Here is a 124,146-nt window from a genome sequence, read left to right on the forward strand (position 1 = left end):
CCTCAGGAATATTACATAAATTAATCTTAGCAAGTATTGCCTCATTTTAGTTTGGGGGAGTCCTCAGCTCATACTGGCAGCAGCAGACCCAGCTCAGCAGTTGAAACTGGGAGTACCTGAGAGATTCTGATGCAAGAATTCAGTCACTTGACCTTTCCATGGAGTGTCTTGGTGCAACTATTTACATATGTTTGATAAACTTTAAGGGAACTGAACAATATCCCCCCCCCTTTTACACATATGCCAGGGAGGGAGGAAGGCACTCCCTCAGTTCAAACCACGTGTCTGTGTCTGCCCTGTAAAGGAGCCCTTCCTAATCCCCCAAAGAAAACCAAAGCAGGAAGCTCTGGAAAGGATGTGGATTTTTGTGGGGGTTTTGCTTAGGGCATTTCTGTTGTTGTTCAGTCGTTGTGTCCGACTCTTCGTGACCCCATGGACCATAGTACGCCAGGCCTTCCTGTCCTCCGCTCTCTCCCGGAGTGTGCTCAAGTTCATAGGGCATTTCTACACCAGCCTAAAATCTTGCATTTAAAACAGGGCTTTCTACTTCTGTTTTAAATGCAGGATCACCACTGACTCCCTTTACACGTGCTTCCTCCCCACCCCCTTCTCCCCCTATCTGTCTTCCATTATTTCATTAACTCTTTTCAAGGAGGAAACTGAAGTGGAACACAACGGTAATTTGATAGCTCATTATCTGCGATCTATTTAAAAATGGAACAATGGGCATTTAGCGCAGGAGGGTCACGGCATCATGTAAAGAGCCTGCAAACTTCCTTGAAGGAGCCAGCTCAGTCGCAGGATAAAAGCTCCGTGTGGTGAAGCCCTTAATGTAGAAACACCCTATGGGTTTCATCACACGGAGCTTTTATCCTGCTATTGAGATGGCTCTGTCACAGAAGTTTGTGGACTCTTTAGATGACACTGTTATCTTACGTTATGTTAGACTAGGGTGTCTTCCGCATTTTCCCCCAGCCTATCCTGTGTTTTCCCCAAACGCAGCAACGGTGGTATTTTTTCCAGCCCACGGAACAGGAGCGTCATGACCGCCCCGTGAGATTTGCCAATAGCAAAAGAAACTGCTCTGTCCACCTGCTGTGGGGGTTTGTTTTCAGTTGCTGGGGGCGCACACAGTCAGGTTGATGAAGGCATTGAGAATGGGAGCCGGGCATGCAGGAGCAGATTTTACAAGCGCAAGGGCAAGAGACGCCTGTTGATTGCAACTCCTGCCTCCACTCAAGTCTTGTTGAGGAAGGACTTTCCTCGATTCCCAGGTATCTGCCTTGTAAATGCTTGAGCACATTTCTCAGTTGGAGGGAGAAGAGGGTAAAATGCCTCCCTGCAACAAAGGGGGACACATCTGACCCCCCAGCCCACCAAGCTCAGAAGCAACATCCTCCGTTGATTCAGAGCACCCCATTAAGTTCAATGGGGCTTACTCCCAAGTAAGTGTGGCAAGGGTTGCAGACTTACAGGGCACTCTTATGTCTACTCAGAAGTAAGTCCCATGAGTTCAATGGGGTTTACTCCCACGTAAGTGTGCCAAGGGTTGCAGACTTATGGCACACTCTTACGTTTTATGTCTACTCAGAAGTAAGTCAGAGGTTTTCTGGGGGCTGCGAGAAAAGAGTACAGCAGAAGTTAAGCTACGGAAACAAGAACCCCGTCTCCCGCCCCTGCTCATTTGCACACATGCCAGGGAGGGAGGGAGGCACTCCCTCAGTTCAAAACATGTGTCTGCGTCTGCCGTGTAAAGGAGCCCTTCCTAATCCCACACAGGAACTGAAAGCAGGAAGCCCTGGAAAGGATGTGGATTTTTGTGGGGGGTTTTGCTTAATGTAGAAACACTCTAAATCAGATGTAGAACCTCAGACCTGGAGGCCAAATCCAGCCTTCCCCAGAGCATGACCCCTTCTCCTCGCCCCACCACCTTTCCCCCAACTGCCAGTCGTTTGGTTTCCCAGCTTTTGTGCATTTTTCCCCCATTCTAAAAGGCTGAAATGCCTCTCCTAAGGCTGAGTGACTGGCAGGAAGAGCTGTAAGCTAAAATAGGCTGGCATTTTGGTTCCCCCCCCCTTTTTTTCCTTTGGTCCCAGCCACCAGTGGCACCCAGCCCCAAAGAGCGTCTCCAAAATGGAATTCAGCCTCTCTAGCTGAAAGAGGCTCTGTACCCCTGCACTAAATTAATTGCTAAAAAGGTGTCCCCAGCCAGTCGTGTCCGACTCTAGGGTGCGGTGCTCATCCCCGTTTCTAAGCCGAAGAGCCAGCGCTGTCCGAAGACGCTTCCGTGGTCATGTGGCCGGCATGACTGAACACCGAGGTACACGGAACGCTGTTACCTTCCCCGCCGAGGCAGTACCTATTTATCTACTTGCAATTTCTTGCTTTCGAACTGCTAGGTTGGCAGAAGCTGGGACTGAAGACGGGAGCTCACTCCGTCACGCAGCACTCGGGTCTCGAACTGCTGACCTGCCAACCTTCCGGTCTGCAGTTCAGCGTCTTAACCACTAAGCCACCGCGGCCCAAATTAATTGCTACCTGTCAGGTAAAGCCAACATCTGCATTGGGAGACGGGGTCTTAACAAACAAGGGCCAAAAGATGTAAGGCACCCAAACCAAAGCGTACACAAGTCCCCAGCCAGATGACCCATATAGTCACACCGTGCCATGTTTTTTTTGGGGGGGGGGGAATCAATTCTGTGATGGTACTGGAAAGTAACCTCAACAATTGGGGCTCGTTTTAATTACCAAGGGGAGAATAAAGCCTGTTGCTCGAAGACCTTTTTCTAGCTTCTAGATTTCTGTGCTAGCCTCACAGCCCTTGGCCTCTGCCCCATGGTTCTTGCTGCCCTTTGGAGTGCACCATATAGCCAGGATCTGCTCCCAGGAGCACTTTTGAAACATTTTTTCAAGGGAATGGAAAACTAGAGCAGGCATGTTTTGGCCAAATTCTCAGAAATGGCTACTGTCAGTAGGTGCTTCCAGATGGAGGGCTCCTCGTGCTGCCAAATGGCATTCTGGAGCTATTCAGTCTTTTCTTCCTTAGGGCACATTCCTATGCCTGTTAAGGCCTAAAACTCCTAGCATAGCTGACTGGGGCATACTGGGAGCTGTAGGCCTTTTTCTGTCTAAACATGCATAGGATTGTGCCTTTAGGGCGCAATGCTATGCATGTTTACACAGAAAAAAAGTCCTACAACTCCCAGCATGCCCCAGCCATGTTAGCTGAGGAATGCTGGGAGTTGCAGGCCTTATTTTCTGTCTAAACATCCATAGGATTGTGCCCTTAATGGCTTTTCTGTGGTGAGAAAAAAAAGAGATGAAAGACATGGTCAAAAGATACAGGAAGGGTACAAATGGAGGATGGCATCATCTGGACCCCACCCCTGTAAAACTCTGAATGAGGCAGGATGATTGCACAATAAACGCCGCATCTGGAAGCAGCCAGTATCTCTCGCTTGGACAATTATCTGCTCACCTGATCCAAGATTAGTCAAAGTTGGTGGATAGTCTTTTTATTGGTCTATCAAAAATTGCTATCTGTCAGAATTTGCTATCAGGCCCAATACTTTCCCTTTTTTTCCAGAAGTGGCAAAACTAGAGCAGACATTATTTTTTACATAGGGATTCATGAAATGGATGGTGGTTTCTTCCTTACGAGAAAAGTGTTCTGAAGTACAAGTTAGAGAACGGAAGAAAAAGGCGATTTAACAACAAAAAAGCAGTTTAATCTGATATTCCATATTCATGGACAAAGTTTAGTGATATGACAACAGTCCGCTTCATTTGTTACATACAAGGTTAAGAGGCATTATCTTGGCTTTGGAGAAGCTACTCTGACCCAGGAAGAATGGCCCCCAATATTTTTTTTTTTTTAATAGTTGACATGTTACAGCCGTCTGAAACTCATTTCCTTTTTTGTATTAAATGCCTTCAGTTGAGTGTCTGTCTTTGCAGAATACACATGTCCCAGTCTTATTTTCTGGCTGCTCCCCAATGCATGTTTTTCCCCCCTTTTAAATGTGAATAAAGAGACCTGGCAGAAGACTGCTTGTGCAGGGTAATACTGAAGATCAGCTCTTGCCATGAATTCACTGGGTGGTCTCAGGCATAGCTCCCCATAAGGTAGGCTGGCCTTTAGAACAATTGTTCTAAAGATTACAGAGATAATCAGCACCTGAATCGTTTTCAGCAGTTCAGATAAGCACAATATAAACATTATGATGATGACGATGCAAGATCACATGCTGCACAGCTGAAAAGAGACCTCAAATAGACCCAGTGAAGTCAAGGAGACTGTGCTGGAACCGCTCTGGGATTAAGTGGGCTGCAGATTGCAATTTGAGGCTAGCGATGTTACATACCACTAGCAAAGCCAGTGCAGCTCACACAAGACTGTGTAGTGCAGTGGTTTTCAATGTTCCAAGGAACTCAAGACATTCTTTGTTAGGAGTTTGTCTGGTTCTTCAATGAGAAGATCAGAAATGGCAGAAAAAGCTTCCTTGAAAGACAGTTTGCCCACTACTGCAGTTTACAGCCATAGGGTTTGTTCATACAGGGGAACACAATAGAGCTGAAAGGGAAGCAATGCGCCTCCAATGCAGCCAGCAAAGTAAATGCTCACATATGTTACTGCCCCCCCCCCGCCCCACCAATCTAGGAAGGTGTGCTGGTGAAAGGGACAGAGGGTGACATCTGGGGAATATCTCAAAGGGAGAGAGTGTGATATGTGGGGAAAGATAAAAATGAAAGGGAGAGAGGGCGATATCCAGGGAATGGTCCCTGAAGACATCAGTTTCCTCTTCAGCCAACTGTGCAGGTATCCAGTTGCCCCCAGCTTGCCTGTCCTGTTCCTTACAACATCCCGTGTAAAGGGAAACATGAGAAACTTTTCTGAGAGCTGGTCAGTTTTTTTGTACACATTGCGCAATCTTCTCATTCATGATCTGGAAAGTAAATGTGATGTCTGCCATCTGTCTGCCTTGACCAGCCACTTAAACTGCCTTAAACCTGGATCCACCCATACAGGGTGTGGCAGAAGCAATGGAGAAGCTTACCCTATTAGTTGGCTTTAAGACTGGACTTCATCTCAGAATAATTACAGTGGGAGCTGGCATCAAAGGGGCTTTTTGCTGCATTTGGATTCTTAAAAATGTAGGACAACACTGAGAGGTTTTTTAGCCAATGTCATGCCTGTGGAGGCATAATTTATCAGCAGTAATACTGTAAGTCATTGTTTTAAATTACCGTTCATTACTTTGTATCTACAGAAAAATAAATCAATACAGACAGGTTCCCTCCTGCAATCTAGTTATTTTAAGCATTATTGTGATATTATCACTTTTAAGCTGAAAAATGCAAATACAAGGTTTTAATTTCTCAAATGTACTGGGTAAACTATTTGCACAAGCTTCCAAGGGAATAATTAGTGTTGTGTATCAGTCTGAAAAACCTGCAGCCTCCACCTGTCAAGCACTGTGCAGCCTCCATCCATTTGATGACTCCAAGTTCTAGTACAGGGAGAAACATCTCCCTCACATACGGACTTGGGGTCATCAAATGAAACTGACTGGCACGTGGATCGGAGCAGATAAAAAGAGGTTCTTCACTCAGAAAATGAAGCTCTTCACGCAACATGCAATTAGCGTATGGAATCCATCACCCTGATGGGATGATGACCAATGGCTTGTACAGCAGGGGTGTTGAACCTCTTTCAGCCCAAGGGTTGAATTCCATTTCTGAGACGCTCTCGGGGGATGCATTCCAGTGGTGGGCGTGGCTGAAGGCAAAAGGGGGCAGGGCCCAAAATGCCAGCCTATTTTAGCTTAAACGTCTTATTGCCAGTGACTAAGCCTTATGAGAAGCATTTAGAACAGCTTAGAGCAATTTAGGGAGGACTAGTCTATCAGTAGCTGTTGCTGTGCTACCTAAATGGAACCTCCACATTCAGAAGTAAGGTGACTTCAAGTACCAAATGCTGGGAAACCACAAGGGCAGCCTTCACCTTTATGCCCTCCCTGTAACCTTCCCAGAGGCATCTGTCTGACTGCAGCTGGAAATGGAATGCTGGACTAGAGTGATTTTTGATCTGATTCAGCAAAGCAACTCTTACGACCAGTTCAATGGCTCCTGCACTGGCTCCACTGAAATTAACAGTTAAGCAACAGTTCTTGGTGTCTTGTAATCATGAATTACAAAAAATATGACTTTGACACCTACTCCAAAACAGATAGGCAAAAACCCTTTTGCTGCAACCACTGCTTTTCCAATGAGAGAGAGAATATCAATCACTACTGGGATATTTAGTAATCACCCATAGGGGAATTTCAAGCAATACCAGAAGCAATACATATGCCATGAGAAAAGAGAAACAAAGCACAGAATACTTGTAGCTTCCATTGCTTACCAGGAAGCACCCATACCTATAAAACTGTGAACTGACCTCTCAATGGAAGCACAGGTAGTTGCTAAGGGAGGGACTAGGTTCTCCATGGCCTCTCCTAGCCAAGTCAGTAAATGTTAGCTAGTTTGTCTGAGAAGTTGGATGCCCACTCATTCCCTCCAGTGCACGTGGGTTGTAATCCAACTCTTCCCTTCTTCTCCAATAGGCACACTGCTGTTAGACAGTAGTGTGGGTCTTTTTCCATCAGCTTCTGCCTTAGTTGCCTTAAACTCCTCACTGGGCCACATGAGCCCTCTCCCCTCTGATCTGCCTCCCTCTGTGCAAGAGACAAGGATGATAACCAGACAATATGAATCCCCCATCTTTGTTATATTTAAGGGAGGCACATATATTTTCCCGCGATTGAGAGGGCTCACTGCAAGTCACAATTAGAGGCCTCCAATGGAGAGATATTTTATCATTAAAAAACTACATGCTGGAATTGGGGAACAGACTTATTATTCACAAATGACTGTTAAAGCCAAGGAAGAGTGTCAGAGAGGAGCTTCTCAGATAATGTTTCTGCAGGTTGAAGCCCTTGGAAAAAGTGTGTGACATCAATAATCTTGTACATATATGCCCATTCGAATGTACTTAGTGTTCCTTATCAAATAGTTGAGATCTGGATCTCCAATAACATTTTCCATCCATTGTCTGGCTTTTAGGTTATTTCCATGGATGCATGCACAGGAAAAGATTTCTCCCAAACAGGTAACCTAAGCAGCTTGCTCAAAGACAGGTGCTGAACTGGATCTTTTTAAAACAACAACAGCAGCCCATTACGTTGTACTGATGGCTCTGTCCTAGAACATTTCCACATGTATACATTATTCACAGGGAATTTAGAAATCATTCTAAAATCCATCCAGTGAATACAAAGCATTATGGTACAACCAATGGAGGCTGGTGGCTTGTGGGTCCTTTAGAATTCTGACTGGTTCTGACTGAAACCCAGAGCGGATTCACCACCCCACTGACATCGGAGCCAGCAGCCTCCACTGGGTACAACCACCATGCAGAGTTCATTCCATGGCCACACGCCCAACAATGAGGAGGGAGGCTGGAGATTTTTAATTGCCTCGCAGCATCAAGATAACGAGCTAGTTCGACTGACAAATGTTACCCACCGTTCCTTACATCCAGTGACTTGCATCTAGTAAAAATTTAGCAGAGGCTCTGAGTGTGTAGTCCTTGGCGGAAAACCTGAAAGAAATCTACATTGCTTTCAAATGTGAAAATGTACATGAGGGGAGAGGCAAGCTTCCTCGTAGGCCAGAGACACTGTGTCCAATAAGAAGTCAGTTTACGGAAGGACAAGGCTGTACCCAGGGATTCTAATAAATAAAAAGGTGCTCATTGTAGCTAACGTAAGCTCCTATGGCCGGCCATACAAGCAAACACAAAGGGGCCAAGCCACAGCCACTGACACAGACCCACAGAGGTCAATGGGACTACACCAGCGCAAGTGCCCATTGCCACACGAGCACATTAAAACACTGCTTTTTGCACTCTTGGAAGAAAATGGCAAATCATTTTTAAACCTGTCTTTAAAAAAACACATGGTGACCTTGCAGCTTCCACACTCCATACAGCAGTCCAGTTTTACAAACCCATTCCTGAATTTCATAAAAAGAAAGCAGAATATTAATATATATTAACTAGCATGAGGTGTGTGTGTGTTTTAGGCCATTGAGATGGTTGTGTAGTGTTTGCAGTTAAGAGCAGTTTGCATAGTTCAGTCATCAGTAAGCTCATTTCTGAAAGGTGGCGCTGTTGGGGAAATGGAGTCAAGATGTCCGGATGAGCGGAGCCCGCTCGTCTTCAGAACCCTGTAACCAAAAAGAAAGGTTTAAGCGAACATGCAGTGTGTTAACATCCACAGGACAGAGAGGAAGAAGAAAAAATAGAAGTACTTTTCTTTCCAGAGGAGTGTTATCTTGATAGTTCTCAATATGTCAATCAGGGCCAACTGATATATATGGCCCGTCCTCCACCTACACTATAAACTTGTATCGGTTTTATACCAGTCTAACAATCATAGCTTCTCCCAAAGAATCCTGGGGCTTGTAGTTTGGGGAGGATGTTGATTGTTAGAGATCCCCAGCCCACACTCACAGTACGACAGTTTCCTGGGGGAGAGAATGATACTAAGGGTGCAATCCTATGCATGTTTAGGCAGCAAAAAGTCCTACAATTCCCAGCATCCCCCAGCCAGCATGGTTGGGAGTAGTAGGACTTTTTGCTGTCTAAACATGCACAGGATTACACCCTAAACCAGTTTATCATAGATATGCCCATTAGGGTTGGTGCTCATGGGATCACTTTCTGAAATTATCCTATCAGCACATGTTTGGTGATGTCTGAATGGATTGCTCACGTGGCCTTTCTAAAGATGATAACTCAGGCAGAATCCTAGATTCCTGTCATGTCCTGCTCACAAAAGTTGTGTGTCTTGCTTGGTGTTGATCTACACATGCGGACAGATCATGTGAGGACTGCATTCTTAAATCTGTACCATTTAAGACTGCATAAGAACATAAGAAGAGCCCTGCTGGACCAGACCAAGGGTCCATCTAGTCCAGCATTCTGTTCACACAGTGGCCAATCAGCTGTTGACCAGGAACCCACAAGCACGACATGAGTGCAACAGCACCCTCCCACCCATGTTCCCCAGCAACTGGTGTACATAGGCTCACTGCCTCTAGTACTGGAGGTAGCATATAGCCTTTTCCTCCAGGAATCCTCCACTGCAAGTGAGGAGCGATCACATGTCTGAATGTCCCATTATGGGCTTCTCCAAATAGTAGCTTTTTGTCCCACGATTATACTAGGGCTTCGGCTTCTGGATTCTTTCTATGATTAATCTCACCCTTTACATGCACTTCCCTTCCCCCTGCGCCTTTTTACCCCTTTATCCATGAGTTCTATATGTTTCATTTATACAGCCACGAGATGGCGCTGTAGTCTAGCACCTCTTATTGAAGGATTTCCTCTTTTCACAAAGAAATGGAAAATGGATCTTTTTGTTACTACATTACTTCCATTTCAATTAAGCTATGGAAATGATTGGAAAGTACAAGAGAGGCGCTGGAGGTTGACGATGTCCATTAAAGGCCCCACAAACCTCCGCGAGTGAACAATCTCAATCGCAGGATAAAAGCCCCATGTGGAGAAGCCCTATATCAATACCTTCCTGCTTGTGGAAGATCAGCATGACAGGAAGAGGCTTTTAGCTTAGCCATCTCTCTGATACGTTAGGTTTCTGTGGGCAGAGAGTTTTGTTTTGTTTTTATGTAATTTTCAGCTTTGCCATCTAATCAAGAAATCTGAAAGTAAGCCAAGATCACATCTCCAGTAGAATTCTTGGATCCACGTTAGCTCCCAAACCTTGGACAAGTCACAGGCTGTTTAACCTCAATTTCCAATATATAAAATGGGAATTGCAGCAACCTACCTCAGGGTACTGATGATGATGAACCAGCTTTAAAAAACTGAACACATTTTGCTTTTTGAAAATGCTCCATAAACAAACAACCACAGCCATCCCCACGGCCACAAGACTGACCCTAAACCCGGTCCATGCAGTCTGCTAAAAAATGGTAAAGGTGTCCCCAACCAGTCATGTCCGACTCTAGGGTGCGGTGCTCATCCCCGTTTCTAAGCCGAAGAGCCAGCGCTGTCCGAAGACGCTTCCGTGGTCATGTGGCCGGCATGACTGAACACCGAGGTGCACGGAACGCTGTTACCTTTCCCGCCGAGGTGGTACCTATTTATCTACTTGCAATTTCTTGCTTTCGAACTGCTAGGTTGGCAGAAGCTGGGACTGAAGATGGGAGCTCACTCCGTCATGCAGCACTCAGGTCTCGAACTGCTGTCCTGCCGACCTTCCGGTCTGCAGTTCAGCGTCTTAACCACTAAGCCACCGCAGCCCCCTGCAGTCTGCTAGTCAACCCTTAAATACAGTATTTAAAAATCCCTTCCAAGAGGAGCAGAGTGGGAAAGACAGAAAGAAGCAATAACTGTTCCAAATGAATAACCAACAGCTGGCAAGCAACAGGACACCTCTGCTCTCCTACCCTCACTTGTCTGGGGGAAAACCTACCACCATCACCAAGCACAAGCAGCAGGGCACACTCCAGCACAAAGGTCTGCCTGCTCTTGCACCTGCAGGAACCGGTTTAGAAAACAAAGTGCACACAACAGCAGCAATAGGTAGAGAGAGAAAAAGCCTTCTACAGCACTCTGGTATTCTCCTCAGCCCTCTGCTTAAGGTAGCCCCAAACGCAGCCTTCCCCAACCTGGTGCCCTCCAGATGTTTAGGACTACAACTCCCAGCTTGCCCCAGCCAGCTAGCATGCTGGGAATTGTAGTCCAACACATCTGGAGGGCACCAGGTTGGGAAGGCTGCCTTACTGTGTATGTACTGATTATACTTGGACTGAAGAAACTTGGGCTCCAGTCCTTCTTAGCTAAGGAAGCTTGCAGGGTGGCTTCCTCCCCCAGCCTAACCTACTTCACATGGTGGTTGTGGGGGAAAATGGGATAACACCATGTATACCACCCTGAGCTCACTGAAGGAAGAGTGGATAAAAATGCTAATAATAATAATAATGGTTGTTATCTGATTAAATAAATATAGTTGAGATGTGCAGATTTGCTTGCTCAATTAAATGTATTTAATCAGGAAACAGCCATTATATTTTCCCATGTACAGATTTGCTTGCATGCTTTACTAAAACACATTATGCGCATGGGAAAAGCAATAGTTGTAAAGTGGTGGTCGGGGGAGCGAAGCATATCCTCTTTGTTTTTAGATGATGCGCTCCTCTGTTGCAACAGGCATAATCTCAGAATGGGGGATGCCTCTTCTCCCATACACAAACGTATCAGAGGAATGCCTCTCCTAAGATGGTGTTTGCCATCTACAGTTTTATACAAGTACTTGTATTAAAAATAACTTGCTTTCAAATCTGCTGCCTGATCAATCCAAGGCACCATTTTAGTGGATTGAAATATTTTACACATCGATTCAAATGAACTAACTCGGAGAGCAATCCTGTGGCCCTTAGACAGAATCGGGGGGGGGGGGGGGCATTAGGTAGTTCAGATTCCTGGATCTGAGGTTGGAGACCCAGGAGTCTGAGCTCCCCACCCCCTCCCCCTTGCAGCTGGTGAAGAGAGAGCCATGCAGGCTGCAATAGCAACCTTGGAGAGGAGGGATGGGGGCATGCCAGTGGGCAGGGAGGGGACAGTTTACACCATATCCTCAGGCCTCCCCAGAGTCCTTCTCTCCCCTTCCCCGACGCCTCAGCTAGACTGGCAAAAACGCCCATCTAGCTAAAATGCAGAGTGGGAGGTGCGGCAGATGCGAGGACCACCTCTGCCACGCCTCCCATTCTGCACTGGATACTCATAAGCTTCCGAGCTTGGAGGCTTACGAGTATCAAGGGTGAATCCAATAAGACTATGCCCTCAATACTGCTGCCCTAACAATAATGGTGGGATAGCCAAGGCCTAAAACGGTCCAAGCAGGGCAATTTCATCTTAAGGCTAGTTCACACGTGCAGGTTCACACTTGGGGATATTCAAGACGAATGTCCAAATGGTTCCCACTGGAAAAAATATACTGTGAGCTGACACTAAGTCATGTGAAGATGTGCCTATGGCGACTGATCAGTAGCGAGACTCACTCCTGCAAGTCATCACAGCCAACGAGCAATGAACACACAAGGGTGAAACAGCCCCTAGACTTCAGAGTTTACTAGCCAGGCTTCTCTCTGGCACTAAGGTTTACAGCTAGCAAAAAGGACTGGGAAAGAGGTAGTGTTGGCTCATCTTACCATGTGTCTTAAGGCCAGCAGCAGAACTTGGCTGAGATGTACTTATTCTGGCTCTATTAAACCTTCTCTGCCCTAGAATGAGCATTTCAGAAGAGACAAAATAAAAGAAACAGGGAAAGAAATAAAACAAAATACAAAAGTTTTCTGGCGACAGAATATATATATGTATACACACAGCTATAAAAAACGTAAGAATAACAAAAAGGGAATTTTTAAAAGGGAATGATTTTTTTAAAAGCTACACAAAAATGAAAAGGGAAAAGATCAGATCTAAACACTACCTTACCTCTTCCCTCGCCCGTAAGGGCTTGCAAACAAGCACAACAAATATGACTCCAAAGATAACTCCTAGTGCCATGATGGCAAAGGGAAGACTGGTGAGCACAGACGTTTCAAAAATAACGGTCTTCAGTTTTGCCACAGATTCTTTATCCAGCAGGACACTCTGGAGGAGCAAAAGAGGCGGGGGGAGGAAACACAGTTTCATTTTGCTGACCATGATAGTCTAGTCAAATATGATTTATGTTGCTCCCAGATGGTGGGCTCCTAGCATTAACAATTAGAAAGTGTTGTGCAGCACTGCCATCTTTTTTCCCTTAACAGATTTTCTGCAGTAAGGAAAAAGATGGAAGAAGTGGTGGGAAAACACAGGAGGGTTGCAAGTGAAAGTGGGCCCTCCCATAAATTCTGTGAATGATGCAGGGCAACGGTAGGATAAAAGCCTTGTCTGGAAGCAGCCGAAGATTGGCAAAGTGGATCCCCAATGCTTTGAATCTGGGCCCCGGTTCTGACTTTACTCTGCTTTTTTGCTCCTTTCCATTCACTAATCTGTTCCACAGAAGTGAAAGTTCTCAGGTACACTTGTGTGCAGCCTATAGGTGCATGGAAGGATCTCTGGATGGTGGTACTAATCCAACACTGCTAATTAGAAGAGGAACAGGGCAGGACATCAGACTTCCTCCTAAAACCGCACACAGGAAAGTTATCATGAGAATATAGCAGCAGCCCTTCCTCAACTTCCTTCATACCAAATCAGGTAGGGATGACGGGAGGAAAGAGGAAAAATGGTCTGTGAATGTAGTCACCACCCAAAATCCAATGTGGATCTTCAAGCCAGAGACTGGGGCAATATAGTGTCTAAAAGATGGGAGCCACAAACCAGGAGGGCCCTAGTTTAAATCTCACCACTGCCATGGACTCACTAGGTGGCTTTAGGTAAGCTATTCTCTCTCTCCACTATGCCTCCTTCCCTTCACTGCACTCAAGCAATGCAAATTCTGCACCAAGAAGAGCTGAATCCTGCAACTTACATAAATTAGGCAAATCTGTTAAATGTTATTTTGCATAATGTATTCTGTTTTTGCTAATCATAGGGTGGAAAACAAAGTTCTATCCAGGGTACTGATGCTATTCGTCAGCTAGTTTGCTGAGATTCCAGCAGGCAATATCCACACACTGCCTGGGACTGCACAGCTGAAGGGAAGCACTTTGGCATCATCCATTGGCAAGGAAAGCAAGGGCCACTGGGAAACTGTGTCCCCTGCCTTCTAGGAAGAACTCCATGGAAAGGGGGAAGGCCCACCTGGCCCCACCCATCAGCCAGACAAAGAGCGGCTGCCCCAATGTTTGCCTTCCTTTTTTGCCACCATTCTTTTCATATCGTGGAATTGGGAGCCTGCGGGCAGGGACTGTCTTAACTTTCAGTATCTGCACAGTGCTTAGAAAATGTGAGGTGCTTTATAAGTTGTTGTAATGGTTGTTGTTGTTATTATTAATACATTGCAAGGAAAAAAATATAGATGATGATTAGATAAGTATCACTTTCTCCAACCGTTCTAAGACCATTTCTGCACCAGGCTAAAATCCCACCACTGTACCGGGGCTTTCTCCTTTTTAAATGCAGGATCACAATGGGCTCCCTTTACATATGTTTCCCTTCCTCTTCTCCCCCTTTCTCCCTTATCTGTGTTGTTCTATATATTTCATTATATAGCCACTAGATGGTCTAGCTTCTCTTATTGCAGGATTTCCTCTTTTCACAAGGGAACTCAACACACTGTAGTTTGACAGCTTATTATCTCCGATCTTTTAAAAAACAGGATAAAGGTCATTTAGCATGGGAGATGCCCTGGAGGTTGACAGTGTCATGTAAAGGACCCGCAAACTTCCATGAGTAACCAATCTCCATAGTAGGATAAAAGCCTTGTGTGGAGAAGCCCAAAATGTGTATCTATTAGCTATGAACATGTTATAAATGCTTACCTCATTTATATACATCACAGGGTAAAACATTGATCTGATATTGCCCGTTTGCCTAAAAGAAGATGCAAAAGAATGTAAAAGAATTAACGTTTTGCAGCCATCTCATACAAGACATAGCCATTTTAACACCATATATTATTATTTACTATATTTATATAAGGCAGTCCAATTTCATTGTTCTCTGGGCGGCTCCCAACATAAAATAAAAATAAAAATACAGTATCATAAAATAACAGCATAAGCATTTCTAGCACAGAGAATGGTAACAGCAGATGGCTCAAAAATACATAGTACATACACAGTGGTACAGAACACTAAAATCACATCTTTGTTAAAACCACAGTTTTCTTAAAGGCCTGGGAGAATTTCTTTAAAAGTCACTTGGAGCCAAAATGGTCATAAAGAGGGCACCTGGTGAGCTGCTCTGTGGAACCACCACTGAGAAGGCTCCCTCACTGGCAGCCATCCATTTCACTTCACTTGGCAGAGCCCCCCAGAGCAGGGCCTCTGAAGAGCATCTCAAGGTTTGGGTAGGTGTAAATGGGAGAAGGCAATCTTTTAAGTATCCTGGTCCTAGGTTAAGACCAGTATTTTGAACTGGGCTCAGAAATGGACTGGGAACCAGTGCAGCTCACAAATTACTGACATAATAGGATTGGGTTGGCCAGTTCCAATTAACAAACTTGCAGCCCAACTGGAGTTTCTGAACCACTTTTAAAAGGCAATTTGATGTAAAAAAAAAAAATTGCGATAATCTAAACGGGAGGTTACCAGAGTGTGGGCGCCTGTGCTTATGAAAGCAAATCAGAGACTGGCTTTCCCCCAACCAGGAAAGGGGAGGAGAAGAGCGCCAGAAGAGAGAAGGCTTTTTGGCAAATGTGCCCACCCAATCAGAGAGAAGGCTGAGGGCAAGGGACACTGACTGGTACTTGCCAAAATAATGGAACACAGGTGCCTAACCTGCAACTAGGCTGGTGCCCACCCGCCGATCCTAAAGTGGGCTACTGACAAGTCTAACATGACAAGTCTAACGTGTCAATTTCTCCATTTCTCTCCTACTCCTTCCAGGCACCGCCTGATGTGGCTTAGCAGGATCAGAGGGTGGAATGGATAGGAACTTGCAGACAAGCGAAGGTGGGTCCCTTCTTTGGCTCACCCTTCCCTGTCATTATCGCTTCCTCTCACCCCTCAAAGTATTTCAGATTTTCCTCCACAATACTGAACATGGCTTGGGAGGCAGGCAGTTAGGAAGAGCAACAAAAAAGGGCAAAAGGCAAGATGCACAACGATGGACCGAAACATCTTGGGGCTGGGATTGAAGGACATGAGGGCTGTTTCAGGAAATGCAGTATGGAGGGACACAGGTTGATGACTGGGACTATGCAGCTCCTTGCCCCCACCCTGACCTCCTGGACCAGAGTTGCCGGTGGCCCATCTCCAACATAAAAGACTGAGGTCATTTAGATCAGCATTCCCCAATCAGGTGCCTTTCAGAGATGACCAAGAAGGTTTCCAACCAAGAAGCAGCCAGGGGCTGTCAGAGGGAGGGCACGTGAGCGGGCAGTGCTGAATGAGGTTGGAGGAAGGCTCTCCAGAGGTGCCAGCACTAGCTGTCAGACGTGCTAACTGCAACTGTGACCTGTAGGCTTCTCACCACAAGGGGCTTCATTCAGGGCCCCCGGTTTCAGCTGGCTTCAATCCCCTATCATTAACGTGAGAACACAAGAGATACCAGCAAAGGAAAGGTTGGCAGACGGTAACAATGGCCCAGTTTGCACCATCACAGGGTGGCTGACAAACCATGGTGGCTTGTTAACCAAGCTGTGTGTGCTGGTTGCGTGCCAGCTGAGTTGCGTAATTACTCTCACCAGGCGCAGCTTCTCGTGCTGTCTGAACCCGGCAAGGGTGGCTTGTTGGGGCAGTTAACAAACCCCCAGAACCCATGGCCTCTTGTAGGGTTGTGGGGTGGCTTGTTAACCACCCCAACAAGCCACCCTTGCCAGGTTTGGAAGATGTGAAAAGCCGTGGCAGTAGGGGCCTGATTTAGGGCTGCGCTATAAATGTCATGTAAACTAACTTTTTTGTTCGAATATCTATCTCCTCTTTAATTTAATTTACATGTACATTATTTTGTCTTTTTCTTCAGCCTTGTGTTTCATATATGTATCTTTTTTTAATAAATCCTTATTATTTCTTAAAATGAAGCAATAACAAAAATAGTAATAACAATTTAAAAAGTACTTACAAAAAATCTGGTAGTTGTTGAAGGTAAACATTGACCTGCATTCGCTTGGCTGCTCGCATCAGCACGCCTGTCAACTGTGGAATAAAGGGCATTTAAGTTTTTTACATTGTTGATATACATTTCTTTTAACACTAGCAGCCTTATACATTCACAATATGGATTTTCTCTTGGGTGGACAAAGAAATCAAAGTGACTAGCTAGGATGGAAATCTAGTTTGTGTGGACCGAATCATTGATGACAAAGGCGACAAAGCATAGAGGAAGGCAGAAAAAAGTAACAGATGTGCTGCCCAATCCTACACATGTCTACTCAGACGTAAGGCCCACTGAGTTCAATTGGGCTTACTCCAGATAAGTGTATATAGGACCACAGCCTCAGGCGCCTAAGATTGCACTGCAAGTGTTTCTGCCAGAGGGACTGGTGCTGGCATGTTGTATGTGGGAGTAGGGAGGCAATTTAGGGGAGAAACTTAGAGAAATTTTAGAGAAATAGAGAAACTTAAAAAGAAATTGGTAGATTTTAGTCCAGTCTCTTGCCACCCAAGTTTGAGAAAGTAGTTCAGTGTCCCTTTTTTGGCACTCAGCAACAGCCTTAAGTGCTGAGCAAGAAAAGGAAGGGAATTTTGTCTGATGCCACTATAACATCAGAGGAACTAAACTTTCCAGGATTAAAAAAGAAAAAGAAAAAAGGAAATATGTGTTCAGAATAAAGGCCTAAAAGGTAAAGGTGTCCCCAACCAGTCGTGTCCGACTCTAGGGTGTGGTGCTCATCCCCGTTTCTAAGCCGAAGAGCCAGCGCTGTCCGAGGACACTTCCGTGGTCATGTGGCCGGCATGACTGAACACCGAGGTGCACGTAACGCTGTTACCTTTCCCGCCGAAGCGGTACCTATTTATCTACTTGCAATTTCTTGCTTTCGAACTGCTAGGATGGCAGAAGTTGGGACTGAAGACGGGAGCTCACTCCGTCACGCAGCACTCGGGCCTCGAACTGCTGTCCTGCTGACCTTCCGGTCTGCAATTCAGCGTCTTAACCACTAAGCCACTGCGGCCCCTAATAAAGGCCTACTCAGAGCCAACTGCCTGTGGAAGTCATTCAGAGGAGATTCCTCCCCATTCCTCACTGCGGGCAGAACATAACTGAGAGATTCAGCGCTTATTTGCAAGTGAGCTCTCCCTCAGCCTGCAAGATAAATGAACCCCCTCTCATGAACTTCTGCCTATGGGATGGGGGGAAGGAGCGCAAAAGCCCAAGGAAGCAGAGGAGGCACACATGAGGGGAGGAGGAGGAAGGGGCCACGGGAGCCCAAGAGCTCACCAGAGAGGATTCCTGACAACCAAATCTGACCACCAAAGAGCCGCCTATTTGACAAAGCTTACTTTCCCTCAAATTAGGCAAGCATTTACGGCTCTCTGTTTTCAAACTATACCAACAGCTATGATTGACAGCAAATATTCTCAAATTCCTCTGGCTCAATGTTTATGTATTTGTGATGCTCCAGAGACTGAAGATCTGCCTTGCTGGCTGGGGAATGCTGGGAGTTGTAGGCCTTTTCTCTGTCTAAACATGCAAAGGATTGCACCCTGAGCTATTTTGTATATGTGAATGGCCTATAGCCCACTACTAAATAAAAATAAATAAGATTGAAATAAGATAAGATTGACAACCAAATCATAACATCTGAATTCAACCTCTATGAAATAAATGGCATTGAGAGACAGGAACATAGATGTGTATACTTACTGGGTTAATGTCCAGGAACGTCTCATGATCCTTCTTATTTGGGTGCATGCCGTCAATGGCCTTAACATACTTCTCATCTGACTGGTAAAAGTGTGGGGGTGATAAAAATATTGGTGCACCTGTATCAACAATGGTTAAAAATAATTTCTTGATTTAAAGTATTTTTAGCCTGATCCTCGGCCAAAAAGTCTCCTGGAGCAGTTTTACTCAGTTTAATCAGTTTAAAAAGACAAACCCTGCCTGCAGGCTTACAATCTAAAAAGACACAACACACAAGGAAAAAGGGATGGGAAGGGAAGAGGAAAGAAGTAGGTAATCTTTCTGCTTAAATGAAACAAAGAAGGACTCAACTCACCAATATAATTTAAACACACCTCCTGCACGCAAAACCAGAGCTCAGTATCATTGCTCGAACATAATGGATTAAAATTTAAATTGATTAAACAACTGATTAGAAAGCCAGGTGTCTAATTAATTTCTGTAATTAAAATTTCTGTAATAATGATAGTTTTTATATGGCACATTTCAAGTTTTCACAGGTCTGCACATAATCTCAGTGGTCCTTACAACAGCCCCATAAAGTAGGCCAGTATCATTATTATTTATTATTTACTGCATTTATATCCTGCCTTTTTTCCTCCAGGGAACCCAAGGCAGCGTACATAATTCTCCTCCTCTCCATTTTATCCTCACAACAACAACCCTGTGAGGTAGGTTGGGCTGAGAATCTGTGACTGACCCAAAGTCACCCAGTGAACTTCCATGGCTAAGTGGGGACTAGAACCTGGATCTCCCGGTTCTCAGCCCAACACTCTAGCCATTACACCACACTGGCTCTCATTATCCTCATACTGCAAAGATGGCGCTGAAAGAAAAATGGTTTCCCCTAGGCCACCAAAGGAGTTCAAGACTGACTTCACATTTCAACCAGGAGCATCCCAACATAGGGCTCTTTCATGAGTGACTGATGCCACAACAGCATTCGTAGGGACAAGAGGAACTGGCACAAAATGTCGCAGCACGGACCTCCTGTTTAGGGCTCTAGCCATCCTTTCCCAGGCTACTCCATTCCACTCCATTCCCTCCTAACTCTGGTTTTCTGTTCCTCTCCTCCAACAGTCAGTCACCCTTCCTTGCCCACTGAGCATGCTCAGTCCTCACTGGACTGTTTTGGAGGTCCCCAAAACAGCCCTGGGGCGGGGGGGTTGAAAAAGATTTTGGGTACTTCTGCAAACCTTGGGATTCCTACTAATTCCTCCCTCTTCTGCATGGATGACGCTGTTTTGGCAACATAAGGATCCACATTCAGAGAAAGATTTTGCGATTAGTATACAGCATGCCCTAGTTGTAGTCCAACACATCTGGTGGGCACCAGGTTGGAGAAGGCTTGTATAGAGGATATTTTCTAGACACAGTTCTGCTCAGGGGCCCCATTCCTGGCAGGAAGGTCTCAGGCAGTAGTGATAGGAAACTACCTTTATATCCCACCATGTTCTTTATGGCCAGCCAAAAATGGCCCTTCGGTGCTCTTCCAACAAGCACCACGTCTGAATAGCGATGGCACATAGAGAGACGTTCTTGGTGGCTACTCCACAGTTTTGGAGCGCTTTACCTCCAGAGGTCAGACAAAGCCCAAGTCGGAGTATCCTCCAGGAGCAACCCCAAATCCTAGCATTCAGGCAGGCATTTTGTGGCAGGCAGGGATTCTATGAACAGCTGGCTAGTTTATTCAACTGTTTCTAAATGCTACTATCCTTACTGTGCCTTTGCAGCAATATGTGTCTTGGGTCAAAAACCCAAACAAACCCATAAAATGATCCAGAAAGAGGTGTTTTTTTTCTGGCTTGTCATAATGGCAGGGAGCAGCAGGACTTGCAAAGTCTATACCTGCCCAGGCATTGCTTTGCGCTCACGTACCTTCTTTGCAGGCAGTGACATTCAGGAGCCCCGTCCCTGGGCAGTTCCCTGCCGGTACACAAAACCCAGCATTGTCTGGATTAACAGAGGCATTGGCAAAGATCTCCATGGGAGGTACAAACCGGTAAGCTGAGATCCCCTCGACCGTCACATAACTGTCAAAAGTAAAGTACAAGGACCTGGAAGGGGCAGAAAGAATGCAAAGTCTACCATCATGGGCTTAGATTAAGCACACAATCACACGCACATTTACTTGAGGGTAGGGATGTACTGATTTTGTAAAATCCGTTCCATCTGCGTTTCATGATTCTCAGATGCTTTTCATTCTGTTGTCCACTCACTGATGTAATCGGGTTTTTTTCAAATTCGTACTTGCACAAATCCCCCCAAAATGTGCATTTTCATGCTTTAGCCTATGGGGGAAATGCACATTTTCCGCTGGTATTTTTTATTTTATTATTTTTTCTACAAGTAAATTTGACCATATGGAAGCCAGCTCTGGGATTTAATGGGCAATTTACCAAGGGTGTACAAGATCTCGCTAGGTAAACACAACAAATAAGGTGGTTCAGTAGGAAAGCAGAAGGGGACCCCTGTCCCTAGAAACAAGAGTTTGACGTCAGGTAGAAAATCGTGCTTGTAAAAAGTCACAAGAAGCAAGGATGAGAGTCCATTGAACCCCAGGTTTAGTCTAAGAGTTGAAACACCCCAAGGTGGAGTATGCCCAACACTAAGAACAAAACCAGTTTAAACTTAAAGGCAATTATAGGGTTTCACACATAGACTACAAAGGGGTTGATTACTCAGAAGTTTGGCTCAGAATGGGTCAAAACAAAGGGAACCAAAGTTTGGTTCAGACTCCTGAATAAAGGGTACAAAACAAGAGGAGTCATTATGGCTACTTGGAGTAACTGGTCTCATGGTTTGACCTCCCTGAACTGGTAAGTAGGTGAGGATAATTCAGGATTGGATCGCTGGTCTTGTCAGGGCATTTAATAGGCTAATTTAAAGGTACCCTTGTGGTTTAGCTAGCTGGGTGGTGGCATGACAATTAGGTAGGCAGTTACCAGTTTCCTCCAGTTCCAGGAAAACATTCCCTTTAATTAAATCAAGGTGTAGTTACAGACATGGCTCCTAATGATGCAGCTTTCCAGAGCCTGACATTTGCTCCTAGCAATTATTCAAGCCATGCCTTTTCAAACAAAATGGATGTCTGAGCCAACATGTTAGGCTAATGTCCAATAAACAGTACATGCAAACAGAGAGCCAGCACCTCTGAAGCTCCTCTGTAAACCATGGGCTTCAATATTACACTATTGCATATAGTCAGGGAACATTTTGGGCTTGTAAGCAAGTGATTTTGTAGATCTTCCGAGGCCATCCCATTCTCTCTTAATTTGGCTTATTATTTTGCATCCTCCGATTTCTCCTCCACATTAGAATGTTGCCATATAGATTTGTATCTTTTCCCAAGCCATTAACACACATCAACCAGCAGTCTCTTTGGCTTAATTTGAAATGCACTGGAGTTAAATCGATTGTGCAAAAGGGAACTGTGATGCATTTGCATGATTCTTTCCTTAACAGTCCCAGAAAATAGCACTACCATATTATAAAACTGTGCTGCCCCGGTAACCCACTGATAATTCTGTTGTGGCAGAGGCAAAGTGAAATAGACAGATGCTCTGTATTAATTAGTTCTACTCCCAATATGTAAGATTTTATAAAGGTGTTTTGGTAAAATAAAAGAGCGGCCCTTGAACATACTTGGCCCACCGGATGATTTTTGCAAAGCCAACGCTCACATGTCCAAATCACAATATTCTTAGTGCCAACTATGAAGAATACAAATTCCACAACAATGTGGGATATGATATCAGATGTTCAAGCAGACCACAAGGTATGTGAATCTGGGTGGTCCAATACAATGCACTGAACAGTCCAAACCCATTCCTTGCTGGTGCACACTGCTAAAACGGGCAGGTGCTTCCCAGAATTCACCAGTCTTACCTGCAGAATTCTGAAGAAAAGACGTAGATGGCTTCATCTTTGCCAATCAGTGGGTGAAAAGTAGACCCGTCTGTTCCATTTATCATATTGCTCGTTGGTGATGTCCACCAGTCTAGGGAGCTGTAGGAAGAGAAGATGAAGTGGGGTGGGGGGAGTATTAAGCGCTTTTGAGTGAGTAGAAAATAAATGTTTTGCAATGGCTTCATATGGAACAGATTAGAGCTAATATTCTCAAGAGACCACCTTCTCCTCCTTCCCCATCAGAGGTCTAAGTTGTGTCCAGATGGACAAAATAGATGTGATGGTTAATATGGAGCCTTCAGGTCCGTCTCCAACTTTTCTTCAGCTAATTAGAGGCACTGGGTGTGGCACAGATTGCAGTGTGTGGGGAGAGGAGGTTTATCCTTCCCCACCATAGCTGCAACCCCACTCCCCAAAATAAACCTCAACTCCCCCCACCAACTCCATGGGGCTGGTGAGGACATGGGGGGGGAAACCCCCACTGATGCCAGTTTATAAAACTTTGAAATGGGAGGGGTTTTCAAAATTTGAGACGTGGCCTATGATGTGCAGACTTTGACACACACATTTTTAAAAAGAGAAAAAAAGAGAGAGAACGTTACTTTTTCCCTTTCCATTCAACAATCTTTGTGAAGTCAAGGTAGTTCTTTTTTCCACTTAGAATGATATACTCGCCATCATCAGTCCCGTTATCCTAGTGAAGAAAACACAAGGGAGAGAGAGATTTCACTTTCTTGGTGCTTTCGCAATTGGTTCCTACAATGGGATTGAATGAAGTGGGAGGCAAGAAGCGGCAGCCAAGAATCTCCCAATGCTTCACTGTGTTATGAGGCAATGGAGCACTCTGCTGCGAAGGGAGGCTTGGTGGCTGCTGACTCACTGAAGTGGGGGGGCACTTCACTGTTCTTTCAAGGGCGCTGGTAGGAGTGAGGCTGGAATAACCTGACAGACAGGGCCAGAGGCCTTACAGCTTTGCCAGCTCTCAAACTCTCGGATTGGCTGAAGTCGGCGTGGGAAAAGATAGCATGGACAGATGAAATGCCACCAAGAGCAAAGCACTAATTCACTGAGTAGTGCTTTTAAAAAACAAACAGATCTTGATCTAATTCTAGAGCCATAAGCATCTGGGGCACATATGCAGTAGCATTTCCCATATTCCCCAATACACCAAACAGGGTGGAGCAGAAACTAGCAAAGCAACAGTGGAAAACCTGAGGAAGACAGGAGAAAAACCCAGTGCTGCATTCCCTGGATGGCTGCTCTGTGGCTAGGGATGTCAGAGGAATCCAGTTGCGGGGGGAGCTCGGGGAGTTTCTGCCAGCTCAGCCCCCGACTCTGCTTTGACCATCTGTGAGTTGGCCTGACTCGTGCGACGAGTTGGGCCAGCTCGGTTTCCCACCTTTTAAAAAATTTGCGGAAGTGATGATTTGCACAAAATCACAGGTGTAAATATTTGTGAAAGTCACAATTTGCGTAGAAGTGCAGGCATAAATAGTGCAATTTGTGCAAAATCGCAAAGTTAATCATTACTAACGTAAATCCTACTCCATTGGTTAAGTTCTTTATCCATTAACTCCCATTCATTTCAATGGGTCTACTCTAAGTAGGGCTTACATTGAGTACAGCCCTTAGTTGCCCTTTTCTCATTCCATTACTGGGAAAGCAGGTAAGCAAGGGGTCAATCAAATGGCTCCACACCCATTAGGAGAGGAGTTAAGGATTGTTTCAGTTTGGCTTTTCCTTCTGACAGGCGAAAACAGTTTCTAAGGGGTTCCAAAGTAATAATCCAGAGTCACAGCTCGATACGTAGGGGCAAAAATTCCCAACTTCACATATAAGCTGATGGGATCTGATTAGCAGTGACTGACCAAGAAAGAAATCTTGGGGTTGTGGCGGACAGTTCAATGAAAATGTCAGACCAGTGTGTGGCTGCTGTGAAAAGGGAAAAGAAAGGAACTGAAAATCAAACTGCCAATATCATACTCCTCCCCTCCCCTATACGCTTGGAATACTGTGTATAATTCTGGTCACCACACCTAAAAAAGGACATTGTAGAGTTGGAAAAAGTAACTGAAATGATCAAGGGGCTGGAGCAGTTCCCTATGAGGAAAGGTTATAATATCTGGGACTATTTAGTTTAGAAATCAGGCAAGTAAGGGGAGACACGATAGCAGCGTACAGAATTATGCATGGTGTGGAGAAAGTGGATAGGGAGACATCTTTCTCCCTACCTCATAATACTAGAACTCAGGGTCATCCCATGAAGCTGACTGGTGGGAGATTCAGGACACATAAAAGGAAGTACTTCTTCACACAACACATAAACTATGGAATTCACTACCACAAGTTGTAGTGATGGCCAACAATTTGGATGGCTTTAAAAAGGGATTCGAACAAATTCCTGGAGAAGGCTATCAATGGCTACTAAACTTGATGCCTACGTGCTACCTGCTGTATCCTAGGCAGTATGCCTGTGTACAGCAGTTGCTGGGGAACATGGGCGGGAGGGTGCTGTTGCACTCATGTCCTGCTTGTGGGCTTCCTATGGGCAGCTGGCTGGCCACTGTGTGAACAGAATGCTGGACTAGATGGACTTTTGGTCTGATCCAGCATGGCTGCTGTTAAGTAAGAACAGCTTTGTTTTCTTCAGGTTGTCCTCTCTCTAGTTCTTACCTTCTTCCCTTTTCTTCAACTGGATGAAACAGAAGGAAGGAAGGAAGGAAGGAAGGAAGGAAGGAAAACAGACCCGGTTTTATTGAGTTGAGCCCCATGGTTCCCACATGGCACATTTTCTTAGCTACCCCTCAGGCATCTCTGTCTCACAATGGAACAATTGGAACTAAATGCAGTGCCCCTGCAGATCTGTATACTGGGACTGTGATCTTGGCTACTGGTGCAAAACAAAATGCATGACAAGTTTTCCACAGCCTTATGCTACTTGAGTTGCAGAAGCTGGAAGAAAAGTTGGCACTGACCCCAAATGGCAAAGGAAACAGAGGAGATCTGGCCCCGCTCCTTCCAAGTACGAAGCTTACCTTTCTAAAATAGCCAAACTTTGGGTCGATGCTGGGACGAAATCTGTGTACAGTGCTGAGGAATTTGTCTGTGTAACCCCACAACAGTTCATGTACGGAGTGCATTGTGAACACATCTTCTTGGTATAACAGGAGCAAAACCTCTGTAGGGAAACGTAGGGAAGTTTTTGTAGCCATGTCCATTGCAACCTGATACGGAGGGGGAAAATATATATATGAGCATATGACGCTACTTTATTCCAAATCAGATTGTTAGTCCATCTAGCACAGGGTTGTCTATTCACACCGATGGTGGCTCTCCAAGCTCCTGAGATCCTTTCTGACTGACGACAGTAGAGGCATAAGCTAGGGCCTTCTATATAGAGAGTATGTGCTCTAATTTTTTTCTGACATATACAGCCCAAGGTTCCCAAATCATAGAATCATGGGGTTGGAAGGGGCCTACAAACCCATCAAGTCCAACCACCTGCTCAATGCAGGAAGCCTGATTCCCAGGCAGTCTCCCATCCAAGTACTAACGAAGGCTGACCCTGCTTAGCTTCCGAGAGCGGACGAGATCAGGTGCATCCAGACTTTTGCGCATGACAGGCTGTAAGATTTTAACCCATGACAGCATTTACATACCAAGATTTCATGGTCTAAACAAGGGTTGGGCAACTTTTTTGACCCCAAGGGCTGCATGTGGCAATGGGAGGGGCCTGGTCTGGTGGTGGGTGCAGCCAGGGATGGCATACCCCTCAGCCCCCCCCCACACACATACACACCCATTCACACACTCGCTGTCACATTTTGCAGGACACCTGCATGCAGCCACCGGACCATGGATTGCTCACATGTGATCCATTTGCTTATCTATTTCATTTTATTTCAACCCTCCTCCCCAGACAGCTGAATCTCTCTGGGTAGTTCACAAAAGAAAGCTTTAAAACATATAAAAATATACCATACAAACCGTATCAAAATATATAAAAATAACAACACGTAACATAAAACCTAAAATAGTTTTTAAAAAACAACAGAATAAAACTAAAGTAAAAGCCAGCAGCAGCACCAGGTCTGAAAAGCATTAACTCAGTTTTAAAAAAACTGAACAAGTAAAAAGCCTAGAGGAAGAATAAGGTCTTCACTTTGGACTGAAAAGATCACAATTTAAGCATTAGGTGAGCCTCTCTGGGGATGACATTCCACAACCAGGCTGCCAATACTGAAAGGGCCCTCAGCCACCATTTCCAGGACATAATATGGGCAAAATAACATCATTTATTCATAGAATTTCTATATTTCCTTTCTATATAAATAATATACTAAGAGCCATCACAGCAATGGGTTCAGTGCTTTCCCCATGGAAAGTAAGCAGATGTTAAGATGTAAGAAGCAAATTTACAAAGCTATATTGTCAGAAGTGTTATTAACAGTGGAAAGGGTTATAATCAAAGATTATAATTCCAACCAGATACTTGTGCTGTTAGAAACCTGGAGGTTAACATACTGAGCTGACTGTTTGTAGTTACCACACTGTATCACCGAAGTCAGCAAAAAGCAGCCACTCCAGTCAGTGTGGAGAAGAGTGATGTTGACTCATCTCAAAAGTAATAAAAAGTATCTTCAAAATGATTTGAATAACATTTAAGGCACAATCCTATTCCTGTTTAGACAGAAAAGAAGTCCTACAATTCCCAGCAGCCCCCAGCCAAGCTGGCTGGGGGCTGCTGGGAATTGTAGGACTTCTTTTCTGTCTAAACAGGCACAGGATTGCACCCTTAAAGAGTTTAGACTGAACCATGAGGCTAGTAATCATATTAAAATGTGATGTATTTTTCCTATATAGGTGCGTGCCATGGGTAGACACAACCGAGAATTCCTTGCAGTGTATACCCATACTGCGTGTGTTTTAAACACCAAACATCAATGAGAGTACAAATATGGCTATGTATGGATGAAACATAACATCTAGAGCAGACTTGAAACTTTCAGGGCCCATTCAGACATTATTTCCTCCATGTCCCCCACCAAGGTGTTGTACCAAGGGAGCAACCACAAAAGGGCCTTTGGATTATGTGAACCTCCTCTGATGGGAAGAGGGGAACAACTAAATGAAAAGATGCCATACTGGGTTTGGGGGGAAGTGGGATCTCTCCTAACCCCGTGATATTAAAGCCTCTTTTTAACTCCTGGTTCAGCCAGCCATTCACTTTTCCATTAAGGGAAGGGAGAAACAGAGAGACAGTGTGAGACCCAGATCCACTTCTGATCTCTTCCCGTGTATTATTGTGGGGTGGGGGGAGAACATCTGAACAGTACTATAGTTTGAAACAAACCCCTTCCACCAAGTTTCTTCAAGAAAACTAATGGGGGACAGGTACACCTCAAATATTGTATCTTTTAACTATGACAGCCCCTGATGTCTACAGACGAAGGTGGTTAAAAAGTCCCAAACGTTTTAGGCACAAGACAAATTCCAATCTGGTTCCTTAACAATGGCCCAAGAATGCAGATTCTTTGCGGTTGATCTACACAGATCTGTTCTTTTAAATTCGTACTGAAACACACTGTAGTTCAGAGATGTGTAAGCCACATCTGTATTACTTCCTGCAGAGGCAGCCACTTAGTACTGACCCCTGGCATGCAAAAGCTGCCTTAATGCAAGAACAGCCTTGCTGGATTACACCAAAACTGCAAATGGGTACTGCGAATGGGAGCTCAAAAAGGGTGTGTGTGGATCTCCCTTAAAAGGACTTGCTGGAGACTTGGGGAAGTGTGGAATGGAAGCAAGGTGCCCTCAAGTGTCAGCTCAACACTTAAAACTCTGGAGATCACCATACTAAGTAGGCAACCATGACCCCTTTTCCCCACTAGTCACTGCCAACGGTTGTCAAATCAGCCTACATGCAGTCTCCTTTTGTCAATTACCTTGTATGTTTCATACTGCAGTTTGTTCCCTTTGACAGCTGAAACATACAAGGCAACAGGCAAGACAAGGCTATATATATATTTTTGACAGCCACAAGTGAGCATTTGCGCAACTGTGAGAAGCTGCCAAAAATAAAAATGCAGACATTTGTGCAAATTCCTGGGGCCAAAAATTGTTTCACCCCCATTTGTGCAAATGGCGGGGCACGAAAAAAAATACAAAAGGGTTGGTGAACAAGCGGCAGCCCCTCCAAAGTGCCATTTGGCCACTGGTGGAGGGGCTGACACTGCAGCATGGGCGAGATTGCTCAGGAAGGGTGGCAGGGGTTATTTCCGCTCTTGTCAAGCAGCTTGCTACCCGACTGCCGCAACCCATGATGGGCTAGCTCTGCTGGATTCGGACAACACACCAACCTATCATGGGTTAAACAACCCCAAGAAAAAGCCATAGTTTGTCAGGGTGGCTTGTTGGCCAAAAATAAGTCACCCTGCAGGAAGCAGTCCAGGTTCGGATAACACGGCAACCCACCATGGCTTGTTTCACACAATAACCCACGATGGGTTGTCGTTTCATGCGAACCCAGTCATTGGCTCTGGAGGCCTCCCAGATGGCAGTATCCAAGTGGGCCATTCTGCAAGTGGGGCCCACCACTGATTCCATTTGGCAAGCAGGGGCCTTCGCTTGTGTAATGGGGATGTAGTGCTTCCTTCAGGAAACCCCGAAACGAGCAGAAATACTCATTTCTGGATCTGGACAGATCAGTGGAGCTCTCTTGTGTGAGCTCTGCCAACCTGCCCCGTTCCAGAGACAAGTGTTTCTGGTTCCTAGTTGTTGTTGTTGTTCAGTCGTTCAGTCGTGTCCGACTTTTCGTGACCCCATGGACCATAGTACGCCAGGCCTTCCTGTCCTGCGCTCTCTCCCGGAGCGTGCTCAAGTTCATATTCATTGCATCCGTGATGCTATCTAGCCATCTCATCCTCTGCCGTCCCCTTCTCCTTTGGCCTTCAGTCTTTCCCAGCATCAGGGTCTTTTCCAGGGAGTTTTCTCTTCGCATTAGGTGGCCAAAATATTGGAGCTTCACCTTCATTATCTGTCCTTCCAATGAGCACTCAGGGTTGATTTCCTTTAGGATGGACTGATTTGACCTCCTTGCAGTCCAGGGGACTCGTAGGAGTCTTCTCCAGCACCACAGTTCGAAAGCATCAATTCTTCGGCGCTCAGCCTTCCTTAAAGTCCAGCTCTCACATCCATACATTACTACTGGGAAAACCATAGCTTTGATTAGACGGACCTTTGTCGGCAAGGTGATGTCTCTGCTTCTTACTATGCTGTCTAGGTTGGCCATAGCTTTCCTCCCAAGGAGCAAGCGTCTTTTAATTTCATGGCTACAGTCACCGTCTGCGGTGATCTTGGAGCCCAAGAAAGTAAAATCTGTCACTGCTTCCATTTCTTCCCCTTCTATATGCCAGGAAGTGATGGGGCCAGATGCCATGATCTTAGTTTTTTTAATGTTGAGTTTCAAACCAGCTTTTGCACTCTCCTCTTTCACCCTCAACAAGAGGCTCTTGAGATCCTCTTCGCTTTCTGCCATTAGGGTGGTATCGTCTGCATATCGGAGGTTGTTGATAATTCTCCCGGCAATCTTAATTCCGACCTCTGATTCATCCAACCCGGCATTTCTCATGATGTACTCTGCATATAAGTTAAATAAGCAGGGTGACAATATGCAGCCTTGTCGTACTCCTTTCCCAATTTTGAACCACTCGGTTGTTCCATGTCTGGTTCTTACTGTTGCTTCTTGACCCTCGTACAGGTTTCTCAGGAGACAGGTAAGGTGGTCTGGTACTCCCATCACTTTAAGAATTTGCCACAGTTTGTTGTGATCCACACAATCAAAGGCTTTAGCATAGTCAATGAAGCAGAAATAGACGTTTTTCTGGAATTCTCTTGCTTTCTCCATGATGCAGCAAATGTTGGCGATTTGATCTCTAGTTCCTCTGCCTCTTCGAAACCCAGCTTGTACTTCCGGTAGTTCTCGGTTCGCATACTGCTGAAGCCTAGCTTGTAGGATTTTGAGCATCACCTTGCTGGCATGTGAAATGAGCGCAATGGTGCGGTAGTTTGAACACTCTTTGGCGTTGCCCTTCTTTGGTTCCTAGAGAAAGTGCTAAATCCTCATTATGCAAGTGATGGGCGCTGCTTGCGGAACGGAATCAACAGTGGCCCCACTTGCTTACAGAACGGAACTGGGGGTGGCCCCTGTTTCTGCGGTGGCTCGCTTGGATACTGCCCAGAGGCTCTAAGTGGAGGACTTATTTTACATTGTTTTCATCCACCCCCCACATGCCTCTCCAAGTATCCTTATACTTCTCATATCATTTTTCCTCCCCTTCTCCTTTCATACTTAACTTGTACTGCAGAGGGGACCACCTACTATAATGTCTTGCTAGTATTGTCACTGGGGTCTATATTGTGTTACCAAGTGTCAAATTTTAGCCTTCCTTTTCAATTCTGTTCCTTCATATGATTTCCTTTTGTATGAATTTCTTTTATATGAATTTCGTCTGTCCAGGTTTTTACTAAGAGTATAGGCTGTTATGTAGATATTTTGTACTTTTGTTGGGTTTGTAACAGCCTTTGTGCCATAGACAAATACAGTTGACTCACTTATAACCTCTCCCTCCACGCTGCCAGTTTCTTTCATCCCTCCTCCTGCTGGACGTAGTGGGTGGGCTACAGCACTAAGGCCCACCCGGAAATGATCTGAGACCCATGGGTGGTCCCCAGCCCAAAGTTTGAGAAACACTGGCTTAGATTATCTGGACCTTTGGTGTAGTTTTATTTGAGTCAACGCAGTGTAGTAGTGTACCATTTAAGACTATGAACTGAGAGCTGGCAAACTGAAATTGAATTGCAAACTGAAATGGAATATAATTTACTCTGAACTGTTTTTGTGTTTTATGTAATTGATTAACTGTTTTTGTAAGCTGCTTTGAGCTTATTCTATAAAGAAAAGCAGAGTGTTCCTTTTTAAATAAGTAATATAAATATAAACCCCCAATTCAAAACCCACCCCAGCTATGAACTCACTTGGTGGCCTTCGGCAAGCTGCTATGCTCTTAGAACAACATGTGCAAAGTGGAAATAATGACACTGGCCTACCTGACAGGGTCCTTGTAAGGAATATTGAGATAATATACATGAAATGTGCTTGTTGTTGTTTATTTGGTCAGTCGCTTCTGACTCTTCATGACTTCATGGACCAGCCCATGCCAGAGCTTCCTGTCGGCCGTCGCCACCCCCAGCTCCCCCAAGCTCGAGTCTGTCACCTCCAGAATATCATCCATCCACCTTGCCCTTGGTTGGCCCTTCTTCCTTTTGCCTTCCACTTTCCCTAGCATCAGCATCTTCTCCAGGGTATTCTGTCTTCTCATGATGTGGCCAAAGTACTTCAGTTTTGCCTTTAATATCATTCCCTCAAGTGAGCAGTCTGGCTTGATTTCCTGGAGTATGGACTGGTTTGATCTTCTTGCAGTCCAAGGCACTCTCAGAATTTTCCTCCAGCACCACAGTTCAAAAGCATCGATCTTCCTTCGCTCAGCCTTCCTTATGGTCCAGCTCTCGCAGCCATAGGTTACTACAGGGAATACCATTGCTTTAACTATGTGGACCTTTGTTGTCAGTGTGATGTCTCTACTCTTCACTATTTGATCAAAATTTGTCATTGCTGTCCTCCCAAGAAGTAAACGTCTTCTGATTTCCTGGCTGCAGTCAAGCATCTGCAGTAATCTTTGCGCCTAGAAAGACAAAGTCTGTCACTGCCTCCACGTTTTCTCTCTCTATTTGCCAGTTATCAATCCAGCTGGTTGCCATAATCTTGGTTTTTTTGAGGTTTAACTGCAACCCAGCTTTTGCACTTTCTTCTTTCACCTTCGTCATCAGGTTCCTCAGCTCCTCCTCGCTTTCAGCTATCAAAGTGGTATCATCTGCATATCGGAGATAGTTAATGTTTCTTCCAGCAATTTTAACTCCAGCCTTGGCTTCATCAAGCCCAGTACGTCGCATGATGTGTCCTGCATACAGGTTAAATAGGTAGGGTGAGAGTATACAACCCTGCCGTACTCCTTTCCCAATCTTAAACCAGTCTGTTGTTCCGTGGTCTGTTCTTACCGTTGCTACTTGGTCGTTATACAGGTTCCTCAGGAGGCAGACAAGATGACTTGGTATCTCCATACCACCAAGAACTTGCCACAATTTATTATGATCCACACAGTCAAAGGCTTTAGAATAGTCAATAAAACAGAAAGATATGTTTTTCTGAAACTCCCTGGCTTTCTCCATTATCCAGCAGATATTGGCCATTTGGTCTCTAGTTCCTCTGCCTTTTCTAAACCCAGCTTGTACATCTGGCAATTCTCGTTCCATGAATTGCTGGAGTCGACCTTGCAAGATCTTGAGCATTACCTTACTCGCATGTGAAATAAGTGCCACTGTTCGATAGTTGGAACATTCTTTGGTGCTTCCCTTTTTTGGTATGGGGGTATAAGTTGATCTTTTCCAATCTGTTGGCCATTCTTGTGTTTTCCAAATTTGCTGGCATATGGTATGCATCACCTTGACAGCATCATCTTGCAAGATTTTAAACAGTTCAGCTGGGATACTGTCATCTCCTGCTGCCTTGTTGTTAGCAATGCTTTTTAAGGCCCATTCAAGCTCACTCTTCAGGATGTCTGGCTCTAGCTCACCGACCACAACGTCAAATCTATCCCCGATATTATCCTTCCTATACAGATCTTCCATATATTCTTGCCACCTTTTCTTGATCTCTTCTGCTTCTGTTAGGTCCTTGCCATCTTTGTTTTTGATCATACCCATTTTTGCCTGGAATTTACCTCCGATGTTTCTAATTTTCTGGAAGAGGTCTCTTGTCCTTCCTATTCTATTCTCTTCTTCCACTTCCACGCATTGCTTGTTTAAAAATAATTCCTTATCTCTTCTGGCTAACCTCTGGAATTTTGCATTTAATTGGGCATATCTCCCCCGATCACTGTTGCCTTTTGCTTTCCTTCTTTCTTGGGCTACTTCCAGTGTCTCAGCAGACAGCCATCTTGCCCTATGTACTAAATCTAGTCCCTTAAATCTATTCCTCACCTCCACTGCATATTCATGAGGAATATTAGTGAGCTCATATCTAACTGATCTGTGGGTCTTCTCTATTCTCTTTAGTCTGATTCTAAATTGTGCAATAAGAAGTTCGTGATCTGAGCTACAATCAGCTCCAGGTCTTGTTTTTACCAACTGCATAGATGTCCGCCACCTTTGGCTACAAAGGATGTAATCAATCTGATTTCGGTGTCGACCGTCTGGTGAAGTCCATGTATAAAGTCGTCTCTTAGGTTGTTGGAAGAGAGTGTTTGTTATGCACAGTGAGTTGTCTTGGCAAAATTCTATCAGCTTATGTCCTGCTTCATTTTGTTCTCCCAGACCATGCTTGCCTGTAATTCCAGGTGTCGTTTGACTACCCACCTTAGTGTTCCAGTCTCCTGTAATGAAAATAACATCTTTGTTTGGTGTACTATCCAGTAGGTGCTGCAGATCCTCATAGAACTGATCTACTTCTGCTTCTTCAGCATCTTGGCACGTATATTTGGATCACTGTGATGTTAAATGGCTTACCTTGAATTCGAATTGAGATCATTCTGTCATTTTTTGGATTGTATCCAAGCACTGCTTTAGCCACTTGATTATTAATTATGAAGGCTACTCCATTTCTTCTGTGGTCCTCTTGTCCACAGTAGTAGATCTCGTGGTCATTTGATGTGAAGTGGCCCATTCCAGGCCATTTCAGTTCACTGACACCCAAAATGTCTGTATTTAATCTTGACATCTCCCCAATAACCACATCCAATTTGCCCTGGCTCACAGATCTGACATTCCAGGTTCCTATGGTGTGTTGATCTTTAGAACATTGGATTCGTCGTTCACTACCAGCACCATCGGCTGCTAGCCGTCCATTCGGCTTTGAGCTAGCTGCGTCATCACATCTGGGGCTAGTTGAACTTATCCTCTGTTTCTCCCCAGTAGCATTTTGACCATCTTCCGACCTGGGAGTCCCATCTTCCGATGGTATACAGACATATCTCTGGTTGTATTGATCCATTTAGTTTTCATGGCAAGAATACTGGGGTGGGTTGCCGTTTCCTTCCCCAGGGATCGTATTTAGTCTGACCTCTCTGCCATGACCTTCCCGTCTTGGGTGTCCCTTCACGGTTTAGCTCATAACGTCATTGAGGTGCTCAAGCTCCAGCACCACGACAAGGTAACGATCTCCTTTGCTGAAGAAATGTTCAAAACTACATTAAGTAGCACATGAAACGTGCTACTTAAGTGCTAATATTATTAGGGCCAAACAAACATTACAAGTGCCTGTATGCTTTCCCCTCTGTGGCTAATAGGTGCTCTAGGAGACAGTGAGGATTTACAAAGGGAAATTGCTGCAGGGGTGAAGGATTCAACCTTCTCCTCCCAAGATACATCTCCAATCCAAACTGGGCCTCTGGCTGCTTGTAGGATAAGAACAATATGTTGAGAGATCCAGACACAGATCTTCTGTATACCATATAGTTTACCAGTGCTGGACCTCAATGGGCCCTCTCCCTCAGGGGCCCCCTCCCCTCCTTCTCACCGCCATTGTCACCCGCTGCTGTTGCTCCTCCTCCTCTTTCTCATCATTGCCACCACTGGCTTGCCTGACAGGCAGAGAACCAATGAGCAAGGAGGCATCTCCTGCTCCTCCTTTTCACCACCACCCTTGTCACGGCCAGAGCGAGAGGCAGGTGAACAAGCAGGTTGCAATGGTGAAGAGGAGGAGTAAGTCCGAGGGCTCTTGTCACTGGGCCCCTGCTGGGGTTGGCCCCTTGGCAGGCGCTCAAGCATGCCTATCCTTGATGCCAACCCTGAGTTTGGCGCTTAGAATGCCTGAAATTGATCCTTTCCCGCAGCTCGCAGCTCTCCAATCAGCCACAGGGCAGAGCACTTGCCTTTAACACCTTGGTCTTCAAATCAAGCCTACAGTTCAGCAAGAACAGGGTTAACTTTTATTCTGAACAAGTCCACTGCAAAAGGTAAATCGTTGACAACGCTCATGTTGCTGTCAGAGGGTCAGATGATTTTTGACAAGCTGACACAGCTAGCTTTAGATGAGGCTGCTTCACTGACAGGAAGCAATTTGCATCAGCCAGATCACAGCTACGTTATGCAACACCCAATAACGGAAAACTAGACAGGCTCCCTCCATTGCTCAATGGGGTAACAGGCGCTGAGGCATTGGTGTAATGAGAAAAAATCCCAGGCTAAATGGCTCCAGAAAAAGAACAAGTTCTCAGAAACGTATTTTTGACCTTTACACCTAGTAACAAGGATTTGAGCCAGGCTGGACAAGTTCATAGTTGTGTATTTGCTACCTGATTCTCCCAATTGTTAAAGGGCGGACATTAACGCTGTGATTGCACACACCTGGGGGATAGCAAAGAGAAAATGAGATTTGTAATTTGTTATATTTGTTGTGTTATGCAATGATTTTAGATCTTTGCGATTCAACAAAAATATATAACAGTGTGCTAAATTAAAGAACAAAAGCTTGTTCATACGCAGTTTCATCTGCACTGGCTTCCGGTTTGTTTCCAGGTGCAATTCAAAATTCTAGCTCTTACCTATACAGTCCTAAATCAGCTTTCCTCCTGCTGGCTGGGGATGATGGGAGGTGTAGTACAACCCATGTTGTGGGCTCCCACCCTAGAGAAATTTAGTTGGCCTGCTCTCTTTTAAGCTTCAACCCACTGTTTTTTAAAAATTATTTTGCCAAGCTTTCCGTGTGAGATAAAGTTCTGTATCCCTGTTTTCATACTGACATATTTTATCCAGCTTTTGTTTTTAATGTGTTAAACTGTTTTATTGTAATGTGAACTGTTCGTTTTGTTTGACTATTGTGTAAAGAACAGAGGGGTACAAGTTTTAAAATAAATAAATATGTATCGAAGATCTACAGTAGAGGGACTTCTATGAGTGCCCCCGCAATCTACTGAGGCAAGTATCTACCATGGAGGGGGCCTTCTCAGTGGTGGGCCCCTAGTTTATCATACTCCTGCTGGTGAGGGCTGCTTGGCACCTATATTGTTGCCTTTTCAGCCCCAAGTAAAAACCTCCTTATTTTCTTCCCAAGCTTTTTAGTCTAAAGGTCATTGTATTGATGTTTTTTTGCTGTTTCATATCTGCTGCCTCATCAGTTTTTAATGTTTTACTGGCACTGTTGTTTTTACTGCTGTACTGAATTTCCCCCTTTTTATGTAAATCACCCTCAAATTTCCACTGAAGGTCAGTATTAAATAAATAAACAAATAAATTGAAAAATGTAATGCTGAGAGGGAAATGCTACTATGAATGGAGAAGACAGTAAATCTGCACCCCCTTCCTGCCACTAGCATTGTTTTTTTTTCCCCTCAGCTTATGGAGAAACGTTGTGAATCCTTTGCTTCTCTTCTATGTAGCACTTTTAATTTGCAAAATGCTTTTTATCTGCAATACCGCCAATGGAGGCAGACTGCTATTGTTCCCATTTTAGAGATGGTGCGGCTGAGACTGGGAGACACTGATTTGGTTCACACATAATGCTAACCCATGGTTAACCTATGGTTTGTTCCCCTACCTAGGGTTTGTCTGGCAGATGATCGAATGAACCATGTTTTGTTTTCTCAATCCCTGGCTCATTTGTTTCCCTTCTCCTTCACCCATTCCCTCCCCATATCTCAAATGCCCTTTTTCCCCATTCTTGCCCACTGACTCCGTAGCCTGATAAAACAACCCACGGTTCTGGGTTTACGTGTAACAACTACTCATGGTTGAAACAAGCTGGAGTTCACAACCCAACAACAAACTGTGAGTTCTCTTTCTGTGCTTTTTGTGGTTAACAAACCACGGTTTGTTAGCGCAGCTGGGTTCACACATCACAACAACCCAGAATTCAACTACCCATGAGTTAAATAAACATGAGTTAGCATTATGTGCGATGCAGGTCACTGACTTGCCTAAGGCCACACAATCTAAGCCCAACTCTCAAGTCTAGGGAACGGATTGTCTCTCAGTACTTGTTCTTTGCTTTGCCAGCTGCCAGAGAAACTCAAGACTCACCACTGCAGGCACATTCACAGTCCTGATCAAATCAACTTCCGGATCCCCCACTGACATCTCTGGTTCAAGGAAATAAGTCTTTGGGCTTAAAGAAGACACTTTTGTGCCATTGTCCAAAATGTGCACATCGACTCGGGGTCTGTACTCCCTGCAATAAAAGAGACAAACTGAGCTTTTCAAAGCAGCTTCAAAACCCTTACACAGATAAGGCCAATATAAAATTTAGCTCTTTATGAAAGGATTTACCAGGTAACCCATTGTGGTCCTTAAGACAGCGACCAACAATTGGCAGAATCTGAGGGCTGTCAGATGACCCTAGAGATGATATACAGAATGCCTGGGGTGCTCTTGCGACCTTTCCCATCATAGCAGTCACTTGAAATTAAGATGTTATGGCACCAGCCAGGGGTTATTGTCAGCTCAACTCAGGTTAACAGGAGCTGAGAGGCGAAACTGAGGGAATCATGCAAGTGGTTGCTTGGCAATCATGCTAACATCTCCTATTACTTAAGATTGAAGGCAAAAGGAGAAGGGGACGGCAGAGGATGAGATGGCTAGATAGCATCACCGATGAAATGAATATGAACTTGAGCACACTCCGGGAGAGAGCGGAAGACAGGAAGGCCTGGTGTGCTATGGTCCATGGGGTCACGAAGAGTCGGACACGACTTAACGACTGAACAACAACAACAATAACAGGAAGCATTTGGAAAGGCTTGCATAGCTGCCAAGCAACACACACCCAATTCCTCCTATATGCCCATCACCTCCCTTTGCAGTTTAAGGCTTACTAGCCCAGCAAGCCTAAAGCTGCCTGAAAAGAACGGAAGCTGCTGGAGTGACATCTTGACGTGGCAATATGAATGCCACTATCCCCACTTACCCCAATCAGGGACTGCCCTGGGAGAGGCTCACAAGCACAGGGAAAGAAGGAGAGGAAGAGAATGTGGGAGAGAATGGAAACAGCGTTTGATGGTGGACCAGCCCCCAGCTTATCATGCTTACAGCTTCATTTCATTTATTACATTTCTATACTGCCCACTAGCCAGAGCTCTCTGGGCCATTTACAAAGATTAACATCACAAAAATATAATAACATAATATAAAACCAGTCATGTACAAAAAAACAACAATTTAATCAGTCAACAACAACAAACAATAAATCCTCGGACCTGTTAAAAACCGTATCATATGCTGTCAAATGTCTGAGAGTAGAAGAAAGTCTTCACTTGGTGCTGAAAAGATGACTGTGTTGGTGCCAGACTGTCTTCACTGGGAAGAGTGTTTCACAATCAGGGGGCCACCACTGAGAAGGCCCTCTCCCTTGTTGCCACTCTCTAAGTCTCCCTTGGAGGAGGAACCTGGAGGAGGGCCTCAGATGTTGATCGTAATACATGGGTAGGTTCATACTGGGAGAGGCGCTCCATTAGGTATTGTACCTAATGGAACCATTAACTACAACAAGATACTTAAAACTGACATGTATGCACCCTTCTCAGTAGCACGAACAGGTGTGTGTGTGTGTGTATATGAATATGTGTGTGTGAATATGTGTGTGTGTGTGTGTATATATTCCACAATTGCACCATACCAATGCAGAAGCCCCTTTTCTTTAATTTATCATTGTTATTTAAGAAAGTAAATAATCAAAACAATATCTTTCCAGTGTTACATCCTTCTAGTATAAGTTCAATTATGAAGTAAATTAGCATCAGTCCTCACATTTCCTCTTGCAATAGGTATTCCATTCCTTTGGCAAACTTTGGCCAAAAAAAATCCATCCCAGCAATCTCCAAGATTTTAATAAGCCATTCCGTAGTAGTCAGGATAGAAATGAGTTTCCAATCCTAGGCTTATCCAGTGTTTTTTTTTTTTTACTGTAGCTATGCATTTCATCTGGAGATACAAATCAAATAAGTCTTCCATTTAGCAATATAGTAAGAAGGCAACATTTTCTGTTGTCTTTATACAAGTTCAGTAACCCAAGCCTGATATATTTTAGCAAATGGACAACTCCACCAGATGTGAAACTATTCTGCATGATCTTATTGGCATTTCCAACATGTATAAATATTTGTTTGTTAAAATTCTGTTCAATCTTACAGGTATAATGTACCAGTCACAAGAGCAGAAAAATGTACTGAATACAAAAATTTATCATTCTGAGAATTTCAACTTTCATTCTAAAAATGATGCAAGTTTCTAGCCCTTAAGGCTTCCAAGTACAGCAGCAAGGCTTGGTGAAATGTCAGACCCCAATTTGTGTGTGGGTCTGTGAGGTGGTGGTGGTGGGGAGAAAAAAGCCAAGTATGGTTTTCAGTAGTCAACTGACTACTGCATATTGACCTTTCATCTTCCCCATAACTACCAGAGGCAGAAGACATTGTCTGGAAAACCTCCTTCTTGATATAATTTCTATAGTTGCAAAATTGAACTTTCCTTGACAAAGAATGTAGTTCTCTCTCTTTTGGTTTTTTTTTTTTTTTTTACAATGGAGCATATGCACAGCCCTGACCACAAAAAAGGGCTGTTCAGCTTGAAAAACAAATGAAACCAGAGCTACCACCATCCCTTTTCTCATCAGACCAGATGCAATGCAACCTAATCCTGTCTTGGCAAGTCAGAATTAGGCAAAACAAAATGAGAGAGCTCACAGAGTTTTTGAAATATATAGCACTGGGATTGCTGCACTTAAAGGCCAGCAAGCAGCAGCGGCGGCAAGGAGGAGACCTCGGGGGGGGGGTCTATAAAAAGAGCAGCTTGCCGCTTCTTTAGAACTCACTTGGGAAATCAATGAGAGGCTTTTCCAAATGCAGTGGGCTTGCTTGCTTTCTTTCTTTCTTTCTTACTTACTTACTTATAGCATTTATACCCCACCCTGTAGCCAAAAAGGCTCCCTATTTTTATGTATGTATGTGTGTATATACACCTAACTCATGCACCAATTGCAAAGTCACATTTGGAATTCTGCATGCTAAGAAAATCCGCATATCTCCTTGACTGTATGAAGCTGCCTTATCACAGGGTCAGACCACTACTTCACCTAGGCCAGCACTGTCTAATCTGATTGGCAGTGGTTCTCCAGTGGAGAAAGGTCTTTCCTAGCCATGCTACTCAAGATCCTTTTAACTGGAGATTGAGAGAGACTGAACCTAGGGCTTTAAGGATTCAAAGCACGTGTAACACAGATCAGACACTGTGGGGCCGTGTGGCTTCGGCAGCAATTCCCTACCCTCTGCAACACCAGGCCAATTATTCTGTCTGCAAGTAACCAGTGTGGTACGTATCTTCTGACCCCCCTCTGGCTACTATCAGCACTGGAATAGTGGGCTTAATAGCACAGGGAGTAGAAAATTGGTGGCTCTTGAGTTGGGTCCACCATGGCACCTGGTATGCACACACATGCCTGAGAGTGCATCTCAGAAGCCCCACAGCTATCTGAGATGTCACCAGGTATTTCTTATTATTATCCTATTTTTGCATCCATGAGAGCTAGAAAGTTGCCTTTGATGAATCTCAACCATTTATGCCTTATTCACCAGCTCCTTTTGCCGACGACACCAAATTGGTCCGACACCCTTGGTCTGATCCAGCATGGCTCTTCTTATGTTGAGGGCCTTTTCTGCTGTGGCACCCCGGCTGTGGAATTTGCTCCCAGGGGAGGTTTGCCTGGCACCTACATTGTATTCCTTCTGGCGCCAGGTGAAGACCTTTTTATTCTTCCAGTCATTTTAGCATTCTAGCTTCCTAGTCTTTTAGCTTTGGTGTTTTAAATCTCTGCCTTGCTGCTAGGTTTTATTCTGGTTGTACTGTTATACTGTGGTTTTAATGCTTTTATATTTTATATTGTTTTATCCTGAGCTTTTTGGTTTTAATTTTTGTGAACTGCCCAGAGAGCTTCGGCTATTAGGCGGTATAGAGAAAAATAAATAATAAAATTATGTTCCCTTTTATGTTCCTTTCCCCTGCTTCTCTGAGCAAACAAAGAGTTGCTGTTGTTTCCATGCACACCCCAGGATGTGCGGGATCCCAACCACCAACTCCCCAAATGGTGCTTGTGCTGCTGAATGTGAAACAAACAGAATTACCTGTAGGTGTAGGGTCCAACTTCCCTTACTATAGGAGATTCACCTTGGAGCACTTCTAACGGATTGGTCAAATTAAAAAAAAAGAACTGCATATGAACTGGTGGCGGAGGCTCCTCCCATGCCTCGAAAATCTCTGTACCATTTCTTAACACCGTTTCCTAAAACACAAAAAGCAAAAAGCTAGTCATTTACATCTTGAATGGACCTGGAATATAAAACTGATCATAGAGACAGAGCCGATTTACACATGCAGCAGAACCCCACGATGCACTTTTCCTGGGCAGTGTCGTATTGGGGGTGTGGGGGAAAGGCACTTTTGAAAGCTTCTGTAGGTTACCGGTATGCAGAAAACTGGCACGGGTGAGAAAGACTCGCTTCAAACTCTTGTTACTGACTTTCTAGTGATCTACACGAGGGGATTTTGTTTCCCCTGCTATGAGGGAACTCTACACCAATATCACTTCCAGGGGGATAGCCACGTAATCAGTTGCAGTAAACAAAGAGACTTGGGACACATGAAAGACTTAACGAATTTATTATGGCATGTAGTAGATGAGTCCACTTCATCAGCTGTTATACACACACACACGCAAATGTAGAGGGGGAAAAATCTAAACAGTGGGGTCAAAGGGCAATTAAGTGTAAAAACGATAGTCTGTGAGAATTCAATTAAATATATACAAAATAAGCTCAGTGACCCTTAGCAACAGCAGTAACGTGTGATAACACAATCATCCTAGCATTGCTAAGGGCGCAATCCTATGCATGTGATTGCGCCCAAAGTTAATTAATACTGTAGTGGTCAATTAACTTAACAACAGTGAAGGCTGGTGGCTCTGATGTCAGTGGGGTGGTTTCAGTCAGGTCCCACTGAATGCAGCAGGACGTATCTGACTAAACATGCATACCAATGGATGACTCTGTCAAGCTCGATTTCACGCAGTTTCCCATTTTTTCAACGTTAAATTTGTTCTGTCCCAATTTTGCATAAGTTTGAAATTATATCTAACTTGTCTAGGTTTCTGATTACACTGGCTCAAAACAGACATCATACCAAACCATGGTTAAGGAAGCTTACTTATGGTTTGGTATAATGTGAGAATTGGCAAACCATGGTTTGTGAGTGGCCAACAGAAACCATGGTTTGAAGTGGGATTGCAAATGATGATTTGTGCGAACTATGGTTTGGTATGATGCCCATGGTTGTGGCCATTGCTCCACCTTCAAAGGTTGTTTCATAATGGAGATGGAAAGGAAGTTATAAACCTGAATGCAGCAAGGATGGGAAAGGAAAGCAGGCAAGTGGCACTAAACCATGAGATTGGAGCGTGAAACTTTACTTTGGTTCTGAACTATGGTTAATACAAGCCATAGTTTAGCGCAGGGGTAGCCAGCCTTGGTGTGCTCGCAGGCACATTTGGAATTTTGAGGAAGTGCTATGGGCACCACCACAGAATTTGCTGCTGAGTGGGTGTGGTCAGCGATGCAGCACGGAAAACACAGTTTATTTCTGGGGGGGGGAGTGGAGAGATGCAGAGTCACTCCCTCCCTCGCACACAGCAGACCAGAGAAACGTAATGGCTCACTCATTCACTCACTCAAGGCAAAGAAGGAGAACTGATTTATTTGGGGCAGGGGGAAACTCCACTTATCCTTCTACTCACTCACATGCACATATACACAGGAGACCAGGGAAACAAAATAGCTCGCTCAGAATCAGCATAAAAAGAGCACTGATTATTTATTGGGGCGGGAGGGGACGACGACAAGACTCTGCTTGCAGCAGATACTCTTGCATTTACATAGAAGACTAAAGAAAGGCCAGATTTCAAGGGAGGGAGGATGCATCCTCCCCTTTCTGTTTGCTGTGCAAAACAACTCAAGCGTCTGACTTGGAAAAAGTTAACATCCGATAGCGGCAACAAAGCCTCCGCGTGCGTTTGGAGCCCTGCACAATTTGAGCCCTGGTTCATGAATGCCTCCCTCCCCCCTCAGCTTGGTTCCTCTGAAATCAGCCTCACTCTCCTCAATGGGGCTTACTCCCAAGCAAGTGTGTACCCTATGATCACTCCCTTAGGAGGACCCTGGGGCTGTTGTCAAAACATCCTTGGCAACAGATCAAGGCTGCTGTGGTGCAGTCCTGTGGAAGCTTACCTGGGAGGAAGCCCCACTGAACTCCATGGGGCTTACTTCTAAGCTGGGGCAGGGACAAAAGAGAGCCCCGGCCACAGAGCCTAACCTGTTGCAGTAGCTTTAAAGGCGCCTGGCAGGGCAGGGGGTCTCCTTTACACAGAACAGTGGGAGATGCGCATGGAGCTGCTGAGAATGGAGCGTTTGCCTCTCTTCCAACAACAGTGCCTCCTGCTATCCTTTGCAGTGATGGGTCTATAGCAGACCCCTTCCTGCCTCTCTCCCTCACCCATTTCCTTCTGCTAAAGGTGAGTGCTATACACTCACTGGGAAAGGAAGGGATACCTCCAAATTGGGCCTGGAGAAGTGAGTGGAGGGGGATGCAAAGGTAGCTGCATTAGGGAGTCTTGGCAGACACAGGTGTGCCTGTGGGTGCTGGGCTGCCGATCCCTGGCTTAGCGTGATATCTAAACTGAGCTACTGTATTGCTATCATATCCACCAAGCAGAAAATCTGGACCTAGGCGCCAAAGAGAGGAAGCTGCTCTTCCTGCCACACTGCAGAGGGTAACATCAAAGAAATCCTGATTCGGAAAAAAATTCTGAATCTTCTGACACCTTCCATGCTTTTCTATCATTGATGTGCCCATAGAATGAGATTTTACTCACTAAGTTTCCAGAAACAACAGGGAGCCTGTGTAATTAAGTAATGGGTAATTACCCCTACTTTGGAAACTTGCTTTTATATCTATCATTGTTTGAACTTGGGTCTTTGCATTGATTTTTATGGCCTTTGGGTTGAAGCCATAAAACTAGTTTTGATGAAGCGTTAGTACTTTTTCAAATTTTAGTCTTCTGCTTGTACTGTTCCACCATCCATTTATCATTTATATTTAAAGTATTTCTTTGGATATTTATATCCCATCCTTTAACAAATGATGAGGGAAGCTTGAGACTACTGAAAAATGCAAGCTTATATCTGGTGATAAGTCAGTGACTCAATTCAAACATCATACCAAACCATGATTTGCACAAACCATACTTAAGAGGCAAACTATAGTTTGAGGATCCAAACAAGCAGGGAAACCATGATTTTGAGCTGCTTCTCTGCTTTTCTTTTCCAGCAGCTCAGAACTTCTGTTTGTATGGTTTAGTAGCCTCTGGAAGCTAAGCAACAGCAGTAACTACAGTTTGTCAATTCAGATATGACACCAAACAGGAGCAGATACAAACTAAGGTCTGCGAACTCATTCCAAACCACATTCTCTGATTATAGCGCTGGCCAACTGCAAAGCATGGTTTGTTTGGTGGTATCACACCAACCATAAATAAGATTCTTTAACTACGTATGGTGTGGTTTGATGTCTGAACTGAATCATTGTTGAAGTACCCCAGGAAAAATTGTTTCTCTGCCCTCCAACCTTACAATTTAGAAGGCTGAGCACAACAGAATTAAGATGTTCTCTTCCTTTCCAAAATATTCTAAGGCCATTTGTTGAGCTAATGCAAAATTAGATCTACACACCCTAGAGGTAGACGTTACAGTACCATGTGTTTCATGTCTATTAGACACCACAATGCCTCTTTAATCAGCATTTGTCTAAGTCAGCTAATAGTAGCAGGTGTATCATAGCTAATGCTTCTTTTAAGCCTATGTTTTGACAATGCCCAGCAGTTGCTCCTTTTTGGGAGGAGGTCATTGTAAAAACTCCATTTTCTTTTTGTGTCCTAGCAGCCTGTGGGTTTCCATTTTGCAACACTGAAGCTGCACGTGGTGGTAAACTACCTCTGTATGTGTGTTATCTCATGATGTCTCTAGTCCCAAAGCCTAAGAACATAAGATGAGCCATGCTGGATCAGACCAAGGGTCCATCTAGCCTAGCATTCTATTCATACAGTGCTCAACCAGCTGTCGACCAGGAACCCACAAGTCAGAACAAGGGCCAGTTAACTGGACTGAGTGATCTCAGGTGCATTCTTGTGGGAACCCTCACCTCCCTTTAGGAGCCTGAGAAAAAATACTATTCTAGCCAGCCTGTGATTGGCTAACAGGGATCACCTTAGAGTTGACATTGCTCATTGTCTTTGTTTTGCCTTTGCTTTGGACTCTTAAGTATCTCCGTTTGGGGCCTGTCCTACTGGAAGGCCAATGCTTAGGTACATATAGGCAAGTTTAGGTAGTTTTGGTATTCTTGCCTTGAAGTACTGTTTCTACATGTTATTCTGGTTCTTGAATGTCTTTTATTCTCCATTTCCCTTCTCCATTAAACTCACTACCTCTTATAGCTGGTTGTCCGAGTGCTGCATTCTAAATTGCCTCAGTACTAAATCCAGAGTCTTCCTCTTTGGTACTGATACTGTTTAAAGTTTCAGGCCTTAGAAACAGATGGTGCTAGGTTGTCCCCCCCTATTTTATAAGCTTTAGGGATGTCCCGTAAGGTCTGTAAGACCCCTGACTCAAACTGAGTTGGGCATAAGGGGTGTTGGCAGCCTACCTTGCTGGGTTGGTGTTCAGCCCGAACAACCTTTTGTCCCTGCCTACATTGTTGGGAGTTAGGGCACCCTCCTTCCTTCCTCCCTTCACAATCATTATATGATAGACTTTGTATTGGAGCACTCTTTAATATTTACAGATATACACATCCTTTTAAATTATCTACCTGCTTCCTGGAAGTTAGTGTATGGTCAGTGCGAATGGATTCTTTGCACCCTTTTGCCAGCTAAAATACTGATATTACAACATTGGAAAGATAAATGTTTACCTCCTATAATGCAATGGATTGAAGACCTTACAACACTTTCAACATTTGAACGGATGCTATATAGACACCCACCACCTGTGAATGGATACTTATTTGGATATTTGGTCCATTTTTGTTGATGTTTATGTATAGTCTTTAGAAACCAGTATTTGCGCGCGCATATTTATTTATTTCATATGTATGCACTGAAATTGATATATTCAAATCTATGTAGCTACATTGTCTTTTTAATTCTTTCCGTTTCTTTTCTTTTGTTGAAGTTTTATAATAAAAAATAAGTGTTTTTTAACCATTTTCCAGGTGCACTTGTGACACAGTCAGGAAGCCAGGATTACAGTGACTGTAAGTATTCTGTCTGGCTAACTTCCTCCTCATAAAAGCTGAGGGAAATGTATTAGGGATGCAATTAGGGTAGATGAGATTTAAGGTGCAATCCTATGCATGTTTAAACAGAAAAAAGGCCTACAGTTCCCAGCATGCCCCAACCAACCACAGTTGGCTGGGGCATGCTGGGAACTGTAGGCCTTTTTTCTGTCTAAACATGCACAGTATTGTGCTCTTAGAGGTAGACGAGATAACAGGAAAGATGAATAAACTTGCACCAGCTACATATGTTCTGTTTCGCAGGTTCACTGCTCTTTCACACGGCCAAGAATCAGGAGGCACCATTGCTTCAATATGCTCATTGGTATCCAAAGACTGGCAGCATTTAATTTATCATATCTGTATTCCACCCTTTCCCCATGGCAAACATCGGGCACTTCCCCTTTTTTATTTCTTTAAATGTATCATTACATTTAAATCCCACCTTTTTTTTTCTCTTGCAAGGAACCCAAGGCAGCTTACATGGTTCTCCTCCTCTCCATTTTATCCTTACAACAAACCTGTGAGGTGGGTGACTGGCCCAAAGTCACCAAGTGAGCTTCTGGCTGAGTGGGGACTAGAACCCAGGTCTCCCAAGTCCTAGTCCAACACTCTAACCACTACACCATACTGGTTCTCTTTTTTTAGCCTCACAACAATCCTGTGGGATAACTTGGGCTACAAGAGAACAACAGGTCCAAGCCCACTGTCAGGATCCAGTAGGGCTAGAACCAAGAACCGTTGGCTCGTGTGCGGCTGCCTATGTGGCAAGCCACCAGAGCTGCAGTATGAAGCATCTTCCAAGCACAGAACTACTCTCAGGCTCTAGACTGTTCCTGGCCACACAGGCAGACCACTGGCCCATTCTAGATCGGGAGGGCTATTAAAGGGCTTCCCGTCAGGCTGGTCAGGCTGGGACGTTGCCTGAGTAACAACTATCTCCCTGGCTCTGTGTGTTCTTTGGTTCTGCCCTCGACTCCTTGGCACAGCTCATGGCTTCAGGTTCCTCTTTGACAGCTGCCCACAGCTCAGTCTCAAAAGCCACCAGTGAAATCCATGGGTGAGCAGAAATTCAAACCCTTATCTCCCAGGTCCAAGTGACAGTTTCTCCAGTACGTCACACTGGATCATGGAACAGAAGGGCGGAAAGGCAGGGGGGCAGAACCTCTTTGAGTACAAATTCCATTTTGGAGAAGATCTCAGGGGCTGCATTCCTGTGGTGGACAGGGCTGAAGGTAAATGGGCTGGGCCCAAAAACCAAAGATACAAACATGGTTTAGTTTAAAGCTTTTACTGCCAATAACTAAACCTTAAGAGAGGCATTTCAACCTGTTAAAACGGGGAAAAGCTGTACAAAAACCAGGAAAACACCAGATGATTGGGAGAAAGGGGTGGGGCCAGGGGAAGGGGTGGGGGTGGGGCCTCCTGGAGGGCCAGATTAGAATTCCTGGAGGGCCAGATTTGGCCCCCAGGCCTGAGGTTCTGCACCCCTGCTCTGAGGGATGCATCTGACTACAATCCACAAAAGCTTAAGCCAGAATGAATTTGTTAGTCTTTAAGGTGCCACAAGGCTCTGTTGTTTTTTTTGCTGCAATAGGCTGACATGGCTATCCTCTAAAAATTCAGAAAAACAAAGGCCTTTTTCCTAATAAGATCCAGGAGAAAACAGCCAACAATCCCTTGAACATAGCAGCAAAAGTCGAAAGGACAAAAAGTACACTTTTCCAGTTAGCATCTGAAGCTAACAGACGAGAGATGCATTACATATGCTGCTTGAGCCTGCCCAGAACAGGAACACATCAAACCAGGATAAAGGTAATGGACAAAAGGATACACACCAGAGAACCCACCCTTGCCATATGAATAACGTGTCTGACCAGGTTGGGTTTAACAGCTTTTGCCCCCATAAAACACACCTGGACAAGAGAACAGCATGTCACACTTCAAAGTCTCTCACAAGTATGAGTAAACTGCATTTCAGCAGCTCATAAATCAAATGCAAATAAAGCAGAAACAGTTTTAAGGACACTTGAGAAAACCCCTTTTTCTCTGATTTGGTTCCAGGATTCTGGAACATTTCATGATAAAGATCTGTTATGCTGGAGTCACTGAAGTGCAGGTACACAGCCCAATCCTACGTATGTTTAGGGTTGGGTGAAAAACTCCTTTGGTTTGCATGTTAATGCGAGCTTACAAAATTTGCATTTCCCAAGCTCCACATAAACCAGAGAGCAGTAATATGATGGAATTCGCACTTTAAAGGATTTTGTAATGCAGTTCGCAAATAAAAAATGTATGCAAGGATGCGTCTATTACAGAAAAGTCAATGCAAAAATGCTGACTATTACAGGAAAGCACACACAATCTATTACAGAAAAACAAGTATATTACAGAAAAGTGTGCCCAAAAGCACTTTATTTTATGGGGAAATTGCTTGCAAAAATGTGTATAATTGAAAAAGTATGTAGGTTTTAAGAAATGCATACCAAGATGCGTATATTTTTAGAAATGCACACAAAAATATGTACCAAGTTTTGCGCAAATGTTGTTTTTGAAAATCACAGACTTATGCAAAATTGGGACAGAACGAATTTAATGTCGCAAAAACAGGAAACTACGTGAAATTGAGCTTGACAGATCCGTCCATTGCAACGCATAGTCATTCAGTGGAACGTATCCCAAGTACGTGTGTATATGGTTGCAGCCTTGGAAGCCAGTGCAATACAGTGGTATAGGACTGGGACCTGGGTTCAAAGAGCCACAGTAGTGTGATCAATAGAGGTGACTTTGAAATGGAGTTCCAAATCTGGCTAAGCTATGCGGCACACTGGGCAACCTTTGTCAAGTCATTATCTTACATGTGTCCGCCAAAGTATCTTGGAGGAAAGGTGGGATACACATGGGATGCCACAAACTCACCTAAGTTACAGGCCAATGGGTTTCCGCCCACTCTCTACCTCTCTGCCTCATTTGTAAAATGAATCTGGATGAGCAGGAGTCAAGACTCCACAGATTTAATTGCCATGGTGAGCATAAGTGCCAGTCTTCCTCCCAAGATTGGAGGGGTCGGGTTGGAAGATGGTTGTCTTGGGGGGGTCAGGTTGGAAGAAGGTTTGGATTTGGAGCAAATCCAAATAACAGCACAGCTATAGGGGCAAATCCAGTGGAGGTTGGTGGCTCCGATGTCAGTGGGGCGGTGAATCCACTCTGGGTTTCAGTCAGAACTCTAAAGGAGCTCTCCAAGGTGCTCCACACCATGAAACCTGGAGTGGATTCACCACCCACCTGACATTGGAGCCACCAGCTTCCATTGGGCCGATCCCCTGTCACCTCCCCAGCTCTAAGCTCAACATGAAGGATGGAGCTGGTATCCCTCTCTGACCTGGACTGACTCCACGTGCTTTGGAAGCATGGCAAGGCATGACATGAGCAAGCCCCTCCCCCGCTCCTGCGCTTGAAAAGGAGGGGGCTATTAATTTACTTCTGCCCTGCTTGATGCTTATGAAAAAATACTGAAGGCAAGGCTACTGTGGATAGAATTCATATTTTTTTATTTGTATGTAGTCCTTAGGCCATCACAAAGCAAAAAAGGGTAACAAAGGATACTACATATCTGTATAAAAATAACACAGTAAAATAAATAAAAGCAATGCAAACCCAAATCAAACAAAACAAGCTTAAAATTCTGGAACTCCAGGGTATTCCCCTTTAAAAATATCGCCCCTATTTTAACGACAGTTAAGATAAATAAAATGTAACAAGCCTATATAAAGTTATATAAAATAAAGCATGAACTTTTCAGTAGATCAGGAGTGGGTAGAAAGTAGATCTCCAGATGTTTGGGACTTCCTATTCCCAGCACTCCTGACCACTGGCCATGCTGGCAAGGGCTTCTGGGAGTTGAAGTCCAAAACATCTGGAGATCCACCTTCTGCCTATTTCTGCAGTAGATCATCAAAGGCTTTTGACTTCAAATTGTTTAACAAAAGCAACAAAAAAAGCTCCCCCCACAAACTCATGTGTGGCTTTGTACTAGTATATGCAGGTCATCCCAGTGTATGACTCCTGGGGAGCAGTTGGTAATTTCCTCCACCCCTAAGTTAGCATTTTGCACCTGATTCTCATGGCTGGATCTCTGGGTTCTAGTAAAAATGCAAAGTAGATCCCATGAGCCTGAAGAGCATGATAGAGATGTACAAAAATATGCATGGTGTGGAGAATATGGATAGGGAGACTTTTTCCTCCCTCTCACATAATACTAGAAGCCAAGATCATCCCATGAAGCTGGGAGATTCAGAACAAATAAAAGGAAGTACTTCTTCACACAGTGCATAGTTAAACTATGGAATTCGCTACCACAAGATGTAGTGATGGCCACCAACTTGGATGGCTTTAAAAGGGGGTTAGACAAATTCCTGCAGAAGTCTATCAATGACTACTAGGCTTGACGGCTATGTGCTACCTCCAGTACCTGAGGCGGTATGCCTATGTACACCAGTTGCTGGGAAACATGGGCAGGAGGGTGCTATTGCACTCGTGCCCTGCTTGTCGGTACCTGGTCAACAGCTGGTTGGCCACTGTGTGAACAGAATGCTGGACTTGATGGATCCTTCGTCTGATCCAGCATGGCTCTTCTTATGTTCTTAAGTCTGCCCATACCTGGGCTAAACACCAACAAAAGTTTGCAGATCTCTGATCATGAGCACAAACAAGTTAGAAGACTGAAAGGAAGTCCTATATAAACAATATATTAATACTCACAGCCAGTAGCCAGAACATAGGCAAGAAAGGGTAATTTTAGGCAGCAGATATAACAAGGCTAAACCAATTTGAGATTTAAAACAACAACTCCATTTAGACTCTACCAGCCACTGTTTATACAAGACTGAACAAGAAGACAAGAAAGGACAAGAAAAATGGGAGTTGGGCGGGACATATAGTTCTGGAAAGTAAAAAGACAGCTGTTTCTTGTTACTCATTTTCAGTTACTTGTAATGGTGAATAAATTAATCCCAAAACAGGTGAGCTTCAATCTTGCTGTAGTATTCGTTTGTCATCCCCTATTTTAATTTAGTGCAAGAGATTAGCACCACGTAGGGGCAAAAATAGAAGTTTGCATACAAACAGACAACCTCTTATATGAGGATGAAGTTGGCCAACAGGTTGCTCTTGATTTGAAGGCAATATCCACAATGCCATGGGCAACTCCTGTGGAAATTATGGCACCAGTGATGGGATCTGTCTAACCTGTCCAGCAGAGATACTTTACAAAGATATGTTCAATGAATATCATTAAGTTGGTCTTTCACCATACATATACAACAATACAAATTTACTCATGATGAATCACATTGAGCTTATTGTTCTATCTGGCCTATGTGAGGGTGCTTTTTCCCAGCTGATCTACATACAACTTCTACCTACAGTATGCAGCCAGAGTCAGACACGACTGAACGACTGAACAACAACAAGCCAGCAGTAAAATATTTTTGCACTAAACTCCTGCACTATGTTGGCCTTGGTCCAGGGTTATCTTTGGAAGCGTCTTCTACCATAAGAGCCACAACTCCAATCACCCTTCAATCACATGAAGACCTTCAGACAAAGCCTTGCTCTGAATCCCTTCCTTGTCAAAAGGGACAATGAAAGGGACAAAGAGCAGGGCCTTCTCAGTGGCAGCACCCTCTTTCTAGAACGCTCTCCCCAGGGAATGTCAACCCTCCAGCAATGGTTGTATTTTTAGGAAACAGTCCAGTATCTTTTTATTTCGGCAGGCATTTAGGGGTCAGTGGTAAGGCGGCTTTTAATTGTCTAGTTGTTTTATCTGATGTTTCTATAATCATCTATGTTGTTTACATGGCTGTCCCCCCCCCCAATAGTAATATATTTATTTTAACAGTTATATCTATACTTTTATTATCTTATTATCTACTACTTAACTGTAAGCTGCTTAAGGGTTCTGGAGCACCCTCGCTTTTTTATTGTGTTCCGACTGTTTTATTGTGTTTTTATTGTTTTTAATATTATATTGGTTTTATGTGTTTTATTGTTGTACGCCGCCTTCAGAAGCCTTCTGCCCTGAAAGGCAGCCAAGAAATAGTATGTATGTATCTATGTATAAATAAATAGTGAATGTGCTCCAAATCAGTGCTTGTGAGAAGCATGAAATGACTTGAACCCCTGCCTGGATGGACGCCTAGTGACTGGCGATATGGGGGTACTGCTGGCTATGCCACTAGGAGTGCTGTGATGTCATCATGCATATTGTTTGTCCTGTGATGCAGGATGTGTGCTGGGGTGTGTCCCTGTTCATTGGCTCTCTCCATGTGTGGCTGGCATGTGGGTGTCAGATGGCTCAGTCCCTGATTGGTGAGCATTGGCGGTGTTTCCATGGAGCTGGACGCTGGGGTTGCAGCTGCTGAAACTGGATTTTGAAGCATAATGTTTTCCCCTCCCCTCCTGGGCTGAGCATGTATAGGATACGGCAGGGGTGGGCAGACTTCAGGCTTGCGGGATCTACTCCATTTTTTACTACAAGCCCCCAACTGGAACCAGGTGCACAATCGTAGCTCAGAAACCACTATTTAAGAATTAAGGAACAGGAAGCCTCTCAGCATACGCAGTCCTAGGAATTTCTTATCAGTAGAAGAACCAGTAGAAGAACCATCAGTAGAAGAACCTTTGCTTCAGCAAAGGAGATCGTTACCTTGTCGTGGTATTGGAGCTTGAGCACCTCAATGACGTCATGAGCTAAACCGTGAAGGGACACCCAAGACGGGAAGGTCATGGCAGAGAGGTCAGACTAAATACGATCCCTGGGGAAGGAAACGGCAACCCACCCCAGTATTCTTGCCATGAAAACTAAATGGATCAGTACAACCAGAGATATGCCGGTATACCATCGGAAGATGGGACTCCCAGGTCAGAAGATGGTCAAAATGCTACTGGGGAGGAACAGAGGATAAGTTCAACTAGCCCCAGATGTGATGACGCAGCTAGCTCAAAGCCGAACGGATGGCTAGCAGCCGATGGTGCTGGTGGTGAACGACGAATCCGATGTTCTAAAGATCAACACACCATAGGAACCTGGAATGTCAGATCTATGAGCCAGGGCAAATTGGATGTGGTTATTGGGGAGATGTCAAGATTAAATACAGACATTTTGGGTGTCAGTGAACTGAAATGGCCTGGAATGGGCCACTTCACATCAAATGACCACGAGATCTACTACTGTGGACAAGAGGACCACAGAAGAAATGGAGTAGCCTTCATAATTAATAATCAAGTGGCTAAAGCAGTGCTTGGATACAATCCAAAAAATGACAGAATGATCTCAATTCGAATTCAAGGTAAGCCATTTAACATCACAGTGATCCAAATATACGCCCCAACCACAGATGCTGAAGAAGCAGAAGTAGATCAGTTCTATAAAGATTTGCAGCACCTACTGGATAGTACGCCAAACAAAGATGTTATTTTCATTACAGGAGACTGGAACGCTAAGGTGGGTAGTCAAACGACACCTGGAATTACAGGCAAGCATGGTCTGGGAGAACAAAATGAAGCAGGACATAGGCTGATAGAATTTTGCCAAGACAACTCACTGTGCATAACAAACACTCTCTTCCAACAACCTAAGGACGACTTTATACATGGACTTCACCAGACGGTCGACACCGAAATCAGATTGACTACATCCTTTGTAGCCAAAGGTGGCGGACATCTATGCAGTTGGTAAAAACAAGACCTGGAGCTGATTGTAGCTCAGATCACGAACTTCTTATTGCACAATTTAGAATCAGACTAAAGAGAATAGAGAAGACCCACAGATCAGTTAGATATGAGCTCACTAATATTCCTCATGAATATGCAGTGGAGGTGAGGAATAGATTTAAGGGACTAGATTTAGTAGATAGGGTCCCGGAGGCGGCAACAAAAAACATCCCAAAGAAAAAGAAAACCAAGAAGGCAAGATGGCTGTCTGCTGAGACACTGGAAGCAGCCCAAGAAAGAAGGAAAGCAAAAGGCAACAGTGATCGGGGGAGATATGCCCAATTAAATGCAAAATTCCAGAGGTTAGCCAGAAGAGATAAGGAATTATTTTTAAACAAGCAATGCGTGGAAGTGGAAGAAGAGAATAGAATAGGAAGGACAAGAGACCTCTTCCAGAAAATTAGAAACATCGGAGGTAAATTCCAGGCAAAAATGGGTATGATCAAAAACAAAGATGGCAAGGACCTAACAGAAGCAGAAGAGATCAAGAGAAGGTGGCAAGAATATACGGAAGATCTGTATAGGAAGGATAATAATATCGGGGATAGATCTGGCGGTATGGTCGGTGAGCTAGAGCCAGACATCCTGAAGAGTGAGGTGGAATGGGCCTTAAGAAGCATTGCTAATAACAAGGCAGCAGGAGACGACGGTATCCCAGCTGAACTGTTTAAAATCTTGCAAGATGATGCTGTCAAGGTGATGCATGCCATATGCCAGCAAATTTGGAAAACACAAGAATGGCCAACAGATTGGAAAAGATCAGCTTATATCCCCATACCAAAAAAGGGAAGCACCAAAGAATGTTCCAACTATCGAACAGTGGCACTTATTTCACATGCGAGTAAGGTAATGCTCAAGATCTTGCAAGGTCGACTCCAGCAATTCATGGAACGAGAATTGCCAGATGTACAAGCTGGGTTTAGAAAAGGCAGAGGAACTAGAGACCAAATGGCCAATATCCGCTGGATAATGGAGAAAGCCAGGGAGTTTTAGAAAAACATCTATTTCTGTTTTATTGACTATTCTAAAGCCTTTGACTGTGTGGATCATAACAAACTGTGGCAAGTTCTTGGTGGTATGGGGATACCAAGTCATCTTGTCTGCCTTCTGAGGAACCTGCATAATGACCAAGTAGCAACGGTAAGAACAGACCACGGAACAACGGACTGGTTTAAGATTGGGAAAGGAGTACGGCGGGGTTGTATACTCTCACCCTACCTATTCAACCTGTGCTGGGCTTGATGAAGCCAAGGCTGGAGTTAAAATCGCTGGAAGAAACATTAACAGTCTCAGATATGCAGATGATACCACTTTGATGGCTGAAAGTGAGGAGGAGCTGAGGAACCTCATGATGAAGGTGAAAGAAGAAAGTGCAAAAGCTGGGTTGCAGTTAAACCTCAAAAAAACCAAGATTATGGCAACCAGCTTGACTGATAACTGGCAAATAGAGGGAGAAAACGTGGAGGCAGTGACAGACTTTTGCCTTTCTAGGCGCAAAGATTACTGCAGACGCTGACTGCAGCCAGGAAATCAGAAGACGTTTACTTCTTGGGAGGATAGCAATGACAAATCTTGATCAAATAGTGAAGAGCAGAGACATCAAATAGTGAAGAGCAGAGATATTTTATTGTTTTAAATTGTTTTATGGTATGTTGTACATCGCCCAGAGTGGCTGGGTGACTAGCCAGATGGGCGATTAATAAATTTAATAATAAATAAAATAAATAAATCACACTGACAACAAAGGTCTGCATAGTGAAAGCAATGGTATTCCCCGTAGTAACCTATGGCTGCGAGAGCTGGACCATAAGGAAGGCTGAGCGAAGGAAGATCGATGCTTTTGAACTGTGGTGCTGGAGGAAAATTCTGAGAGTGCCTTGGACTGCAAGAAGATCAAACCAGTCCATACTCCAGGAAATAAAGCCAGACTGCTCACTTGAGGGAAGGATATTAAAGGCAAAACTGAAGTACTTTGGCCACATCATGAGAAGACAGGATACCCTGGAGAAGATGCTGATGCTAGGGAAAGTGGAAGGCAAAAGGAAGAGGGGCCGACCAAGGGCAAGATGGATGGATTGATATTCTGGAGGTGACGGACCCGACCTTGGGGGAGCTGGGGGTGGCGACGGCCGACAGGAAGCTCTGGTGTGGGCTGGTCCATGAAGTCACGAAGAGTCGGAAGCGACTGACTGAATAAACAACAACAACAAAGAAGAACCATACTCACAAGTCCTTCCACACAAAAGCCTACTCCCGCTTTTCCTCACAAGTGCTCCTTTTCAACAACCTAATTTAAGAACACTTTTTAATTGTTCTTGTTGTTATGACAATTAGGAATCAGAAATCCTTGCCTATCTATGGCAAATTACTCAGATCTATCAGTAGATCCCAAGCTACTTCTCATCCCTAGGATATGGCATTCATTCAGCATAATTAGAGTGGGGGGGGGATCTACATGAAAATGGAATGAAATGCGCATTCGGGTATTATCTGGATTTTCATGAAATCATCATTGGTCCATCAGGGACACACAAAGCAAGAGAAGCATACCTAAAACCTCACTTTTCATGGGTCACACAATGCTTGAAATTCCCATACTTCCAGGTTGAGTGGACAGAGTGGAACTGAATGTCATTGTCAGGGTGGACACTGAGCCCATAGAATCCCAGAGTAGTTCTTTTTCTGAGGAAGAAGAGTCGCTCCTGGGAGAGGAGCGCGCTCATCTTTCCCAGGGCCAACAGCTAACAGAGATTCCTCCCACTGGCATTCCTAGCTTAGATAGCAGTCCTGGGAGTGACAGAGCGCGGGAAGCAGACTTGCTGGATGCGCGACACCGACGCAGAGAGCGGCGCCAAATGGAGGCGCGGAAAGGAGGCTTAGTGCCCGGTTGGCGCGCAAACAACAGTTGCGCCCAGAGGATCCAAGGGAAAAGGGGAGGGACTCTCCCTAGCCCTTAAGTTCAGGGTCTGCCAGTGATTCCCTTTCAAACAGGGACCAACTGTTCCAACTTAGGGCATAGGTACTCTGCTGCTCATATCTAGTTGCTAACAGTAGAGTTGTTAGGTTGTAAAAGAGGAATAAAGCTTTGAAAAGAATCCCTTTGTCTGTGTCTGGACTTGGCTACTGGATTAGACTGAGAGAGGCCTCCAAGGAGCCCTTGACAGTCATCAACCTGGTAGGTTCTGCTCAGCGAATGACAGTTCCCTGTCCCTGTCCATGCTCCCCTGCTCAGGGAACTTTGGAAGTGCTGAATTAAGCCCCCATAGTTTAACCCCACACCTCTCCTCTCTCATCCACCATTTGGAAATGTAAAAGATTAAAAGATGAATGAGAAAAACAAGCAGCAAACTATGAAAGGGCTAAATCCCTTACCATGGTATCCTGACTGACTGAAAGCGCGTTACTGCGCTTTGATGAATAGACAACGGAAGCTATCGTAAGAACAGCAGGCTGACTCCTCACCCCTTTCCTCCTCGCCTCCCCTCTCCTCCTGTCTACCGCTCCTGGGGGAAATGAATGGAGCAAACTCCGTTACTCTGAGGCTACACAGCGCAATTGCTTGATTGGGGGAAATGAATGAATCAGGGGCTGCTATTTGTGAATGGACACAGCAAACTGCTGCCTTAGTCTGAAGGGGCGAGCCAGTACCTGAAAGCACCCTGTGGGCCCCACCCCCTTGATCAGGCCACTGCCAGGTCACAGAAACACCACACCCAGGATTTAATGCGGGGAGACCAGGCATACCTGTGGCAGAAGTGCTCGGGAGTCACTTTAAGGGGGAAAAAGCGCCCTAAACTGACTTTCCGAAAACGCGTCTTTTCCAGAGGGAAGCGGCGGACTGGCTGAGGATTTGAGATAGCGTAATCTGTTGAGAACAACCCTGATGTGCTCTCCCTCCATATGAAATCAACAGTGTAGACTGGCTCCATGAATATTCTGCTCAATCATCAGGAGAAAAGAAAGGCTGATTTAAATAACAGATTTTAAGCCAAATTTCCCACTGATACTTCGTCATATATTATCTACACCAGTGGAGGCCGGTGGCTCCGATGTCAGTGGGGCTTCAGTTCATGCCTTGGATAGCTCCTTAGAGTTCTGGCTGGTTCTGACTGAAACCCGGAGTGGATTCACCGCCCCACTGACATCAGAGCCACCAGCCTCCACTGATCTAAATTGACTGGCGGCAGCTCTGCAGGATTTCAGACAGGTATCTTTCCCAACAATAGGAGAGAAATGAGCACATCTAAATCATATTTCCTGGGGATGCAGTCGGGGGCTGAGAGCCCACCAGATCTATCGGATTCATGCCCTCTTCCTCCCAGCCAACCATCACAACACGCACATCACACCTGTTTTTCTGCCTTCCTGAGGTTGGAGTTCTGACCTCTGAAAAGGGAGCCACCACAGAGGTTTCCACAGCCGCTGAGAAAGGCTTGAAGGGGGTGTGTATCCATAGTTGGATCTCATCGTCCGAGGGTGGAGCTCTGCCTCCAGCCTTGGAGGAAGAAATCCACTGCATCCTATGGCCCCTGGGACACTGCCTATAGGTCATAGGATCACTCTTTTTAACTCTTTTTCCTTTTCCCAGCTAGGGCAAGAGTTTTTCCATTTCCTTCTCCCTGCTCCTTTTGTCTCGTGTTTTTAAGAGGCAGGGACCTTTTCTTTCTATTTTTGTACAGCACTTATTAGGCAATTTTGTAAATAATAAATTATTCTGATGATGGTGATGAGTTCATGGCAGGGATGAAATGTGACCTAGATTCTCCCCTTGATAGCTCATGCTCTTAACCACAATGCTACACCAAATCTGTGAACTGCCCAGAGAGCTTTGGCTATGGGGCAGTATAGAAATATAATAAGTGAAATCTATGGAACAGCAATACCAGAAATATATGGATAGAGAAAATAGTGTCTCTAAGCATGTACCTTTCCCTTCCTCACAAGTAACTCAGATGATATCCAGACACACACACCACTTGATAGCAGCAGCTCAAGTAAATGAGCTATCGCAGATCAAACACCAGGGATTAGAACTTTCAACATCACCTGGCGCCATTTTAAAGGCATTACTTTTCAGTGGCGAGAGTTCACATATTTCCCTGCCAGTCATCAAGTATTGAGAAACGGTGATGAAAAATCAAGTAACGTACATGTTGCACAAACCAAATATTATGATTACAGAGCAGTGTTTCCACTGTGGGAAGTGTGGCTTGCAGAGCTGTCATACACGAAGTGTGTCATGCATTAAGAGGAGGGAGGTGCTATATCTGATAAGGGAGGGACAGTGGTTGCTATGAAAACGCAGTGTTACGTTCATGTGTCTGCCAGGGCTAGTGTCAAAAGTAGGCATGGTTGGGCACTTGCCAAGAGCCCACACCCCAGCAGGGACCCACTGACAAGAGCCCCCTGGACTTGCTCCTCATCTTGACCACTACACCAGAACATCAGAAGAGCCCTGCTGGATCAGACCAAGGGTCCATCTAGTCCTGCATTCTGTTCACACGGTGGCCAACCAGCTGTTGACCAGGAACCCACAAACAGGACACGAGTGCAACAGCACCACTGCAGCCTGCTTGTTCACCCACCTCTCACTCTGGTTCAGACAACAGTGGTGGTGAGAAGGAGCAGCACGAGATGCCACAGCCTGCTTGCTCCCTGGCTCTCCGCTTGTCAAGCAAGCAAGCACAAGCAATGATGAGAAAGCGCATAAGGAGCAATAGCAGCTGGTGAAATAGTGGTGGGAAGGCAGACTCACTGGGAGGGGGACCATTGCAGGTGTCTTGCCCAAGGGCTCAGAAACCTGGCGCCACCTCTGGAGAGCGCAACTGAATAAAACACACACCAACACAACTTCGGATAATTTCTTCTTCTGAAAATCTTTTAGAGTTAACTTCTCAATGTTTTCCCATAAACAGCCAGTTTCTTGCATGTGATAAATGCAGTTGCACATCTGTGTGCAAAACCCTATGCATATGCTTAATTGGAATCAATTTCCACCGTGTTCAAGTGGGCATATTCCCGTGTAAGGGTGCATATTAGGACTGCTGCCTGTGCTTCAAGATAGTAAAAAAAAATTGACCTGCAGGTGTCAAGATACCTGTAATGGGGGTGGGGTGGGGGGTCTGTACCAGAGTGACAAATTGCAAAAGGAAACAAACAAACTGGAATGGGGGGGGTTAAAGTTGGGTTTTAATTTTCTTAAAGTGTTCCATAAAATATGGCATGACTCTCAGGCAAACCCCAGAGAGCCCTTTAAAAATGTAGTGGTGAGAGTGATGGACTGGAAGCCGGGAGATCCGGGTTCTAGTCCCCACTTGGCCATGGAAGCTCACTGGGTGACTTTGGGCCAGCCACAGACTCTCAGCCCAACCCACCTCACAGGGTTCTTGTTGTGAGGATAAAACGGAGAGGAGGAGGATAATGTCAGCCGCCTTGGGTTCCTTGCGAGAGGAAAAAAGGCGGGGTATAAATGCTATAAATAAATATTTTTTTTTTTAAAGCCACTGTGCGCTTCCCGCATCTCTGCCCTCCTTGAATGTAACGTGTGAACACACGCGCGCACACACACACACACACACACACAGAGAAGAGACGGCCTCTCACCTGTTTGACTTGAGAATCCACGACTTTCTGCAAGACGTGGGCCACGAGGAGGGAAATGCTGGCGATGAGGAAGGTCATGGACAGCACGCCCACCACGCCGAGGCACAGCTTCCTCATGGCTGCAGGTGGGGAGCAGCCGGGCAAGCGAGCAGCTAGGCCGGAGCTCGGCTGAGCGCGCAGGCAATTCCACCGGGAATTCCACCGTCCCCCTCCTCCCACGACGGCTGCAGCCGCTCCCGAATGGGCGCTCCCGCAGCGCCAAGGCGATGCCCGGCGGGCTCCGGCGAGGCGCCTCCTCGCTGCGAGAGGGCGGAGGGAAGCCGGGCTCGGCTCCTTTGTGCTGGTCCCGGGGCGGGGCGGGGCGGGGCGCGGGGAGAGCCGCGCTTCAGTTTCGGTTTCCGAACAGGCTGTGCTTGGGCCGTGCGCGGCAGCGGCGAGAAGCGGCCCGGCGCGCGGCTCTCAGCGAAGGCGGCGCGCTGCGTCCGGGCGCCTCTGACGCGCGATGAGCTCAGCGCTCGGCGAGGCAGTCCGCGGGGAGGGATGGCCCAAAGCGCCCGCGCCGTCCCTTCCTGGCCCGTCGGCTCGTTCGCCTGCCCCAGGCCAGCTCCGGCCAGGCCTGCCGCGATCTCCCACAACTGGCTGCTGCCGACCTCACCCGTGCGACGATGTGTTTTATGTATTCATCTATTATTTAAAACATTTAATTAATTTCCCAATACAAAGACAAACAACAAGAAAGAAAATGACATCATTTTCTTGTCTACTCTACCGTCTAGTTATTGACAGAGTGTCCTACGTTGAAAATATTTTCCTTCTGTATTTTACCAGCAGAAATATGAGCGTTTTTGCAGATTTTAAACATGTTTGCAGATTAGGTTGCAAATATTGTACATTCTACTCTTTTAAAGCCAGCATTGATAAGCTGTAGTTAACTGGCTCTGCATGTTCACAATGCATGAGACTCCACCAAGCTTGGAACCGTACCACTTCCTTACTGCTCGAAATTAATCTCTGTAAACTGCCCAGAGAGTTTCGGCTATGGGGCAGTATAGAAATGTAATTAATAATAACAACAGGGAGGGCCTTTTCAGTGATGGCCCCCCAACTCTGGAGTGAGATTGTCACTGAGGCCTGCCTGGCCATCAACACTGTTTGACTGTTATCTTTTCCATTGCAGGTTAACACTTCCCTCTGTTGTTGTTCAGTCGTTAAGTCGTTTCCGGCTCTTCGTGACCCCATGGACCATAGCACGCCAGGCCTTCCTGTCCTGCGCTCTCTCCCAGAGTATGCTCAAGTCCATATTCATTGCATCGGTGATGCTATCTAGCCATCTCATCCTCTGCCGTCCCCTTCTCCTTTCGCCTTCAGTCCTTCCCAGCATCAGGGTCTTTTCCAGTGAGTTTTCTCTTCACATTAGGTGGCCAAAATATTTGAGCTTCAGCTTCAGTATCTGTCCTTCCAATGAGCACTCAGGGTTGATTTCCTTTAGGATGGACTGATTTGACCTCCTTGCAGTCCAGGGGACTCGTAAGAGTCTTCTCCAGCACCACAGTTTGAAAGCATCAATTCTTCGGCGCTCAGCTTTCCTTATACTCCAGCTCTCACAGCCATACGTTACTACTGGGAAAACCATAGCTTTGATTATACGGACCTTTGTCAGCAAGGTGATGTCTCTGCTTCTGACTATGCTGTCTAGGTGTGCCATAGCTTTCCTCCCATGGAGCAAGCGTCTTTAATTTCATGGCTACAGTCCCCGTCTGCGGTGATCTTGAGCCCAAGAAAGTAAAATCTGTCACTGCTTCCATTTCTTTCCCTTCTATATGCCAGGAAGTGATGGGGCCAGATGCCATGATCTTCGTTTTTTTAATGTTGAGTTTCAAACCAGCTTTTGCACTCTCCACTTTCACCCTCATCAAGAGGCTCTTTAGATCCTCTTCGCTTTCTGCCATTAGGGTGGTATCGTCTGCATATCTGAGGTTGTTGATAATTGTCCCGGCAATCTTAATTCCGACCTGTGATTCATCCAACCCGGCATTTCGCATGATGTACTCTGCATATAAATTAAATAAGCAGGGCGACAATATACAGCCTTGTCGTACTCCTTTCCCAATTTTGAACCAATCGGTTGTTCCATGTCTGGTTCTTACTGTTGCTTCTTGACCCTCGTACAGGTTTCTGAGGAGACAGGTAAGGTGGTTTGGTACTCCCATCTCTTTAAGAATTTGCCACAGTTTGTTGTGACCCATACAATCAAAGGCTTTAGTGTAGTCAATGAAGCAGAAATAAACGTTTTTCTGGAATTCTCTTGCTTTCTCCATGATCCAGCGAATGTTGGCGATTTGATCTCTAGTTCCTCTGCCTCTTCGAAACCCTGCTTGTACTTCTGGTAGTTCTCGGTTCACATGCTGCTGAAGCCTAGCTTGTAGGATTTTGAGCATCACCTTGCTGGCATGTGAAATGAGCGCAATTGTGCAGTAGTTTGAACACTGGCGTTGCCCTTCGTTGGAATTGGAATATTAATTGACCTTTTCCAGTCTTGTGGCCACTGTTGAGTGTTCCAAATTTGTTGGCATTTTGAGTGCAGCACTTTAACAACATCATCTTTTAGGATTTTAAATAGCTCAGCTGGAATACTGTCATCTCCGCTAGCTTTGTTGTTAGTAATGCTTCCTAAGGCCCACTTGACTTCACGCTCTAGGATGTCCGGCTCAAGTTCAGTGACCGCACTATCATGGCTATCAGGGACATTAAGATCTTTCCTGTATAGTTCTTCTGTGTATTCTTTCCACCTCTTCTTAATCTCATCTGCTTCTGTTAGGTCCCTGCCTTCTTTGTCCTTTATCATGGCCATCTTTGCACAAAACGTTCCCTTGAGATCTCCGATTTTCTTGAGAAGATCTCTAGTCTTTCCCATTCTATTGTTTTCCTCGATTTCTTTGCATTGTTCATTTAAGAAGGCCTTCTTGTCTCTCCTTGCTATTCTCTGGAACTCTGCATTCAGTTGGATATATCTTCCCCTTCTCCCTTGCTTTTCGCTTCTCTTCTTTCCTCAGCTAATTGTAAAGCCTCATCAGACAGCCGCTTTGCTTTCTTGTATTTCTTTTTCTTTGGGATGGATTTAGCTGCTGCCTCCTGAACAGTGTTACGGACCTCCGTCCATAGTTCCTCAGGCACTCTGTCGATCAGGTCTAATCCCTTAAATACACCTCCACTGTATATTCATAAGGGATATGATTTAGGTCATACCTGAATGGTTTAGTGGTTCTCCCTACGTTCTTCATTTAAGTCAAAATTTTGCAATATGAAGCTCATGATCTGAGCCACAGTCAGCTCCAGGTCTTGTTTTTACTGACTGTATAGAGCTTCTCCATCTTTGGCTGCAAAGGACATAATCAATCTGATTTCGATATTGACCATCTGGTGATGTCTGTGTGTAGAGTCGCCTCTTGTGCTGTTGGAAAAGAGTGTTTGCTATGATCAGCGTGTTCTCTTGACAAAACTCTATTAGCCTTTGTCCTGCTTCATTTTGTACACCAAGGCCATGCTTGCCTGTTATCCCAGTGATTTCTTGACTTCCTACTTTAGCATTCCAATCCCCTATGATGAAGAGGACATCTTTTTTTTGGTGTTAGTTCTTGAAGGTGTTGTAGGTCTTCATAGAACTGATCAACCTCAGCTTCTTCGGCATTAGTGGTTGGGGATAGACTTGAATTACTGGGATGTTGAATGGTTTGCCTTGGATTCGTACTGAGATCATTCTATTGTTTTTGAGATTGTACCCCAGTACTGCTTTTCCCACCCTTTTGTTGACTATGAGTGCTACTCCATTTCTTCTAAGGGATTCTTGCCCACAGTAGTAGATATGATGGTCACCTGAATTAAATTCACCCATGCCTGTCCCTTTTAGTTCGCTGATTCCCAAGATGTCGATGTTCAATCTTGCCATCTCATGTTTGACCACCTCCAGCTTACCTTGATTCATTGATCTGACATTCCAGGTTCCTAAACAATATTGTTCTTTACAGCATCGGACTTTCTTTTCACCACCAGACACATCTACAGCTGAGTGTCCTTTTGGCTTTGGCCCAGCCGCTTCACTCTTTCTGATGCTACTTGGAAATTCCCTCTGCTCTTCCCCAGTAGTATATTGGACACCTTCCGATCTGAGGGGCTCTAGCCTTGTGATACGTTCCATGGGGTTTTCTTGGCAAGAATACTGGAGTGGGTTGCCATTTCCTTTTCCAGTGGACCACATTTTGTCAGAACTCTCCACCATGACCTGTCTGTCTTGGGTGGCCCTGCACGGCATAGCTTATGGCTTCACTAAGTTACGCAAGCCCCTTCGACACAACAAGGCATCCATGAAGGCGAACATTGCCCTCTACACGCAGGCATTTAGGGCGCAATCCTATGTAGATAGGCAGCCTCCTCCAAACTCGGAGGCAACCACCTATCCAATGTAGGGCAGGAGAAGCATGGAGGGGATCATTCCCTCCATGCTCCTCCTGCCCTGCATTTGTGGCTAGCCAGCTGATTTCAGCCATGGGAGGGCCGAGTGGGGGAGAAGGCTGCTGGACAGCACATAGATGTATTGTACCAGCATTTCCACCCTCCCCGCCCCGGAACACCCCCTTGCACGGCCCGTTTCGGCCACTCCACCCTCCTGTTGCAAGTGTGGAGGACGGGACTTCTCCGTGCTACCTCACAGGCAGCATGGAAGCGGGGGAAGGTCTGTTCTCCGAGGTCGGTTCCTGGAAATGAGCATATCCTATGGCCCTCTAGGCAGCGTCTAGGGGCCATAGGATTGCTCCCTTAATGACATTTAATGGGATATGATGGAGCACTTGTGTCAGCTGTCTTGAACAGGTTTGTTATTGAAATTGTGAATTGAAATTGTTGTTAGCTATTTAATTGTTTTAAATTTTGTATCTTAAAATGTTTAGGCCATGCTTTATTATAATGTTGTAGTTGTATTTATTTTTATGAATTGTTGTGAACTGCCCAGACAGTCTTGGCTATTGGGTGGTATAGAAATGAAGAAATTATTATTATTATTATTATTATTATTATTATTATTATTATTAATAGAAATCAGGGTGTAATGAGAACCAGTGTTTAGCCCTGAACCTAAACAGGTATTTAGCTTTGAAAAGCCAAGAAGAGCATGCCTCTGAACATGTACAGATTGCCTTTTGCTCAGCACTGGGGTTTCAGGATTAAAAGATGTCACTCCCAGGCAAATGTGAGATTAGGAACTTTTTTGTGCCACCCCCCACCCCCTTTAAAAGTGTTGCCATAGTTTATCGATTGCCCCATGTCCATTCTCAAATGCTAGTTGAAAGCTCACCAATCTAAGTCTCAAAGCAGTGTTTCAAACTTTTGGAATTTGTCCCAAACATTAATCTCCCAATTAATCTCTTCTGCAGTTAATCCTTAGGCAACCTGCCGAGAAGAGCCTCATGCTCATAAGAAGAAGACTAGAAAAAGTCTTCTAGCTTCCTGCATTGAGCAGGGGGTTGGACTCGATGGTCTTATAGGCCCCTTCCAACCCTACTTTTCTATGATTCTATGAAAAGAAGATTCCTGACGCCCTCCTAAAACCAAGCACAGCAAAGTTGTAATTAGAACAATGCAGCAGCTCTTCTTGAGCTTCTGTCTTCCCAGCTAATGAAATCACTCTCACAAATCCAGTGTGGATCCATGCGAGTCCGCTGTCAGGGAGCATTCAGTCTCTGCAGGTTTTAGCTAGAAGGTGCCACTGGGCTCAGTGTCCTCTCCTTCCCTGAAACTTCATGCCTCCTCCCTATCTGATGTCCCATGCCCCCCCCAAGGGCCCTCCCCATAGTATGAAAACTACTGGTTTAAAGCTAGTGTGATAATACATACAGCAGCTTAGGGTGCTTCCAGATGAAGGGGTCCTAGGGTTTCTCCACACAAGGCTTTTATCCTGCTATTGAGATTGGTTACTCACAAAAGTTTGTGGGTCCTTTACATGATGTTGTCAACCTCCAGGGCTTCTCCCACGCTAAATGACCTTTACCCCATTTTTTAAAAGGTCAGAAATAATGAGCTATCAAATTACAGCACATTGAGTTTCCGCCTGAAAAGAGGAAATAGCACAATAGGAGGTGCTAGATCACAGTGCCATCTAGTGGCTGTATAATGAAACATATAGAACAATGCAGATAAGGGGGGAAAGGGTAGGGGAAGGGAAGCGCATGTAAAGGGAGTCCATCATTATCTGCATTTAAAACTGAAGCAGAAAGCCCCGGTAAAGTTGTGGGATTTTAGCCTGGTGTAGAAATGCTCCTTGTGTTACCAATCAAAAGGCAATGTGTAACTATTTCATCTTTTCTTCCTGAATGTTTTTATTTTTTCTGGTAAGGAAAAAACAACAGTAGAAGTGGTGGGTGTCAAATGGAAGATATAATCTGGATCTCCTCTTCAATTCAGTGAACCAGGCAGGGCAGTTGCACAATAAAAAGGCTTATTTGGAAGCACATTAAGGGCGCAATCCTATGCAGATAGGCAGCTGCCTCTGAACTTGGAAGTGACCGCCTATCCAATGCAAGGCAGGAGAAGCATGGAGGGGATCGTTCCCTCCGCACTTCTCCTGCCCTGCATTTTTGGCTAGATAGCCGATATTGGCTGTCTAGCTGCAGGAGGGCCAAGCAGGGGAGGAGGCTGCTGGACAACACATTGGGTATGTCATACCGGCATTTCCACCCTCCCCACTCCAGAATGCCCCCTGGCATGCCCCATTTCAGCCGCTCTGCGCTCCTCTTGTGAGCATGGAGGACGGGGCTTCTCTGCACTGCCTGCGAGGCAGCGGGGAAGAGAGGAAAGGTTGGTTCTCCACGAACCAACCTCGGAGTGTAGGCTCTGAGGTCGGTTCCTGGAAAACCAGATATCCTATGGCCGTCTAGCTGCTGACTAGTGGCTATAGGATCGCTCCCTCAGTCTCCAACGTTTTGTAGATGAAAAGAAAGACATACCTGTAACACTCCTATCTTCATACCAACATATACCTTGTCAGGTACCCTTTTTCAAATTGCTGACAGCTCTTCTTCACTTGCTATATGCTGCATTCATTTATTGTGCAACTATCTGTCCTTGACTGATTTTAAAGCCAAGAGGGCATTTCTTCATTTTGGTTTAAATGTGATGCCTACAGATGCTTCTCTTGGTGCCTGTCAGGCTCCCTGCCAATCCTGATTTTTATTTTATTTCTTAATATTTTTGTAAGCACTTTTTTTTTTTTTTTAACTGGGACACCGGCATTCTGCAAAGCGAAGGGTTGTTCTCCAGTGCCATCTTTATTGGGGTTCAAAAGAGAAGCTTTGTGTTTTGGAGCTCAGACTCTACATGTGCCTTGTACTTAGGTTCTTGGGCAAGTTTTTTTTCTTTTACTCTCACCAGTTTGCCTCTTGGGAAATGAGTGTTTTGTGGCCAGCCATGCCCACCATAGCAGTCTTTTTATGAGAGTGCCCATAACATACTCTCAAAATTCCAGATGTCCCCACTGACTCAAAAGGGTTGGGGGCCCTGGTTTAAGATATAGTAGGAAAACATAATTGTCCTGCAGTATGTTATAGACAGTTCAAAACATACCTCAGGAGCAGGAGTGTGTGAAATGGCAAGCAGTGCATTAATGTTAATGTGAGTGCATTTACTGACATGTACAGAAGAGACAAGAAGCAGCCGTTCCCCACTCAGAGATTTACATTCCAGAGAATGGGGAGAGGGCGCAGAACCCTAAAGAATAAATAACAATACCATCAACTCACACTAAAGCATTTTTAGCAAAGCATCCCTGTAAAGCAGCGGTGAAGAACCACAGCTCCATGGGCCAAATGGGGCCTTCTAGAGTTCCCCATAAGGCCACACCCCTTTCCCATGACTACTGATCATTTGGTGGTTTCCCAGCTTTTGCGTGGTTCTTTCCCCATTCTAAAAGATTGAAATGCCTTGTCTAAGGCTTAGTTACTGGCAGGAAGAGTGTTAAGCTAAAATATGCTGGGTGCGGTGCTGTTTTTTGGGGGGGTATTTTGGTCCTATTCTGTTTTATCCTCAGCCCCACCCACCACTGGAATGCAGTCCCTAAGAGTTCTCCAAAATTAAATTTGGCCCTTGGGCATAAAGAGGTTCAACACCACTGCTGTAACACCAAAACAAGCACAAGTGGTTTTCCAGGGATAGGTACCAGAAAACAGAAAGTCTCCCTGGTAAAAGGAAAGCTGAAATAAATAGAACAGTCCCTGCACAAATAAGGCCTATATGCCATTTCTGCTCCCCTGGGAAAATTCTAAGTACCCATTGTTTATGCCTCTTTCTCCACATCTTTGTGGGAATATCTAAAGGCCAAACAGGGAGGTCCATGGTTCTTTTTCTGGCTCAGCCATGCTGGAGGCTGAAATTGGCATGGGGAAAATGATAGAGGCAAGGGGCTATTTAACCACTTTCATTTCCTGACATTTCCCACTTAAAATTTCCCCCCTATCTGCTGCTATCCCTTCCTCTTGGAAGAAAAGATACAGGAACAGTTTTTCAGTAGAGCATTCCCCAGAACTGGCCAAAAAACATTTTACTTACATTTCTATTCTTTGCGCAGATGAGTTATTTCCCCCCAAATTGGGAAGACAAAATCTGAGCAATCTCTTTCTTGAAAATCTAGGGCAGGGGTGGCAACTTGTGGCCCTCCAGATGTTTTGGCCTGCAACTCCCATGACCTCACCACTGGCTATGCTGGCTAGGGCTGATGGGAGTTGTAGGCCAAAACATCAGGAGGGCCACAAGTTGCCCATTCATAATATTCTAGAGAAACTGTCTTATATCCCTTTAGCCTCATCATATCTGCTCTTCAGTGGCCATCTGGCTCTTTTAACCCCATCTTTCCACCACTTACCTGTCAACAACACTCATTACTATTGCAGTCTGTAAGCCGGCTAGGAAGGAAATTTGATACTCCCGTGTCTTTACAGACCCTACACACATTTGGCATTATTTAGAGAAAAAGTAACATTGTATTCTTAGTAGCAGCAGAACTGGAGGCCATTGCTGGAGGCAATGTTAGTCTTAGCCAGTGAAGAGATAGTGGGTTTTAATAAATGCAAAGCATCTGAAAAACACACACAATATGATTTGGTTTGTTTTTAGGGGCATATGAATTACAGCTGATGTATAAAGAAATAAGAACGTAAGAAGAGCCCTGCTGGATCAGACCAAGGGCCCATCTAGTCCAGCATTCTGTTCCCACAGTGGCCAACCAGCTGTCAACCGGGAACCCACAAGCAGGACACGAGTGCAAGAGCACCCTGCTGCCCATGTTCCCCAGCAACTGGTGTACACATAGGACGGACATGACCAGTACACTTATCTATCTAGCTATTATTTGGTTCTTGATGGATTTTTAGTTTTAAAAGTCAGAAATTATTGCAGGGAGAGTAAATTTAAAGGTTCAGACATGGAACAGAGGGTGGGGAGATAGGAGGAGAAAATAAGCCAAACAGTAACTGGGCTAATCTAAGTGGAAATGCTTTGTGAAGCGATTTGGGCGAAATCCGCATTTTCACAGGATCTAATTAGGTCTTTCCACGGTACATGCAGTGCTGCATTACTCTGCTTTTGTGGCGTTTACGGGAACTGAAGCCGCATTAGTTGGGGTGGGGAGTCTCGCCACAAGTAGCAATGAACGCCAGCAACTGCGTGGGTGCAGGGCAGCCAGTGAGCAGAGGCTTGCTCCCCGTCCCTTGCGTGTTCAACCAAGTGCACTGCAATGGAGAACTTGCTTATGAGAAGATGCTCATGACAAATCCCACATAGCCCACAGACACACATACATTTATGAGGCAGGCAGGCAAGTAGGCAGCCACCGCCGTCCAGAGACTGAGCAGGAGTGCAAGAGGCGCTGAGAGCAGAGAGTGCGGAGCCAGCAAGGAGGCGTTGTCTTTGATGTATATTAACTGCCCAATCAACAGGCTCCCCCCCCCCAACCCACAGGCTCAATGAAGTGCTTCTGCGCACATGTTCATCAAAATCATTCACCCTGGCAATCACCCTTTCTTAGCTGTGCAGCTTCGAATCAACAGGCATTCACCGTTTCTCAGCTGTGCTCCTTCGTAGCTGCACAGCTTCAAAACAGCGGGGCCGGCAAAGTGGAACTGAAGGCAATGAGTTACTTCCGGATAGACATGTTTACCCCTCTGCTCTCCCCACCCCCCCACCCCATGCTACTTTCTGCCAATCGGCACCGCTTCCACCAGCCAGCGCCAAAGCCAGCTAGGGTGACACGGACTCCTGAACAGCACTGAAGCTGCTGTGACAGGAAAATCCAACACAATGAGTTTGAAAAAAACCTGGATTTAGGGCAAGAAACGCTGGGCTAGCTACAGAGAGCAGCGTGCATCATCTGACACTATCAGTTTGGGGGTGGAATAGAACCGGAGTAAAAGCCCCATGTAGATGGGGCCACTGTCTCTGTTATAGATACCAATATAGTTATAGAGAGATTCCATGCTATTCCATCTTACCTCACAAGGGCTCAGAATGACCAATAGCACATGTGAGTTGTATACAAAAATCCTTATCTTTTTAAAGGCTTCACAATCAAGACACACTGCAGAACTGGAGCTAGAATGAGACAAGAAATTTTAAAAGGAGCTGGGGGAGGGAACAAAGACAAAGCCAGAACTTGAAAATATTAAACTAGTTAATTATTAAATGCGTTAATTATATTTTGATAATGTTGTTTTCTTGCAACCTATGGGACAGTGAATTTGGGAATGTGTGTGTTACTCTCCGAAAAGTCAATAATAGAAAGCAATATGGCTTTCTTTTTTAAGTGGAAGTCAGGGGGTCCAGGACCTTCAGGCAGGGCTGGCTCCAGAGGGTGATGACCAGGTCAGGCATCTGCAGAGGCCCCAAGATGAGCAAAGCCCCACCTCCCCAATAATGAGGGACCCAAGAAGGCCAGTGGCAGCCTGGAAGAATTCTTAATTTGCATGCCCCACCTCTTCCTGGTAGGCCCCAGAAACCCTGGAATTTTGCTCCACAAAACTGCTCTGCACAAGGTTCCACTCTCCTAACAAATATTCCCAAAGCAGCAGAACCAAAATTTGTAGTGTCTATTTATTTTAAAATAGAAGTAATGTCCATTGGGTTGGATTCAGACTTAGTCTGCTGAAATCAATAGGTAATTTCCTATTGTGCCCAAGCACTTGTGGGACCTGCCACTTGTTCAATGGGGCTCTTGCAGATTGAAAAATAACCCTGGAAAAGAAACACTCATTTCCAGGTCAGGACAGGTCAGTGGAATTCACTTCTGTGAGTTCCTGTGAGCGTAATGGAACTAGCGGAGGTGGGGCAGTCCCATTGGATACTTCCCAACGAGACTTAAGTCCCACAGATTTCAGTGGGTGTACTTTGAGTATGATTTAGTCTGGATTCAACCCACTGGCTATTTTTTAGTGTATCACAATCTTTGACTGATTCATCTTTGCAACAGGTATGCGTTGCAAGCAATTCATACAGCAAGATCTTACACGCATGTAATCCGATGTTGGTTCTACTAAGTTCAAGGAAGCTCATTCCCCAGTGAACATGCATAGGCTTGCAACTTTCTTTCTATTTTACAAATGGCAAGATTGAGGGTGAAAGCTTGTTATATGCCTAAGGCTAGGAGAGTTGCTTTAATTTGTGGCTGGGATTCCTAGCAGTCACTTGTACACATCTGAAGATGCAACAGTAGAAGTTTCATTCACAGCAGCGTGCCGACAACCCACACCCATGCTAAAACTGAATGTGGAAATTAGTTACACAACTTTCCTATTCCTATTAATTGATTTTTATGTGAGTCAAAGATAAAGACAGATAGGCAAAGCTGGTCCTGGGTTTTCAGCATTTTTGTGGGTAGAAACTGGTAACCCTTCTCACAGTGCAACTTTATCATAGGAATGACTTGCACTCAATCTCTAGACAAGAAGCACAAAAGCTGGAGTAATATAGTGGTGGGGAGAGACATCTTATGGTCCCAGGAGACCATCCTAGGGACCATAGGATTTGTCGGAGTCCCCCTCCCGAAGCTGTAGATATGCCTACAACCTTGGGAGGGGGACTACAAGGGCGGCAATCAGATGCGTTTATACCCTAAAACCACCTATGTAGTGCTGGTGAGTCACACCAGGTCTTCGCTCCTGTACTTTTATTGGAACCAGTTCTCAGTCTGCTGCTGCTGCAGGGGCAGATGTGGCAGGAGGAGGGAGCAGAGGAAGGGAGTGCGGGCGACTGGTGGCTGCCTCTCGCCTAGCACAGAGAGCTGGCCAGAAAAAGGGGGCGAGAGAGGGAGCCTAAGGGAGCTCTGCAGCCCCAAGGTCACCTGCTCCCGTCCTCAGCAGGGGAGGAGGGAGAAAAGAGGCACAAGGGAACGAAGTAATCTTCCCTCTCCTCGGCGCCCCTTATTCTCCTCCTCAGCCCTCGGCTTCTCCATTTTCCATTCTCTGAGCAGCCACGCCTTGCAACTTCACTGTACCCAGCCAGCCCCTCAGCTTCCCACCCCTTTTCCCACCCGGCTGCCCATCCCCGCTCAGTGTGTGAGCGACCAGTGGGCTGCGAGACGTTTTCCAGGTTTGCCACCATTCTTCTCCATTGCCGTTGTTGTCCTGCAGCACCAGCCACCCGTTCAGGGCTGCTGCTGCTGGCCATGGCAGCAGGAGCAGGCGGGGGGGGGGGGGGCCTCTGCCGCCATTGTCTGTTGCTCGTGCTTATGTGTGAGCGTGGCCAGTCACAAAACACCCGTTTCCTAGAAGGCAAACGGTGAGACTGAAAGAAAAGTAACAGAGGGAACAATCCTATGGTGCTAGACAGCGGCTAGACGGCCATAGGATATGCTGTTTTCCAAGGTCAGTTCCTGGAAACCCGACTTCCCCCATGTCCATGCTTCCTCGGAGGCAGCGCGGAGGAGCCCCATCCTCTGTGCTCGAAAGAGGAGTGCAGAGCGGCTGAAAAGGGGCAGGGCTGGGCGCGTTCCGGGGTGGGGAGAGCGCAACTGCATGCACGACACATCCTATGTGTCATACAGCAGCCTTCTCTTCTGCTCCCCCCCCCCCCCGTCCTGCAGCTAGACAGCCGAAAATGGCTGTCTAGCAGAAAAAGTAGGGCAGGAGAGGCATGGAGGGAATGATCCTGCCTCCTGTGCGTCTCCTGCCTTCCTTTGGATAGATGGCCACCTCCGGGTTTGGAGGCAGCCGCCTATTTAGGTAGGATAGCGCCTTTAGCCAAGAGCCAGTGTGGTGTAGTAGTTAGAGTGCTGGACTAGGATGAGGGAGAGCTGTGTTCTAGTCTCTAGTCTTCCATGAAGCTCACTTGGTGAGTTATGGCCAGTCACTGACTCTCAGCCTAACCTACTTCACAAGGTTGTGGTGAGGATAAAATGGAGAGGAGGAAGAGGATTATTTAGGCTCCTTGGTGGAAAGGCGGAATATAAATGTAACAATTAAAAAAAAAAGAATAAAAACAAGGCAGAGATGAGGTCTAGCTCCAAGACACAAAGCCATTCTTTTGTGTCCACCATTTTCTGCACAAACTGGTGAGGCTCAGACACAAGTAACTTAGCTAAGAATGCCATGTGGGGCCCAGAGGCATTCTTGGAAATAAGGATGGTGCTGGTGACTGGTGCTTCTCTTTGCAGCATCGCAGCCTCCCAGTTACATTTCTTTAAAATTAAAACAATCTTTAAATAAATAAAATAAAAATAAGGAGGGGCAGGGAGCCTGGTGGGCACACATTGGAGACCCCAGGATTTCAATCCTAAATTAATACATTGGATTCAGGGGTTAGCAAACCAGATGTACTGTTGAGAATCCCTTTTGATGCTTGTTTTTAATCAAAGGTCTTTCATAATTTCAACTGTTATTTGCATTATTTCACTGTTAACACCTCCAGACAGCTTCTTCTTGCCAGACTTGTAGCTCTAGTATATTATCACAAGCAACATAAAAAAACCCACAGAGGCCAAATAACCTGTTAGTAGATGAGATAAGGAATTATTGCAGCATGGCTTGGTGAACACAGTAGTCGGCTAGGTCTCTCTCCATGCTGTAATTCCACAGAAACATAAAAAAGTGCAGTCTAGAACATGGTACCGGAGAATCCCTGTCTTGATTTTTTTTCTTTTTTTTTTTTACTTTTCAAAATTATGCTTGAAAATGTGTGGGTAATATTTTCTAAACTCTCAGAAGTCAACCAGATGGGTGAACAAGATTCCCAGTTATTCAATGCCCTGTGTAACTCCTTGCCCTTCTGAATGACAAACAAAACCACAATAAATTAAGCAACATATTTAAAAATGTAGAATGTATTAAACAAAATAAGATAAATGTTGCAAATGTGCATAACTTTTAGAGAGCACCAAATTTGGCTTTTCTTTGTGCATAATTCAGATTGCTTGAGCATATAATTGTATATTATTTTTTGCAGGGTGCACACTGTTCATTGTCTTCTGATATTGGGGCATCTTCACAGTCAAGATAGATTTTTTCTCCAGATGACATTGTTGCACTTATGGCTGATTGTGTTTGGGATTTATGGTGAACCAGATGTAATGGGCAGGAGTCCAATAGTATAATATGACATGCTGCACCTCTCAAAATTCCCATTTTGCACAATGACAGCAACAACATAGTATAAACCAGGGTTTCCCCAAAATTGGGGTTCTAAATCCTAAAGACAGAGAGGGTAAGAAACCTGGGAAGTTGACTGACTGGAAGAAACTGCAGTTGCCTGGCATTTGCACAGCACTATAAACCTTTGCTGAATGTTTATGAGAATGGGAGATAGCTGCAGTGCATAAATAGAATAAAGAAATACTGCCTGTGTGGAAAGACTGGAAAAGCAGGGTGTGGCTGAAGGTAAGCAACATTTCTCCATCTTCCAGAGGCTCACATTAGGCCTGAAACTCTATTATCTTATTTATTTATTGTATTTCCTGTGTTTCTAACAAAAGTGGCACTCAAGGTGGCTAACAATAGTAAAATATAGGATACAAACACAATCTTAATTAAAACATAACATAAAAACAATTCCATAAAACACAATTAAAATGTAACAGTAAAAGAAATAGATAGCACCCAGGCAAGAGAAAGGCCTCCCCCAAAGATCTGAACACCAGGCTCCCAAATAGGGTTAGGAGCTCATATGGGAAAAGGTGGCCTTTCAGATAGCCTGGTTGTAAGCCATACAGGGCCTAATAGGTTGGAAATGATTACTAAAAATAAAGTCCCTTGCCAGAGGCATGCTCCTTTACTCTATAAAGCCAAATTCATGGAGTATAAGTCATATGTTCTTATGACATAATTCGTTGCACATTGCCTTGAAATCCTATTAATCAATTCATTACATTTTTATACTGCCCAATAGCTGAAGCTCTAGGTGTAGGAGTGTTATATAGGCATTTTAAATGAATACAATTGATAACGTAATTGTCACATACTCAAAAGCACCCTTTTCATTATTACCCTACTCCATTTTCCAGGGCCAGAGCTGAGCTGTGCACCAAATGAAGCTATGAGGCTGCCTCAGGCAACATATCTGGGAAAGCATTCAAAGAACCTGCATGATTTCCCTTTCATGCAAATAAATTCCAGGGTGTTTTTTCCCCCCATTCTAGCTGTTTAGTCTGGCACTGACAACCTTTGTTCATGCAGTTTTATGAAGAATCGGCCAACATCATTGCGACTGGTTGCATTCTAGTGTTTTCTGTGTTGTCCTCTCATGTTTTTTTAGGTCTGATTTGTTGTTGTTGTTTCTTAAAATGTGGTTGTAGCAGCAGCCTGACCTGTGTGGACTGGCAAAACACCATCCAGGCTTTCCAGGGCTGCTGTCTAATGAGTAACTGCTTTTTAAAAACATGCCCAATTATTTCTTTTGTAATGAGCACAATTTCAAAGTCAGGGCCTGACTAATTGAGGTCAATTCAGGAATGCCACAACCACAGCAATGGAAAGGAAGCAACTAATTAGCTGTATTAAAAGATGGTGGGGGCAATGGAGGAAAAGACTACTTTTAAGGGGAAGTTGCAGGGAGAAAGAAGTGTGGGCTTGTTAAACTAGACTTACTTCTGAGTAAACATATGGGAATGAGCATTGCTGAATTTTTATGGTGGAAATTATGGGAACTCTAATCTGAGCAAAGCAAAACAGTTTGCCTTAAATTAAGCCCAGCTGGATCACCGGAAGGGAGAAACAATGCTGCCTGCAATCCTATACCCACTCACCTGGGAGTAAGCCCCACTGAAATCAGTGGGACTTACTTCTGGGTAGACATGTATAGGATTGCACTTGTAAGATGGGGAGGGGAGGACATTTGCACATAATTCTCTTCTGGATAGATGTTAACCTTGTTTTTCCATAACAAATGCATTAAGAGATCATATTCTCACTCATAAATCCTGGCTGGTCCTGCACTCCGATTCTTGCATATTAATGGGATCCTTTGAAGGATGGTAAGTGCTAATATAATAGCATCATCTTTTGACCTAAAAAGAGGTTTTGGATGGAAGCGACAAATTATCTGACTACTTCCTTGCCACAGGTAGCCTATGTGATTTCATGAGCTATTCAAAAAATGTCTGCTGAGCAATCTCATCACTGGGCCAGATCTAGGGATGTCAGAGAATTCCGCCCGGAATCCGTGGTGGAATGAAGCCCCCCCACCCCGCGAAATGGGCCCGGAACAGAGCACCTACCTGCTGCCGTCCGCGCTGACTTATGAATGGTGGCCGCGTCTGCGGCCGCCATTCGCTTCTTCCATGTAGCCGTGATAGGCTACGTAAATACTTACGTAGCCTATCACGGCTAACGCAGGGATGCCATTTGCGTCCCTGCGGAAGCCATGATAGACTACGTAAATACTTATGTAGCCTATCACGGCAAAACTAAGGGAACGCAAATGGCGGCAGCTGTGGCGGCCGCCATTTGCGTTCCTTTTTTTGCCGTTTTAGCCTATGTAAATATTTACTTAGGCTATTACAGGGGGGGGAAAAAAAAGGAACACAAATGGCGTAGTGGCCACCATTGTGTTCCCTTTTTTTTACGTAAATATTTACGTAGCCTATCACGGCAAAAAACAAACAAACAGCAAACGCAAATGGTGGCGGCTACGGCGGCCGCTATTTGCATCCCCTTTTTTTTTGCCGTTTTAGCCTACTTAAATATTACGTAGGCTATTATGGCAAAAAAAAAAAAGAAAGGAATGCAAATGGCGGCCACTACGCCATTTGCGTTCCCTTTTTTTTTTTTTTTGCCGTAATAGCCTACGTAAATATTTACATAGGCTAAAACGGCAAAAAAAAGGGGATGCAAATAGCGGCCGCCGTAGCTGCCACCATTTGCGTTTGCTGTTTGTTTGTTTTTTGCCGTGATAGGCTACGTAAATATTTACATAGCCTATCACAGCAAAATATAGGGATGCAAATGGCGGCAGCTACGGCAGCCGCCATTTGCGTCCCTGCAGGCTGCCCAGCAGCCAGATGTCCAGCTGCGGGTGGCCCTGGCCGGCAGCTCTGCGGTATCTCCGCGGAGCGGAGCCAGCTGGAGAGAATTTCGGGGGGAGGGACAGAGCGCCTCCCCCCCCACCGCGAATGTCACCTTTCGAACAGGAAGTGACTTTCGTACATCCCTAGCCAGATCTGATGGATCTCATTCATTTAAAAGGTAAAACAAACACCCAACTACCTTCAAGTCATAGTTGTTCACTTATTCTGGGAAAGCTCTCCAGATTTCTGGGAACAAGGTGACTCCTAATGTTATATTATTTTAGTTTTATAAATAAAATACAACAGAAAATCACAGTAAATGACTCAGCATCAGTCCAGGACTGGGATCCAACGCACAAAGCATATAAATAAATATAATATAATATAGGATATATATAAATATAATAATAATAATAATAATAATAATATAATAATAATAATAAAAAAGCAGGCTGTGACCTTGGCCTGTAAGCAGGGACGGCCCTAGGCTAAAAAGCACCCCTCATCAAATCATAGCTTTCTTTTTAAAACATTATTTATAGTGCTCATAGTGTTTATAGGATTTGTAGTGCTTGGTAATGTCACCTCAAAGTAAAGCAATGTTCTGCTGATTTTTATCTAGAATGAATGATATCAAGCTGGAAATTAGGGGCAGGGGATACTTTAAAGCTAATTGATGGAAGTTTGTTTTTACAGTTAGTACTCAAACAACTAGTAGAACCTTGGGGGGGGGGGAAGTTTAGAGACACTTGGGGCGCAATCCTATGCATGAAAAAAGCCCTATAACTCCCAGCATGCCCCAGCCGGCCATGCTTTTTCTGCCATGCTTTTTCTGTCTAAACATGCATAGGATTGCACCCTTACTGCTTTTTCTGAACTCAGCTCACTGCAGACAGTCCACTTAACACACCCCCCCATCACTGAACTCAGCTCTGTGCCCCTTTCAGCTTGGTGCCCAGGGCGAGCACCCAACCAACCCTGCCTGTAGGATTTATGCAGCGTGTAATGGGCCATTCCAGACACTGCCCTTTTCCAAGGCAGATATTATTCCTGTAGAGAGAGATAGTAATTATGCTGGTTCCACAAGCACAATGCCCTGAACATCACCATTGCTTACCTATGCTATTTGGAATAATCCAACAAGTTTTCATTACTATTCTGACAATTTCTCTCTTTTATTTCCCCCATTTTTTCCTTCAAAAGCGGTGAGATTTTCTTCTTCAGGCCTTGAGTGTATACCTCTTACAATTTTTTAAAAGGTTTTGGCCATCTTCCGGAAGTCAGCCTATCTCCTGAAAGCAAGGCTAACTTTGCCCTCTTCCATTAGGAAGAAATGGAGAATGTTTAAAATAGATTGTACAATATTAAGAGCAAAAACACCATGTCAGCATGTTATCAGACACTATTAAATATTGAAATTAGAGCTGCTTCTTTTTTACAGGCTCTACACTTCCTACCCCTTTAACAGTAGCCTGCCACATGGAAATTTAGCAGGAGAAACTTTTGCCACTGTGGGCTTTTCTGCACGAGGCATTTATCGTGTGGTCATCATACACTACTCACAGTTGTTAATGGGATCTTCAGATGATGTCATGATCCACCAGTTTTGCTTCTGTGTCTAAAGAGAACTTCCGGTGAGCTTTTTATAGCAGCGAAAACGCGGTATTTAATTGTAAAATCCAAAGAAAACACTTTTTTGACTTGTGTATTTGTGCTATTCTGCTATGCCACAATGCCACCGAGAAGTTATTTAGCAGAAAAGCGGGAAAAGAAATGCTCCTCGTGTAGTGCTCGGAGCTCAATTCTATGATGAAACTGAAAGTACATGCAGTGGATTAACAGCCTCGTGTAGAAAAGCTCCACTTCTCTATGCCAGAAAAAGCTTCACTGGTGAAATTTCTGTTAAGCTGCTGATAAAGGCACGGTAAAAGCAAAGCAAACCCTAATTAAAATCAAATGTTGAAGTTAAATATGACTGTATGTAAAGTATTCCATTAATATGGAATACTTTAGTGAATATTAAGCACCAAATTATGCAGAGGATGATTGGGGGAGAATCTTGCAAATTAACTTTGAGTCTACTTCAGAGAATGTAGGCAAAAGCCCGTGTGACAGTTGCCCCATCCAACTGTTGCCACAACTTGGCCGCTGTCTCCTAGCAACCAAAGGATTTCTAGTGCATGGGTGAATGAATGGCTGACTTTCACTGGTTGATGGAAGCTGGAAACACATAACACTGCCTTGTTCTTTCTTCCTTAGCAGATGGAGCAGCTGAGGCCCGTATCTCATCAACAGTAGCAAGAGCTTCCCCTAACGCCCTTGCAACATGAGCTCTTCCCCATGGTAAGAAAATGAGCTAGTTCAGGGAGCATTCCTGTTTGAAGGAAGGACTCTAATCTATAATTTTGATTGTAAGCAGACGGTCTGTGTGTAGTTATTTTAATTTAAGAGATGCTTCTTTCCTGAGGTGTTCAGACATCATGGGAATATTGGTTCTGCTGGCTGGGAAACCTCCAGTTTGCTATTTGAGCAAAGGTGGCCTTGTGTCCTGCTTTATAGAGGACTGTCCTCTGTTTCAGGACATCCTCTGCTTGAAGGGCTGTCCAGTCCAAATCTAGTTTAAAGATCAAGAACCACATTAAGAAGGTCAAGCAACAGTCTTGAAGTTGTCCATCAACCTGGATAGCAGACTTGAGAAGGCCTACAGGTCACAGTCTTCCCCACTGTGGTCAGATATACTGTATTTATTTTTTAAGTTTCATCTACAACTGTACAACAACAAGCCATGGGTGATTATTGGGTTAACTCTAGGTTGTTTAACTGTTAAACAACCCAGAGTTCCAGGTTTGGATGACACGATAATGAACCTCTGGGCCATTGCAGGATGCAGATGAAATAACCCTGGCCCAGAAATGCTTGACAAAGCAGGCAGATGTTAGGCCCTCATAGGGTGGAGCTTTCTTACCCAGGCTGTCGCTTCTGATATCTCTCACAGTTTAGGCTCCTGATGGCAGACACAAGAGGAGCTGGGGAAGCAAAGGTGTTTACAACCTCTCCCAGTCCTCAGATATTCCAACATTAAAGTTTCACATCTCTTCATTCATTACTGGTTCAATATATGCAGTGTCCTTATCTGTAGGACCACTTTCATAGCCCAAGACAATACAACTTTCTTATGAACTTTCTCCTCATAGCTTCCATTTCCAACTTCCTTTAGTGGGTCAAGATTAACTGCCATCATACCTTTGACAGTGTTCCTTAACTGAGAATTAAGTTTTTTCTAAAATAGATGATTTTAGAAAAAATGAATCAACAACGTGGTGTCCTTTAAGTTATGCTGTTTCCTTGCATCAGTAACTTCCTTCCACTGATCCCCTCATTCCATATGTTCAATGGTTTAGTAGAGCCAAGGCTCACAAGGACGCAACACTGGCACTTTGTACTTATCAGGGACACTGACATCATCTGCCTCAGAATTCCCTGTTCCCTCTACAAACTATTTTTAACTGCAGCTTAACTGCAGCCCTCACAATAGCTGGGGATGGGGAGAGGAGATGAATTTTCCCAGCAACAATATATTGTTCCTTGTAATGTAAAGTATTTTGGGGTGGCTTAGTCTTGAATGGGCAATTAAGACCCATTCACTTTTTTAAAAGACCTTGGAGCAGATGAAAATTCCTAGAACTGATTTGTTGATATGGATTGCTGCCTGCAATTTTGGACTCCCCTTGGGCGACAGCTGTGAGCACGATCACGATGAGCACCTGCACTTCAGAATGTATCACTACAACACTGCATATATTTCTTATATCCTCCATTGCAACATGCATTTCAGAACAAGGTAGATGTGTTGTTGTTGTTGTTCAGTCGTTAAGTCGTGTCCAACTCTTCGTGACCCCATGGACCATACCACGTCAGGCCTTCCTGTCCTCCGCTCTCTCCCGGAGTGTGCTCAAGTTCATATTCATTGCATCGGTGATGCTATCTAGCCATCTCATCCTCTGCCGTCCCCTTCTCCTTTCGCCTTCAGTCTTTCCCAGCATCAGGGTCTTTTCCAGTGAGTTTTCTCTTCGCATTAGGTGGCCAGAATATTGGAGCTTCAGCTTCAGTATCTGTCCTTCCAATGAGCAGTCAGGGTTGATTTCCTTTACGATGGACTGATCTGACCTGCTTGCAGTCCAGGGGACTCATTAGAGTCTTCTCCAGCACCACAGTTCGAAAGCATCAATTCTTCGGCGCTCAGCCTTCCTTATAGTCCAGCTCTCACAGCCATACGTTACTACTGGGAAAACCATAGCTCTGATTATATGGATCTTTGTCGGCGAGGTGATGTCTCTGCTTCTTACTATGCTGTCTAGGTTTGCCATAGCTTTCCTCCCAAGGACTAAGCGTCTTTCAATTTCATGGCTGCAGTCACCATCTGCGGTGATCTTGGAGCCCAAGAAAATAAAATCTGTCACTGCTTCCATTTCTTCCCCTACTATATGCCAGGAAGTGATGGGGCCAGATGCCATGATCTTAGTTTTTTTAATGTTGAGTTTCAAACCAGCTTTTGCACTCTCCACTTTCACCCTCAACAAGAGGCTCTTTAGATCTTCTTCGCTTTCTGCCATTAGGGTGGTATTGTCTGCGTATATGTGACAGTACCCATAACGAATGCAGTATTTTTCTCAGGCCACTACACCTTGTCAATTTCCCCTCATTTCATCAGTCATCAGTTCTTGTTCATTGACTTGTTTAATGAGAGCCCAGCCCAAGACCCATCTGACTATCAAGGATGAGTCCCATCCCTTTCAGATGTCTGAGAGCTCCAATTCTGAGTCAGAGTTAGAACTGCTAGATCAAAGTATGGGGGAGGGACCCTCCCTGCAGCACCTAGACATTGGGAGAGATTCCTCTGAAGGCCTTGACAAACAGATGGGCCAGGCTGAGTCCCTGCCTGTTCCCTCCACTGTAGGAACTCCAGTTTCCAAAGAGGGGCATGACTTGAGAGACACTAGAGTGCGTCGCAAAGCAAAGTGGGAAAAGTTAGGGGCAGGGCTCAGACACTCAGCCAGGATAGCTACTCTTGGAAGTCAACATAGGAGGGAGCCACCCTAAGGGAGGGGCATCACTGCGAAGCAAGCTTGGCCATGAGGTTCATACCCAAAGTGTGGGCAACTTCTCTGCCCTCTGGTTCATCTCCTCTGCTTGTTGTTGTTGTTCAGTCGTGTCCGACTCTTCGTGACCCCATGGACCATAGCACGCCAGGCCTTCCTGTCCTCTGCTCTCTCCCGGAGTGTGCTCAAGTTCATCCTCTGCTTAGAGATGGTTGATTAGTTGTTTAGGGCCTGGGGCAGTTTGAGAGTTTCCTTGAATCTGCATTTGTAGAGAGGCTAGTCTCTAGCAGAATAAGTGGTATTAGCTTGAAACTTTGTGTATTGTGGTGTTGATTGTGAAGGGGAAGGAGGATCCATTTCTGACACTGACAGTCATATGACTTGTAATTCCAGTTTCAAATTATTTGTAGACATCAGGATCTGTTTCTGCAAGTATGATCACCTTCTGAATATAATTTCCACAATTTGTAGTAGCCGCTCTGAACAGAGGGGGGAAAAAAGGCACAAAGCAGCTTGTGTGTCATCTTTAAGCTGCTGGTGGCCAAATGCAAGATGTTGTTATCAATGCAGGTCTGGCCATACTTTTTGTTAAGCAGCTTCCTGAATGAATTGGAACGTCACCCAGGACAAAGAGACATCACATTGCTGTGACGGTGGTGGTGCCTTTGAAACGGTTTGTTGATTTTTGGAATTGTCTTCAACCCTTCTCTATGCTATGGGGTCTGGATGTTTGGGATCACTAGAAATGTGTCTTTGCAAAATGTTGTAACTGCTCAGATTTCTGTGGCTGTGTGTTTTGGGATGACAATGAAAATGTTTTTGAATACTTGCTGTGCATCAAGGGGTACAGGCCACTGAGATCTCTTAGGTAGATATCTTTTTCTATAATGTAGCTGTGATGTCACAAAGTGAGACTTTCATGTCCTTGGTCTAACCATGTCAGTGAAACTCATAATCTTATAGAGATGTTGTGCTTTGACTTAGCTAGCCATGTAGGTTTTTAAAAATATATTTCTTAAGTTACTCATTTTCTTTTACAGGAAATATTTTTAGCCTTAAAAGAAATTGGTAGGCCTGGCCTTTCTTCAGGCAGGGGGTGGTGTTACAAACTCAAGACATGTCCATATATTTTGTGGCTGGTACTTGTTTCCTTAATGGCATCTAATGACTAAGAAAAAATTGGAGATTTCTCTGAAATGTTCTGAAGAGAGAGACATCGGTTTGGGGAAGCTGAAAGGAGGGGCAGGCATGTGTATGAGAGAGAGAGAGAGAGAGAGAGAATGGTGTGTGTGTAACAATAGAAGCAGTCTGGGGACAGAGAGAGGGCTTCTTCACACAGAGCTTTTATCCTGCTATTGAGATTGGTTACTCACAGAAGTTTGCAGGTGCTTCAGATGATGTCACTAACCTCCAGGGCGTCTCCTGCACTAAATGACCTTTATTCCATTTGGAGATAATGAGCTATCAAATTACTGCACTTGAATTCTGCTTGAGTACCCTCGCGAAAGAAGGAAAAGCCTCAATAAGAGGAGCTAGACCAGTGAAACATATGGAAGACTCAGATAGGGGGGGAAAGGTGGAGGAGAAAGCACGTATAAAGGGAGTCCGCTGTGATACTGCATTTAAAATGAAAGTAGAAAGCCCCGTTTTAAATGTGGGATTTTAGGCTGGTGTAGAGATGCTCAGAGACACAGGCAGAGAATGAGCTGAAGGTTCAAACCGTCTTTGGGGTGCTAGGGGCCTCTCCCTCTGGATCTGATGTGGGGCAGCCCACTCGGAGTGCTGTGCTGCTTGCCTCTAACTGTGCCCTACTGGTATATTTGTAAATAAACCAAATATCACCGAAATGCGATACGTCTCAGTGATCTCTCCAAGCAGAAGCCAAACTCAGGTTTCCTTTGGAACTTCCCAGCTCAGGGGGACACAGGAAGCTCAGAAATATTTTGATGAAATATACTTGCCCCAAGTCCCACTAGCTAAAGGAGATTGCAGGTTCTAAAGGGAATTTACTAGCTTTCCTTTTGCTTTTTATGCTTGTCATTAATATTAGCCATCTAAGCGTGCAATGAGTGGTATGTTATTTATTTCAGTCCCATGAATGCTGATTAAGGGTAGGAAACAAAATAGTAACGGAATTATCCGGTGAATTCTGCTAAGAAAGCTGATTGATTTTCTACATAAGGCATTTATTGTGCACTCATGATTCCTTACAGTAGTTTGTTGATGCTTTAGACAATGTCGTCGTCCTCGAGGGCCTCTCCCGTGCTTTCCAAGCATGGGGGAGGGGGGGGGGTTTGATCCAGGAAAGTCCAGTATTTGGGGGAATGGTGTAATGAAATGCTAGTGTAATTGTGCAATTCTGCTATAACACAGTGCCACCTAGAGGTTATGTAGCAGAACATATACAGCGCTTTTCTACACAAGGCTGTTAATTGGCTGTTAATCCTCTGTATCTACTTTTGGTTTCATCACAGAATTGAGATCTGGGCACTAAGATGAGCCCCTCAGGTCGGAAGGTGTCCAATATACTACTGGGGAAGAGCAGAGGGTATTTCCAAGTAGCGCCAGAAAGAGTGAAGCGGCTGGGCCAAAGCCGAAAGGACACTCAGCTGTGGATGTGTCTGGTGGTGAAAAGAAAGTCCGATGCTGTAAAGAACAATATTGTTTAGGAACCTGGAATGTCAGATCAATGAATCAAGATAAGCTGGAGGTGGTCAAACATGAGATGGCAAGATTGAACATCGACATCTTGGGAATCAGCAAACTAAAATGGACAAGCATGGGCGAATTTAATTCAGGTGACCATCATATCTACTACTGTGGGCAAGAATCCCTTAGAAGAAATGGAGTAGCACTCATAGTCAACAAAAGGGTGGGAAAAGCAGTACTGGGGTACAATCTCAAAAACAATAGAATGATCTCAGTACGAATCCAAGGCAAACCATTCAACATCACAGTAATTCAAGTCTATGCCCCAACCACTGAGGCCGAAGAAGCTGAGGTTGATCGGTTCTATGAAGACCTACAACACCTTCAAGAACTAACACCAAAAAAAAGATGTCCTCTTCATCATAGGGGATTGGAATGCTAAAGTAGGAAGTCAAGAAATCACTGGGATAACAGGCAAGCATGGCCGTGGTGTACAAAATGAAGCAGGACAAAGGCTAATAGAGTTTAGCCAAGAGAACACGCTGATCATAGCAAACACTCTTTTCCAACAGCACAAGAGGCGACTCTACACATGGACATCACCAGATGGTCAATATCGAAATCAGATTGATTATGTCCTTTGCAGCCAAAGATGGAGAAGCTCCATACAGTCAGTAAAAACAAGATCTGGAGCTGACTGTGGCTCAGATCATGAACTTCTTGTTGCAAAATTTCAGCTTAAATTGAAGAATGTAGGGAAAACCACTAAACCGTTCAAGTATGACCTAAATCATATCCCTTATGAATATACAGTGGAGGTGAGGAATAGATTTCAGGGATTAGACCTGATCGACAGAGTGCCTGAGGAACTATGGACGGAGGTCCGTAACATTGTTCAGGAGGCAGCAACTCAATCCATCCCCAAAAAAAAGAAATGCAAGAAAGCAAAGTGGCTGTCTGATGAGGCTTTACAAGTAGCTCACGAAAGAAGGGCAGCGAAAAGCAAGGGAGAAAGGGGAAGATATACCCAACTGAATGCAGAGTTCCAGAGAATAGCAAGGAGAGACAAGAAGGCCTTCTTAAGTGAACAATGCAAAGAAATCGAGGAAAACAACAGAATGGGAAAGACTAGAGATCTCTTCAAGAAAATCGGAGATCTCAAGGAAACGTTTTGTGCAAAGACGGGCATGATAAAGGTCAAAGAAGGCAGGGACCTAACAGAAGCAGATGAGATTAAGAAGAGGTGGAAAGAATACACAGAAGAACTATACAGGAAAGATCTTAATGTCCCTGATAGCCATGATAGTGCGGTCACTGAACTTGAGCCGGACATCCTAGAGCGTGAAGTCAAGTGGGCCTTAGGAAGCATTACTAACAACAGAGCTAGCGGAGATGACAGTATTCCAGCTGAGCTATTTAAGATCCTAAAAGATGATACTGTTAAAGTGCTGCACTCAGTATGCCAACGAATTTGGAACACTCAACAGTGGCCACAAGACTGGAAAAGGTCAGTTTACATTCCAATTCCAAAGAAGGGCAACGCCAAAGAGTGTTCAAACTACCGCACAATTGCGCTCATTTCACATGCCAGCAAGGTGATGCTCAAAATCGTACAAGCTAGGCTTCAGCAGTATGCGAACCGAGAACTACCGGAAGTACAAGCTGGGTTTCGAAAAGGCAGAGGAACTAGAGATCAAATCGCCAACTTTCGCTGGATCATGGAGAAAGCAAGAGAATTCCAGAAAAACGTCTATTTCTGCTTCATTGACTACGCTAAAGCCTTTGATTGTGTGGATCACAACAAACTCTGGCAAATTCTGAAAGAGATGGGGGTACCAGACCACCTTACCTGTCTCCTGAGAAACCTGTACGAGGGTCAAGAAGCAACAGTAAGAACCACAGATGGAACAACCGATTGGTTCAAAATTGGGAAAGGAGTATGACAAGGCTGCATATTGTCGCCCTGCTTATTTAACTTATATGCAGAGTACGTCATGAGAAACGCCGGGTTGGATGAATCACAGGTCGGAATTAAGATTGCCGGGAGAATTATCAACAACCTCAGATACGCAGATGATACCACCCTAATGGCAGAAAGTGAAGAAGATCTCAAGAGCCTCTTGCTGAGGGTGAAAGAGGAGAGTGCAAAAGCTGGTTTGAAACTCAACATTAAAAAAACGAAGATCGTGGCATCTGGCCCTATCACTTCCTGGCATATGGAAGGGGAAGAAATGGAAGCATGACAGATTTTATTTTCTTGGGCTCCAAGATCACCGCAGACGGTGACTGTAGCCATGAAATTAAAAGATGCTTGCTCCTTGGGAGGAAAGCTATGGCAAACCTAGACAGCATAGTCAGAAGCAGAGACATCACCTTGCCGACAAAGGTCCGTCTAATCAAAGCTATGGTTTTCCCAGTAGTAACGTATGGCTATGAGAGCTGGACTATAAGGAAGGCTGAGCGCCAAAGAATTGATGCTTTCGAACTGTGGTGCTGGAGAAGACTCTTACGAGTCCCCTGGACTGCAAGGAGGTCAAATCAGTCCATCCTAAAGGAAATCAACCCTGAGTGCTCATTGGAAGGACAGATACTGAAACTGAAGCTCCAATATTTTGGCCACCTAATGCGAAGAGAAAACTCCCTGGAAAAGACCCTGATGCTGGGAAAGACTGAAGGCAAAAGGAGAAGGGGACGGCAGAGGATGAGATGGCCAGATAGCATCACCGATGCAATGAATATGGACTTGAGCACACTCCGGGAGACAGCGGAGGACAGGAAGGCCTGGCGTGCTATGGTCCATGGGGTCACGAAGAGCCGGACACGACTTAATGACTGAACAACAACTACAATGAGGAGCATTTCCTTTCCTGCTTTTCCGCTATATAACCTCTAAGTGGCACTGTGGTATAGTGGAATAGCGCAAATACACAAGGGGAAAACACACTGTCTTTCCTTTCACAATTAAATGCCAAATTTTCTCTGCTCTAAAAAAACTTGCCAAAAGTACTGGTTAGATATAGAAGCTGGAGGGTCATGACATAGTGTAAAGAACCCATAAACAACCATGAATAGGGAATGACGAGTACATGATAAATGCCTTGTGTAGAAAAGCCCAGAAAAGCACAGAAGGAAAAAACTCAGAACAAAACATGTGCAGAGGATCCAACCGTAATCCCATAAAGAATCCAGAACCAGAAGCCACATTTGTGGGTTAAAAGCCTAATCTATAAACACCCCCAGTGTAGTTTGCAGCTATCCAGGCTGAGATTCATTTGCTTCAAGTACTGACTGTAACTCTTTACTTCCAGGTATAAGGAGAAATTGCCTTCCAAGTACTTTCAAGAACGCATCACTAGCAAAGAGAGGTTCTCCGATGCCCTCAATGGCCAGCGATGGAGATTTCTGAAAAGCGGCCTGGATGATTTCAGAAATGGCTGTCCTCCTCCTTCTGACAACATAATAATTCAAGGCAAAACAGGCCCTATACCAATAATTCTACATTACAAAAAAACAGATTATTCGCAGATTGTACCATATAAGGTCAGAAAACTGAGGAGCAAAAGCGAAGTTGTTTACTCTAATCTCAGTGCAGCACAGAAAGCCAAGAAGGATTTCATCATGCAGACCGAGAGCTGCCTGACCCAGCACCCACTAGCGCTTTATCCTCATTTGGAGGAGTGTGTGCCCCCAGAGGTAAAAACAATCCCCAAGTTGCCATCAAACTACATTCAATTATACTTACTAGTCTTTCCAGCTCTTTCTATTTGACCAAAGTATAGCCAAGAAAAGCAGGGTGGATATTTTAATAGTTTGCATTAACGCAGACCATAATCCTAGAATTAAAAAAACTAAATTGCTTCATACTTATACCATTCCATAAGGCCTTTCTTTTCTACTCTGTGAATGCTGAGCTTGATATATTTTGCAAAGTTTGCATGCAGAACTTTATGTCTGAGCTGGTTCAACTATAAAGGCAGACGAAGCAACCATGGGGGCAACGCTGAGGCCCAGTAAACCTGGCCAGGGCTCTTATGAACTGGCTGCACACCCCAGAATGCACCAGAATCTTTTGCAACTCTTAGGGTGGCAAATACATTAATGCTGGAAAGGGTTCCATGAAGAAAGGTAGAAAAATGTAAAGCTATTGTTACGTTGCAGCATCCCACTCCTGAGAGGGGAGAACTTGCAGGGGCTTCAGTGCTTACACAGACTTCAGTCTCCTGGAAGAAGGGCACCGGAGACTTGTGATGTTTCTTCTATGAAGTTTTATTTACACTGTGCTCAGGATGAAGGGCTACAACATCACAACTCCAAGCAATCCTTGCTTCCTCTCCACTTCCCAGCGATCTTCTGCCAGACAAAAACTGCTCTCCTTTAGTCTTAGGGGTTCATCACATGGGGACAGCAATCTGCATCAATACTGGAGCTTTCTCCATCCAGTTTCATCATGGGATTAGATTGGGCTCCTTTACTCAGTTGTTTCTGTCTCATTATATTCTATTCCCTGCCTTTTCACCGGGTGGCTACTTTTCTGCAAAAAGCCAGTACATGCACTTGGGGGCATCGCATAATTTCCTCCCTGGTTCCTGCCCCTTTCCCTCCTGTTGTATAGGTAGAAGGAATGACTGCAGAATCAGCAAGCCTCAAACATAACTGTTCTTTAATTCAGCACGCACAGAAGTGACCACTTAGCAGAAGGCTCTGCCCACTGTGGCTACTCCCAGCTCTACAGTAGCTGCCAAGGCTCAAAACAATAACTAAGCCACAGTACACCCCCCCCCCCCGGGATACATAACACCTCCTCTCACAGATCACTGGTGTTTTGGTTGTGATTAACATGCAATGCGGGTGGACAGCAACCTCCACTGAACTGCCCGAACCCCGCCCCTGCAGGCACTGGTTTCTCAAACTCCTGACATGCTGACATTCTGTGTTGTGGAGCAAGCAGGCGAAGTCAGGAGCAAAAGCCGGTGCATTGCATTTAGTCACAGCATGGCAGCAAGCCAGCAGGTCACTACACCAACACGGCCACCACTCTGACGTCTCTGACGTCGTCACCATGACTGTGCCTCCAACAACCCCAAACAAAGTGGGTTTTTTGCGCTACGGGAAAAGTACACAGGCAGGCCATGGTGCCCCTGTTGCGCAGGCCGAAAAAAACCTGCATTTTTCCATTTGGGGATAACATGGGTAGGGACAAATGGTGGGGACATCACCGGATGATTACAGCATCATGTAATGGACTTGCAAACTTACATGAGTGGCTAATCATGAATGCGCAATAAATTGCAGGTGTAGAGATGCCCTTAGGTTCACTCTTCCCCCAGATCCATTTCCTCCTATCCCCTAAGGTCTTGTAGAACAAAGGTTATCACCTCAAGATAACCCTTGGGTAACTTGCCCAAAAGACTGCATTGGGGGAAATCCTCAGTGTCTTTGTACTCAGCACTGAATGGTAAGGCATCTCTGGAGGTAATGTAGACTGACCCCAAACACATAACATTATTGAGTTAGAAGGTGGCCCCTATAAGGTGTATTTAATGTATTTTTCTTTTGTTAACATGTAGTTTGTTTGATTTACGTAGTTTAATTTTGCTTCTGTAAACAACCCTGAAAGTGCTGTTGAAGATCTGCTGAGGTATATAAATATTTTAAATGAATGAATGAAGAAGGGGTCAGAAAAATGAGATTTTCACAAGGGCCAAGACTCAACCCCAACTGTTCAAAATTATGTTAGATCTATGAAGCTAATGAGATTAAATATATACCACATTTATGTGTGTGTGTGTGTGTGTGAGAGAGAGAGAGAGAGAGAGAGAGAGAGAGAGATTGGAAAACAGAATTCAGGATTATTTGCATTTGCTGTATGACTTTTGATCTTCAGTATACCCTCCAGCACCGTTTCCAAGATTTTGCATGAAATCTGAGATTGTTCAGATAGGGGGAAACCTATTGGCAAAGTATCCCAGACCTTGTGCCTTCCATTTGCTTTACCCTCAGCTTTTTGATGATGTAATGAGTCTCCTGGACCCTGAGATGCATCTGACTAGAGCCTCGCCTGATGATAGCAAAACTGAAGTGAATCTCCCTTTTCATTATCAGCTGCACTATGAAACACCACCAGAGATAAGCTACAGCTCAACTGTTCCGTGAGTACTGGAATAAGTGAAATGTGTAATGCAAATGGTGGCTGCTTCCCTAAAGTAATCTCCTGTTTGGTCTGGATGACCTTGGAGGATACCTGTGCTGCTGTCTACTCCTCAGTTTAAAAAACACACACAAACTGCTAAACATCTGGAAGCCATTTACCCGGGATTCTAGCAAAGGTGTTCTCCAAGGCATTTGCTACCTTGATACATTCTGAGATCTGGCAATGGCAGCTGAGATTGTCAAGATGGTGGATTCCATGTTAGGTGCCAGATTCTGTACTTTCATGGCAATCCCATAGGCAATCCCTGCCTGTTTCCTGTAACACGTGAGATATGAAGCAGAGGTAAATGGAACAAATCTGATTGCAGGCTTGTAGAGACTGGTCATATCTAAAATCAAGCAATTCTGCAAGGAAAGGCAAGATTTACTTCTTCATTGCAAGTCACAATAGGTCTATTAAGCTTCTATCCCTTCTCTTTCCCCCTCTCATTCCTCTGCATCTTTTTTGCTGATTCTGCTGCTTTTTGGTACCCTAGTCCTGGCCAACATGTTTCTTTACAATACTGTGCATGCACAGTGCCATAAGGAAAGAATACAGCCCAGACTGGGGAAACGGCGTGGGAGCCCTGGCGTAGTATCAGAACGTAACCCAGTGGTAGTAAGTCCTGAACATGGGACATTGGGAATGTTACACATGGATTCATTCTGTGTGCTACCATTGAGCTGTGCAGGCAGGATGGTACAGGAACTTGGGTTCCAAGCCATTTAGGCCTTTCAAAGTCAATACTAGCACAAAAGCCAATACAAGCACTTAAAAAGTCAAATGCTAAGCACAGGCAGCTGGTGGAGCTCTTTTAACACTGGCGAGATATGATCCAATCCTTATTGGCACTCCTGGTCTGCCTGATTTTCTCTGATTTCAGAAGCTAAGCAGGGTCACCCTGGTTAGTACTTGGATGGGAGACCTGCTGGGAATCAGGCTTCCTGCACTGAGCAGGGGCTTGGGCTCAATGGTATTGTAGGCCCCTTCCAACCCTATGATTCTATGATTCAAATATGGTGTATCAGTCCAAATTCTTGCCCCTGTATTGTGTACCAACTGAAGCTTCAGCACCATCTTCAAAAGCTTGCAAAATTAAACTGAGGAAACTGAAGATTAGAAGTAGAGCACACAGAAGATTCTGGGAGGCCCAGGCCTAAAGAACCAGTGAGAATAGATGATGTGTAACGTTGAGGTATCATCATTCATAGGCATTGGAGAGTGTCACAGATATTTGATGATGAATATGTATTTCTCATGTCTTTAGACCCTGGCTGCCTAAAAAGAAGAACCCTTACACATGGTTTAGCAAAAAAGAGGTGGCTGAGAGAGAAAGGGCAGCCAGAATAGCCTACATTCCTCCTTTAGATGAGAATGTAAAGCGTGTGACAAAGGAGTTCTGTGAATGGGTCAGCGCAATGGTAAGCCAAGACATGTGTAATTGCAGAAATAAATTAACCAAGAGGCAATGCAAAACCATCGAACAAAATCTGGCCTATATGTATGAGGGGGAGGGGAGTGAGAACATGCCTAGCTGCCCCACATACCTGCTGCACCTGCCCTGACTTCATGATTCCTGGATGTCCATGTGGGGTTGTAACGTTAAGAGTATAGCCTATATGCATTAAAACCAATGGGCATATGCTGATATCAAGCAGTCTGTTTCCTGGATAAAGTCAGGTAATGGACAGCACTTTGAGCCAACATTGGATTTTGTGTGCATACGGTATATTTGAACTTGATTGATTGATTGATTGATTGCATTTCTATACTGCCCAATAGCCAAAGCTCTCTGTGTAGTTCACAACAATTAAACCCCAAAAATACAGCATAAAATACATTATAAAAATGTAAACGTTTTAAACTACAGTATAAAAGTTAAAACCAAAATAAAACCTAGCAGCAATGCAAAGATTTAAAATACAATAACAGATTTAAAATAACAGAACAAAATACTGGAATGCCTGGGAAAATAAAAAGGTCGTCTCCTGGCGCTGGAGAGAACACAATGTAGGCGCCAGGCGAGCCTCTCTGGGAAGTTCATTCTACAACCGGGGTGCCACAGCAGAAAAGGCCCTCTTCTTGGTAGCCACCCACCTCACTTCCTTTGGCAGGGGCTCCCAGAGAAAGACAGCTTAAAATGATCTTAGGATCTAGGCAGTTACATATGGGAGGAGATGATCCTTCAGGTAACACGGCCCCAAGCCTCTTAGGGCTTTGAATGTTAATACCAGCACTTTGAATCAGGCCCGGACATGGACCGGCAGCCAGTGCAGATAGAAAAGTACTGGCATAATATGATCACATTGGCCAGTCCTCGTTAACAATCTTCCTGCCCTATTTTGGATCAGCTGAAGTTTCCGGACCATTTTCAATGTATAACACATTGCAATAATCTAAATGAGAGGTTATCAGAGCATGGATAACTGTAGCTAGGTTCTCTCTGTCTAGATAAGGACGTAGTTGGTATATCAGCCTATGCTGATAAAAGGTGCTTCATGCCACTGGGTCCACCTGTGCCTCAAGTGACAGTTCTGGATCCAAGAGCACCCCCAAACTATGAACCTGATCCTTTAGCAATAGTGCAACCCCCTCCAGAACAGGCTGAAATCACTTAGCTGGGCAGATGAACCACCCACTAACAATACCTCTGTCTTGTCTGGATTGAGTCTGTTTATTGGCCCTCATCCAGTCCATTACTGTGCCCAGGCATTGCTTCAGAATATCCACTGCTTCACCTGGGTATGATGAAAAGGAGAGATAGAGTTGGGTGTCATTGGACATTGATGATATCTTAGCCCACACCTCCGGATGACCTCTGGTTTCATGTAGATGTTGAACAGCATGGGGGACAGAATAGAGTCCTGTGGAACCCCATAGCGTAGCTGCCAAGGCACAGAGCAATAATCCCCCAGCATCACTTTCTGAAATCAGTCATCCAAGGAGCGGAACCACTGCAGTGCACTGCCTCCAACTCTCAGCTGAGACAACCTATCCTGAAGGATACCATGGTCAATGGTATCGAAAGCCACTGAGAGGTCCAAGAGAATCAACAGAGTCATACTCCCCCTGTCCCTCTCTCAGCACAGGGTGACCAAGGCAGTTTCCATTCCAAAACCAGGCCTGAAGCCCGATTGAAATGGATCTAGATAATCAGTTTCATTCAAGAGTGCCTGGAGTGGTCTGGCAACCACCCACTCAAGCCTTGCCCAGGAAGGGGATGTTGGCTATGGGTTTATAGTTGTATGTATATATGTATGTATGTATTTATTAATTATATTTCCATGTCACCCAGTAGCCGAAGCTCTCTATTAGCATAGTTGTTAACATCAACCTGGTCCAGAGGGGTGTCTCCACCAGTGATTTACTCCGAGCTGGCTGTGTGTTGAGGTTGTTAGGGATATATGATGTCGTGGCCATCCAGCAGCCACCCCGGAGCTTATCAGGGAAAACCCAGATTTCCTGACACTGCTTAAAGTCTGATTCTTTTCCTTAAGTTGGGTTATCCATGGTTTAGTTGTTGTGTGCCCCAACCCCCACATTTACCTCAGGTACGGGTAGGCTCGATAATGAGCTCTAACCTGTGTTTAGTCAGACTTAGCATGAGTTTTCCTCCACCTGCATTCTAGCCGTCTTCTCTCTTGCTTCATTACAGCCCCCTGTGGATTTCTAGGGACTTTGGAGGCTGGGTAGGTACACCAGGTGAGCAGAGAGGTAGGATCCACTCCATCTCCCCTCTATTCAAATAAGCTGGAATGGCAAGACCTATTGTACAATCTGGCCCAATGCTTTTCAGTGGAATGATTCATACATTTAGCTGCTAGTCATCAAATATTGAGAAATCAAGTGATATATGTGTATATGTGAAAAAGCCCTCTATTGCAGATCTATGTTGTCCTTCATTGTAACAGCCAGGTCTGGAGAAGGGAGGAATCCCCACCCCCATTATTTCCTTCCAGACTAGCTCCCCTTTTTCTTTTATGGACTTCCTAGTAACTTTTAGATTCTCCCTTTTTTAACTGAGTTTCCTAATCCAGGGTAAAGATTAGATAGTGTTGTAGGAGTGGTTTCAATTCACATTTGCATTTATTTTCAAGGCTGAGATCTGTGTTCAGATCATTTCCACACAAATGTAGAACGTCCATCTGTCTTTGCTCCAGCAAAAGTGGATGGATGAGTCGTTTGAACATCCTACCCAATAGCTATTTCTCTTCTCAGAGCCAGTGTGGCAGTGGTTACAGTGTTGGACTGGGACTTGAGAAATCCAGGTTCTAGTTTCCACTCGGCCATGAAGCTCACTGGGTGACTTTGTGCTAGGCACTGACTCTCAGCCTAACCTACCTCACAGGGTTGTTGTGAAGCTAAAATGGAGAGGAGGACCATGTAAGCCACCTTGGGTTCCTTGCAAGAGGAAAAAAAGTGGAATATAAATGTAATAAACAAATAAAGATAAAAATTCCATTAATATAATTAAGTCCTTGGCTCGGAATTTATGAAGTATTTGACCCTTGGGCCACCGGCCACAAATCAGGGTAACACTGATTCATACACATCTGACATCTTTGTAATATCATGTTTTGTTTTAGTTCTCTGTTGCTAATGTGCAAAGTAGGAGTGGATTGTATACTCTTTCTGAAATCAGAACACAAGCACATGGTAGAGGGAACTTTGATATATTTCTTAACTTCTTGAAACTAGGTAAGAAGTTAAGAAAGAAAAAGAGGGCCTTTTCTGCTGCAGCACTTTGGTTATGGAATAAGCTCCCTAGAGAGGATTGCCTGGTACCTACATTGTACTCTTTCTGGCGCCAGGTGAAGACCTTTTTATTTTCCCAGGAATTCTAGCATTTTAGCCTTTTAGTTCTGCTCTTAAATTTGTTGCTGTATTTTAAACCTCTGCAATGTTGCTAGGTTTTATGCTGGTTTTACTTTTATACTGTAGTTTTACGCTTTTATATTTTATATTGTTTTTATGCTGTATTTGTGGTTTTAATTTTTGTGAACCACCCAGAGAGCTTCAGCTATTGGGTGGCATAGAAATGTAATAAATAAGAAGAAAAGAGGAAAGAAATGAGAAAGGCCTTTCTAAAGAAGCTTGATGATTCAGCATCAATGAAAATTTGCAGTGTGATTCATGTGCAGGATGAGCTGGTCAATCTTGTGAAGGCTCCCCAAAATTGAGTTAAGCATGTGCATCCCACTTCCAAGTGGTGAGAAGTTTCAGGAGTTCCAGCACTTACCCAGGGTTCAGTTTCCTTAGAATCAGGTCACTGGAGGCTGATGGTATTTCTGTACATAGACACACACACACACACACACACGCTGAGCATAAGATGGGGTTCACAGCATTAACACTCCAACATTTTCCTGTTACCCATCAGATGTCTAGGGAAATCCATGGTGCCAAGCTTTGGCTATTGAGCGGTATAGAAAGAAAGAAAGAGAGAGAGAGAGAGATCCTTCAGAGAGCAAAGTCAGCTCTCTGCCTCCTTTTCAGACTCAGTTCCGGCACAAACTGCTTTTTAACTCACCTGCTTTTTTGTTCTTACCTCAAATTCAATTAGCACATTCCTTGGGGGTGGGGAGAGGCCTTCCATTGACAGATCTAGCCAGACTAAACTTGACCAACTAGTCTGACCCATTCTAGCACACTTTTTACAACCATAGGGTTGGGATCCTTGAGAGATCTTTCAGATTGACACCCCCACCCCCCAAAAGAAATCTCATTACAATATAAATTGGGGAGAGGATGGAGCAAATGCTTTGCTTTCAGCAAATGTTGGTAAATAAATTAGAGGGTTTGATGCCCTCTCTGGGAAACCATCCTAGAAAACTAATTAGAGGAATGCAGTTCTGGGATAGCCTCCCTGCAACAGGCTATTGTGGGAGCAAAGAGCTTCATGAGGTTTGTAAACATCTTATGATTTCTGATGCCCCATTTGTGGCCTTTGCAAAGAAAGGTCTTTTTCTCTCTGCATCTTATCTCGGATGTTTCCCAACTCTGCCACATTTATCAAGAGCATGACCAGCTGGAGACAGGAAGCTGAGTGACATAGTTTCATCCAATAAAAAACTTGGGGTGACTTCATGGATGGGTTTTGATCACATCCAAGTCTCACTGATCATCCTCTTGGGGGTAAAAGGAAAATTTATGTTGGATCCAGACTGAGTCCCATTAAATCAAATGGGACTTCAGTTAGTCACAACTAACTGAAGTCCCATTTATTTCAGTGTGCCCACTCCAAGTATGACTTAAGTCTGGATCAACCTTTTGTGTAGACAGTTAGCAGAATCATGTGGTATAATTCAGGGGATAGGTGGGGGAAGTGTATGCTCGAATGCTCCCCCTGGGGGGCAGGGAGGACCCCTTCATGAAATGTAGCAAACTAGCATATCAGTGAGAAGGGTCTTGTCTAGCTGTCTCACTGACTTACTATTTGACTATGTGCAGAGACATAGGTGAGGAGCATTCAAACAAGCAACCCCTTTTCTGAAGCTTAAGTGGTATAATCCAAGAAAAGTTTTACCACTTGATTCTACTGATTTTATAAAGTGTTCGTAACTGGGAATGGGGAGTGCCTCCTTGAAGCATGTGGCTTGGTTTGCCTGCTTGTGTCATTGCAAGATATTTGATCTAGAGGCGCCTTTCTGAAGTGCATCTACTCTGTACTGTAGCCTACTGTGATCTGAGCTGATAGGTTGGTCTGTGGGGAGTAGACCTCATGAACTGAGACCTCACGTACTATGACTGTTTAGACTTTATGAAGGTTCATGTGCCCAGCTCAGCCATTTCCCCTGCTTCGCCCCCCCTCCCCTTGTGTCTTTAAAATATTAGCATAGAAAAGCAAAAGTACAAAGCAGCCCTAAGAGGCATGGAGGGGTAGGGGGAAGAGAGAGAATATAGGAAGGGTGCATTCACACTTAAATTATCATGCAGCAGTAGTTCATGCCAGCAATAAAGCAGCTATCTTATGTATTGTCTGCACTGTCAGTACAGTGGGGAATCGACAACTCCTGTTCACTTCATTTCTGTTTATCTTGGTATGTTTTGTGAACTGCCCAGAGAGCTTCAGCTATTGAGTGGTATAGAAATGCAATAAATACAATAAAAAAATGTCCATATTTACCAAGGTGAAGTACATTACTGCAGAACCTACTGCTAGAGTATACTACTGCTGTTTGAGAGGATAGGTGTGAACATACCCTAGGTTGGCCATGCAGATAGTCACATACTGCTGTGATTTGAGAGTGCTATGTGTGAATACAGCATACCCTAAAAGACTGCGGTCTTGTGCCCATGCTTAATTATGGGACTTAAGGAATGCACAATGTTTGTTCCCAGCTACACTGGAATTGGTGACAGCAATCACCAATTCCTTGCTCAGCAACCAAAACGTGCCATTCACTACTATCTTCCTAGAAATATTTTTTTCTTTATAAATATCTTCCCTAGAGAGTGTTTGCGATGACAGAAGCTGCTGCCTCCTGTAAGTGTGTATTTGACTTATCATTCCAGGGAGGTGATAAGTATAACATTGATGAAGCCACCATCATGAAATTGTTTGACACAAGGTATGAAACCAAGGCTAAGACATCGGCACCCATTAAAATAGTGGAACTATACCATGTGCCGGCAGAGCTGAGGGAGTGCTCAGGGAGAGTCCTGAGCCGGGAGCCTGTTAAAAACCTTATCAAGGTAAGTGGGCCAAAGCAATTCAACTTGAAAGATAGCAGAAATTGAGATAATAATTTAGTGACTCCATGCAAGTTATTACACCTCATCAAAATGAACTGCTGTGCTGTTTCATTTTAGTGCAGCTTGTGCAAGGGAACTTCTCCATTGGCCAGAATTGCCCATCTCCCACTCTGTTGCCCTTGGAATCTAGGTCCAATTAAAGTGCAGGTTTTGAACTTTGAAGTCTTTTACAGCTTGGGACCAGGGTACCTGAAGGATTGCCTATCTCCATAGGCATCTGCCTGGACATTAAGATCTACTTAAAAAGTCCTTCTCCAGGAGCTCTCCTCAAATGAGGTCTGGTCAGTGGCTACAAGGGGAAGGACCTTTTCAGTGGTGGCACCCCAGCTGTGGAATGCCCTGTCCAGAAAAGCTCACATAGCACCTCCTTTGATATAATGTTGGCATTAGAATACTTTTTTTTTCCCCCCAAGGCTTTTTAATCTGTGCCTGTTTTAAATTAATTTTATCTGGTCTAAAGTTTTTATGCTGTTTTTAAAACATATTTTATTGATTTACTAAGTAATCCTCAATGGGTAAGGAGTCCAAACAACAGAGTAGTCTGATCTCAGAAGCTTTGTTATGGCCAAAGCCCTGCTGGGTTCTTGCTGGCAGGGCAGAACAAATGTTGGAAGCATATTTGGCCTCCTTTTGCTACCAAAGGGGAAAATCAGTTAGATGGGCTTCAGAGCCCATCTAACTTCCCATCTGTGCTAGGGGTTGGTTGGTTCGGGCGGAGAGGGCTTAGGATGCCTGGATTCTCAGCCACTCCCTCCCCCTCCCCCTGGCACACCCTCAACACAGCCCCCCCCCCCCGACTTTAGTTCTGACCTCATAGAGGGAGCTGTGGTAGAAACCTCCACAGTGCCTGGGAGGAGCCATGTGGGGGGCTTCAACTTCAGAAAAAAACCTCTGAGCTTGGAGCTCTGTCTATGGCCTCAGAGCAGGTTTTCTGAATAATCCTATGGCCTCTGGGCCACTGTCGAGGAACCATAGGACTGCATTCTTATTGTATGCTTTATTTTTGTTGCAAGCTGCCTTGAGAAGGTAGTGCTATCCATCTCTTGCAAGATATGCCCTTCTACCATTGCTGTGAGCTGTGCGTCATTGCTCCAATGCAGCAAAGCATATAGGATCAGGCTGTGACTAAAGCCATGGTTGCCCTTCTCCACCCCACCCCCACCCCCACCCCCCTGCTGCCTCTCAAACTTTCAGACTGAGGGTTTTGATTTTTTTTTTTTTTTTTAAGGATTGGAGAAGCACAAAACTGCATGTCATGTCTACATCGGAGATTCATGGTTCTGTTCAGCAGCACTCCTCTTGCACTGAACAAGGTTCTTAGATTGCCACTTGCTGGCTTCTCTATAGTACTACATCCATAAAGATCTGCAAGCTTCTCTACCCATTAGTATTAGTGAATTGCCCGCAAAACTGGAAATGTGGTCATAAAGATCAGCTGGAGTTGAGTGGGGACGGGGGACATGTTCTGATTATTCTCCATTTATGTTCATTCTTGATCCATTGCTTCCAAGCCCCTCAGGCACAGAGCTCTTTGCCCCTTGGTTGCTATGCGTACAAAAAGGTCTAAAGGCAGGATGAGGACTGATCTAATGGTTACCGGTATCATGTTATCACAAAAGCAGTGATAGGTCCCTAGTGCTCTCTGTGACATTTCAATGTAATTTCTAGGGGGAAAGAATATTTGAAGAGGTGAAAGCTCACAGGATCCCCCAAAACATCACCTTCCCTTCCCTCCTAGCTTTCTAACACTAACCACTTAGAAATATTTTGAAATAGGGGAAGTGCTATATAAATCTATTAAATGAATTTTAAAAACTGTCTCGCCCATGCCAGCAAAAAATATATTTTTTAAAATTGAAAGGATAAGGTGGATTGCATAAAACCATTAATTATTTGTATTTCTTAATGTATTTAAAAATCTTTATTGTGCTCGTTTCAATGCTTTCAGGCAGCTAGCGATTAAAGCACACACACACACACACACACACACTAAACAATAACATGGTTGCAGGACTTTTTAAGGGCGGGGCCAAATTGCCCCCCACCAGGCCTCCCACAGGCCAGATGATGTCAGTGGGTGTGGGCCTGGCCCGATATTACATCAGAGGACATGGCCCCTCCCCCTGATAACATCATTCCCCCCCCCCACTCTCCCCCGCCCCCAATTCTGGAAGACGTATGGAGAAAGGGACTTGGCTAGCGCTGGGAGCAGCAGCCACTCTTCCCGGTGCAGGCCAAGTCCCTGGCTTTGCATGGTGCCCAGCGCCCCTGTGAACACAACCCAACCTGTGGAAGGAACTCAGTCCACACAAGGGAGAGTGGCCACTCTTACTGGTGCAGGCCAAGTCCCAGTCTTTGTGTGGTGCCCAGAACCTCCGTGGTGGATGCAAGCTATTCCTCCAGCGGCCATTCTTTTCACCGCCAGCGGAGTCCCGGCCACCCCACCCTTGTTATCCAGGGGGATGTCCTCCATTGCGGGGGGGTGATTCCTCCCTCGAGGAACTTCAGGAGGCTCCTGTGACTGGGAAGCACAGCGGGTGGCTTAGGCCCATGGGCTGGGGGTTCTGCATCTCTGCAATAAAAGAACGAAAATACATTTAAACAGCAGAAGTAAAAACACAGCAGATTAAAATCCTGGCAGCAGATTTAAAACCAGATTCTACATATATTTACAGAAAGGCTGGGAAGATTTTTTTTTTAAGTTCTTTGCCTGGCACCAGAAGGACAGAACAGGCACCAAGCAAGCCTCCCTGGGGTGAGCATTGCGCAAGTGGGGCACCAGTGCAGGCGCTTCTGCATCTGGCAGTTGGCAGAGACTTGACCTTTCGGCACCTGCTTCCCTTGGGGCCAGAGGGCCATTTGGCATCTGCCTCTGAGTCTGCGAGGGGCAGTGTCATGAAGGTTAGGACTGGCAGCTGTCTTCCCCAAGGGCCCAGGGCCCCGCGATCCATCTCAAGGCCACCAGACCAAGGCAGCTTCTCTGCGATGCTTGGCTCAGAGGGCTCCTGGTCATCCTCAAAAAAGAGGAGGCATGACACATATTGCCTGACAGTCTGCTTTTCCAGCTTGAAAAGTCACTGGGGAGGAGGGAACTTTACTCCCCAAGGCAGCTTTCTTCTTTTCCCTGGTCATGCAGGGTTCCACATATGTGTTTGTGAAGGCAAACATGGATTTGAAACCATACAGGGGGGAAACTGCTGCGAGGTTGAGTTACAGCAGAGAAATGGGGAGGGGAAATGCTTAAGTCTCCTTTCTCCACTGCTTCTCTGTTCTCAAAACACCCCCCACCACACCCCTCCCACACTGTAATTAGGCTGTAGTTACACACATTTGAATGTAATGTGTACTTTGGCTCTACACCTGAGAGCTGGTTCAGAATTTAGTCCAGCCATGAGCTCCCCAGGTAGCCTTAGGGTACCCTCTCTCTCTGACTCAGCTCTCCATCTGCAATATTGGGGTAATACCACTGGCCTAACTTATCTGATCCTTGTAAGGATAACTGATATAATGTATGTGAAGTGCTTTGTTAAATACACTGAATATTATTTTACCCTGATGAGACATTGCAAACAAAAAATGCATGTTTATAAAATGACTGAGACCTTATACAAACAAACCTAATACCTATGATTTTTAGCGGACACCTTCTGAGCCAAAATGGGAGAAGATTAAATATGGAGCCTGGTACCTTCATCCAAATAAATGGAAGAAAAAAAAAGTAGGCGAGCAGGATGAAATTCCTGAATCTCTGAAAACCTTTCTGCATATAAGGAAGAAGAAAATCCAAAAGGTACTGGAAATATCAGTAACACTCTCTGTTGTGACAAGCCACAGGCCATCCATAACGTCAATGGCTAGCATTCCATGAGCTTTTCTACATGAGGAATTTGTTGTGCACTTGTTATTCCCTACTCAGGCTTGTTTACAGGTACTTTAGACAAAGCCCTCCTTCCCACGGAGCTTTTATCCTGCTATTGAGATTGCTCACTCATGGAAGATTGCAGGTCCTTTTCATGATGTTGTCATCCTCCAGGGCACATCCAGAGGTATTTCCTGGTTATTCCATCTCAAAAGATCTGGAACTAACCAACTATTTTTAAAACTCAGAATGCTGCGCCACTACAACGGCCACGAGATAGTGCTGTTTCATTGAGTTCTGTGGAACTTTGAAAATTAAAAGCTTCCCCTCTCAGCAATCATGTGGTCGCTCACTGGAGCCCGCAGTAAATGTGGAAAGGCTCCAGAACAGGAGGACTGCAGAGTTTTTCTTTAGTGTAAAGGCAGAGAAAGTTGTGACCATCCGGTTTTGCTTTTGTTTGTAAACAGAACTTTCCACAAGTTTTTTTAGAGCAGGGAAAATGGGGCAAATGAGTAGAAATGAACATCACCAATGGGTAGATGCAGGGAAGCAAAGAGGCTTGCTCCCCACTCCCTCTCCCCACCCCACGTTCAGTGAAGCTTTTAAAATCAGTAAGCCTCTGCATACCTTTGTACTTCCATACATAACAGCCTCATTATGCTCCCCTCCCCACTCCTGTGCTCAGTGAATATTTAAAGGGACAGGCAGCGATTGCGCACGCAGGGTCGAAACTGTGTCCTTCAAAGCAGCAGGGCTGACTCCCATCCCCAAGGCAGTGAGTTACTTCTGGGTAGACATAAGCCCCCCCCCGTCCCATCCAACTCATCCCTTCCACAATTTAGTGTGACTTCCATGAACCTGCACTGAAGCCAACTGAGATCACATGGACTTCCAAACTGCACTGAAGCTGCTGTGACTGGAAAACCCGCCACAAATAATTTTTAAAAACCCAGATTTAGGGTAATAAATGCTGAATCAGCTGTGGGGAGGGGCATGTGTCATCTGACATGATCGACTTGGGGGTGGAGCAGAACTGGAGTAAATGCGCAATGTAAATGGACCCCTAGACTCACTCCAAAAACTGCAGGCTTCTCCTTTGTCCCCTAGGGGGTGTCTCCACCAGTGATTTACTTAGAGCCAGCTGCGTGTTGAGGTCATTAGGGATAGATGACGTTGTGACCATCCAGCAGCCACCCCGGAGCTTATCGGGGAAAAAACGGATTTCCTGAGACTGCTTAAAGTCCGATTCGTTTCCTTAAGTTGGGTTCTCCCCAGTATAGTTGCTGTGTGCCCCAACCCCCACATTGACCTCGGGTATGCTAGCCCTGCCAGGGGTGTGCCTTTCACTGTGACCCAGGTCAAGGGGTGTTTCCCATCCCTGTGTGTTTCCCATCCCTGCACAAACCAGTTAGTGTCTACTGAGAAGTATCCCCCATTGTGCTCAATGAGGCTTGTTCCCTGAATGCCCACATCAGAATGTAGAGATTCCCTTCAACTGAAATGGCACAGTCTAAAGCAGAAATTCCCAAACGCTTTAAAGTGTGGATTCTCTAGTTGTTTGGTTTATTGCCTTAGGAAGTAACCACACCTTCATTATAGAGATCCTGCGCAGCATTGATGGGGGCTGGTTTCCCATCCCTGTTTTCTCCCTCTCCTGTCTTTCCCAGCACAAGCATATGTGTGTCTACTCAGAAGTAACTCCCATTGCGCTCAATGAGGCTTGTTCCCTGAATGCCCACATCAGAATGTACAGAGATCCTCTTCAATTGAAATGGCAGTTTAAAGCACATTCTTCAAATGCTCTACAGCGTGATCTCGAGGCTCCTATTCTCTGTTGTTTGGTTTATTGCCTTAGGAAGCAATTACTTCACAGCTCGTTATAGAGATCCTATGGCTACAAAGGGGGCTGGTTTCCCATTCCTGTGTTCTCCCCCACCCCTTTCCCAGCACAAACATGTGTGTGTCTACTTGGAAGTAACTCCCATTGTGCTCAATGGCTCTTGCTCCTGAAATGCAGGTGCATCTGGAGCTAAAGTGGGAAGGGGGGGAAGCCTCTCTTAATGGTTGAGCAGCCCTTGCCAGTCAGATGACGTTCACTCCAACCCCCACCTGGAAGTATGTTCTGTGAAGCGATTTTTACTGGTGCGGAACACTCGCCCATGGAGTCCTGCATGGACCAAAGCACAGCAAAGCTGATTCCTTAAAAAAAACAACCCAATACTCCTCCATTTGCTTCTCCTTCTTGGAGAAAGGCCCCTGCTTACACACAGACCTGATTCATGGCTCCTTCCCTTGTATAGTATGAGGATAATGAGGAGTCATCTCTGCCCATAACCTATGCGTCACTGGGCCATCTTAGCTCCCATTGAGTCACAGCACCTGTTACCTGCTATCAGAAGTCCCTCAGTCAGGTCTTCAGAGGTATTTTCTCAGTACCAAACCATGCTGATAGTTTTACTTACAGAAATCTTACAGAGTCAAGAATTGACTTACAGAGTCAAGAATTACAGCAGATCCTGAGGGGTAATGTCAACTAATCCCCCTCCTATAGCAGTATTTAAGCATTCTGTCATGTGAAAAATTAACAAAATGTCTTGTAGGATGAGGGGGAGGAAATGCCACTCCATGGAACCTATGCCTTTGAGCGATTCCTTGAAATGAAAGGCTACAGGAAGCCTGCGGTGAGTAAACCTAACTGGTCATGGCCTACGCAACTGGAGATCAGAACTGGAGTCACTGCAGCTTTGTGGAGGCAATGAGTTGAATCCAGACTTGGTCATGCTTACAATGCCACACTGAAATAAGTGAGATGTAAGTTAGTCATGGGTAACTGAAGTCCCATTGAAATCAGTGAGTCTCCTCTCAACATGACTAGGTCTGGATCTAACCCACTATTTTTATGTGGTCAGTCTACATCAGACTTGTCCAATAGAAACTGAATGTGGCCTACTACTGATGTGTATGGTGCCTGCTGCTTGACAGCCCCTCATTTCTGCCATTCCAGTTAGGCAGGAAAATCAAGTTTACCATGTCCCTGATGGGCCATCATACATGACTGACAGGCTGCATTCAGTTTGACTGGTTGTAAGTTGCGCAGGCCTGGTCTAGATCATCTTTCTCAGCCCTAGGATGCTTTCGGGCTGAGGAGTTTTGGTGCATCGGATGTACTGATTTGGCACACTAAAATCCCCATGTGGACTGTGCCAACCTGACTGTCAATCCATGTTAGTCCAAAAGGCAGACTAAGGGATCAGCAAGCTCATGTCATGGTGCTAGACTACAGGCAGTCTAGAGATCTAGTAGAGTGAGAAGCAAGAGGCATGAGTCCCTGGGCACAAGGGGAATCCACCAGACTGTCACTCAGCGGAGCAAGCCTTCACATGCACAAAAGCCAAGCAAACATGGTCAAGGCTGGTTATTGTCCAGGCAAATGCCAAACCTAACCTGGAAGCTTTTATTGCCTAGCAGGTCCCGGGAAGTTACTCTGAGGCCTCAGGGAACATTTTAGCCCAGAGAATCTTGTGGCTCATCATAAGAGGTAGCAGAAGGCAGATAAGAAAAGTTCCTGGGTCTCGGCCTTCCAGCTCCCACCAGTTTCTTAACAAGATACCTCCCTTTGTGTGTATTGTTGCAAAAACATCTCATTTAGCACTACTCAGAACTGTACAAAACTGCTGCATGAACACAACCTAAGATTCTCAAATGAGGGGCACCATGAATAGCAGGAATGAGGAACAAATTTTCTGCCAAGAAGGAGACACAATGAGGGAGAATTACATGATATTAGTTTGGGTACCTCATGGGTGCTTCCAGACAAGGCTTTTATGGTGCAATCACCCTGCTTATCCATGCAATTTAATGGGGGTGGGGGTCCAAATGACATCATCCACTTATAATCCTTCCATGTTTCCCTTCACTTCTTCCATCTTTTTTCTTACTGTAGAAAATCTGTTAAGAAAGAAAAGATGGAATAGCTGCACCACGTCTTCTGATAGTGCTAGGACCCCTCCACCTGGAAGCATCCTCATACAAAACTTTTATTGTGCAATAGCATTGCTTCATTCATGAATTTTACGGGGTGTCCAGACATTGTCACCAATCTGTAACCATCCTGTAGTTTTTCACCACTTCCTCCATCTTCTTTCTTATTAGAAAAAAAATCAGTTGAGGAAGAAAAGATGGAATAGCTGCACAATGCTTTTTGCTTGTTAGCGCTGGGAGCCCTCCATCTGGAAGCACCCTTCATGGAGAATTGTAAACATTTGTGCTAGATAAATCTTCAGTGGAGCTGACAGTTTGCTGGGGATAGAGTTTCCAGTCTGTGGGGCTTATGGTACAACAGCGCTCTGAAAAACTAAGCACAATGTTTGTGTTTGACTATAAGGCTGGAGACAGACAACAGCTTTTAAGAGAACTGAAAGTATAAACAATGATATGGTAATATTTATCATGTGTGGCACTAGTGTTCAAAATGCCTTAGTGCCTACATACATCTTCCAACCATCTTGTAATGTAGGTCAATATTATTATCTCCTTATTGCAGGCTGAGGCTGAGAGAGAATGGCTTTCCAATGGCCACCCACACAATTAATTCATGGTTGAGGCAAGATTTTAATTAGGGACTTCACAGCTCAGCCTCTTAGGTGCTTCACATGTATTTCTTTTGTTCCACTGCCACCTCTAGCCAAACAGACTTTTCAGAAATCTGCAACAACGCACAAACTAATCTGTCTCCAGCCTAATATTCTGTTCTCTATTTAAGAATTGTCACTTATCCAGTCTGTTATGCTTTTGTGTTGTATCGTCTACGCTTCTCACTATGTATTCTGCTCTGTGATAAGATACAATCAAACGTTTCTCAAAAGGATATAAACAGCATAGCTGCTGGCGTCTGAAGATGTAAAAAATGTAAGACTTCAGAAGACTGTGCTGTGCAAAGTAAGGGCAGCCATGTCTAAATGTTACAATGCAGCTGCGTGTAACGTTAGTTGGACACCTGTTTCTCCCTTGCAAAGTGCCCTCAGGAAGGAGCAGGAATGGACAGGTGCTGAACCCTTTCCCTACTTTTCCAGTTTCCCTTGAAATTTTGCACACACTCCCACAGCTCTTTGTGCCCTGCCCCCTGCAGGTTCCAAACCATCATTTGCAAGGTAACACAGATCTTTTTCACTGTTAGTTTAAAGGTTATATATGTTACATTTCATATGTTACACCTAAGATTTTTTTCTGAGTGAACACTGAATAATCTAAGGCTGAATGCAACAGATTCATTCTGCACATGTATTCATTAAGGAGTCCTGAGCGGCAGTAGTCCTCTGCTGAATAAATGCTTGGTGGCAAACTTGGATGTGATGCCACATAATGCGTGAGGTACCATACTAGAGGATAGCAAGTATTAGTCACAGTTGCAGGCCAACCCAGAAGAACAGGAGCCCTTTGCAATCTGGTTTTGAGGCAGAAACTGCTGTGGCCAAGCTGGTGGTATATGTCCTTTGTTGGGAGAGTGACTGCGTTCTTGTTGATTCTCCGGAATCTCTGAAAACTTTTGATACCATTGGCTGTAGTCAGGGCCAGCCCTCCCGGAAAGTAGGGTGAATCTCCCTGCTCAGGTGAAAGATCATGTGTGTGCCCCCCCACCAGGGGGGCTGCATGCCCCAATGTTGCCGTATGCTCATTCCGAGTACCTCTCAGAGTAAGGCATCGGCAGGTGGCTGTTCCAGGCAACCACATCAACCGCTTTCCTGGTGAGGCAAATGCCGCAGGAAGAGAGTGGCTGGTGTGGCTTTCCAGGCTGATTCCTCTCTGAGCGATTGTCAGAGCGAGGCATCAGCCCACCTGGCACTCCAGAGAGCTGCACTGTCTGCTTTCCTTCTGCAGCTAATGTCACAGCAGGAGAGCAGCTGGCACAGCTCTCCAGAAAACAAGCTAAATTTGGCCATTTTACGCTTCCATGGTGATTAGCTATCAAAATTCAGTGGCAAACTGGGTTGTTTTGCTGCCGCTGTGAATTTCAGCAGCAGCAGTGGGCTGCAGGAGCTGCACTGGGCAGGCTGTGAGGGCTGCATGTAGCCCGTGTGTTGCCCACCTGTTACAGATGGTGCTATTTGCAATAATTCTGTTCCTTCCTTCTGAGTAAATTTCAGAAGCTGGCAGTAGGGGACCCCTGTTTTGCCCCTTGGGAGTTATCCTGCAGGGTTCCACAGGATTCTACTTGTATCTCATATTGTTTTTAACGTCTGCATGAAACTATTGCAGAAAGTCATGAGGGGATTTGGAGCACAATTACGCGATTATATTTCTACTTTTTCTCACATTCCAGTGGGGCAGTGGAATCCCTGAACCACTGCTTAGGACCAGTAGTTTACTGGATGAGGACAAACAAATTGAAACTCCATCTGAATTAGATAGAGGCGAGGCCAGTGACTGAATACTGAGAGTGTGTAAAAAGTGAACGGCCTACTCTGGTTGGGTTCATGCTCCCCTGAAGGTGTACATCTGAATTTAGGGGTGAGCCAGTGTGGTGTAGTAGCTAGAGTGTTGGACTAGGAGCTGGGAGATCCAGGTTCTAGTCCCCACTCGGCCATGGAAGCTCACTGGGTGACTTTGGGCCAGTCACAGACTCTCAGCCCAACCCACCCCACAGGGTTGTTGTGAGGATAAAATGGAGGAGGAGGATTACGTACACCGCCTGGGGTTCCTTAAAGAGGGAAAAAGGCGGGATATAAATTAAATAAATAAATAGAAATACTCTTGGACCTTGTTTTGCTCCATGTAGCAGCTATGGTCAGAAGTGCCTATTTCCAGTTTCACTTGGTATGCCAGGTGCACCCTCTCTTTAATGACTGGGACTTTGCTTCTGTAACTTCTAGATTGGACTACCATAAAGCACTCTACTTGGGGCTCCCTTTGATGATTTTTGGAAACTATTGGTCCAAAATAGGGATGTACAAATTTTGTTAAATCCATTCTGTCTGTGTTTCGCAGAGAGTCTGGCCTCATTTGTTCTATTGGTTTTTTTTAAAACCAGAATTTCATTCTACTTGCGTTAATGCACGTTAGTACTAATGCATACTTGTGCACTTGCACAAATCTGCATTGGTTAATGCGAATTGGTGCACATCCCCCACAAAAGTGAAAAATGGGTCTGTAAGGCCACAGAATCCATGTGACTCAGAAAAAGCCAGTCCACTGTGGAATCCTCAGGTCGGATTCATAGAAATCCAAACTCATTTGAATTCATTGCAGATTTCTCCAACATTCCTAGTCCAAAATTGTTTGCCTTTAAAGTTCTAGACAACCTAGACTCTGCTTATCGGAAGGGATGCTTCCCACCATGTACCCAGGTCTTCATAAATCACTTGTAAGGCAACTCCCACACTGCACACAGATTCCCATCTCTGATTTCCCTTCTTGGAGATGCCACTGCCAGTTGTATAACTCTCTGACCAGGACAGTTTGCCAATCACCCTCTGTTGGCTTATGGGAGGAAGGTGCAGGATTGTCTGAATAAGGATTTTTAAGATGCAGAACTGTTTTTATTTCTTGCTTATATATATTTTATACTTATGGTTTCATACATGTAATTTTGTATTGTACTATACTTTGAGTTTTATTATATTTTACTGTAAACCACTCATATTGCTCCCTATGTAGTGGCAAAGAAATTTAATAAAGAAAATAATAAAAGTAGGAACCTATGGTGAGAATCAGCAGTATTGCAAGGGGAAAGAGGCACCAATCCATTTGTTTAAAAAAAAAAAAAAAAGTTCAAACTGGGTTCAGATTAGGAGTATTTTAGAAGTATCAAGCTTGGGTTAAGATTTTCATTAGGGCTGGGCATAGTCAGCATGTCCTCACCCCTGCACAAAAAGTAAAATGCATTTTACAGTGCAATCCCACACATGTCTATCAGTAGTAACCTGCACTGAGTTCAATGGAGCTCACCCAGGAAGGGTGTATAGGACTGCATCCTAAATTGTCCACATGGAAAATCACGTTTGTGTACCCAGAACAGTGTTGTTGTAGCTGCATAACAAGTAGGAAGCCAGAGAGCAAGGCATTCCCACCACCTACCCATGTCAGAAATGGCTTCATGAGGTTCACATGCAGTACCTCAAAAAACTTCAGCACAGCCCAGCAAGACAATACAGTTCGGTTATCCCCAGATTAAACGGCCCAACTAGACATGCTCTGGGAGATCTGAGGCTGGATCTCCTGGATTTTTATTTGCATTTATGTAGCTGTGCATATGGTGGTGGGGAGTTGGATTGGGGCTGTGCCACTGGAAGGTTAACCTCTGATCCTTTTAATTTTCTGCCATGCTGTTTCTGCTTTGTGTTTTTTAATTGTTTAGTTATTGATTATTGTTTTATTGTTATTTGAATATTGTTGCCTGCTTTTATTTTAATAAACCCTTCCCCACCCCCCATCTCAATGCCATTTCTCTCCTGGAAACTGCACCCTTTATGCTATTAACTGGACGGGCAGGGGGACAGTGGCCGCTCTGTATTTGTCTTTTTTCCCAAGTTGGGTAATAGCAACTGGTGGAGGCAGATTTCTTTTGGGGAAACTGCATGTGGAGGAGGGTTAACCTCCCTTCCCCAACACTGCAGTTCCCCTCTCCAAGGCTGCTTTTCGTCAAAGAAAAGGATGTTGCAAGATCTGAACATGGCTCTCCCATGCCATATCTAGTGTGCTCACAAATAGAGTGGGGGGCACTGAGACTGAGAGACTGGTGGCTTGGCTCAGTGCACCAAGTGTCTTCATGGCTAAGGTGAGGTTTGAGCTGGGGACTTTCCCAGTTTACTGTACTCATTGTGCCAGCACTCATTGTGCCCATTATGCAGCTGCTGAAGATACAGAATGTCTGTCCATAAAAAAGGTTACAGCCCTAGCCAGGATAAATAACTTATTTGAACAATTTTGCAGAACAAACAAACTCCAAAACAACAATAAAGAAATTGCAGTGGGCACTGAAGGCACAGATTTGAAACCCAGACACACTGACCTGGTTTGCACAAAACAGTAATCCATGGTTTGTTGCCCTACCCAGGGTTTGTCTAGCAGACAATTGAACAGACCATGGTCTGATTTCTCAGTCCCTGGGTTGTTTGTTTACATCCTCCTTCACCTGCTTCCTCTGTGTATCCCAAATGCCTTGGCAGTGTAGTACTGTAGTACTAACGTTTAGAGCAGCGGGGGGGGGGGGGTACGACTTTTGCCCATTGCCTCTGTAGCCTGGTGAAAAAACTCATGGTTCTGGATTTGCATGTAACAACAACCCATGGTTTAAATAACATAACAACAAACTGTGGGTTCTCTTTCTGGGTTGTTTGTGGTTACTGATATAGGGCAGGATAGAAATGTTTTAATACATTAATAAATAAATTCAACAACCCATGAGTTAAATAAACCATGGGTTAGTTTATGTGTGAACCAGGTCACTGTTTGTGAAAGGAACTAATAAAACTAGGCCTGGCTGACATTGCCTTATTCCATTTCACATGATGTTCTGAAAAGCAGAATAACTCTTAAATTATTAATATCTCCCCACCCCTGCACAATAGGCTGGTGTAGTAAAGTGCAACATGTAGTAGAGAAGGTAGGCAAGCAGGATTCCTCCAAGAGATGAGAGTTGCCCCAATTCAGCTGCACACACCAAAAACCCAACTATGTATGCTTGACTAGTTATATCAGGCTGTGGATGGAGATGCACATTTAAATATGCATTCCATTGAAAAGAATAGAGTGGATAGATGGCACATGCATTCAGATGCTCGTTCAATTTACATCCACAGTTCCTAACCTGACAAGTAATGATCCATATACACTAGCTTTCTTATGCACATTTCCTTCACTGGATTGGGTGAGTATATGCTTGGAGTGGATGTTCCATTTAAAATATGTTAATGCACAAACACCTCAGTATAGATCTCCAAAGGCAAAGATGATACCCAGGTACCTACCAGTAGAAAATGGGGAGCAGGAGGTTGGGCGAGGGCTAACTGTGCCAAATTTGACACCAACATTTTCCCTTTCCTTTCCAATCCCCCTTTCTGTGACCATATTAATGCACATTTATACATGATAGGACCAAGCTGTTCCCAAGTCCAAACGTTTTGGCAATCTAACAGGGAAAGCCAAAACTCTTAAGACAAAGAAGAGCAGGGAGAATAATGCTGAAAAAGAGAAGGCAAGCAGTTCTTCAGCTGAGGACATGAAGAAGCTACATGAAGATAAAATAAAGCAATTCAAGAAGTCCCTTTTCCCTCCCATATCTTTGAAAATGAAAACTTTCCACTCCTCCTATATCAACTTTTAATGTAAATAAATTGTTTTAGACACTTCCTGGCTATGTGTGGTATCCACATATATTTTGTTCTCAATTGCTCCCATCGCTATGCACTACTCTTGTCTTCAATCCAGTTTATACATTCAGGAGAAATGAATGGTGAATTTTACCCTGAACCACTTTAGGCTGTAGCTGGAGAAGGCGGCATGTTGAACTCACCTCTCAACCCCTTCACACAGAAAAATAATACGTTAAAGAGAGGTTAGCAAAGTAGCATGGCAGGGGAAAGAGTTCTGCCTGGTTTGAAACAAGGAGAACGGCCCCTCCCAAAGCCCAAAGGGATCTGGTGAACTTATATGGGGCATAGGTCTCCCAGAGATATGTTAAATTAGGCTATCTAGGACTTTGTGTGTTAAAACCAATACATAGAGAACTGAAGGTAACACATTGACCCTAGACTTATTTGTCTCAATCCAGCCAAGTCATATACCTGTGAAATCTAGCTTCTTTATGCAAATCTCCAGCTTGAGTAGGAACAGAGTGTCATAAGGACTATATGTGCAATTCCTTCCTCTGATCTTCCTTCCCAGATTGCTTTCCTGGAGCCCTATCAGAAAGTGGGTGACTACCCTTAAATCGTTTAGGAGGGGGAGCAGCCTGTGTGTGGATTAAGTCCCCTCAATCCTTCCTCTCTGATTCATGTGACTGCTGCTTTTCTAATTGGGCTCCATATGCACAGCCCAGAGGCTGCGTGAATACACAGATTGATGGGCACCACAGGAGCTACATCCATATGATCTGTTTAGTAGGACTGAGATATGAAATAGTGACATGCTCAAAGCTACCTGGACTGATATTGGTAGCTAAAGAAGGTTCCCTAGGTCCTAGACCACAAGTGCAGAACCTGTGGCTCTCCAGATTTTGTTGGATTGCACCCCCGCATTCCTGACCATTGACACTGCTAGCTAGGGTTGATGGGAGTTGGAGTCTAACAACATCTGGAGGACCACAGGTTCCCCACACCAACAGTATATCTCCTGGACTACACTAGCCATCGCAAAGATGTTTCTTGTGTTGATGTAACATTTGATTTGGATGTCAGAAAATGGTTAATGTGCCATGGAATATGAATTCCGTACCAAGAAATAAGTTGCATTTTACCACAACAAAGCTATAGTCCTCCATGTATCTTATTGCCATGATGTGTAATTTTGTGTTTGTCTGCTTCAGTTTCTTCTACAGATGTTGGCTGCATGTAATACTGACAAGGCAGTAGAGGACAGTGGCCATTCCTCAAGGAAGCCATCTATGAAGGTCCTTGAAGACCTTAAAGAGCGTTCTTTCTCAGTCTCCTAAGTACCCATCTTGGCCAGCTAGAGTTTACTTAAATTTTTATAAAACCAAGCCAGAAAATTACTCATACCGAGTTCACCAAAGCTGTCTCATATTTCCCACCCACTCCTCCTTCCCTTCATTGGAAACTGCTGAGACAAACACAGTTTGTTAGACACATAAGGAAGTGAAAGAAGAAAATGGAAGGCCAAGGACACAAAATCTGAATAAAGATCACGTGTTAAAACCCTGGAATATTACTGGAATGCTTAAACATACCTATTATCTGAGAATGGAAAGTGTTATTCAGATCGTAATGTATCTTAGAAACAGGATATTTATTGTAAATATGAGTGTAATGTAACTGTGAAACATGAAAGTTCATGTAATGCATTTTAAACAGTGGCTATACCTAATAAAATACCTTATTTCACTGATCTGTGGCTGACCAACATGACTACCCAATTTTGAATGTCAGCTTAACATGGATATTTTGTTTTCATTATGGTGGGGGGAGGGGATGGGGGATAGAGAGGAAACTTGTCCTGTGCTGATCTTGACCAAAAAAAAAACAGGGCAGCAAGGTAGGCCAGTAGATGCAGCACTTCAGAGAGCTCCAAGTAAGACTTTTTCCAAGGTTTTGGCCTGAACTGAAGCCTTTTATTCCTCCAGGGCCACATCGTCTCTCAGGTTCCACCTCTTCCCTCAAGGAGTGGAAAGCCTTAAAGGGACAGTCCACCCTCTTGGTTAAGAAATTACATAAGAAAAGCCCTGCTGGATCAGACCAAGGGTCCATCTAGTCCTGCATTCTGTTCACACAGTGGCCAACCAGCTGTTGACCAGGAACCCACAAGCAGGACACGAGTGCAACAGCACCACTGCAGCCTGCTTGTTCACCCACCTCTCACTCTGGCTCAGACAACAGTGGTGATGAAAAGGAGGAGCAGGAGACGCCACGGCCTGCTTGCTCTCTGGCTCTCCGCTTGTCAAGCAAGCAAGCGCAAGCAATGATGAGAAAGCGCATAAGGAGCAATAGCAGATGGTGAAATAGTGGTGGGAAGGTAGACTCACTGGGAGGGGGACCATTGCAGATGTCTTGCCCAAGGGCTCAGAAACCTGACACCAGCTCTAGAGAGCGCAACTGAATAAAACACACACCAACACAACTTCGGATAATTTCTTTTAAAACTCTTTTAGAGTGAACTTCTCAATATTTCCCCATAAACAGCCAGTTTCTTGCATGTGATAAATGCAGTTATAAATCTGCATGCAAACTCCTATGCATATGCTTAATCGCAATCAATTTCCACCGTGTTCAATTGCACATATTCCCATGTAAAGGCGCATATTAGGACTGCTGCCTGTGCTTCAAGATAGTAAAAAAAAACGGCAGGGCCTGAGCGCAACAGCGCCCCCACCCCCATGTTGCCCAGCAATTAGTGTACGTAGGCTCAGTGCCTCTGGCTCTGGAGGTAGCACATAGCCATCACGACTAGTAGCCATGGATAGCCTTTTCCTCCAGGAATTTGTCTAACCCCCTTTTAAAGCCATTCAAATTAGTGGCCATCACTACCTGTGGTAGTGAATTCCATAGTTTATACACTGTGTGAAGAAGTACTTCCTTTTATCTGTTCTGAATCTCCCACCAATCCGCTTCATGGGATGACCACGGGTTCTAGTATTTTGAGAGAGGGAGAAAAATCCCTATCCACATTCTCCACACCATGCATAATTTTGTAGACTTCTATTATGTCTCTCCTTACCCTCCTTTTTTCCCAAGCTAGACAATCCCAGCTGTTGGAACCTTCTGTCATGGGGAGATGCTCCAGCCCTTTTTCTGCACTTTTTCCAGCTGTACAATATCTATTTTTTAGGTTTGGTGACCAAAACTGTACACAGTATTCCAAATGTGGTCGCACAATAGATTTGTATAGGGACAGTATGAGATTCGCAGTTTTATTCTCATTTCCTTTTCTAATTATGCCTAACATGGAGTTTGCCTTTTTTACAGTGGCTGCACACTGGGTTGACATCTTCACTGAGCTGTCCACCACAACCCCAAGATCTCTTTTTTGGTTGGTCACCGCTAGCTCAGATCCCATCAGGTTATATTTGAAGTTGGGATTTTTTGCCTCAACATGCATCACTTAACACTTGGTTACGTTGAACCGCATTTGCCATTTAGATGCCCATTCTCCCAGTTTGGAGAGATCCTTTTGGAGCTCTTCACAATCCCATTGTGTTTTAACCACCCTAAATAATTTGGTGTCATATGCAGACTTGGCCACTTCACTGCTCACTCTTAATTCCAGATAATTTATGAACAGGTTGAAAAGCATTGGTCCCCGTACAGATCCCTGTGGGACCCCACTATTTACTTCCCTCCATTGGGAGAATTTATCATTTATTCCTACTCTCTGCTTTCTGTTCTTTAACCAGTTACTGATCTGTAAGAGGCCCTGTCCTCTTATTCCATGACTGCTAAGTTTGCTCAGGAGTCTTTGGTGAGGGACTTGTCAAACGTCTTTTGGAAGTCCAAGTAAACAATGTCTACTGGATCACCCCTGTCTACACGGTTATTGACACTCTCAAAGAACTCTAAAAGGTTAGTGAGACAGGACTTACCTTTGTAGAAACCATGTTGATTCTTTTTCAGCAGGGCTTGTCCTTCTGTATGCTTACTAATTTGATCTTTAATAATGCCTTCAACCAATTTACTCGGAATAGACGTTAAGCTAACTGGTCTGTAATTTTCCTTTTTAAAATTGGTGTTTTGGCCATCTTCCAGTCCCCTGGTATAGAGGCTGATCTTAGGGCCATGTTGCATATTTTGGTTAGAAGATCAACAATTTCATATCTGAGTTCTTTGGGAACTCTAGGATGGATACCATCTGGGCCTAGTGATTTATTTGCTTTCAATTTATCAATAAGGTTGAGAACTTCATCTTTTGTCACCACTATTTGCCTCAGTTCTTCAGACTCCCTTCCTGAAAACATCAATTCAGGCACAGGTATCTGTCCTAAATCTTCTGCAGTGAAGACACATGAAAAGAATTCATTCAGCTTCTCTGCAACCTCCTTGTCCTCCTTCAGTACTCCTTTATCTCCACTGTCATCAAGAGGGACTCGTCCCTCTTGATTAATTCTCTCCAGACTCATTTCTGCACTGATGGGCTGGCATGGGTAAACTTAGGATCCCTGGTGTGTAGGGGACATTTCCTCAAGATCTGCAGGCTCTGGGTAGTATCCAGTGCTGTCAAAGTGCTAGCCCTAATGAAGTTCCACTAGTGTAAACCAACGCTAGTGCAATGTCATTAGCATTTGCTAGGCAAATGGAAAAGCTGCGGTTTGCTATTGAAATTTGGTGACATAGAATCATAGAATCATAGAATAGTAGGGTTGGAAGGGGCCTACAAGGCCATCGAGTCCAACCCCCTGCTCAATGCAGGAATCCAAGTCAGAGCATCCCTGACAGATGGCTGTCCAGCCTCGTCTTGAAGGCCTCCAGTGTGGGAGAGCCCACCACCTCCCTAGGGAATTGGTTCCATTGTCGTATTGCTCTTACAGTCAGTAAGTTTTTCCTGATGTTCAGCCGGAATCTGGCTTCCTGTAACTTGAGCCCATTATTCCGTGTCCTGCACTCTGGGATGATCAAGAAGAGATCCTGGCCTTCTTCTCTGTGACAACCTTTCAAGTACTTGAAGAGTGCTATCATATCTCCCCTCAGTCTTCTCTTCTCAAGGCTAAACATGCCCAGTTCTTTCAGTCTCTCTTCATAGGGCTTTGTTTCCAGTCCCCTGATCATCTTTGTTGCCCTCCTTTGAACCCTCTCCAGTTTGTCTGCATCCTTCTTAAAGTGTGGTGCCCAGAACTGGACACAGTACTCCAGATGAGGCCTAACCAGTGCTGAGTAGAGGGGAACTAGTACTTCCCGGGATTTGGAAGCGATGCTTCTATGAATGCAGCCCAAAATAGCATTTGCCTTTTTTGCAGCCACATCACATTGTTGGCTCATATTCAGCTTGTGATCGACGACAATTCCAAGATCCTTCTCGCTCGTAGTGTGGTTGAGCCACGTATCCCCCATCTTGTAACTGTGCATTTGGTTTCTTTTTCCTAGGTGCAGAACTTGGCATTTGTCCCTATTAAATGCCATTCTGTTGTTTTCTGCCCAGCACTCCAGTCTATCCAGATCACTTTGAATTTTGTTTCTGTCTTCCAAAGTATTAGCTATCCCTCCCAATTTTGTGTCATCTGCAAATTTGATCAGCATTCCCTGCACCTCCTCCTCCAAGTCATTAATAAAAATGTTGAAGAGCACTGGGCCCAGGACTGAGCCCTGCGGTACCCCACTCGTTACCTCTCCCCAGCTTGAGAAGGTCCCATTGATAAGCACTCTTTGAGTCCGATTCTGTAGCCAACTGTGGATCCACATGATCGTTGTTTCATCTAGCCCACTTCGAGCAAGTTTGCTCATCAGGATATCATGGGGCACTTTGTCGAAAGCTTTGCTGAAGTCGAGGTATATGATGTCTACAGCATTCCCACGGTCTACAAGGGAGGTGACTTGATCAAAAAATGAGATCAGATTTGTCTGGCAGGACTTGTTTTTGACAAATCCATGTTGGGTTCGAGTAATCACGGCATTGATGTCAAGGTGCTTCCAGATGGATTGCTTTATGATCTGCTCCAGAATTTTCCCAGGGATTGATGTCAGACTGACTGGTCTGTAGTTCCCAGGTTCCTCCTTTTTACCCTTTTTGAAGATAGGGACAACATTAGCCCTCCTCCAGTCATCTGGCACTTCCCCCGTCCTCCATGATTTCTCAAAGAGAATAGACAGAGGTTCTGAGAGTTCTTCTGCCAGTTCCTTTATTACTCTAGGATGCAGTTCATCTGGCCCTGGAGATTTGAACTCATTCAAAGTAATGAGGTGTTCCTTGACCATATGCCTGTCGATCTCAAGCTGCAATCCTGCCCCTTCAGCCTGTACTTCGCCTTTGCCAGGGGGGTCATAGACCCTCTTTTGGGAGAAGACTGAGCCAAAGTAGGAATTGAGCACCTCTGCCTTTTCTTTGTCATCTGTTATCATTTTGCCATCCTTATTTAATAGCTGAACAACCATTTCTTTCCTCTGCCTGATTTACATGGTTTGCAAATCACCGCTAGCGCTGTGACAGCATTGGATATTACACTCAGAAGTTTCTGACTACAGAGGTCCCAGCCCAGGTGTTGAACAGGCTCAATCACTGAGTCAGGCCTGGCCATGCATCTACATCCAGAACCTCTTCCTCCAGTGCCACTGGTCTGACTGATCTGGCTGGCCCCACTTTGTTGGAGTCAGAATCAAAGTCCATGACAGCTTACCTATTAAACAAAGATTTAGTAGGCCAGTTTTCAAAAGAAACTATAATGTTGACTCACCATAAAATATGATTGAAAAAGAAGTAAGAAATACAACTAAAATATTCCAGAATAAAACACCCATATACTCTACTAACATAAACAGGAGCCTAAATAAAAGCAAAGACTGTTTAAAATGTCTTAGGACCATCTGCAAGTCTGGGCAACAGTGGGATATAAGAATCAGTTCTGCCAATATGCCAGCAGTAAAAACAATACCCCACTGTTTACTCATGTTTTGTACTCACACGAGCAGTGTAATTTTGGATGAGAATTCCAGGCCAAACAAAAAGTGTAGAACCCACCATGCACACAAATATATGTATATGTGTGCATGTGTGTATGGTCTTCCCTCTGTTCTCCCACTTTTCTCAGATCTAATTTGTAGTGATTTAAAGAACTTTTTCATGAATATTATAACAGTCCAATTATTCTTTTTTCTATAGCTATAGACTGAGGAACTGTTGACAGCACTGTAGAGGCTGACATTAAGGAAAAATTCGCATTACTGATTTCCTTTCCTTAGTTTTTCTTTCAGTTTGTTTAAATGCAAAACAGAACTATTTTAATTTTTTTAAAATAAAAAGAAACAATAATAAGAGGAAATAATTAAGTAACCCTTGTGGTGAACAGGAACAGTCTTAATTAAAAATGCAATTAAATGCAGTCTCCAATTTAGATGGTATTTGTCAGTATTGCTGCTGTTGTACAGAACAGAAAGCGATAAGAAGGGCAGAAGTTTAATGTTGCAGGAGACTTTGGTTGAACAGAGCTTGGTTACTGGAATGGAACTTGTTAGATAATATACCCTACATTAAAGTGACACGTGGAACCATTATTTTAATTCTGCTTCTACGTGATTGATTTCCTAAAAGCATTAAATGCCCCTAGTGCAGAAACAACTTGTATACACACACAAATAAAATTAAAAACAAACAAGCATATAAACCAGCCAGATTTAAGCATTTTTGAATCCCACTGTTTTAACTGGGAGAGATGTAAGCATGTATTTAACTCTTTCCTCAAAATAAATGAAAATTAAGGTTGCATTGTTATGCACTTACTTGGGAGTAAATATCAAATTCTGTGGGACTTCTAAACATGCATAAGATAGGGCTGCACACATTTTTATTTTTGGCTGGATCATTTCCTAAAGATGGCTCTGCTCTATGGAAGGTGACTTGACGATTATAGAGTTCACCCTGGAAACGGCCTCCAAGGCACCCACAGCAGGAAAAGTGGCTTTATCTGTATGGGTTAGAGGCAGGCTGAGATTTCACTCTTACAGTACCAGTTGATTGGTTGTGACAGTCACTAACAGATGGTTAAGGCGCTAAATGCTTTATAAGACAAATTAACTGCAGGGGTGTTCATTGCAGCGTAAGAGGGCCAGGGCTGCTAGTCCAGGGAATTTGTGGCTTTTAATGAAACCCAAACTAGCGTCTGTATGAATTCCAACACTGTGATTAAAAGTTCCATCTTAGATATGTTACTATTAGTAATGGTGAGGAGTTGCTCAAGGCTTGCTCAGTTATTTTTAAGTGGTTTCAGGAGAAATCTATGGATTTTTTAAAGTTCTTCCTAAATAACACAAGATTTGACACTGCAATGCTAAGAATGGTAAGATCCTATTGAATATCAGGCTTTAACAGTGTAATCATATGCATGTTTACTCTGAATTAAGTCCCACTGAGTTCAACGGAGCACACTTCTACGTAAAGGGGTACAGGATTGCAGCTTAAGCATGTTTAGTACTCACAACTTTGCAGTGCACAATCTGCTGGAAGTTCTTCTGAGCAAGTCCAAATGGAATGAATAGATGTGCAAGAAAATTATTTCAATGGAGTGTACATAAATGAACTTAGTGGTGGGTTGTGCCCTTGAACTAGTCCTCTAAACTCCAATAACTGCAAAATGTTACAAGCTGCACAGTGCAGTCTTATTCGTCTACTCAGAATTAAGCCCCACTGGATTCATGCTAGCTGGGGAATGCTGGGAGTTCAAAGTCGTATTTCTGTCTAAATATGCATAGCATTGTTCCCTTAATCCTAGATAAATGAATATAGGATTGCAGCCCTACGCTATATTTTTATAAGGGACTGGAGGGTTACAAACGTAATCAATGATTTCCAGTTCTCAAAACACATATATATCTATTGCAGAGGGGTAGCCGTGCTAAGTCTATCATAGCAAAAAGAACAATGAGCATGATCGTATACATGTTTACTCTGATGTTAGCGATGCAGATGAAGACATGATTGTTTTATTTTTGAACATAAGTTCTAGAGAGGCAGGCATTCACTCAGGAGAATCCTGAACCTGCCATTGTGAAGACTGGACACTTGTGCGTCTATAAATTAAAATGACATTTAAAATCCTGTAAAGTTAAAAGCTCTAAATAACATGAGAAAGATTGAGAATCCTGCCAATTGGAAATAGATTCACACAGTCATCCAATTAGCTATTCCCTTTTTTAATGAGATAGCTGGGAATGAGATCTCATTACTGGGTCTTAGAATTCAACTTATGACCATGATTAGGTGAAGATAAAAAGAATGGATTGGAAAGAAAAGTTTTAGAATGGACTCAGGGATCATTTCCAGTATTTGAAGCAACAGCAAAATGAGCGCCTTGAAGTAGCCTCTCAGCTAACATCTAAATTCTGTCAATCAGCAAAGTTTGCACTGTAAATCTTCTTGAGCTCAACTTCT

The 124,146-nt window shown here is 44.5% G+C and overlaps 2 protein-coding genes across 4 annotated transcripts; one reads left to right on the plus strand and one right to left on the minus strand.

Annotated features, from left to right (window-relative positions):
* Nucleotides 1–3,706: 3,706 nt before the first annotated feature.
* SCARB2 (scavenger receptor class B member 2) lies at nucleotides 3,707–61,633 on the minus strand. 3 transcript variants are annotated; one of them, XM_084855394.1, is made up of 13 exons: nucleotides 61,331–61,633; nucleotides 41,701–41,858; nucleotides 37,613–37,760; nucleotides 25,516–25,704; nucleotides 23,083–23,174; nucleotides 22,460–22,579; nucleotides 20,450–20,628; nucleotides 18,533–18,651; nucleotides 16,790–16,863; nucleotides 14,545–14,596; nucleotides 12,569–12,727; nucleotides 12,283–12,354; nucleotides 3,707–8,271 (listed from the first exon to the last, which is right to left on the minus strand). In XM_084855394.1, the coding sequence occupies exons 1-12, from the start codon at nucleotides 61,445–61,447 to the stop codon at nucleotides 12,325–12,327; spliced, it is 1,437 nt and encodes a 478-aa protein (XP_084711520.1). In that variant the 5' UTR covers nucleotides 61,448–61,633; the 3' UTR covers nucleotides 3,707–8,271; nucleotides 12,283–12,324. The 3 variants fall into 3 exon arrangements, with proteins under 3 accessions (XP_084711520.1, XP_084711519.1, XP_084711521.1); XM_084855393.1 differs by lacking the exon at nucleotides 12,283–12,354; XM_084855395.1 differs by lacking the exons at nucleotides 12,283–12,354; nucleotides 23,083–23,174; nucleotides 37,613–37,760 and having other exon boundaries at nucleotides 6,297–8,271.
* Nucleotides 61,634–81,006: 19,373 nt separating this feature from the next.
* On the plus strand, nucleotides 81,007–116,468 carry LOC146343623 (protein FAM47E-like). The gene is made up of 8 exons (XM_084855396.1): nucleotides 81,007–81,200; nucleotides 89,914–90,298; nucleotides 92,606–92,754; nucleotides 94,063–94,216; nucleotides 100,311–100,490; nucleotides 104,188–104,340; nucleotides 107,010–107,090; nucleotides 115,931–116,468. Exons 1-8 carry the CDS (start codon nucleotides 81,184–81,186, stop codon nucleotides 116,054–116,056), a joined length of 1,245 nt encoding a protein of 414 aa, XP_084711522.1. The 5' UTR covers nucleotides 81,007–81,183; the 3' UTR covers nucleotides 116,057–116,468.
* Nucleotides 116,469–124,146: the final 7,678 nt, after the last annotated feature.

Source organism: Heloderma suspectum, chromosome 5 (genome assembly GCF_057233095.1).
Source record: "Heloderma suspectum isolate Gila_16-S chromosome 5, 16-S_ref, whole genome shotgun sequence".
Lineage (NCBI taxonomy): Eukaryota > Metazoa > Chordata > Lepidosauria > Squamata > Helodermatidae > Heloderma > Heloderma suspectum.

Coding starts and splice junctions, on each gene's coding strand:
- SCARB2 (XM_084855393.1), bottom strand. CDS start 61,447: ATGAGGAAGCTGTGCCTCGGCGTGGTGGGCGTGCTGTCCATGACCTTC. Junction 23,175..25,515: donor AGTTTGGCTATTTTAGAAAG/GTAAGCTTCGTA, acceptor TTTCTTCACTAG/GATAACGGGACTGATGATGG. Junction 22,580..23,082: donor GTTGAATGGAAAGGGAAAAA/GTAACGTTCTCT, acceptor CTCTTCCTACAG/CTCCCTAGACTGGTGGACAT.
- LOC146343623 (XM_084855396.1), top strand. Junction 94,217..100,310: donor GTGAATGGGTCAGCGCAATG/GTAAGCCAAGAC, acceptor TTATCATTCCAG/GGAGGTGATAAGTATAACAT. Junction 104,341..107,009: donor GGAAGAAGAAAATCCAAAAG/GTACTGGAAATA, acceptor AATGTCTTGTAG/GATGAGGGGGAGGAAATGCC.